This window comes from Filicampus tigris, chromosome 14 (genome assembly GCF_054856515.1).
Source record: "Filicampus tigris isolate MCC_2025a chromosome 14, RoL_Ftig_1.0, whole genome shotgun sequence".
Taxonomy (NCBI): Eukaryota; Metazoa; Chordata; class Actinopteri; order Syngnathiformes; family Syngnathidae; genus Filicampus; species Filicampus tigris.
Window position 1 is genome coordinate 6,542,498 of NC_141230.1, and position 121,896 is coordinate 6,664,393.

The window sequence follows — 121,896 nt, forward strand, 5'->3', positions numbered from 1 at the left end:
AAGTGTCATGTCAAGCATCATCTACAAATAAGAAAGGGATCTGTCAGTAGGGGATGTTTGTCATTGCTGACACGGTATTATATATAATAATCTTCAATCGTTACACAATTTCCATATGTTTGTCTTCCTTCTACAGTTACGTCCTTTGTTGTCATTGTGCTCAATAAAATGACAATTTGTCCTTATAGCAAGTAAATGCGCACGAGTCCTGCCGCAGTGTCAGTGACCTCAAAAATATTCTTCCAGATGAATGGACAATAATTCCCGCAGGCACATTCCAAAAAGTGTGGAAGCTGTTATAGCTGCAAACTGAGGGGAACACTCAAACATTTCCTTCGCATTTCACTTCCTGTTGGGAATGGGGTCACCAACCTTTTTGAAATCAAGAGCTACTTCTTGGCTGCTTTGATACGCACTTTTGAAATGGTTTTATTGTATGTTATCATCAATCATCAATTCTATTCATTTATGTGAAGACACTGATCATGTTAATGATTTCTCACAGGAACAGGTAAATATAATATGCAACACTTTATTTCTACAACCCTGTTTACTTTTTCAAATGATCACAACATTCGTAGAAAATCACAATGTCTCATCACTGCCGCTGAGCTGTTTTTTTGGTACAGGCCCGCGGGCTACTCATGTCGGGCCAGAAGAAATTAAGCATGCTTGCCTTCTTTGTGGTGCACAACTTTGGTTTATGCTTATGGTAATTCTGTGTCTTAAACTACAGATATACTGTATTTATCATATTGCTGCCACTCCACATAAATGATAATAAAAACGCATCTCAAGTCATAAAGAACACAAATGAAGGAATGAGGAGGAGAAAAAAAAAAGACTGACATTGGGAGCAAACAAAACAAAAAGGGTCAGGAGAGCGGATGTTAGCAACATGTTTTACGGAAGGAAAGGTTCAAATCGATGCGGCCACTAATGTATTCAATGCCCACTCTGTTTACAGAGCATGTAGGCCACCTGATGCTATCCAGGCTTTTGGCCAAAATCAAATGAAAACCTTACAGCAGTCGCCTGTACTGCTCATGTCTGAAAGGTACAAAAGGCCCAGTGGACCTCTTGTGAACAAGCTAAACCGCCTATTAAAGTAATGGCCACCAAGATGAAACACTTTAAAGGCATAATATTCCGCTTTAAAAGAACAATATCTTGGTTATGAAACATCATGTAGAGTGTGACATGTTTGAACTAAAGAGAAGAGTAGGCGTTTACATACCAAGGATAATCTTCAAAATAATCAAGGACGGAAGCTCTACATGTGACAGAAATGCAGTTTGCTCAGATGACATCACACATTAGGAAACCTCATGAAATGACGACTCAGTAAGGATTCATTCCAATTAAGATGGGTTTTGCGCTATACCTATTTCTAGGTAGATACTTGAGAAAGACCTTAACTCATTCACTGACAGACATTTTCAGACCCTCTTTTACCAGTTTAACATTTGAAAAAAAATTGAAAAGGAACATAAATAAATTCCTCTGATTGAATGGCTGCACTGTGAAAAGACGAGTAAATTCGTCAATGGCGGTGAATGAGTTAAAAATCTGAAAATGAAGGTTCTGCTGCAGAATTGCTGTGAAAAAAAACAAGCAAGTCCTGTTCTAGTTCCTTTTTTGTTGCTTGTGCAATAAAATTGCTGAGTGTGTAGGGACAACTTCCAAGCAAGTCTTGTTCTTGTTTTGTGGCACGTGGAAGATGACCGTTTCAACTTTCCCAATTTCCCTCCAGAAGCATCCTTTCCTAGTTGAGGAATAATGGAAGGCCTCTACATGCAATAGTGTTCCAAATGACATCCTCCTTTCAGGTAAAGTGTTTACGAAGGCCACGAGAGCCAAGAGGGTCAACCATGAGAGCCGAGAAAGCAACACGTGAAATGATAGTAAAACAAGAGGAAACAAATTGAATCTATTCCAAGAAATGTGCGTTCAAATCCAAAGGTGCTTCCCCCAATAAAAGCTCTGTTGTCTGAATGAATCCAGGAAGTCCCAGTCAGTATCATTAGCTGATTGAATTCATATCGATTCCATATCAGTAATAAGTGATATATGGGGCTCATATTGGTTCTATTAGGTTAAACAGGTAGCCATGAGGTCATGTGCATGCAACATTTCATAGTTGCTCGTAAATTAAATGGTATGTTTTATTAGATTGCTGAGCTGCAGCGAACATTTTGATTAAGCCTTTTCGTTTTTTTCTTAAATCCAACTGCGTATGCAATTCTGCAAAGGATGTTTATGCAACATTAAAATAATATAATTGACATATTCGAAGTTGGTGTGGTTCACACAGGAGGACAGCTTGTCAATTTTATTAGTGAATGCTGCGCGAAAAATTTCTCATAAACTATTTGCAGACTCATCGTTTAGTAATTTCATGTTTAGGAGGGTCAAGGTGTAAAGTGCATAATAAGCACTGCAGCATTTTTTTTTTATGGCAGTTGAGTGTGATGTGCTAGCTAACGACGCTGTACTTAATGGCAGCGCTGTTTTTTACGAGCGACCCAACCTACACACTGACCCATGATGGCACCACACAAGCGCTAACTTGTGTTAGCTCGTACGAGCCACGTGTATCGCCGTAATGCCCGACCTGGCGCCTTAATCAGCGCTGCTGGTTGTAAATTGACCATTTGTAAGCATTACCGGATTAGCATCGCCCAATTATCTGCCATCTTGGGCGCTGATGTGAACAAATGCCGCGTCCATAATGTGGGCTTAATAGGCGTGTGCCAGGTTGACGTAGCACGCGGCTAATTCCCTGATTGCATTTCCAGTGAGCAGACCCTTTCCTGTATGCTAATTGCCGCAGGTTAAGTAGCCATACAAGGCAATGCGGACCTCTTAAGTCATGTTGCGCGCAGTGTATTTGCACATGCATTAAGTGAACTCTCGCCTCGTCCTTATTGACGGGGCTCATATGACTGGCCGCCATAAAAGCAGCATCTCCATTAAAATGAAATACATGTTCAGCAGGTACTTTTTTACAACTACACTAAATATAAAAAGTGTTTTACAAGCGTTATTGTTTTCAGGCAATAGGTAATGATAGACATGAAGAGATATTTTATGGACAGTTTATGAGGGGTCCTCTTTCTAAAATATAGATATATGTATGTATAAATAAAAAAATCGGGTGGTGGAGATAAAAAAAAAAAAGTGGGTGATTCTCACGCTATGTCTGACCTCATGCAACCTTAAGGCATGGGAGCAATGTTTAAAATTTGTCAAATGATCATTTAAATTGACAAAAGTTTTGATTTGTGTTTTTTGAAAAAGTAGTCACATGTTCATGTAGCCATATTGAAGTGCAGATTGAGGATTTGAAAAAAATATATTTTGTGAGCAAGGAAGCAGCCTAAAAGTGGTTAACACGTCTGCCTCTCAGTTCTGAGGGTGCGTCTGATCTGTGTGCAGAATCCCAGCAGCATTTAGCATTTTGCCAACACCAGAGAAAAAGTTCTCTGTTGGCTCGAGTGAAGGTGCCTCTGTGGGTCAGGTCGGGTTCCTGACCAAAAGCCTCAAAGCTGTACCCGATCCAGCGTGGCCTTAGCCGCAGGACATGGTGCGACTTTGTGTAATAAAAACCTGCTGGATTGACAGAAGTCATGACTGGAGTCTGATTGAGTGAAAGCAGTGAAGAACAATAAAGCTTAAAAAAGTTAACCACAAATGTGAAGCACCAAAAACAATAAGAACGCTTTGCTTACTGTAGAGAGTTGAAAACTGGACCAGCTCAACCCTGTCTAAATATCTAAATATAGGCTAGTGTAGCTGTTTGTTCATCTGGTAACTACAAAGCGCATTGCGATGGAAATTTCTTTATTTCTATCGTGGTAAGACAGCAACTGTTTCAGTATGTGATGCAAGAGGCAGGTATGCATTGACTTAAGAGTGCCTCAACTTACAAGTCTTCTTAGTCTCTTAGATGATTTTCTCTTCTCTTGCCCGTTGCCTGCTCCGTTTCTCTTGCGTTACATTAGCCGCTAAGCTAGCATGGAGGAATCTACTACAGTATGCATTAGCCATGATTTTTCGGCCTTGGTGAAGGTCAGCAGCACTCAGCAGAGTGCCACTGTAGTATGATGTCGGAACGGTCATGATTTTCTTTTCTTGAAAGGCCTGCGTGCCAAGCCGCCATGACATCTCCTCCCGCTCAACTCTGCAGAGAAGTTCTCACATATTTGAACACTGCGTGGCTATCATAAAACATTTGGCGGAGGCCAGCGGCCATCCTATACTTAGTAAAGTAATGACTGGTGGCGTTTCACATGGACATGCATTCTGATTAGACTGTCATCTGGAGGCATGCGTGCAGCTGCCGCAAGGCCACAAAGCAACAAAGCAGCAAAACAACAACAGCAAGGAGCAAAAAGCTGAAAAATCACACGATTGGCGCTTGCTGGGCAGACCCGGTGACCATCAGGCACCAAGTCAAGGTCTCGAGGTGAGAAAGGCCCATTGGATTAATCAGAACTATACTGCCCTCTGATGGTCAGAGAGAGAACACCCCATCTAGCGGTTATACTCGACTACTACTATGGTCTGGAAGTTTTGGGGATTTTTTTTTTTTTGCTTTTGTTCTAGGGGTTTTTTTTTTCAGTGCAGGATTCCAAATTAAACACCATCTAAGTTGGTTGCTACCCGCCACAACTTTCAAGCAAACATGCTGCTGACTTTGCATTCATCTCCTCCGCCTTCAGACTGTGGTAATGGTGAGGTGCACGAGACAGACAGAACAACCCGGGCATTAAAAAGTGCCCAAAAACACAAGTTAAGTAAGTTCTCAGACACAAATATGCTGGGTAGGGTATTAATTTTTTGAACACTACTCATTTTTAATCGGTCTTACACCCCCCCGTAGTCGGATATTAATAACATACTGTATAGAAACAAATCAGTTTTCTACATAAACACAAATAAGATAATTTCCCTCAACTTTATATTGTTTAAAAAATATAATAAGTGTAAATAATTTAACTCATTCAGTGCCAGACATTTTCAGACCCTCTTTTACCCTAACGTTTGGAAAATATTTCAAAATATATAAATACGTTCCTGGGATTGAATGGCTGGACTGTAAAAAGACAAATAAATATTTTCTTAGCAGCCAATGAGTTAAATAAATATTGATTGATTAACTCATTCAGTGCCAAGGACATATTTACATGAAGTACAATATTATAAACAGTTATTTGTAAAATCAGCTCAAGTGTATTCTACCTCAGATGCTGAAAGAGTCCTACAGCCACTCATGTTTAACTCAATACAGCAAAAGATTTTTTTTTATTTGGCATGTGGGTAAAAACGCCTTTCATGAATGATTAGGAGAGACAGGAAACAACTGCAACATTTTTGACATTTGTGTCTTTAACATAGAATGCTTTTGACCTATGGGTGTTCAAATTGCTATGCAAACTAGCTTCAATTGTTTGCTAATAAATGATATGGAAAACACAAACAGGAAATGCATGATATAATCACAAATGGAGGGGGGTGAAATTGACCCCATGCTCTGGGTCAGTTGTAAAATAACTTGGGGTGAAATGTAACATTAGGAAATAAAGGCTATGATACTGACTAAAAATACTGAAAGCTTTCTAATAAAATTTTTCTTTTTTTTTCTGTGGTTCTGCAGCATATAGGACAATGAATATTTATAAGAATGAAATTATACAAAAGGTGCCACTGTGCACTGGCGTCAACAACCAGACATTTGGTGGGCAAGCTTATTTTGTGCTTCACCTGCTCAGCTCCACTTCCAGTGCCATCTTGACAGGTGTGTCATTTATTGCTCTTTGTTTGCTCTTCCCTTTTTGTTAAAGGGACTTTCTCTTGGCCTGATGTGTGTAAGGGTCGAACAACTGTTGGACTAAAGTTCGGCCAAGTCAGTGTTTCTTCAGACTGTGGCATTTTTGAGTGGCTTAGTTCATAGCTGGAGGAGAGGGATGGTCGGTTGTCAGAGCAGAAGCTTGGTCAGTAGCCAGGTAGAGGCTTTTCACATTTGTACTGAATGAATTCAGTCAAATATGTTATATTATATTATATTATATTATATTATATTATATTATATTATATTATATTATATTATATTATATTATATTATATTATATTATATTATATTATATTATGTCATGTCATGTCATCTTCCAAACCGCTTATCCTATATAGGGTCGCGGGGAGTTGCTGGAGCCTATCCCAGCCGTCAATGGGCGAAGGCAGACTACACCCCGAACTGGTCGCCAGCCATATATTATATTATATTATATTATATTATATTATATTATATTATATTATATTATATTATATTATATTATGTTATATTATATTATATTATATTATATCATATTATATTACATTATATTATATTACGGGCGGCACGGTGGGCGACTGGTTAGCACGTCCGCCTCACAGTTCACAGTTCACAGTTGGCTTAGAGCTAAGTTTTACATTACCACAATCTCAATGAAATATAGCCATACAGACACATCATCATAGTTCAACTAAAAAGCGGGTATTTCATCAAAAAAAATTAATTTGAGCAAAACAATTTTTTACTTAATAATGTATTCACAATATTGTGTGCCTGCTTTATCACAGAACTTTTTCACATGTGAAAAACCTACCTTGTTCCTGATTGGAGAAATTGCAAGTGTTACAACTGACCCGTGTTACAACTTTCTCCACTCACTCCTACATTGAATTGCAGCAGAATACATGTGATCAATTTACTTAGGACGTGTCAGCTACGTAAATAGCACCACAGTGTAAAGCACCAATAACTTCCACAAAGGACATCAATCATTTGGTACCCTTTCATACATTTGATCAAGTTTCAAATTTTATTTTGTCTTTCCCTTCCGGAAGTGAGTGTTCATTGTTGACCAATCAACATGTAACTGTGTCTAATGCCGCCTCTTTAGGTAACCTACCACTGTGCTTGGTACCCCAAGAGAATGATGCAAAAAGTGATATGGGCGCATTACTTAGGGGCCTCACTTGTCACTTTGGAAACACAAAACAGTGGCGTGCAGCTTTTGAGGAAAGGGACTTAGACATAAAATCTTCAGTAACTATTTTTGATCATCATGTATCTTCTGGAGATTACAAAAAAAAGTTCCATTTGCTTCTTAAGCGTCTCTAATTACAAAAGCCTGTACTTGAGTTTCCCTCTATAGTATTGAGACAAAAGCATGAGAGCATTCTAATCTAACAACAAGGAAAGAAATGGAAAGACCATGTTGAGTCAGAGCGAGCTGGCCACATATGTTATTTATTTTCCCATGTAAACACACAGAGAATGCAGACATAATCAATAGGAAACTCCAGATTGTAAATAGACGGCTCTAATAGCCTAAACACTGCCCTCTAGTTACACACAAAGTAGCACTGAGACTGGGATGGATATGAGCGTAAGGAGTGAAAAAAGAGAGGCGGGAGGGGGGCCAGGCCAGCCTTATTTACCAATAAAGAGGCCTGATGAGAAGTATAAACACACAGGAGACAGTCTGGGCGCATGAGGATGGAGGTGGAGGAGGGGGAGGGGGAGGGGGAGGGAAGGAGTGAGCCAGGGAGAGGTGGGAAAAAAGAGGAAAGAGATTTGATCTGATCCTACACTTTGTTCTGTAAAAGCAAGAGAATTTGGGAAGGTTTTAAGTGGATTCAAAAAGATGACAAGTGTTTTCACTTATTCCCATTGGACTGTTTTAATCATCACTGCAAAATTTACGCTAAACACACCTTGGTAATGCTTGTGTTGTCAAGTCATAATAATAGCAGCAATTTGAACAATAGCATGATATAGAAAATGTCAGATTGTTCGTGGCGAGTTTTTTTTTTTAATTGATTGCAAACCTCTTCCAATCTGCTCTCAATTACACCTAAAAGCAAAATGTTGCTTTAATTGCAAATACTAAAATCCATTTAATGCCGTAGCCTTTAATTGGGGTTGGAAAATGTGGGTGTCATTATTTGGGTGAAATCTGCCTCTAAAGTCACACAAAATTAGTTGGAACCATGGCCACACAACTTCTGGGCAGTTGTCCTCAGTTGAGCAGGCAGGTTGCATTGGTTTTTCTTTTTCGTTGACATATTGAGTCTTTTGCAATACTTCTTTCTAAAGCGAGATAACCACTATTGACCTCACAGGAAACATTGAAGGATCGCGCCCAGACTTCAGTTAAATGTTCAGTCTGCCTGTCCGTTTTACTTTTTCTTTGGCGACAGAGCTAGATCATTACTATTGATGACATCGTCTAATTGGCTGGCAACCAATTCAGGGTGTCCCCCACCTACTGTCCAAAGTCAGCTGGGATAGGCTCCAGCACGCCCCGCGACCCTTGTGAGGAGAAGTGGTATCCATAATGGATGGATGGATGGACATCGTCTAAGACTTCCGCATACCTCACAACACCTCGGATCAAATACCGGTACCCAAAGGATGAAGAATTACTTTCAAATTAAAATCTGTATGTTTTTGTCTCAGTGCCCCGCGATTGGCTGGCAACCAATTCAGGGTGTCCCCCGCCTACTGCCCGAAGACAGCTGGGATAGGCTCCAGCACGCCCCGCGACCCTTGTGAGGATAAGCGGTATCGATAATGGACGGATGGATGGATGTTTTCGTCTCACGCAAATGAGCCACTGCTCACCCCACCCCCAAAATACAATGAAAGCTAGGGTGCTCAGTTTAACAGTCCGGAGTCTGAAGAGAAATGTGGGCGCAGCACTTCATCACCACCAAGTTGCTTAACTACACTTACTGTCATGTCAACGACTTTGCCAAACATTTGGCTTGCTTACAGACACAAGTAAATTGCATCCCCTTAAGTCAAGCGTAACTTTTACATTCCAATAATAACAGTGGTTATGTTTTTTTTTTTTTTTACATTTGTACTGTATGTCTGTTAAAGGGGAAGTCAATCCAAACCCTGAAGATGAAACCATTTTCAATGATAGCAAATTCATCACAGTAAAAAAAAAGCATGTAGCCTTCCACCGTGGTCAAAAACAAAGCAAAATAAATTCTCTGCAGACAGTGCTATATTTTGTTTCTGACTGAGCAGCCTCTAAAACATAGTTCTACTTTTTTCACAGGGATGAGCAGTCTACTGTATGCATCTTGGCAACGGCCCACTGCAGCTGGCGTGTTTGCCATACATTTTCCCACCGAGCCTCACACGTTTCCCAACGTCTGCCGTCATGGCTCAAGTATGTGTTGTACATGATTACATTTCATTTTTAATTACAACATGTCTGATGCCGGTACACTTAAACTAAACTGGTGGGTAAAAGGAGAACAGTCCCTTTTAAAACCTCAAATTACATCTAATTTGGTGATATGATTAGAGAGCGAGCGTCCCGTAAACACAAACCCAAGGTCTGATTTTGACCCATTAATTGCATGCTGGTCCAAAATAGCTTATCACTTCATATTCTGGCACCAAGCGGACCATGAAAGCATCAGAAGACGAAGTAAGGACACAGAGCTCACGTCTCGTAGATGTTTGTGCGGCACATGTGCACGAGTGTTGGCGTTCTACTTAATAATGTCGAGGATGTGGCTTTGTATGCCCCTCAAAGCGAAGAGCTAGCAGCGCTCTCACAAGTGGTTTTGGTTGCTCACGCCGTGTCACAAGTCATCAGGCTGAGGCTGAGCGGCGACCCCGTGACCGCCATCAGAGATCACAAGTGAAGCACTTAGTGGTCGAGACCCCCTCCCCCCCCAACCTCCCCTCGCTGCCCCCCCCCCCTTCCTTCCTCCACGAAGACGGCCTTCTCTGATTCCACCGCTGCTGCTAATAAAGGCGGCGAGAGGCTAATTCAAATCAACAGTTGAAGGAGAGTCCTTGAAAAGAGAAGTTTAAAGCTGGTCTGGCTACACTTTTTAAACTACTAGTACCGTACCCGAAAGCGAGACAGGAAATTGATTCCAACGGAACAACCAGACAAGAGATGCTAGTCGTCTCTTATATGTGATTCATAAATGTAAACAAAGACTCCATATGTTCAATTTCTATAGCGATTGTTGGTCATTCCAGCATTGGAGGTTTAATCATGCACCAATATTTCTGGAAAACTGACCATTTCTTTTAAAGACGAAGTCAACGAAAACATTTTTTTTTCAAGAATGTGTATGCAAGCCCACTAATTGAAACAGGGCATTCTGATAAATATTGCGTTTCTGGAATAAATGTTAATCCACTCGTTTTTAGCCATCTCTGGGGGCGGCCATTTTGTCTTCTGTCGACTGAAAATGACATCATAACTGCTCACAACGACCAATCACGGCTCAGATTCAGAAAACAGGTCAGCCGTGATTGGTCGTTGTGAGCAGTTGTGATGTCATTTTCAGTTGACAGAAGACAAAATTGCCGCCCCCAGAGATGGCTAAAAACGAGTGCATTTTGCTGCTTAATTTATATTCCACAAACGCAAAATTAATCAGAATGGCGTGTTTCAACTAGTGGGCCTGCTGGGAACATATTCTTGTAAAAAATATGTTTGGGTTGACTTCTTTAAGATTTCTTTTAGGTACTGTAAAAAACTGCCTGGTCCCGGTGCCAAAGACCCCCCACCAGAAGGAGCTCAACAGCTTCACTCCACTCCACTCCAGTTCGCATATCAGACTGGCATCAGTGTGGATGATGCCATCATCTACCTCCTCCACACTTCACTCTCCCACCTGGAGAAGGCGGGGAGCACTGTGAGGATCATGTTCTTTGATTTCTCCAGTGCTTTCAACACCATCCAGCCCATCCTACTGGGAGACAAGCTGGAGCGGGCGGGGGTGGCCCACCACCTCACCACATGGATCCAGGACTACCTCACAAACCGGCCACAGTATGTGAGGACACAGTACTGTGTGTCTGACGTGCTCCTCTGCAGCACGGGGGCCCCACAGGGAACTGTCTTGGCTCCCTTCCTGTTCACCCTCTACACCTCGGACTTCAACTACAACACCCCGACCTGTCACCTGCAGAAGTTCTCTGACGACTCTGCTATTGTCGGCCTCATCACAGGCGGAGATGATCGGGAGTACAGAGAACTTACTCAGGGTTTTGTGGACTGGTGCCAGCAGAACCGCCTCCTGATCAATGCGGGGAAATCCAAAGAAATGGTGGTGGATTTCGGGAGGCGCCAGCACTCTGCACCTGCACCAGTGAATATCCGGGGAACAGATGTTGAGAGAGTCTCAACTTACAAGTACCTGGGTGTTCATCTGAACAATAAACTGGACTGGTGCGACAACACAGACGCCCTCTACAGGAAGAGTCAGAGCAGACTCTTCCTACTCAGGAGACTGAGGTCTTTTGGGGTTCAGGGGACACTCCTCAGGAACTTTTATGACTCGGTGGTTGCATCGGTCATCTTCCAGGGAGTGGTCACCTGGGCAGGCGGCGTCTCGGCCCGGGACATGAAGCGGCTGTACAAACTGGTCAGGAGGGCCGGCTCTGTCCTGGCCTGCTCCCTGGACTCTGTGGACTCGGTGGGGGACAGGAGGATGTTGGCCAAGCTGTCATCAATGCTGGGCAACCCGGACCACCCCCCTCCAGGGCACCCTAACAACACTCCACAGCACCTTCAGTGACAGACTGTTACACCCTCGCTGTGCAAAGGAGAGATTCCGCCGTTCCTTCTTGCCTGCTGCTGTCAGACTCTTTAACAAGAACATTGTGTAGTCTCTACAAACTGGCGGACATTAGTGCAATTGTGCAGTCCTGCACCTGAGCTCATATCGTGCAATACCCAATATTCCCCACTACTGTAATACCGTGCAATACTCAACATTCCCCACTACTGTTAGTCTAGTTTTATTTTTATCCAATGCTGTTCCTTACATTTCACTACAGCACTGCAGCACTGTCACTTACTTAGAGTATTTTTCCTCTGTACTATGTACAGGCCAAAATGAGTGTTCCTCATACTTTTTATGTAGATGTATGTTGGTGTGTATATACATGTGCATATACACATGTTACTGCTTATATTTACATAGGTTTGATCCCGAATGTTTGCCGTCAATGTTATACATTAATGGCCACATTATGCCGCCGTCCCTGTGTGACATATATCTTTGCTGCTGTAACAATGAAAATTTCCCCACTGTGGGATCAATAAAGGCATTCTTATCTTATCTTATCTTATTAGTCTTGAACAGGGGCGGGGTGGCCATCGTGAATTTCCGGAAAAATTAATGTGTGCTTTGTATTTTCATTCCGGTCCTGGACGTCACACCCGCAAAAGAAAAAAAAATGGTTAAGATACTTTGTTGCACAATACTGCAAGCTAACCAAAATGATCATGAGAGAAACTACTGCAGTTCTCACAACAGAGCAGACATTTTTCACAGATTTATTAAACACACTGCGAAGGACGAGGGTGGAGTAATATTAAAAAAAAAAGAAAGAAAGAAGCGATGATAGTTTCTCAGGGTAATAACAGGCTTGAGCGTAAGCTATGTTTGAGGCTACCACAATGGCTACCCTGTCCTGCACCGCAGCACTCCCATGACCCGGCCTGCGAGGGACGGCACAGGCCAGACACAATTAGTGGTCACAGATTCCTTGCTGTGTGTGTGTGCTTACGACAGATGGGTGAGTGAGCATGCTGTCCATTCGCCTGCCTGTATATGCATGTGCACCATGTTTGCGTGTGTATGTGTGTGTGTGTGCGTGCAGTTGCAATCCAGTGAAAACCAACATTCCACAGTGAGAGTCAGCGGGTGCATCAACTTGCTGGTCAGTTGGCGACAAACAACTGGTTCGAGTCATTTGTTGTTAAAATATTTTACCAACAGTATTCGCTCACCCATCCAAATAGTAGGGATCAGTGATCCAATCACTTCCACAGCCACAGGTGTATAAAATCAAACACCTTGGCATGCAGACTGTTTTTACAAAACATTTGTGAAAGAATGATCACTCTCAGGTGCTCAATGAATTCCGGCATGGAACAGTGATAGGATGCCACCTGTGCAACAAGTCCAATCGTGAAATTTCCTCGCTCCTAAATATCCCAGTCCGCCGTCAGTTGTATTATAAGAACGTGGAAGCATATGGGAATGACAGCAACTCAGCCATGAAGTGGTAGACCACGTAAACTGACGGAGAGGCGTCAGCAGATGCTGGGACGCATAGTGCGGAAATGTCGCCAACTTTGTGCCCAGTCAATCGCTACAGACTTGCAAACTTCACATGGCCTTCAAATGAACTCAGGAACAGTGTGCAGAGAGCTTCATGGAATGAGTTTCCATGGCTGAGCAGCTGCATCCAAGCTCCAGTATACATCACCAACTGGATTCGAGAGCAGAAGCGACGCGGTCTCTGGAGGGACAAATCACGCTTCTTTATCTGGTAATCTGATGGCCGAATCTGGGTTTGACACTTGATCGGAGAACGGTACTTGTTTGACTGTGTTGTGACGAGTGGACCGCTTGGTGAGGGGAGGATTATGGTGGGGGGTTGTTTTTCAGGATCTGACCTTGACACATTAGTTCAAGTGAAAGCAACTCTGAATGCTTCAGCATAACAAGCGATTTGGGACAATTCCATGTGGCCAAATTGTGGGAGCAGTGTAGAGCTGTCCACTAGTGCACAAAGCAAGGTCCATGAAGACATGGATGAAAGAGTCTGGTGTGGATGAAAACTTGCCTGGCCTGAACAGCGTCCTGACCTCAACCCGATAGAGCACCTTTGTTGGCATAGTAATCTCTGTTGATAATACGGCCTTTCTGTTGGTAGTCAGTGAACATCCCGGAAGACTGGGGCCATCATGCTCCCTGCCGATGACACCACCTTGGCCTTCTTTGTGAGGGAGAAGACGGGTGTTGCCTCTGCACGGACTGCCATTTGGTCTGGCTCAAAGTCCAAATCCACCCATTTTTAGCCATCTCAGGGGGCGGCCATTTTGTCACTTCTGTCGACTGAAAATGACATCGTGACCTGAGCCCTGAACAAATTCGATCAATCACGGCTCACCTGTTTTCTGAAGCTGAGAAAAAGAAGTGACAAAATGGCCACAACCTGAGCTAGCTAAAAACAGGTGGATCTCTCATATTCTACAAACGCAATATTAAGCAGAATGCCGTGTTTTGAATAGTGGGCCTGCATAGAACATTTTCTTGTAAAGACATTATTTGGGTTGCCTTCCCTTTAATATGGAATAACTCCTTCTTAGTCAACCTATGAAGTTTCCATCCCACCCTCGTATAGTGGGGAAAGGGCAATTCATGCCAAAAATCATTTGCGTCACTAGCCACCGTTTTAGCCGGGGCAAAAAATAAATAAATAAATAAATAAAAACCTAAAAGCGCAAAAATCCATTTAATACAATAGCTCTACAATTCGGTGTTACAAAGCCCTCAGCACATTTTCTATTATCTTCAATCGTGTATAATGTATTTAGAAATGTTCAAGGTTTCCTTTTACAGGGAATTTAAAAACATAAAGAATACGTGGTTTGAAATGGATTCATGGCATTTCTATTTATTTCTATGGGGGAATTTATTTATTGATTACGTGACTAAATTGATTTATGAGATTGATAACGGAACAAATAAAACTCAAGTCAAGGAAGTTACGTCACTGCGTGTGTCATATTGATCAATCATTGTATAAAGTGGATTTTTTGGGGTGTTGGCTTGTCCTTTAATAGGAGATAGAAGTGTTTGCACCGGAGGGGTCTTCCCCAATTCGGACTTGTACATCTGTGGGCATGCTTTATGTGTCTGGAACTGAGATGAAAAATAAAGCTTTAAACTTGGCACATTCTTGCTGTTTTTATGTACACAAAAGGACAGTTTTAACATCCATCTATTTTTGTTGTTTGAGACAAGACAAGACAAATTTTGAATTGAAATATATTTTGTTGTGCGATTCCTCCACGATCTGTATACTGTGATGAAATGAGGTATTAAATCCAAACATGCAGACAGCACTTTAGTGTCTGCTTGCCATCAGTCTTCATTTGCCTTTCCCCAATGTGATCCCCTGCGGACGCACAATAACAGTCTAGCTCTGTTTTCATCTCGGTCTGCACTGCGGTGAGACTGTGTTATGAGCAAAAAATGGCAAACTTGGAAACAAGCTGCCACTTGTAGCATTTTTACGAGTTAGGCCAAGGCTGCAGATTTTTAAAAATATACATATATGTGCAGTCATATCAGTTTATACAAGACAGCAACAAATCAAAAGCGTGGCAGCTCAACACATTATTTTTGTCTTCAACAGATTACCAAACGTTGCCGTCTCACAGCATTTATAGTGGAGCCTACAAAACAAAACTATTGTTCTCATTGGAAATCATGAGAATGGAAATAATCAGTTCCAGAGTCGAACTGTCATCAGCATAAAACATTTTTTTTTAAAAAAAGCAGTAAAACACTGTAAAATGTATATACAGTAAGTAAAGTAATCAGAGATGGGAAAAGTACTGACATTCTGTACTTGAGTAAAAGTACAATTACCTGTATAAAAAATAACTCTGGTAATAGTAAAAGTAACCATTCAATTAATTACTCCAAAGTAAAAAATTAACGGCTCTAAAATGTACTTTGTGAGTAAAAGTAGAAAGCATTTTTACTGGATGTTTCCTCCTCATGTCATATCATTTGATGTCTATTAAATTTGAAAGGTCGTCTCGCCTCTTGAAATCACGTTTTTATTAATGAACTGCTGTTTCATTCAAACAGTATAAAACTAACATCATTAACCAGGGCCAAGCTAACAAAAACGTAATCATTTAACTTGACCTCGATATCTTTTCTTAGATAAGGCCATGGCTGGGCGTCACCCAGCTGCTGACGCTGGCTCGTTCTGAGTCGAGCTCATATTGTTGACAGTTTCAACATCCACACACTCTACATCATCAATCATTTTACTTCTTCTCACCTTCCAATGAAATTATCTTCTGTAGCTGATAGCATAGCGTCTTCTCGGGTCGTAGCTTGAGATAGAGCTAGGTGCTGGGAAGTCAGGGAACGGGTGTAACCCTTCATATGATTGGCGGAGCCACCAACATTGATCTAATTTATTTTTTGAGCAACTGTGATTCATTTGTCATTTGTCATGTCATTTTCAGCCGGCAGAAATTACAAAATGGCCGCCCCCTTGAGATGGCTAAAAATGGGTTAGCTTTAGCCGATTAACTCCTATTTCACAAAGGCAATATTAATCAGAATGCCTTGTTTCAACTAGTGGGCCTGGATTTAACATATTCTTGAAAAACATGTTTGATCTGACTTCCCTTTAACTCTTCTCACAACGTGCCTTCTTTTGGAGTAAGTGTCACAAAAAAAAAAAAGAAAAAGCAAAGTGCACCTAGTTCACCCTTGATTCTAACTCAACTGAATCTTATGTGTCGTATGAAATGACAGCCATTGAAACCAAAGTTTTGTGCGATTTTTCAGCTCAGATGAAAATGAATTCCACAAGAACGTTTAAAAAAAACAATCTGGGGGAAAAAAAAATGCGTCAAACAAAATGTTTGATCCAGCTCTTGAATTGTTCTTTCTCATCACAGTAGTATTGTGTGTACCTCAAAACAGAAAAGGGAAGACACTTTGAAGTGTCAATGAGTCTTCCTCAGTGAATTGGTCAAAGTTCCAACTTTGTCCAAGTCTAATTCGACACTTACAGCCCACAGCAGACAAGGACGCTCAGCGGGGCTGGTTCAAACTGTTGGCGGCGTGAAGCCTCGGTGCGATTAAGCATTCAGCGTCCAAGAAGCCAGCGTCTGTCCTGTTTTAATGACAGCCCTCACCCAGAGGTAATTTCACCGCCATTACAGCTGCCTTTTTAAAAGTGTCTGAATTCCATCTTCCTTATCACCCTTTTAAATAACTAACAAAAGAGCGTCACACAACGGCACCACATGTATTCTCTGCTGGATGAATCATCTGCTCTTCTCTTAGGCGCGTATTAAATGAGGCATACAGCTGATGACGTGACGATGCCTTGATGGAAAAGTTTAAAGAATTTTTTTTCTTTTTTTCCTCTAGCTGTTTACCTGTTTGATGCCTTTAATGACAAGCGGATCCTTTGTAAACCTTATACAGGGATGGCTTGTACCTCACACTACAACAGAACGTCAAAGCTAACAATTAAAAGGCTCAGAGTGAACAGACAAACTATCACTGTTTGGCTCGTTGCTGTTCCACGTAAGTCCTTATAACTGTCAATGGCACGCGTTTCAAACCGCTGAAAGAGCGGAACTTGTCAGTTGACAAAACTTTTGCGCAAGATCGTAATTTCACAAAGTATTTCGAAGGATCGCGAGATGTTGAATGTCCATTCAAACAAGTTCCGAAAAAAACTAAAAACAAATCAAGTTGCAACACAATCTCATCAGAGTTTGTTTTATTTTTTAAGGAGGAATCTTCGTCTTACGTGAGCCAAATCACAGCCTATTGTGAATAGTGCCGTGTTCCGGCAATTACACTGACGAGTGTCTGCTTCACCTTGCCGAACTCTTCTCGTCACGACCCCCTACCTGAGCAATCACACGCCATTTTCAGACACATTATACGACAATTACAGCCAATCACAAGTCCAAATTATTTTTTCAGTTTTCCTCACAAAGAGTCCGCTCCAAGTCAAAACTTAAGTCACTTTCAGTTGTGAGGAGGATGCTTAGTACAAATAAACCAAAAATGCTCAAACGTGGATTGTTTTGTCTCCCCGCTAATGTTTGCGCGTGTTAATAGCTTGTGCCACTTTAATTGGTTCTTAAATGCTGTAAATAGCACCCCCCAATCCCCCGCCAGGCCTTTTAATGAACAGGTAGCCCTCCATGATTACAGCAATCTTAACCCTCCACCCCGCTGTTAGTCACTGCGAATACACGCCACGTGCATGCTTGCCCGCCACGGAGGGCTAAAAGGACAGAAGCAATTTGAGGAGCTGCCGCATGCTGCAGGATGCTGGCTAATTTAGCAGTGCAAAAGAGAGGGCGGCAACAAAAAAAAAAAAAAATGAGGGAAGATGAGCGTAGGAAATAATTGCCGGCCTATAAGGTGAAGAAGAAGACGAAGAAGGAGAAAAGGAATCATGGCCATTTTTACTTAAATGTAAGAAAGATAGGCTTTGCTTGATTGTAAAACTCGCGACATCTATGAGCGAGTTTCACGCAACTCGAGAGAAGAGAACTAACTTGTTTTTCCTCCTTTTCCCACCTCTTGCCTCCATCTGTTCTTTCGTTTTCATCCTGGGGCTCAGAGCAACAAACTGATGTGGTCATTAGATGAACTGACAACAGTACACTAGCGCAGAGGAGGAGTCAGTCAGTTTCATCTCGGTGTGTTTAGACTATGGGCCCTATTTTTGGGCCCGGCGCAAGTCTAGAGCAAAGTGCAGTCTAACTACATCCATGGGTGGAGTTGTCTTTCTTTTGGTATTTTCGTAGGCAGGCGCATTTAGAAATGGGCCTTTGCACTGTTGTGGGAGTGAACACAGCCAACTTACTTCCTGGCCAATTAAAGCGGCTCAGCACAGGAGTGGCGCGCAGTCTTAGGCTCGGTTCACACCGCAGGTCTTAATGCTCAATTCGAATTTTTTTTAAAGATCAGGTTTTTGGTGTAAGCGTTCATTTTACATTATGAATGCGACCTCGATCTTGTTTGCTGTATGAACACGTGTCGCCAAAGCGACCCGCATGCGCAGAAGAAGAGACGAGTCACTCCCGACGTTGTGTTTGACGAAGTAAATATGCTCCAGCGTGTAAAAAATGAATCGATCTGAACCGTAAATGTCCACTTTATGCTTCATGTTTCAAGTGGGATTAAATTCAAGTAAATTATAAAATCAATAGTGTTACTCAAAGCAACTTTTCAGATTCGATCCCCCTGCTGCCAACATGTTCCCTCTGCTTGCGCAAAGCGCATTTTGGGCTCCAGATGACGTCAATGTCGGATATGTGCAACCTGGCCATTCAAACCGCGGGCGCATTGCAAAAAATCGGACACGTATATGATTTAGGACCACATATGAAAGCGACCCAGGTCGGATTAGAAAAAAACGGAATTGAGCCGTTCAAACTGTCATAAAAAATGAGATATGGGCAAAAAACTCTGATACAGGTCACATTTGCCTGCGGTGTGAACCTAGGGAAGCAGATATAGACTCGCTGGAATCCATGCAGAAGATGGAAACGTGCAAAGTACATGTATAAGAAACTGCAAGCAGACCGCCACTTGCGGATGATGTAAAGTTGGCCAGGGCCGTCACAGATCACTGCTGTGAAGTGGGCATTTGCAGACCGCCGTCCACCCCAATCGTTCGTGTCCGTGTGTGTGACTTAGTTCCAAAATGTGCTCATTTTAAAATGTGCGAACTGAAATTCAAACTAGTTGACATACAAAATCAACTTTCCCAAAACTTGCGCGGGTCGAAATCAATCCTCATCCCACATCGGTACCTTCCACACAATTCAGCGACCGGGAGAAAGGCTACCTTACAAAAAGGGCAAGTGACTGATACTTCCAAAAAAAATGCCTCTGAGTTGCAACTCTAAATGCATTGTGGGACTTATAGTTTATGGCCATTGTTTTTCTTTACAGTCGCACAAATGCGTATTTTAAAAGAATCTTTAGATTTGGCCCGGGGGTCTTGAGGTTGACATATGTGGCCCAGAGTGAGCAGAACCAGAGGCGATCTCATCGGAGGCCTGTCGCCTGTGTATACATGCGGCTGGGTGGCAAACCTCAGCTTGTATACATATTTGTTCAATTGTGTGTGTGTGTGTGTGTGTGTGTGTGTGTGTGTTGCTTCCGTAATCCTGCCCGCCCTCCCGCCCATGTATACAAACAGGTAGGCCTTCGCCCGTCGCAGCCGCCGAGAAGCGGCGAGCTTACGCGCGGCCTTTTCGCCAGACACCCCTTTGTAAATAAGCAGAGAGCCCTTGGAGGGGCGCCGTCGGGCCGCCTGGCTCACCTGGTCCCGACGGACGCAATCAGGACCCCCGAGCCCCCTCCCCGCCGCGCCGCTTACCTCGAATAGAGGGTGAGGAGCGGAGCGGGTCTGCTGTGTGTGAGCCTGCGTGTTGTGACACAAGCCGAGCCGTGGCTCTAATTCATTAAAGCAGCCTTGCTAATATAAACAGCCATTCATTTAGCCGCCTGACACCGGGCCGTCTGGACAATGTGAAGAGCCTCAATAGAGCTGCCATACACTTCTGTGTGTGTGTGTGCGTCAGCGCGTGCATGCCTGTGTGCGTGTTTAACCAAATTTTTCCCAAGCGGGTCGCTTGAAACAAACCAGAGGGCCCATACTTCATTACTACTTAAACGGGCATTTAACAAAAATGACATCAAATCAATATACAGTGCAACCTACCTGAAGTCAAACGCCTCTGACATCATACAATTGAACCGACGTTTCGAGGGAAAATGTGCTTCTAAAGTGGCACAAAACGTCACCGCTTCACTTCAGTTATGACCCCTGTCTAGAACTTAGTTCAGTGAGCATCAAAGGGTTTTGCTTTTTAGTTGGCTTTAGCTGTAAGAAAAAGTCATGACAAGTGTCATGACTGTCATGAAGCCGAGAAAATAAGATTTGTCAATTTGCGCCACTGAATCTGGGGGGAGAAGTACGAACATTTTTTCAATGGGCCACAAATCCCTGGCGACGTCCCTGGAAGTAAGCAATGCGATTCCACACATCACCACTTGTTAAACTTCACTGGTTTCTTGTTTTACCATAATTAACTTCCTTTTACACTTATGCCAAAATAAATCCCTTCTGCAACAAGACTCACCTTCAAATTACGCCTCATCATTAAAGTTAAGCCTGAGATCTGAGGGGTTCTTTTTCTTGTTTTTATGTGACTGTAAGAAATGCTTTTTTTTTTTTAACACCTTTATGACTGTTGCTGCCTGTACAGTTAAGGTTGAACTAAACACTTCATCCACCCATCCAATCTCTGTCAGGTTTATTCCTCACCAGGGTTGCAGGTGAACTGGTGCCTTTCCCAGATGGTCGCCAGACAAACACATAATAGTCACGGCTTTGTGCCATTTTTTTTTTTTTTTATGTCATGATTTTTTTTTTTTTTTTTTTGCAGTTTTTAATGGAGCAAATCCCCAATTTTTCATGAAGAATGTAATGTATATGTATCCATCCATCCATCAATTAACTTTACCGCTTATCCTCACAAGGGTCGCGGGCGTGCTGGAGCCTATCGCAGCTGTCATCGGGCAGTAGGCGGGGGACACCCCGAACTGGTTGCCAGCCAATCGCAGGGCACACAGAGACAAACAAACAAACATCCGCATTCACAATCACATCTAGGGGCAATTTAGAGAGTCCAATCAACTTACCATGCATGTTTTTGGAATGTGGGAGGAAACCGGAGTACCCGGAGAAAACCCACGCAGGCACGGGGAGAACATGCAAACCCCACACAATATATATATAAATGTATATTGGTGGTTTATGATTTTGGTGAATAAATGCACAAAATGAGTTCCTACACTTAATGTTGGTTTACTATTCACCAGGTGTGTGCCTTTCTTGAATGGTAATTTTCACGCTTGCACTGGAAAAAAAAAATCACAGTATGTAGTTATTTTCTTGATTCCTCCATCTAACTATCTATCTATCTATCTATCTATCTATCTATCTATCTATCTATCTATCTATCTATCTATCTATCTATCTATCTATCTATCTATCTATCTACCCATCCACCCACCCATCCACCCGTCCACCCACCCATCCATCCATCCATCCATCCATCCATCCATCTATCTATCCATCTATCCATCCATCCATAAAATCTGTTAGATTGATGCACACACACACACAATTTGCAGAGGCCTGCATTCTACTGAGTGTCATTCTAGTTGTAGTTTAAAGTCTGAGTAGTCTAAATTACAGCATAAGAGCTCATACAGCTTTTTATTGACTCGAATCAGAGTGTGGAGTTATGTCTAATGCTTTGGTGTACAAGCAAACTGATGATGTATTTGCTATCACCTGTCATATACAGTAGCAACCCAAGTTTGACTTTAACTTTCACTGAAGTGATCAGAGCTACCGCATACTTTCTCAGGGGGCCGAGTTCAAATGTGAGTGTACCTCATTCGTGGTGGCGTCTGGCCCCGGGCTAGAGGTACGTGGCCAGGCAACCTCCAGATGTTTGAATGCATTAGGGCCCGACAGGCTGTCATGTCACCACCTACGCTAACCACACAGTTCCATCACCTCCCATCTGCTGCCCAACACCTCCAGGGCGGACCTCACCGCCCGTCAACCTCATAAAAGACAATACTTCAGCTCATTAACACATATGTGCAAGGAAAGCCCTCATTTTACAGTATGACGACTGCACCATATAAGTGAAGCGTTCACATACATTATTGACAGATGTTCCCTACACATGTTCTATAATGCAACACAGACACTATTAAAAGTTAGCACATTAAAGCGAAAAGTCAACTTTCAGAGGATGAAGCAACTCATTTGTTTAAAATGTACATTACACTCTATAGCAGTAGAAATTACTATGTGTTTATTATTATAAACATTTTCCATTGACAATTCCGAACATCCGGGCATTTCGCGATGCAATGCGCCTTAGTCGGTGAAAAAAAAAAACCCACCGTATTGTATTGCTTTTGCCTGCTAGACTAGCATGAAGCTTGCAGAAAATCATGCCTTGTTGTTGTGCGGTTGGCTAGTCCAACCATAACATGATGGAAACTAAATGATCATTCCAGATTCTTGTGTGGACCATGAACGTCGGAGAAAATGGGTAAACGGAGTGGAACTGGACAGTTCGGAATGGAAGCTAACCAAGACCGCAGTGCTTTGTAGTGAGCACTTCTTATGTGGTAAGAATCATTCTCTAGTGTGATAAAAGGTACTGTTTTTTAGGCTTTAACCAGCTAGCATCATTATCAATATAAATGTAGTAAAAAATAAATAAATTAATTAAAAAATCAGGGTGGTCGAGCGGGTAGCTCGTCCGCCTCACAGTGCGGAGGTCGTGGGTTCGTATCCGCCCCCGGCCTTCCTGTGTGGAGTTTGCATGTTCTCCCCGTGCCTGTGTGGGTTTTCTCCGGGTACTCCGATTTCCTCCCACATCCCAAAAACATGCATGGTAAGTTGATTGGACTCTCTAAATTGCCCCTAGGTGTGATTGTGAGTGCGGATGTTTGTCTCTGTGTGCCCTGCGATTGGCTGGCAACCAATTCAGGGTGTCCCCCGCCTACTGCCCGAAGACTGCTGGGATAGGCTCCAGCACGCCCGCGACCCTTGTGAGGATAAGCGGCTAGGATAATGGATGGATAAAAAAGTCACAAATCAAATGACAACTGAAAGTTCAATGCCTTTCAATGAGCGGAGAGTTTGTTTTCACCGACTTGACCGCCATCTGGACTTGTGATGTCATTTTTGAATTGTCAATAGTGCTTGTCAAAGGTCAAAGGTGAGCTGCAACCTATGCCAGGTGACTTTGGGTGACAGGCATCTTACACCCTGGAATAGGCACAAGATAGCAGCCAATTGCAGGGCACATATAGAAAAGTATTCATTCACTCAATTTAGAATTTAAGCATGTTTTTCCCGTTGGAAACTAACTGCTCTAAATTCAAACCCGGATCCTCATAAATTTGAGGTAGATGTGCTGCTAACCGCCACCACGCTGTATTCCTCAAGTAAAATGTATTAAAATAAAATTGTATGGACATTGAATGCCATATCGTTATGGATAAATTATATGATAAAATAGAGTAGTTACTCAGTGCCCCAAAGTACATTTCGTGTCGAGATTAGATTATATGATTCGATTGTCAACTATTGGATGTTAAATTTGATCAACAAATCACTTGTTGTTGCTTGGCTCCCCCTGGTGGCATGATTGAGGAAAGAGCCATTCTAAAATTGAGGGAAAGAATTTGATCCATATTATCGAACACGTGTTTATTATTAATGATTATTTGTAGGTTAAATTGGGGACGCTTTCAATGTAAATAGTTTAGATATTTTCGGTTAAGACATCAACGTGGTATTATGTAACATATATACAGTATGCAATCAATTTAATCATGCAAACAATTTATTTTCGAAATGAGTCGGCAGTTTAGATGAATGCGTTGCTATTAGCGTTGAAGGAAAGCGTATTATAGCGGCAAAATAAATTAACGACAAATTAGTGTAGCTGCCAAATCGCATCCGACTGGTGTTCATTCCCAAATTTGTTTATGTTCAAATATGCTGCAGCCAGAGTTTTAAATTAAAAGGAGTTTTGCTGTAAATGTAATTATGAACTGAAAAAAATAAGACTAACATACGCTGGTACACTCATCCGATATTCCTCTGAAACTTTAAAAAAATAAAACAGCTATGAGAAACAAAGGTAGGATATAAAGCTACTATTATCGGTTCTAGTTCCTGTACCTGCTATTACATGCTTCCCCACAGATGAAGCACATTCATGCCATATGCTATTTGGGCACGAATATGTGTTTAAGAAGTGATTGTTTGATTGATTGTACAGGCATTGTTGATCATAAGTCAAGAACAAAAAGTTGACTCTATAGCATTATTGAAAAGACAGGAAAAGTTAAGGAAGGCAAAAAAAAAACCTGGTCTGAGATGGAGTTAAGTGGGGTAGGAAGATAGAAAAGTAGGTTTAAGCGAGAGAAGCGTTGATGTCTAAAGAGAGAAGCATAAAAGACAGGTGTGATGTAGGGAAGAAAGGCAAAGAACAAAAATGGTTTAAGCGAATGAAGGAATAATACAAAATATAAAGTGAGTCTGAGGAAGTAAGTCGGGAAGTAAGTCATGCTCAAACGCAAGGTTTCGTCATAAAAAGATTACTTTATTAAGCTTGAAATACATGTTTTGTTACATTCGAATACCTGTCAGATAGAAAACACAGTAGCTTTTTAAAATATAAGCAATGTCCATGTAGTTAATAATTACATGTATTTGTAGCTTTTAAAATACACATCAATAAATATGTCTTATCTCTTTTGGTCTTCGTTCTATCTTACAAAAACAAAAAACAACATACAGTAAATGACAGAACAGTTGAGGGACCATTATTGGGTTGAACGTCAAAGCCGTAGTCAATGCGGATGCCATGTGGTAATGCCATACATTTCTAACCACTTTACATCACAAAGACGGGTACAAGTACACTTTACGTATTAACCGGTACGTATGCGTAAAACCACAAATGTTGTAAAGACGTGAAGCGCTATTGGACCACACAGCTACAAAGACAGGTAGCATCACACAAGAAGAGAGCACAGAGAGGTTCTAAAGGTTTAAGACACATGGGCAAAGAGGACACCTTCACGCAACGTCCCCATGCCAAATGGTGATCCATAAAACTGAAAATAATTAACAGTCAGAGTTGAAGCTTTAGTAGTATATCCAGGCAATGCTGGAGCCGGGCGTGGCAGTGACTACAGGTATTTGCCTGCTCCTTAAGTGCAGAAGTAAACACTCTGGCTTTATATTCTAGAAACTTCACGTATCAAGTAGAGTGTTCAAGTACAGAAAACCAGCAGAGGCCGAGAAATGGCCTAAAGACTCAATTTAAACAGTCACAGGACTACTCCTTTTTAAATCTACAAACTGCAATCCCAATGAAGCTGAGATGTTGTGTAAAATTTGAATAAAAACAATATAATAGTTTGTAAATCATTTTTAACTTTTATTAAATTGAATACACTACAAAGACACGATTTAATGTTGAAACTGATCAACATTATTGCCTTTTTGCAAATATTCACTCATTCGTGCAACATGTTGCAAAATAGCTGGGACAGGGGCAAACAAAAGGCCCACGGCATGGGTAACTTTCCCATCTGTGAAGGCACCATTAATGTGAAAAGGTACATACAGGTTTTGAACAACATATCGTCGCTCTCCTGCGAAACGCGCTTAAATCCGTTTTTTTTTTTTTCATTTTACGTTAATTGGGTTTCCGCGTCACAAACACCCCAAAAACGTGATTTTTTTTTTTTTTAATGACAAAATTGGACATATATGTTTTTCACAGTGACGATATGCTGTCATGCAAGCAATGCCTTTTTCAGGGAGTGCTTGTGCTTATTCCAGAAAGACATCGCAAGCCACATTCTGTATGTGTTACAACATTGTGGCCTCGTAGTAAAAGAGTGTAGTGTCTGCCAGCAGTCCAGACCTGCTTACCATTGTAAACCTGTGGCGCATTGTGAGGCCCAAAACATGGCCCAAACAACAGAAATCCCAGACTTACGAGCAACTGAAGTTGTCCGTCAAGCAAGAATGGGAAAGAATTCCACCTACAAAGCTTCAAAGATTTTGTGTCAATTCCCAAACGCTTTTCGAATGTTGTTAAAAGGAAAGGTGCTATAACACAGTGGTAAACATGCCAAATACAGTTTAAATATTAAATAACTTGTCTTTGTAGAGTATTCAATAGCATATGTTTTAAAGGATTTGCACAATCATTATATTCTGTTTTATTGACGTTTTACCCAATTATATTAGAATCTGAGTTTGTATTAACCTGCAGAGACCTGACACTGACACAATTGTCATATGTTAATATAAGGCAAGAGTGTTCTTTTTTTATTAGCCAATGTAAAGTTATTCTTTGACAATAAAAAATACACTGTAATTGGGAACTCAACATCATATGGTTTCAAATCCAGGTCCAGAAAGTCAAAACACTGCCACAGTTTGACTTTAGCCACAGGTGCTTCTATTCAACAGCTTGCTTACCTGCCGGTTTAGTAAAAGCACCTGTAGCAGGCAGGCCACAGTTTTGCTTTCTGAACCTGGATTTGACACCACTGCTATATATTACAGACTGGGGCATCTCAATAAATGTGATTACCACAGAGAAGATATTTCATTTCAGTAGATTAACTGAAAAAGTAAAAGTCATTGTTACAGTGAACCCCTGTATATTTGTGGCATTTGCAAATTCACATTACGGATTTCTTTTATAACTCTCTTTCAGCATCTTGGTGCCAAGGAACTAATGTATGTTGAATGCGTGAATTCAGGAGCTTCATTTAGATGCGAATAGTACCTTTCCACCATCTGGTGGCATCCTCATGCTTTTTTGTGGCATTTACAGGCATTTATAAGCCTTTTTGGGAGGGTGTCAATTACTTTCAGATGTTCACTCATTGTGGCAGGGCACCATCCATATCAATCGCAAAGTGCAGGGAACAGTGTCTCCAGATTTATTACACAGACAGGAAAATACTTTGCCAAAGACCAATTATTACCTAATTTCTATGCTAAAAAATGGTTTTGTGTCTTTTGTTATATAATTTATTGAGATGATGAATTCGGGGTTTTCGTCACCTGTAAACTCTAACCATCAAAATAGTTAAAAAAAAATTAAATTCAACTACTGAAACAAATTCAGTTTGCCCAATTTTCTAATTTATTGAGACAGAACTGTGTATTTGTATATAACGTATCTATGTAAATCATGAAAAGTTGAACTGGCAAACATTCTTTGTGGTTGCTAAGAGACAAACTCACTCGGAGCTAGAACGCTGCTTAAAACAGTGTATCATAGCGAAGCCCGGAAACCACGCAAATATGCCTGCTAATGGCTTATGATCAACATTGGGATGACATCAGATCAGGGAAATGAGATGCTTGTATTGTTTGAGACTGCTGGAGAGTCAGAAATATCCCACTAGCTTATGAGATCCAAACAATGCAAAGAAAACTAAAACACTTTCAAATTTGGACACGACCACCATATAATTTCATTTGATTGGCACTCTCCATTCGCTAGCTGCCTACCCTGCAGTAGCGTACCGATGACCTTAATTGAAACCAGGTCAGACCTAATTATTCGAACCTAATGCCACTACGACCTGCCGGAAAGGCTCATTTCGCCATGTCCCCGCATGTACGGTGATATACCCTATAGCATGTTTGACCCTCTCCACATGTCAGCGGCCTTGTGAAGTGGACCCGGAAAGACAATACTCTGGTTTGTTTTACAGGAGCGGATGCATCATTCATGTCAAAGATGGTCTACATGGTAAGAATATCACCAGCGACACAGATGAAAACGACTTTTTAAGATGTTGGATATTTGAAACCGCGGCTAAGCTCTTCCTGTTTTCACACCGCAGTCTTGCCATTACTTTGTTTCGATTTCAATGGCAGCCCGTCCAAGCAGCAAACTAGTTGGGACTGAATTCATTTTGCCATCTGCTGGTTGCTGCCAAGTAGCAAATGGTCTTGCGTCACTCTCTTGTTCTCTACTTTGGTTTGGTTTGTATGCCATCTAAATTGCAGGCTAGTTGGGCCTGGATTACGTTTGAATCCTGGTGCTCGTTGCCAAGTAGTAAATGGTCTCACTCTTAAACTCTTGCTGTTTACTTTGTTTTGATTTTTGTGGCAGACTGGCTAACATCCAAAGGAATCCATCGAGCAGGCCTCTCTGACCCTGCAGCAACATAACAGGAGATGAAAATAAACTAAATGTGTTTTCATCGCAGAGTCTGGCGATGACGTAAATAGCACATAACGTGGCTGCTATTTTCAGGGATTCCCAATCACAGTGCCGTGAGGGATCATCATGTGCACCGTGGGAAATGATTTCACTTTATGTGTCTGAAAACTATTTATTGACCACAGCTAATAGTGGGACAAGTGGTTGGGACATTTTGGGTTCAAATCTGGGCCCCGGCCTTCCATGTGTGGTGTTTGCTTGCTCTCCCAATGCAAAAACTGTAGGATAAAAATGACTCGTGAAGTTTGGGTTAAAAGACGACAGCAACACAGAGAAAACACACATTTACACTCAAAAGGCCAAAGTTAACAACCATCATCAACAGGCAGTTGATGTTTTCACACATTCAAAGAGTCAACGTGTTCGATTAGAAAGACACAACACACCCTAATCTATCTTTATTTAACGCACGTCTATTGTTGTTATTGCTACATCCAATAAAGTGTCGTACTGATTTACAGCCTGTCACGCGTCGCAGCAAATGGGGTCATGTGATCCAAACATGTACTGTACGTCTTTGAACAAACAACCTCTCCAATTACCCATCCTCGCATTTCAACCTCTCCGAGTTAACATGGCAGGAACCAAAAGCCACCGAACAACCTGCACCATCGTGCGGCAGCTTATGAATACTGTGTATACATTTCATTTATGTAACATGATCACCTGTGAAATGACAGGATGTTATTGAGTTAATGTGGGAGAGGAGAAACACCTCAAATTTACCATGAAATTAAAGTCTAGGAATAGCCAGTGTATGAAAGCAGAAAATCCAATTAGACTAAGCTTCATATGAAAAATAGACACCCTAAAGTAAAGTTTTCAGATCAAATGTACAAAATTGATGGATGGGTTCTTTTTTGTAATCACAGTTTGCGAGGGTTCCAAATGCAAAAATAGCAAGAAAAGATCAATTAGGGGTGGAGGCGCTTCAATCTAGAAATGCTTGTTCAGGAACTATAATTCTAAATAATTCTAAAAATAAATAAATTAAAATCCAAAAGGTCTCCTTACACTACATTAATTTAAATACTACATTTCATTCCCTTGTGACATTTTCAATGCTTTTAAAAATAATGTATTCATTGAACATGAATATTTGTATTAAATATGAATAATTTATTAAAATCTCCAAATATTTTTGTTATATGTTACTAAGTTTAAAAAAAAAATTGGGGGGGGCCAAATATGGTTAAATTGCGCTCGAGCCTTAACTTTCTGTCAGAAAATAAAGCAGGACTTTTGCATCATTCAGGAAAGGCCTCTCTCTCATCAGTTCGAACCACGGTAAGACTCTCACAGAGTGAGCTCATACTGCACCGGATAATGGGATACATCCCACTCAGCAAGACACGATGTCATATGCGTCCGTTGCTGTGTGTGCTGCTTCGGCGCCCGCTAAAGTTATGAGAGGTATAGTGCAGCTCGGCCGCGGAGAAAGTGGATGCGGAGGAGTTGGAGGAAGGCGAGGTGAGACCAGAGGCCTCGCAGGCCAGTGCCACCTGCCGAAGGGCATCCAGGGAATCCATCTTGGCTCCGCGGAGCAGGTCGCTCTGACCCTGCAGCAACATAAGAGGACATCAGTGTCTCCTACATGAGGAGCAAAAACACTCACTAAAAAACTTTTTTGCTCCTCTTACGTTTTCTCTGCACGTTTATATATATGTCAAGACTAGTAAAACCAATTTTATTTACTGTTTATCCTCATTACGGTTGCGGGCGGGGGAGTTGGAACCTATCCCAGCTGACTTTGTGAAAGAGACGAGGCACATCCTAGATGAAGCGCTTAGCCAATCGCAGGGCATTTATAGATAAACATCCATGGACAATTCAGACGCTTCAATTAACTTGAGAAGCATGTTTTGTAGAGAAAACAACGCAAGCACAGCGGTGAAAATGCCCCCTCACCCGAGGTCCTGGATTCGAATCCCCAACCTCAGAAAATGTGAGGCGGATACACTAACCACTGACTTACACAAGCTAATTTAATAATACTTAAAGCAGCACTGTGTCATGTGTCAGTTTTTGTTGATTATGGCGGCGCCATGTGGACAAAAGTTGTAGTGTTTTGACAAAAATCAACAACATTTGCCATGCGTGCCCGCGCTTAGTGTCGTGAAATCCTGAGCCGTCCTTGTAGCGAAAGGAGGAAGTGTGTATGCCGTAAAACAATTCAGGACATTTGTATTTTTTTGTGTGCCAGGGTCGATCCCATCCTCCTCAAAGTTGCTTTGTGCCAGTAAAAACGATACAGACCCCGTTGGGGCATGAAGTCCCATTCAACTACTGTACTTGTAAGTCAATGTTTCATCAAAAGAGTTGTGAAATTTTTTTATAAAGGTCGATTTCTTGCCCAGTGCTGCTTTAAATGAATTATAATTTTTTTTTTTTTAAATCCCACATTTTCCTCTGGGAACAAAAAGTGTAGTGATTCTGGGTGGAAAAAATAGTTAAATCTGCAGTAATACTGTAAATGGATTAGCGGAATTAAAAATTGATTACAGGAGGTCGTCACGTTACGAACGAGTTCCGTTCCTACGCTTGCGACCTCACCCGAGTTTTCCTGTAAATCATAACTAACCCAAAATTCACCGTAAAGAATGCTGCTTTGTGATCACTGTAGCCTTCACAGGGGCTGAAGCCTTCACGTGGTCTAAAATACGGGCTTTGTCCTTAATAAGGGTGGGGCCATGATGTGAAAAAGGAGGGTGAAAAAGGCAAGGATACCAAGAAAATTACGGAGCACAAAGAGAGACACTCTAAAATGTAGAGTCCTACATTATGGGGCTGGAGAAAAAAAAACGAGGCTCAGGCATAGTGAGGTCGAAAAAGCATAGGTCAAGTACCGCGTAACCCGAGGACCTCTTGCATTTTGTTCTTTTTTTCCCCATCCATCTATTCTTTTCCACTTATCCGAGGTCGGGTCGCAGGGTCAGCATCTTAAGCAGGAAGCCCAGACTTTACTTTCCCCAGCCACTTCATCCAGCTCCTCCTGGGGGATCCCAAGGTGTTCCTAAGCCAACCGTGAGACATAGCCTCTCTAGCGTGCTCTTGGTCGTCCTCCGAAGCTCTTCCCAGTGGGACACTCCCGGAACACCTCACCAGGGAAGTGTCAGGTGGCATCCTGACAAGATGCTTGAGCCACCTCCTCTGGCACTTCTCAATTCACAGGAGCAGCGGCTCGACTCTGAACCCCTACCGGATGTCTGAGCTTCTCACCGTATCCCTATTCAACCCTCAATTGAGAAAAAGACCCCAAGATACTTGAACTCCTCCACTTGGGGCAGGATCTCATCCCCGTCCTGGAGAGGACACTCCACCCTTTTCCGACTGAGGACCATGGTCTCAGATTTGGAGGTAGTGATTTTCATCCTAACCGCTTCACACTCAGCTGCTCGGTGAGAGTTGAAGATCGCAGCTTAAAGGAGCCAACAGTACCACATCCTCTGTAAAAAGCAGAGATACTGAGATCACCAAACCAGGAGTCCTCATCACCTCGGGTAAGCCTAGAAAGTCTGTCCATAAGAGTTATGAACAGAATCGGTGACAAAGGTCAGCCTTGGCTGAGTTGAACGCCTTCTCCCAAGTCCACAAAACGCACGTAGACCGGTTGAGCGAACTCCAATGCATATTCGAGTCGAGGACCCTGCCGAGGGTGTAGAGCTGGTCCACTGTTCAACGGCCAGGACGAAAACCACACTGCTCCTCCTGAATCTGAGATCCAACAGCGGACCCTCCTCTCCAGCCCCCCTGAAAAGACCTTACCAGGCAGGCTGAGGAGTGTGATCTCTGTAGTTGGAACACACCCTCCCCTCCCCCTTCTTAAAAAGGGGGGCCACCACCCAGGTCTGCCAATCCAGAGGAACTGTCCCTGATGTCCTGATGTCCATGCAATGTTGCAGAGGCGTGTCATTGTTTTTTTCATAGATTTGTAAAAATATAGTTAATATCGTGTTTGGTGCTTGTCGTTTAGAAGTTGTTTGAGAAGTTGTTTTTTTAAGTTATTTTGACCCTCTCGTGTAGCTTACAACAAAAACATTCTTCGATGCACTGAAAACCCCAACAATCAAATAAATAATGCTCTTAACATTGTAAAATGTGCATTATTTGTTAAGGCAGAATTTAATAGCTCTAATTAGGTTGTACAGATGTACCAACTAAAGTAAAGTAAAATGGTAAAAGGCCAGCTCTCATGCCTTCGCAACGAATACATTGTTCTAATTAACTGCAAAAGATAACTTTTAAGCAAAGGGACTTGTGTAAATTCTAGTAAAAATTTAACATTACACTCAAACTGAAGTGAAACACGGCTTAGTAAGAATATACATACTTGAATACTGGTTAAAAGAAAAAAATCATTTATACACAAACGTTATAATGTCAAATAACAAAAAGACTTTTGTTTCAATGTTTGTGTACTGTATGTGTTTTATTTGCTATACCTTGAGCACAGTGATGTTCCAGGTAAAACTTTCTACAGCTTTGCTCATCTTACATCCTTTCATTCCTTCCTTCTCAGCCAACCGAGACAGATCTTCGTGGAATTCCATGCCTACAAAATACACAGTTACACGCCCAATTAAGTCATCCGTTTAATGAGCTCTCGGTACGTTGCAGTTGTACACCGCTTCAAACTACAACTGCAATAATAAAACATTTTGTGGACTGAATACCTTTCACTCTTCACCAAAAATGAGGATTATTATCTACCTTCTTTCTGCACCTGCGCAATCCTCTCCTGGACGCTATCTGCATTTTCAATCAGCTGTTTCTGGGCCGCAATCATCTGAAAACAAAAAGATACTGTGTTGACAAAAGACTCGATGGATGGATGATGGAGATGGATGAAAATGGATGCATTCATCTGCTTAAGTCTTATTCCACCAACAAAATACGACTTTTAGAAAAGAGGGGGCACATTGTTATGTTTAGTTCCACTTTAAGGAATTGTTCCTACCTTTGTAGCTATAAAATCCTCCACTCAACTGGGAAAATGTATGGAAAATAAATGGACCATAAAAATTTCCCTAAGGAATGCCACGCAAAATTGTGCCTGACTGACTGCTACTATAGATGGATGTGGGAGCCGCGTTGCGCAAAATGAAGTCCATAATACAGTTTGTTAGATGACACGCATTATACACTTTTTAGTACATGGATGAGGGCAAAAGTATCACAACATGGAGCCATTCCACAAGAAGTAAAGAAGTTGTCACAGTTACGTGGGAAACTTCACCATTTGAGCAGCATTTTCAGCAAAAACAAAAAAAGACGTGACCAAACGTTGCCTTTTCCTAACCAATTAAGCATTTTGACAGCTTTTTGATGAACGAATAGTGTCAAGTAGCAAAATGAGGCAAAACATACAGTAACATAATTGCTTTGTGTTTGTTGTATACTGAAGACTTTTTGGTTTTAGATCAAAAGTTGAATATGAGACAAAAGTTCAGAATTCCAACTTTTAGTTGATAGTATTCACATCTAGATGTGTTAAACAACAAAGCACCTTTTGTTTGAAGCCACACACCTTTCAAGTCAGCAAAAGCAAAAGTATTGGAACATGTGACAGGTGGATGTTTCCAGTTGCTCAGGTGTTTGCCTTTTAGATTGATTGCTTAAACATTAGATAGTGACCTTTTTTGGCTTTGGGTTTACCTGTGAAAACTGCATTTGTTGCAAAGCAAACATGAAGCCCAGAGAACAGTTTATAGGAGAAACCGTTTTGAAGCTGACAGAAGAAAAATCCATCAGCACTATCACACAAAGTTAGGAACAGTCAAAACAACAATTTGTATTGTCCTGTAAAAGAAAGAAACAACAGACATTGAACAGGTTGGCCAAGGATATCAACGGTAGTTGATGACAGAAACATTGTGAGAGCTGTGAAGAAACACCCAAAGACAGCAGTCAGTGACATCATCGCCAACCTCCACAGGACATGGGTGAAGGTATCACAATCCACTGTTTGAAGCAAAACGAATGGGTCTTAAACTGGCCAAGTCAATCACCGGACTTTAACCCAACAGAGCATGCATGTCACCTCCTGAGGAGGCGACTGACGGGAGAAACCCCCAGAAATAAACAAGAACTGAAAAAGGCTGCAGTAAAGGCCTGGAAAAGAATGTACAATGAAGAATGCAACAGTTTGCTGAAATCAATGCGTTGCAGGCTTCACGCAGTTATTGCAAGGAAAGTTTACGTCACCAAATATTAAATTGTATTCACTTTAAGTTCATTTAATGTCTGTTCCAATAATTTTGCTCATTTAAAAAGTGAGTGGCTTCAAACAACACGTCTACATGTAAATACCATCAAATAAAAGCTGAAATTCTGAACTTTTGTCTCATATTCATCTTTTGATCTGAACCCCACATCCCTTCAGTATACAAACAAAAAAACAAAGGAAGTGACCTTGCTGTTCCAATACTTTTGGGGGGGACTGTCACATTTTCATTGCCAAACGAAACTCGTTGTCCCATGGGAAACTCACAATTTCCTCCCCAAATCTAAAAACAAGGCTGACCGGACACATTTTTCCACACCTTAATCAAGCATGGCTTTGAGCACTTTAAACACAAAAAAAAAGAGCCTTCCCCACACTGTTACCACAAAGTTGGCTGCACACAATTGTCCGGAATTTTAATTGTTACTTGCTTAGATGAACAACTGCTGAATGAAGTAGTCTCCTCCAGCCTTAACACTTCACTACTCAGATGCAAATAGTTCGCATGCTGTTTTTTTTTTTAAATCTAAGTATGATCATCTACAATGGTAAGGCGAAATTTTAAGCCGCCATGTATGACAATGTGTGTAGGTGTAACAGCCGAGTGGTGACACAGGTGGGAGGGAGGCATCCTGAGATGGAGAGGGAGCAGCTGGACGCCCGGGATGCGTGAGCTTGACGAGGCGTGTGGGTGACTGCTTCACGCGTGTCATCAAGTGTCTCTCTGCATACTAAATGCCACCGCGTGTCTATGTGTGCGCGTGTGTGGGTGTGTGCGTGTGTGTGTGTAGGCATTGCAATTTGATGTTTTACCATTTTAGAGTGTCAGCCCGGGGGAAGGTGTTGTAGTGTTGCACTTTTCTGGTCCAATAACAACGCTGGATGGATTTTAATCACACATTGTAATGAAGCGGATTTGTGTTTTGTATAAATTAGCAAATATGAGAGCTAATTAGATGAAATCTTCAGTGTCTTCACACAATAAAACCTCAATCCGCAATCAGATGATTAGATGACATCAGCATTTGGTTTGATGGACAGCATAAACACTGTACCGTACTGACTGTACGATGTTATGTATTCACACCCTGTCCTGGGATCCTGGAATACCTTATAATACATAATATAATACAATATTGAGCCTCTGCATATCACATTTTCGCATTATATTTTAAACATATCCTCCATCTTTGTGTTTAGGCCAAAGCAATTAATAAAAGCATTATTTTGGTGCAATTGTGTGCATGGCATCTCTGTGTCAAAGAGCTATTTGAAGTGATATGAGGTGCTTCATTTTGACAAAAGTAGTGCTTTGTTGCCATCTTGTGGTGGGGGTGAGGAGGGCATTCACTTATTCATTTGTTTTTGCTATTACTGGCAGGGCTTGGTCCCTACCCACCACGAACAGCAGAGGAAACACTTTTCCCAACACAAACAGGCCTCTGTTATGGCTATGATACTACCTCCGAAGGCCAAACATCTTCTATTTCATTCCAACATTCCATGTCAGTACCTTTGATTCAAAACAGCAACACGGGAAAGAAGCTCGAGATTCACATTCCAAGAGTCATAGCGTGCTAACGTTAGAATTTAGCGCCATAGTAATAAAATAACTTCAAACCCAGGTTGATACCACACTGGCTTGTTTTATTCGAATGTCCAGCCTGCTGTTGCCAAGGTAACCATGGATCACCCATTTTAAAGGGCGCATAATATAATTATTAATATCAGTGGACCAGCCAGGACACCTGTCTTGTCACATTAGCACTAGTCAGTGCTAATGTGTTATTGTTCAGTAATTTGCACAGACAAATATACATATATATATACATATATAATTGATATTAATAATTATATATATATATATATAATATAATATATATATATATACATATATATATATATATATATATACATATATATATATATATATATATATATATATATTTAAATCTTAAATCTTAATCTTAAATAAACTACTTTTGAAAAATCATCAGTGTCTTTGAGGAGCTTTCCAGAATGGCTACTGGCAATACGTGGCTACTTTCAATAAAAGTCACAAAGCTAGAAGAGCTGATTGATGCTTCTCTGTGAGGAAAAAAAAGTTGCAGCATTATTTTTGCATAACTTAAAAGGTAGAATTGTCAAGGCCAATTCACACTTATGAGAAAAAAAAGAATCTTCTTGAAAGTGTAAATTCAAGAAAATGAAAAAAGCAATATGAACACAGGAAGAGATGGCTTTAGTACTGACCGTGTCATATGCAGAGAGCAGCTTGCGGGTGGGCTCGGACACACTGACGAGGGCCTCCACATACGGATAGCCCTCCTTGAGCACCATGGTGGCCCCCATGGTGCCCTCTGGGCTCTGCAGCCTGGTGGCCAGGCTCTGGATGCACTGCTTGAGTTTGGCCACGGTGGGGAGCCCACACTGCTCTTTGAAACTGGCCATGGTGCCCTGAAAGCAACACCATCATTTGAATGATATTAATAACGAAAAAAAAAAAAAAGAGTTGTCGCTAGACCAGGGTAGATTTGGCCTGACCAGACTAGATGAATACCACATGCCACTTGAGTGTGAGTGTGATTTGCAGCAATGGAGGCCAGATGAATTACTGCAGATGAGCCCACAGTGTGTGTGTGCGTGTGTGTGTATGTGGGGGTGTGTGTGGGTGTGAGTGTGCATGCGTGTTAAAATAGGTGGGTGAGTGGGGCCAAGGTTTGAGTGTCCAATGTTGCTGCTATTAATAAATGCTTAATAATCCTCCTCCACTCTTTTTTGACTGATTCTTTTCCCTGCTGACTTTTTGCATCATTACGTAACAGTTTGTATTCTGTTTTCAGAGAACTTTTCCCGGATATTTTCATCTCAAAAACCATGTTACAACTTTCCTTTCCTCCATGGAACCGCAAGCCTCCTCAAATACATCGTGAATTGCCATAACATGATAAAGAACACTACAGACATTAAATCAATAAAACAAACGTGAATACCAGAAATCCAAGAATTTGTACCCCTGATGATCTGAATCAACAATATCACATTATAATATCAGATTATCACAAGTCACTATGTTGAATCCAATAAAAGTTGACCCGCGACCAGTCTTGGCCACTGACCCACAATTTGGGAAACCCTCTTTTAAGTGATATATTACACCTTTGACCTTTTACAGTATGTGCCATCTTATTTCTGTCAAATAAAGTTTACTTTGAGCCAGAACAACCATGAATGGATGGATGGATTTAACTTTTAAGTACACTTCATTTGCATTTAATACTTTAGAACACTTTTGCAACATTTTATCGGTACAATACATTCTAAATGAATTATCATTGAAGTTTAGTTATTCATTGACCTATATTTTAGTGCAGTGTTTAGGGCCAAACTTTCTAATGTTACAGAGATTCACAGTAATAGTAAATATACTTTCTAGGAATAAAATCTCTACCTTGTTTTTAATGAACACTTGGGCCTACCAAGATACTGTATTCTAATTTTGGTCATTAGGGTGCTACATGGAGAGCTGAGAATGTTTTTAGTTGGTACTTGGTTTAGAATTTTTTAACAGCTGGCGCAAGCCATCAGGTGACATTTTAAATTGCTACAATGAGAGTGGCATTGATATAAAGTTTAATATTGGGATTACTGCAATATTTGTACTTTCTATGCAACTAAATAAGGGTAATCAATGAGCAATAATAGTTTTGTCGCAGTGCAGTAGTACAACAATGCAACCACGATTATAAACATATTGTTTAATTGATCTAAAACTGGGCATTATAATCTTAGTAAAGGCAGAGTCATTAATACAGTTCTTGTATTGGATCTTCTTGGGGTGGACTTGCACCCATTGAAGTGAACTAATAACAGTAAGCTTTACCTGAGCTTCTTCCCGCAGGTCCATCACCTCTTTGAGGGGTGCGCTGGCCAGTTTGAAAGTCTCATCCACCGCCTTGATACCCGTGTTCCTCAACGTGACATACTCGCGCCCGCGCCGGCCCACCCGCCTCACCGACAGGCCCCTGCGGTGGGCCTTGCCGCCCCCTCGCCGGTTGGTGACGGCCACATGCAGAAAGAGGCTGGCGTGGGGCAAGGGCTCCCCCATCAGGCCCAGCAGCGGCACGTTGCGGTAGCCGGACTGAAGGCACTCGAACGCCACGCTGAACTGACCGATGAAGTCGTCCCCAATGTAGTCGTCGTCCAGCACAACGAAACGAAGAAGGGCTAGCTCGGGCATGTTCACCTGGAGATAGAGGAAAAGGATTGGGCGGTCATGTGACGAAAGACAAACATGTTTTTGTTGCTTTACTGAGTTCATATACGCACAAGTGCATCTTGTCAAAATGCGAATTGTGACCAATGGGCAAACGTATGTCAGGACGCTTTTAATAGAGAAAAAAGGATTGGAACATATAGCCATTGTTCCACGGACAAGGTTAATGCAATACAGATTTGCAGCTATAACAGGTTTTGTACTCTTTACTCTTTAGATTCCTGGGATTGAATAGCTGGACTGTGAAAAGACTAATAAATTAGTCAATGGCAGTGAATGAGTTAATTAATTTAATTAGTTGAAAGGGGTCAGCCTTTATTAAAAAAAAATAAATAAATACATGGACTGCTAACATTACCCTGAGGAGCATCGCTCAAAATTATTTCTGACTCATGGATATCACTTAATATCATAAACATGACATATAACATATACACTGGTTAACAAATTTTTGCAACATTACTAATCAGAGAGGCAATTAAACCTTTCAAGATGATTTTTTGCACTGATTCCAAATCTGCCTAATGTGTAATATAGTAATATGTTTTATAATATTGATTAATTTAAGGGTTGGGTTCAGTAACAGGGGGATTTTTTTCTGAAATGACATAGCTATAAATAAATTACAGCACATGATAAAATCTGTATTGTGTAAGCTTTTATAGGTCAAGCTCAAAAACCTGACGTGTTAGAAAGAAATTAAAGCTATTTAAAAGAAAAAAAGCAGCACGAAAAATCTGTTTTTGTGCACATTAAGCCATTTCTGATTAAAATTTGCTGTTGACCAGTGCTATGGAAAAAAAGCTTGGGATTGCAAAGTCACTTATGTAATATGCACTAATTGGACAAAAATATTGTGAAACATCCACCTGCAGGATGTTAAAAGTGAAAAAATATGATGCAAAACAAATGAACATTTCCCTGAGGAATTACATATGTGGACACATTCGCACCTGTAACAGCTTCCACTCTTCAGGGAAGATTACGTTCATTTTAAATTGAAAAGGTTCAACCTTTTTTTGATAATGACTGAACCCAAAAAAGTTTCCCTGAGGGATTCCACTAAAAATTGTGTCTGGATGATCATCACTTTGGATAGAAGTTGATTGAATGATATCTTATCTTATTTGAGGCATATACTCTACATACATAGAGTATTGGGACACCTACGGCAAATGATATTTTTGCTTTTAACAGATTTTACACTCCAGGAAGCATTTTTAGAGGATGGCAGATGTCAGTGGGAATAGTTTACTATTTGTGAGGTCATGCACTTGTTATTCCACATCAAAGTCATCCAAGCATGCCGTGCACAGGGAACAGAAAAAGGGGCTTTACCAAGAACTGAGTGAGTGCTGTGTCCCAAAACTGTTCTATTTTGCATCTTAACGTTTCGCTTTTGAGACGGAGACAAATATGGAAAAGAAAAGAAAAAGAAAAAACTTCAAGGAGTGTTCCTAGTGAGAGCATGTCGTAACAAAACTGAGCCACATGGAGGCTCAAACCGAGTTCCCTGTTAGGAGGTGTCACTTGCCGAGCCATCGAGGCGCAGCATCCACTTTAATTACACGCTACAATAAAAGGCACGTCCCACTGCGCCGTACAGACTCCTGCAATATTAAATTTCACACATTTCCAAGGAAGTCTTCACACTAATAAGAAGCCAGGAGAATCTGCGGAAAAGACGCAGAACAGCGAGTATGCCGGCAGCGTGACTCCATTATTGCTCTGTGTGGATGAAGAAGAGTAAGCAATGCTCAGTGTCAATTAGGAGGTGTAATCGGACACGCAAACACAACTCATTATTTTGAAAACAACCTCGGCTTCTATCATATTTTTATAATCACGTACGTATTGTATGCACTATTATACATAATGTAATTTCTGTTTAATCTGTCTATAACTTTTATGTGATGCTGGTTGAATTCAAAGTTGTTCTAGTTTCCAAACAATTTCTCCCATAGGCGAGAGAATGAACTTCTGCTATGTCACAGCTCGTTGTTTGCGTCCTCGCTATATCGTGGAATTTTTTTCAACAACCATTTTTTTTATGGGTTTTACAGTATACGGGGAAATCCAAATTTAGAGTTGCACACCTTCAGTGTAGTGAGGTTGTGCCGTAACATGTCAGGCAGGACTGAGGTCTACTGGAAGAGATGCAGCGTAATTAACGTTGGCTCATTTTATCATTCGTTGTTCCCATACAGCAGATAATATATGCATTTGAGTATTGTTGTATGCTCTCTCTGAATATGTTGCTTCACGAATAGCTGTTAGAAAGTTTAAAAAGACACTAACACATGCTCGTTTCTGTTAGCCTGTCGATGCATTTCACATTACCGCATACGTTAGCATAAAGCTGGCAGACTTCTGTTCATTAAAATTGTATGGATTGGGTCAATATTTTGGTGTTTTAATACAATGCTTTAATCTCTTTTGTTTTATGTGTCAATTTTACAATAAACAATGATAAACAGCTTGAACCAAGCACACTTTACCTCTTATTCGGACTGCAGTGCAAGCAAGCAATTTTTATTTCTGTTTCCTCAAAGTGATGTTATACAATAGTCTTCTATTTCTTGAGAGCAAAAGACTGAGAACAGGTGCTAAGGAACACCAAAGCAGTGTGTTTTTGTACATTTAAAGCATGTGGGAGGGGTAAAAAATAGTATAATGTACAACAGATTTTCACCAATTGCAAGTGGGTCAGGAACATATTAACCGCAATGTAAAGTCAAAGTGGTTGTTTTGGTTTTTTTAACATTCTTAACCGTCATCAAAGACTGTACTGTATAATCAAACTATAACAAAGCACTGTACCTTTTGGAGAAGTAAAAATGTGATGTTTGTTGTCAGCTAGCATCTGCAGTCTTTTTCATGCTCGTCATTAGTCGTGAGCAACATGCTAGTTAGTTACCTTCGCATCTGATTGAATTACGCACCGAGTTTCATCATAAGCCGTTATACTTTGAGCTACATGCTAATTACCTTCGCATCTGATTGAATTAAGCCCCGAATTTCGTCATAAGTAGTTCTAGTTTGAGCTACATGCTAGTTACCGTAGCATCTGATTGAATAAAGCACTGAACTAAGTTGTGTATTTAACTGCAATGCAAGCAAATGTGTTGCTCATGTTGTACCTAGCATCCAGACCATTTCCTAGGCCATAACAATATCCATTTCCTCTTCTATGGTAAACATAATTTTTGTACTTGCTATTACATATTGTTCAGATTGTTGAACAGGAACTACACTCATTTTTGTACCCAGCGTCTTTCATTATCGCACTACTTAACTTCGACCGCATTTGATATACTGCAACATTTTTACACATTGGAAAACCTCAATTACTTGAGGAGAGAAAGTAAAGCACCAAGTTAATGTGTTAATGTTTTCAAAAGTCTATTCTATTTTGTGAGTATTCATGCATGCGTATGTGTCACTAAGCCCCTCATGCTGCAAAAGCTGTCAGTGAGGGCTAAATTGTGCAGAGGACAGTGTTTCATGCATGGACAAACCAGACAGACAACCCCAGCAGACTGCGTGTGTGTGAGTGTGCGTGCGTACATGTGTGTGTGTATGTTCTCAGTATTGGGGCTGATGGCTGAACAGAATAGCTCTGTGACATTTAATTCAATGATGTGGCAATGTTGAGTCACACAGGAATTGGTCAGAGGCAATTCAGCCCACTTGAACAATGTTCTTCATTAGAGCAAGCAGTAGCCAACAACAAATGCAAATGCGAGTTAAGCTATTCTCGTGACATGATTACATATAAAGTCTATGAAGTTCGCCTAGATATGTGCAAATCTGTGTTGGGCGGCACTGACGCGTTTGAGAGGATGCGAGTGGGGGCAAGCACATTTGCTGAAGTTGGTGAACTTGAATTGGAGGATACATTGCGTCATAACAGCCAATCTGCGTCAAGAATGTACTTGGGTCGTCTCACAATATTTACTATGTATATATGAATTTGAGGATTCAAATATAGTAAGATACTCTTCTGTATATTGGTTCAGTAAAAAACAAAACAAATATCTGCACATATTTTGTCCTTATTTAAAATGCATTTTTGTCATCCATCTGGTTAGGATGTGGGTGGTCATACTGTATGTGCCCCCTAGCCCTCAGTAGCGCTGATGAAAAATTGTTTAAGAGCCCCATCCATGGTGTAGGGTCCCTTTATTTTAGTTTTATTATGAAATGGTTCATATCTGGTTAATATCTCCTCATATTTAAAATTTGACTATACTGGCAACATTGTCAACAGCTCTACGTAAATATATTTTTGATGACAGTTTGTGCCTAGCACAGGTTAATTCATTTTTCATTATTTCCAATGGGAAAAATATGTATAAAATATAATCGTATATGATTTATTTCAGAGTCACTAAAGGCGTAGTGGTACATTTGCCTGATGTCGGTGCAGGCCGCGTCGGATCAGTTGCTACTCAGTGACGGTGTGAATGAGAGCATGGATGGTTGACTGACTCTGTACGTTTGTGCCATGGAGCTGATTGGCGCCCAGTACCGCCTGTCGCCAAAGCCAGCTGGGATAGGCTCCAGATCACCTGCGACCCTGAACAGGATGAGGGATAAATTGGATGGATGGATGGATGGATGGATGAGTGGATGGGTTCTTGTCTGTGGTTGGTTGTTTATGCTTTCAGCTTCGTGTTTCAAAATGTTAAGTGCAAGCAGAAAAGCATTTATTTAAGTTGGAATGATTGGAAACCACTCAGAAAACGCCACCTGTGGTTGTGTCTTGAAAATTTATCAAGTGGTACCATGGCAACACTTAAATTAAGGCAATGTGTGATTGCAGGTAATTTTCTCTGATGTACAAGACGCAAAGAGCAAAACAACAACGAAAAGTCCTCTTCGCATCTCTACAAATGGAATTTGGAGCTTGTATCTTAGGTTAAATATAAAGTAAACTAACTAAAGGTTATACAGTAATTTATGGTGTGTATAATTAACAGCAGAACTAGGAGTTATGACCTTACAGCCAGAGAGCTGAAATTACTGTCAACACTTACTTTCTAAAGTCAAACGCTGTTAGACCCACTGCACACCGAGCAGAGGCGGCCATATACGACTGAAGTGGACCATCGCACAAAAAAAAACATGATCGAAAAGAGTTTGGCCAACTGATATTCTGGTAATGATATTACTAATAATTTCATCGGTCAAAAAGACCAAAAGGGGAAGTCAACCAAACATATTTCAAGGATATGTTCTATGCAGGCCCACTAGTTGAAACAGGCCATTCTGATAAATATTGCGTTTGTGGAATAAGGGTTAGTTTTTATCCATCTCTGGGGGCGGCCATTTTGTCACTTCTGTCGACTGAAAATGGCATCACTGTTGCTCAGGGCTCAAGTAAGTGGGCCTGCAAAGAACATATTTTTGGGAAAAAAAATGTTTGGGTTGACTTCCGCTTTAAGGCGCCACACTAATAATTTGAGTTTTAATCATAAGACTTATATAAAATTCTGTTGACAACCCTAATTTCCTCTTGTCAGTTTTTAACTAGCCACTGTTCTTGCTTTTTTATCATATTCGTAAAATGCATTCAGACATAGCGCAGCGCATTTCATAGCAAGTATCACAAAGTCTTACTTGGAATTCAAAGGTCTCGTCAAAGAGGGGGTCATCCTGGTTCTGTAGAGCAGTGCGTGTGCGCTGTTCCGCGCAGTCTGCAGGTACTCCGTGTAGTTCCAGGACCACGTAGGGGTCAATGACCTCCCCCTTGGCGCCTGATCCCTGAGGTTTAGGCAGGTTGTGTGCACTAATCACCTGTGTGACAGAACAGGACATCAGTGGGAACCAGGGAGATGGTGCATTAGAAAATGCCATAGTTCCTCAAATAGTGGCTGCCCATAAAACAAACGCGGTGCCAAAATTAGTCACTACATGCCACTTAAGACAAATACCTCCCATCAAATACAATAGATGCCTCCCTCTTCCTTTCAGCAGACATAATTAACAGTTAAGGTCAATTGAATTCTGTTACTAAGCAAAACAGAAGCACCAACTGAAACATGAAGGAATGTTGCATGTTGTAAACAAATTTCCTGCACAGTATTAAAGTAAAGTAAGTCTTGTTGTGTGCATCCATTGTTATGTTCCAGGTAGCTAGTCCACTTAATTATTTTGCCTAGTATCCACTCATCCATTTTCCGTACAGCTTAACCTCATTAGGATCACCGATAGGCAACAGCTCGCCAGCCAACCACATGTAGAGAAAAAAAACATTTACACCCACATTCGCAAGGACAATCCCTTCACCCATCTGAAGTTGAGTAAATAAATGAAAAGTGACCGGCCACTACATAGGGAAATATGGAAATGAAGTTTTAAAAAATATACTGTATAATGGAAAGAAACCTTAATACGAAGAGTTTGAGGTGGTACGCCAGGCACGCAGCCATGTGTGTGGGCGCTGAAATATGACACTTCGTCCCTCATGACGGCAGGTCGCAGGACGTAACCGCACCCTCCATTTTGAGAGAAGCGGCCCTTGTGAAGGTCCAGCATGGCACCAGGGGTCTGTTGGTTTAAGGCCACGAGCTGAACGCCACCTTTCCAGTATCCCTGCGGGTTGGGGTTACTGGAGTCCAGGCGCACCGAGCTGGGCCGCACCCTCGTTAAAGTGCGCTTGGTGAACATGACAAGGTCCTCCGGACTCTCTGTGGTCAGCCGCCCGGCCTCCCCCTCGCCCAAGGAGCACAGCGTCCAATATGGCGTCTCGTTCGCCGAGGGAGTGCCGGGAGAGCCGGGACTGCTGGGCGGCGAGTGCTGCTTGCGAACGGCTCGTTGGGCGTAAAAGTGGCGGCTGTCCGTCCGAGCAATGGCCACCAGGTCCGAGAGTTCTTTGTGTAGGCGCAGCTTCCTCGGTTGAGAGGGTGGCGGGACCACCAAGACCACGCCCAGATCCTCCTCACCCGGGATGGTCATCCGCCGCCCGGCCAGAGGACCCCCTCCTCCGATCTCTTCTTCCTCCTCAGACACTTCCCCATCAGATCCTTCATGACCTGGAGGGAGCTTCTTGCCCACTATTAGGACACGCCCCTTCAATTGCTCGGGGGAGGGTAAGGTGGTGGCTCGCCCACCCAGGCTGACCGGTAGGGATTCCGGAGTGTAAAGCCGGGAGCCGAGTACTTTCTTCAGATGCTGTGCCATCGTACGCTGCTGGGCAGGCGAGCAGCGTTGGCACAAGTACACCAGCAGTGGGTACCGCGAGGTCAGGAAGGCGTACTTGTTGACCACCTCAAGCGCGGAGCGGATGGTGACGGGTGCGTGATGGTGGTAATGCTGATGATGGTGGCAAGGGATGTCTGGACCATAGTCAACCCCGAGTAGAGGCTCCCCCTCTGGGCCGTCAGTTACTCCGAGCTCCAGGCACCGGCAGCCAGACTGAAGGGCTTTGGTCAGCCCGCCAAGGTCTGCTCTGCCATGGACCTGATCCTCCAGTAGGTAGGACCGGTATGAGGTGCTGAGGAAATAGTCAGCAGAATTTGTGAATAACACTGGTCAACACATTTTTACTACATTTCTTTCATCAGGGATGCAAGTCAACTTTTCTGGAGGAGGTTTTTACGCTGTAAATTTGCCCTTGTTTTTCTTGAGCGTATTAGGTTTTCATAACAACAATAATAAACTCAACAAAAATATAAATGCAACACTTTTGTTTTTGCTCCCATTTTTTTACGAGATGAACTCAAAGGTCTAACACTTTTTCCACATACACAACATAGGAAGCAAGTTGTTTTCTCCCAAATAATTTGCTGGGTTGTTTTTACTTGTATTTTTAAGTTGGGGGATAATACAAGTGACAAATAGTTCTATAAACTCTTATTTCTTGGTTGAAAATGCAGGAAAGTTAATTTTCACATGAACAGAGCTTGGAATATTTTGTTGAATTGCCCAACTTATTTGTTTCCTTGAAATCTTGACTTCACTCAACTTTCCTTTTTTCTTTTTTTTTACAGTGTAACCTAAGTACGTCTCCAATCACAAGTTCATTTTAGAGCAAACGATTTAGTTTTTTTGGCCTTTTTGGATACACGTATTTCAAAAGTGCAGTGATTTAGGACAATAAGAATACAGTACAGTGAACCTCCCATACATTTATAGAATGCTATTTGCAAATCCACCTATGGTATTTTGAGGGGAAAAAAACAACAACTATCCTTCATTTCTCTGTTTGGTAAAAGAAATAATGGTAGTATCTTAGTGCCGAGGAGTTCCTTGATTGCTGAAGTGAGTTGAGGAGTTTCATTTGGACAAAAGTAGTGCCTTGTGGCATCTATGGGGTTGATACTCAGGGATTTATGTGATTTGCAGTAGAATTCGGGCCGTATCACTGTTGGCACAGGAAGTTGCAACTAAGCAGTAATGAGCAGACTCCAGAATTATAATATCCTCCAACATTATTTGTTATCAACAATAAGCCAGACTGTTTTATTGTTTTCAGTAATGAACTTCTTTTCGCATTTGCACAACAGTGAAAAATGTTCAATTTTGCTCAAATATTGCCCGTAATCATCAAAGGTTTTATGACAATGACATTTGATGTCGGAAGAGATTTCTCATATCAAAGTTGCGGTACAGAGTTGCTTTGTTTTCACAGTTGGTATTGCTACCTTTTTGTACAAGTGTGTGACAACTAGAAAATGTTTAAAAATCTCCAACGCCTTCACATTACAACATTTTATTAAGACGGTTTTGTTGTTTTAATATTTTTTACGCTTTTACGATAATTATAGTTAAAATACATTGTGTGTACGATTATGAATCATTGTGTGATGCTGACGTGTGTAAATTAAGAACAAAAAATGTAACAGCTTGGCATTAAACCTTCCTCGTCACTATTTTCTTCTTCTTACATTTTAAGGGGGGTCCACATATTTTTACACTTGAAAGACAGCTATTAATGCTAAAATGCTACGTAATAATGTATATTGCAAGTACAGTGAGGTTTGATGTTGGTTTTAACAATTCAAAGCGTTTACCTTCTTTTAGACTTGTGAAAAAAAATCATGTTAATGTTTGCGTTACGCCTTTGTCGGCATAATGGTTTTTACATCGAACTATTATCACAGTGGCTAATTTATTTCTCCATTATTCAAATGTTACTTAACATCTGTGCCGCATGGGGTACCTAATGTAGTAGTGTGAGAGTGGCATGCTCATGTCCTGGCACACCCCCTCATGCTCAGGATCCAGCAGCTGGCACTCGGGAGACTGCAGATAGCGAGCAAAGCCGTCCAGCCCCAGCAGCCCCTTCTCCTTGCCCTGTGCGGAGGGCTCATAGCGCCTCAGGAGCTCCAGGCAGCCCTCGGTGGTAGCCAAGGACAGTCCCTGCTCCGTCTCCAGGAAGAGGCGCAGGTCCTGAGGGTCCAGACATTCGCGGTCCTTGGCCAGCTGCACCATCAGGAAGTAGACGTCCGGCCGGGTGCACAGCTCGCAGTAGGCCTCTTGGAACTCCTCGCGCGTTACGTGGGAGGTCAGCTTCTCCTTGCTCCGCTGGATCTCCTTGAAGCGCAGACGGACCTGCAAGGGCAAATCGAAAGCTGAAGAGAGTCCTGTGGGTGAGATGAATGGTGACAAACTTTCCCAAACTCTTGAATCATCCATTCCATGAAGTCGGTCGATCTGATTAAATGTTGGGTTTTTTGTTTCACAGAGGAAATGAAAATGACCCAGATACATGGCGGCGTAATAATGTCGTCCCTATTACTCATCCTTTGTCCTACTCGCCCTCACTCTTTAATCTTGTTTCTTTTCTTTTTAACATTCTTTCTTATTACGTGCTCCTTGGGGGGGATAAATGATGTCGGCCTTTCTGACAGCAGAGGACACAAATGGATGAAGCAGACACAGAGTCACTGCCAATGATGAAAACCAGTAAATGAAGCAAAGACTCCGTTGGAAAATCTTTTTTCTTCTCATCAATGCAAATTCGTGTTCACCCTATAAAAGTCGGATTAGCATCTCCCCTCAATCTAATGTGAAAAGATGACCGCCTCCCTGAGGGATTACATAACATTTGCGAACAAAGCAGGCATATTGACCGACCTTGTTTGATTTTATAGAAGGGAATGGTTCAAACTCTTTCGCGATCGGCAAGCGTCGCATCTGAGCTTTACAAGATCCCGTACACCAGGGGTGTCCAAACTTTTTGCAAAGAGGGCCAGATTTGGTGAGGTGAAAATGTGGGACGCCGACCATTTAGCCTGACATTATCTTTTACTTGGGACGCCAATAAATCCAAGCACATTTTAGCAAACCAGTCTGTCTTTTGTTTTTGACTTTTTTAAATTAAAATTTCAAGACTCTTAAAATGTCTTTTGGTCCATTTGAAACATGGCATAGCACTGGCAATTAAATGTTCACTGAACTTTTAGCTTAAAAAAAAGAAATAAGTAACAATATTCACCAGTGCAAATTACATTTCAAACATGAATAACAACTGGTAATGAAATGTTCTCGTAACTTTTTAATTCAATAACAGGGAAATATGTAAAAAAAAAAAAAAATATATATATATATATATATATATATATATATATATATATATATATATATATTAGACCTATACATTATATTCACCAGTACAGGCCAGAGTTTAATTGAAAATAAATGTTCACTGAACTTTTAGATTTAAAAACAGGGAAATAAGTGACAGTCTCCTTGCAAATGAAGCAAACACAGTTGTTGTGTATTTCAGTACAAAAATAGACCGATTTCCACCTTTCCTTAAATTGTCGGCCCTCGCTGTCAATTTTCCTTTTTTATTCATTGTCGTCATTTTAGAAACTGTCCTGAAAGGGTCACACAGGGTTATGGAGTTGGACAAAGTGCTGCTGCTCTCTTGTGTCTCAATGCGAAATTGCATTTAAAGTGTATTTTATACGCTGGTCAACGGGGCTACGGGCCAGACGTTATTATTTTACGACAGAGGATAATAATTTGACCAAGCATTTGGCCCCTGGCCCGGACTTTGGACATGCCTGCCGTACACAGTATAATATCCCGCACATTTTACACAGAACCCAGCAAAGTCTAATGTTGTTTAACTTTCACGCAGCAACAAAGCATCCCATAATCTAATTCGATGAGAAACGCGTCAGTGTCTGGTGTGAGGTATGAGGTGTATCAGAAAAGCTCCAGGACTAGTGTCACAAAAGAACTATTTCAAACTCAAAGTTTTCCCCTTAGGTTTGGTGGGCCAGACAATCAGCCACATGTGAACACCTGTGACGTTTGCTTCGTTCAGTGCGCGAGAAGAGGTAAGAACTGAAATAGTGTTCAAGGATAAAGTGTTGGATTCGCAAGGATGAATAGGAATGGGAATAAATACAAAGCTTTGAAATCAATGCATAATCATTTTTAATGATTGTGATTTCATCAAAATCTTGATTATAAGGTTTTCCATAATCGCCCAGACCCAATACTTAATAGCCTCTTTCATAAAGACATCCTCCAAAGCGAGCACATCAAAAAAGGTGACCCCTGCCTTTTACAGAGAACCGCGCCAAGACGGATGTTGCATAACTGTTTCACACAACGGCACTGTATCTCTTAATCACTGTTCAACGCTCACATTTTTTGTGACGGTTAGAACTCTGTGTCTACGCCACAGCAGCTTTCTCTCAATCGAAAATAAAAAGTGCAGCTTTTCCGACAATCCGTTCGGAAAAAATATGTTCTCATAGATCAATGATGAGATCTAAAAAGCATTGACAGAAACAAGTTCATGCGTTTGTGGAGATCAAAGAACTTACAATTAGCGCTGTCGCAGAATTCAAGCGATGTTTTTTTTTTTTTGTAAAATACAGTTTTACAATATACAGGAAAGTCCAAATTTAGAGTTGCAAATTTTCAGTGTCGCACCTCACTTTGCCTCAACCTGCTGGGCAGCATGTGAGGTCCATTGAGAGAAATGCACCACAATGAAGAACAAAAACTCAACAGTTCTATGCTACGTTTGTATGTGTTGCTGCTCTGTTTATGTTGAAGTAGCAGTCAATTGAGCGTTTATAATTACTGTATCATTTAGGCTAGCCCCTCCTAGCCTGTCTACATGTTTCGCATCATATGTTAGCATTAAACTAGCAAACTTTCATTTGGGATAACTAAATTTTTTTTATGAACATTTTGGTGTCTAACTATCCAATGTTTATTTCAGTTTTACAGTCAACTGGGAAAAACAACAATCAGCTTGACGCAAGCACACACTTCCTCTTGGAGAACATTTTATATTTTTATACGGTCCCCATATGCAGTATCACGGAATGTAACCGTTGCGGGTGGCTTTGGAACGAATCCCCAGCGATGAACATGTGTTGACTGTATATTTTGATTGTCATGATTTGCTGTGATGTATCAACGATCATTATATGAGTCAATTAGTTTAAAAGACAATCACACAGCTTCCCCATTCTTTCATGTCATGGCAAATGTAATAGTCGCACCTTAGCCTCCTTGGTGCCAGGACAAAGTTGAACGATAGTCGTGACCGCCACGTCCTCGGACACGATGCCGTAACCATCTTCGTCGACTTGAGCAAACTCGGTTGCCAGCCACTCGCTCCTCATCTTGCTGCCCACGCTGCCCTCCACCGTTCCTCCTTCTCCCAGACCGCCACCTCCTCCGAGTCCTCCCCCAACAATCGAGGGGTGCGCCAACAGGTAGCGGAGGCCCGTCACCCAGATGTTGGCTACATCTGCTGAGAGTGCCACCAAATCGAGAGACTGTAGGGATGAAATTGTTTGGGGAAGAAACAACAACAATACTTGTTAATGATGAATGAAATGCAGTGGTAACAATCCTGATTGTACTTTCGCTTTTAGAGCCAATACATTTGTAATAATTTGTCCCGAAGTCCAAATTGGTGCCATTGTAAAACCTTTATTAACGGTACAGGCAATGTTTTAATTAACATTTTTATATTATACACGTGTAAGAAAGTCACTAGTCTAACATGATTAATTTGAACTCGCGCATATTCGCAGTTCAGCATTCACAAATGTACCTATTTGTAGATTTTTGGGTAATCTATTTTCCAATTATTCTCCAAATTCACAGTTTTTTGTGCTCATGTCAAAATGATTAAAGTATTCATTTGGCATTTGACATAAGCTAACACCATACAACATGCTGCTCATTTGATTGTTTTACATTTATGGCCTATATTAAAAAAAAGGCTTTTGCAATCAAATATCTACTGAGATTAATTAGAGCTGTCAGAAATAATCAATCAAATTAACCAACAACTATTGTAATAATCGAGCACCGGTAATCGTTTAGAGTAGGGCTCATATTCGTTACGGTTATTGCATTTTTACCGAGTACAGGCATGAAACGAGTATAGCTCGTCATTCTCCGTACTCGCGCTGAAGGAAAATCCTCATTGGGTAACTACTTATACGCAGCAACCGCCCATCCCTGGACAGACTGCCTGTTGCAAGAAGAGCCGTGCCTCACTCTTTGGCACACAGACAGTGACTGATGATATCTCTGTGCTTGCTTGGCTTGACTCTGGCTCATGTTGCTCGAATCAGTACTCCGTTTTCCTCTGCTCGCCTCTATTTCAGTTAGTGTGATATTTAAAGTTAGTTGGGAAACTTGTTTTATAACGTACGCTGCATTTGACAAGACAGAGATGTAAACAGCTCGTGTTGCGTCGGTCACTGCCAGTTTTTCGTTTTTTCCCTGTCTGCTTGCTTCTAATTGGCTGGTGATATAAAGTCAGTGGGAAAACTTGACTCGTAGTACTGAACTCGGTGCTTTTGAGAAAAATACAGTGAACAAGGCAGTCAGATTATTTCCCTGTTTGCCATCACTGGATGCCTGTATGAATCATGTAATTAAAAAAAGTCATTAAAAAAAGTCAGAGGTTCTTTTACTTGTGTGATCAAAAACGATTTGAATCTCAATTTTGAGGCTGTTCTGTACATAGTTTTTTAAATAAACAATAAACATAGCAACTTCTGATGAATCCATGTTAATTTCATACTTAAAATAATGTACAGATTTAAACCACCCCCATTTTTGGTTAAACCACCCCCACTTTCCGTTTATGCTCCACCCGTTCCAAATTCAAATATGGATACAGATTGTTTAGATGGGTCAACATTCCTAATTTACAGCTATCGTTTAACTGAAAATTATCCAGATTTCAACCTCTTATCAGTAATTATTCTCTGATTTCTGTATACCTTCAGACTGATTATCTTTTGTGTTTCATCAAAATAAGACAGTTGCAAATATCTGCTTTTACTTTGGAAAACAACGCCCGAACCAGCAACTGAATCAGTTTCAAAGAAGTTGTTAAATACAACCTCAATCCCTCTTGCGTGGTATTTCTTAATTGTTTGCTTTTTTTTTTACACAAAACAATACCAAATAAACAACGGTTAATGAACAGTATAGGAGAAAGTGGTTTTGTAATGCACTTAATGCACTTAAAACTAAAATTGTATACAATTATTCCATTAATCAATGGAATAATCAATAGAATAACTGATTCTATAAATATATGATAGTGACAGCCCTTTCGTAATTATGACGCATTCCAATTTACGTGTACAGTAAATTCGGGATACACTGCAGGCTTTGAAACGGAACTCCAAAGTTAACCAGTAGTTGTCATTGAGTCATTTAGCTAAACAAAAAAAAAAACGCTAGCCTACTACTATACCACAGCACGCAGTCCATTTCACCAAAGAGCACATCTGTGTCACTAATCCAAGAAAATCAATTAATTAGCAGTCCCTCATGTGAACTGTTACTCTGAATTCTCACGAAGACTATTTTTTAATCAACTCAGCTGTTTAGCGATCGACATTCAAACTGCGATAGGAGAAAAGAAGTCTAAAATCACCATTCCAGCCCTTTGCCCAGTTTTTTTTCAATCACTATGCCTTGGTTAAAAGACATGTAAGGGATTGTTTACTACTGGCGCCATCGGAGCACACAGAGTTTTACCTGGTAGTCTTCCCCATGTATGACAGAGAATGCGGCCTCCTCAGCCAGTTGTTCAGAGAGGGGTCCGTTATGCAGGAAGGTCTCGGTGCTCTTGCCGGTTCGCACCTCTCGGATGCTGGACACATCCAGGCGGGCCCGCTCCCCGTCCTTCTTGGACGGCTCCCAGCGCAAGCAGCTCAGGTCGGCCTCCAGCGTGTAGAAGCGACAGTAGATCCTGGAGTTGGGGCGCACCTTCTTCAGCTCACATCCGCCCTGCATGAAGGCCAGGCAGTCGGCTGCGCTGTTGACCTGTGGAGGAAAACCAATGTGTTTCACTAGGAACGTTTACAAATGTAGGTGGATTTTCGTCCGTCTGTGTAATCATCACTAATCTGGTCAAGTCCTAACGGACCTCTCAGTCCATCATTGACGGACGCAATTTTCCTGACAAGAGACGGAAACGCGACCCAGACTGCATTGATTGTATATGTTAAAGCAGGTGGTGGAATGCACCAAAGAGAGAATCAAGAGTTGGCTCAGGCTGACTAATTAATGAGCTCAGCTAAGAAGTAATAAAGTAGCTTTGAATACAGAGACAGTTTTTCAGAGAAGTTCTTATGAGTTACATTTTACATTTCTCATTTTATTTGTTATAGTTTGCAGGCCCACACTCCAGTTGAGAACGTGGCAGCAATGTACCACAAGTTGTTTGCTAACCGCAGAAAAAGAAAAAGAAGAAAAAGTGATACGGGATTCTGGTTAAGGTAAGCAAAACTTTAAAGTAAAAAATGTAAGGTTAAAGCGGCATTCAGGCTCCCACTTAACAATTCAATAGATTGGCAAATAAGTAAAGTGTCGCACCATATGTCAGTGTAAAGCCGTTTGAGCTGACACATTACATAGTGCACCTTTACCAATTTTAATCACATCAGTTCAGATAATGGATGGATGGATGAATTTTTCATCTGTTGGAGCTTTTTTTTTTCCAGACTGACGGACCTTTGATGTTTACTGATGGAAGCGTAGTTGAAATATCATGATGGACTGACGACAGACATTTACAGTTTGGTACGGCTTGAAAAATAGACCGATTGACGGATGACGGACGGGTACCCATGCTGCTGGCAAATGACGGATGACAAATGAGGGACCGGCAAACTTTAGTAAAATGCCCACCACTGGTTTTATCACATGATCAACACCATGTACAGAACAGTATAGTTAGAAATCTATTAGCTATCGATTATTAAATTTTCACTCAATGTACTCACACTAGATACCATGTTTATGTACTAGTTAATATATTTCAGTTTGTAGAAGCTTTTTAAATCAACTTCTATTGGTAATGTTAAAATATACTGGTAATTATTATTGTCACCCACGTGGTTCTCAGAAAACAGGGTCCGCCTAGGGCTGTGATTGGTGACCAAGTTCATGAGTCAAGATTTTTTTTTTCACTTTAAAATTCATAATCCAGATTTGACTATTTCCAACATTGCATATAAAATGCATCGATAAAATAAATAACTTTCCAAGATTTGTGCTGTTGTTTAAGTGTGAATCCATTTTGAGCAGTGAATTACAGCCATCGTGGCCATTTCCAGTTTGTGACATGCCGGCACACCAGAGCCCTTTAGACCCTTAAAATGCATCAGTATCAAAAACAGTTGTTACCAATAAACTGTCAGAATGGAAATCCAACACAATACAGTTTCATCGAGTTCCATGCTGTGCATAATGTGACAATATATTACGGTTGTTGGGAAAAAATATCGTATCGCGATGTATCGTAATACTATTTATGCCGATACCAAGTATCGATATGTTGATGAAGTATCAATACTTTCACTACCTTATGTTATGTTTTGCATGTTCTATAACATACTTTTGGAACATTTGAGGTCCTTAAAGTAGAGCTTTGTGAATGGAGTTTTATTTATTGCACTCCTGTGTATCAGGAACAGTTACTGGAACAGTTTATGCACTTTTCAATTGTGACACTTGAATAAATTTCAAATGGCACTTAAGTTCAAATTTTGGAAACACATGCCTCAGTTTTTTTTTTAATATATATATTTTTATAATATTTGAGTATCGCAATACGTATCAGATCGCAACCCAAGTATCGGGATCCATATCGGATTGGGACAAAAGTGTATCATCCCAGCCCGAGTTGTTATGTTGAGTCCACGAGGTACTTCTGACGATTTACAGCTGTGCTTAACCTTATGCTTACTCTGGAACTACTTTGGAAAGTAGAGTGGAGGTTCAATGGTGGTACTTTAAAATTCATTGTTAACATGTTCAAATAACTATTTTGTTCATTCAGCGGCAACTGAGTACTTTACACGTCGACCGTACAATAAAATACATGGATAATTTTTTTCATGCTATTTTCACGTCCTTATTTTTTGTTGTGTATTCTTGAGTCAGCAGAATTTGAAAGGGGCTCAGTTCAGCTGCAGGCACTATTTTGCGAAGCAACAGCTAATAAGTTGTTGTGTCCACAAAATCCCGGAATGTAATTGTTTCCGTCTGTTTACTATTCAGAGGTAATTTTGTACGTATTATTGGTCATTTGTATTTAAAGTTTTTCTGTCTTTGTATGAAGTGAAGCTATTCAAGTGTAGAAATAATTAATTTTAAACCTATTTGGTACTAGCGTCCGCTGATAGTGTAGTGGTACACACGCCTGAGTTGTGTGCGGGCAGCGTGGGATCGATTCCCGCTCAGTGACAGTGTCTATGTGTGCCCTGCGACTGGCTGGCGACCAGTTCGGGGTGTAGTCTGCCTTTGCCCATTGACGGCTGGGATAGGCTCCAGCAACTCCCCGCGACCCTATATAGGATAAGCGGCTTGGAAGATGACATGACATTTGGTACTTGAGTGCTCATGTTTAGTGTCCATGTAACAACCGAGTAGACCATGTCATCAACAACAATCTCCTGCGAACAAAGGGCTGAGTGAACTATATTTATTCATAGCACACTGCAGAAAGGGTTGATTTAAAGCATATATATTTTTTAACACATTCCTGGACCATGTTTTTTGAGAACCACCCATCTATGAATTTTCAAAGGCACTGTTTTACAAAAACAAAATAATAAAGAACTTCATTATGTCTTGCTGGATATGCCAAATAAAATTTCAGTGGTCGGATTTTATTCTCAAAGAAGCCCAGTGAAAAGGTGAATTCCATTTAAAATTCATCATTCCTATTCAACATCAGGGGTTTCATGAAATAAAAAGATTCCACATTAAAGCACTCAACTATGTCGCATGGTATCGACTTGTTTTTATCAAAGGTGCGGTAAAATGTACCTTCTTCTCTGAGGGCATGCTGCTGAATGACACAGTCTTCTTTCTTCCTCCGCCCACCTTCTGCACCGAAGGATCCTGGAAAAACGAAAAGCCTGACAGTCAAAACGTGTGTGCGTATGTTAGAAGTAAAGTACGCAATGCAGACAAAAGCCCAGTTTACATCGAGCAGTTTCATTTTGGTACAATATGCAATTTTTATATTACTATTGTCAAAAATAATGAAGAGTACTAAAATGACCACTTTTGGTCACATCACCAATAGCATCAATAAGATGTTTATATGTCTAACAGTGGTAGACTTAACCTCTTTTATAACTAAGACAGTTAAGAACAAGCTTTTTCTATTAACAATTAACTACAATTGTCTGACCGTTCTTGTCAAAAGAGACTCGAATGCACAACGCCAGTCACAGAAGATCCACATTGCTGTTCTGGCTGAGAATCCAATCAAGCCAAGGGAAACGGGAAATGGGAACAGAAGCAGGAAGGAGAAACAGACCATAACAAAAGCAGTAGCGCGCTAAACATCATCCATTAATCATCGACATGACTACTGGCGATCATCTAAGACCATCATGAAGAGAAAACACCTGAGACAAGTTTTTTTTTAAACATTATTTTTTCTGGGTTTTTGGTGGTATGTTTGGTTCTTACTCAAAGGGCTCATCAAAAGAGTTTTGAATTGTTTTGTTTTTGGTTTTTTTCCCATTGTACAGTTGTTTTTTGTTGGGCTTTTTTTTGTTTTTTTGGGGGGGGGGGCTTTTACTAAAATTGTACAAAAATTACTTGGAGACCGCTGGATTATTTTTTTGCTTGGAACGTTACTTATGTACTTTATGGTGATGTAATGGGAGAAAAACACATTTTCATGTGTTAAGGACTAAAATTACACTTGATCTGTACAGTTAAAATAGGGTTGATGTTGCGTCATTGACAATGGCACAGATTATTTTCATTTCCATTATTTCCTCTAGACCAATATTTGATTCCCTGTCACGCTCAGCACAAACCGTACAATAATGACAAACAGACAGGTCACAGACCAAGAATAACAGTCACTGTGTTGAAAATGCACATAGAGGGGGCGGAGCTTTGTTTTGACCAGGCAGGAAGTACAGTTTTCTTTTCGTCTATTAATAAAGCAAACATGTGCTGAGTGATGAAGATTGACAAAGTGCGTGTTTGTGTTGGCTTTCACTCATTAATCCCAATTTCTAAATTTAGTCTTTTGTTTTCCCTCCATCTTCTTTCCACATACACATCCTTATTTAGTTGCTGGCTGCAGGCTTTACTCAAAGTAAGATGATAGATTTAACGCCGGAACCTTTATTCATCTCCTCCGTAAGAAAGAATGCTTACTTTACAAACACAACCCCCACTGTGCATGTAATTTATAAATGATTGGTTAAAATGTGGGCGGCACGGTGATCGACTGGTTAGCACGTCCGCCTCACATTTCAGAGTTCGTGGGTTCGGCCTCCCTGTGTGGGGTTTGCATGTTCTCCCCGTGCCTGCGTGGGTTTTCTCCGGGTACTCCGGTTTCCTCCCACATTCCAAAAACATGCATGACAGGTTAATTGAACACTCTAAATTGCCCCTAGATGTGATTGTGAGTGTGGATGTTTGTCTCTGTGTGCCCTGCAATTAGCTGGCAACAAATTCAAGTTGCCCCTCGCCTACTGCCCGAAGACAGCTGGGATAGGCTCCAGCACTCCCCTTGTGAGGATAAGCGGTATAGATAATGGATAGATGGATGGTTAAAATGTTGATGCAGATTACATAGGAACGTCAAAAGATAGTTATAATTATTATGGCCCGACATTAGGGAAACAGTTTATCATGAAATGAGGAATGGCAGAATTCATTTAAATTCTTAAGGAGCCACGTGAAAGAACTGAGCAGAATAAAATTAGCATAACTCACAATTGGCGGAGCAAAAAAAATCAGTTCGGAAAATGTGTGAAAAAAACAATCCTTTATTTGATGATGACAAGTTCGGTGCTTTAATTGGGCTGGTACGCAGCGGCACAAAGTGCCAGCACTTTTTGACGGCGTACCGGGATTTCACATCGAGCCCAGAGCACCGATCAAGGCGGTCCGCAATTGCCCACATCACAGACACACGGCCGACGACATTATCCAAAAGGGGAGATATTGCGTGCGTTTACGTGCCAATGTCATGCACGAACTCAAGCGAGTCTAATTTCTTTTTCGCAATGTTCAAGTAAAGCGTACTCTGGCATGCCCTGATTTTGATGCAAATGAGTAATGCTGTGATTGCTGGGAAAACACTACATTCCATCCCACAATAGCGCTCAAAGGCGCAAACGCCTCTTTAAACCCAATTTTACCACCGCAAAGCCTACCAAAATACCAAAAGAAAGAAAATTTCACCCATGCACACAGTTACAGTGCGCTTTGCGCTACACTTGCGTCTGGAACAAAAGTAGGGCCCTTCAACTCACTTCAACAGTTCCTTGAAACCAACGTGCTACGAGATGGCACCAAAGAAACACTTTTATTACCTTAGCATGAGCAAACTGTATTTGTGATGGGGCAAATTGTCAATGTATGAAGATTTTATGTGCGTGCGTGTGTGTGTGTGTGATATGTCAGGAAAGACCATCACACTAGGTCATGAATTTAAAAATAGGTTGATAAACACACCCTGCTCATGACAGCGCCCTGCACATCCAATCACCCTCCACCGTGACATTGATTGACAGCTCCATCGCAGCATGGCGGGCAAACGTCAGTGCTTTGACAACCTTCATCAGCGAGGCGGTGAGGAGGTGTCAGCCAGGGCACCTGCTAATAACTGCTCACATCGCATAATGAGCAGCGGTGCTCTTGCGAAAGCAGGTTCTTCTTGTATTGTCAGCTAGCCTATGATGATGCAATATCTGACACTGTCAAAGACAGATCAGTTGAGCAAGATGTATTATTGTGGTGGTAGTTTGCAGCGGTATACATCTGGACTGCATCACACTGAGAGCTTATCCTAACAACGCAACATAAGCAAGTGTGCAGTGTGACCTTTCGTGAAACTGAATAAATGATGCACATGTTCAGTATGTAATAGTTAGATGGTCTTCGGAGTGCGTGAAGAGGCGTGTCACAAACAGACCTACATACCAAGGTAACCTGACATTATCATCATCAATAATGTAATGTAAGGGAATGCAAGGGAAGCCAACGAGGGCAACATGAGAGCTGGAAAAAAAAAATCTGCTTTGGTGCATCTGTGTTACTGGCATGTGCAACAAACTGTAATTGTTCATGTATTCGACCCACTCTTGATAAGTAATTGACGGGCGACCAGTCTGCAGTGCAGTCTGCCTCTCACCAAAAGTCGATTGCGATCCCCGCAACCCTGAACAGGACCTATAGCTACCTGACTATGAACAACACAAAAAAATGTGGTTGCGTTTTGGACAATGGAACACATGAATGGCATTGCAAATCATTTCAATAAGGATTTGACATAAGTTGAGTTATCAGCTTGGTCATTTCATGAACTAAACTGTCAGCGGCCGGATGCAAAATTCTGGGGCGGAGGGGTGGGGGCTGACAAATTTTATGAATATGGCCGGGGGGTCGCGGCCGGAAGGGTACCCAGGTCAAGGGTGGAGGGTCGCGGCCGGACGGGCAAAAAAGGGTCAAGTGCCCAGCTCTGCTGTCAAGGTGCGCTTTACGTAATTTAGTTCAATTTCTTCACCAGAATTGTAATTTATAGAAAACATTGTTTTTTTCCACTTGTATTTGCATTAGACTTTACAAGTGTACTTAATGCAAAGTCCCAACCTAGGATATTTTTTCATCCTCTTATTTGTACTTTTCCTGATTCAGTCCCCCACCCTCAGCCTTTGCTCCACTTCCCATCTGCTCTCTGACTTTTCCTCCGGGCAGCGACTAAGCCGTGAAGCCAACGATCAAATCGCAGATGAACAATCCAAACAGAGTGCCATCGCAAGAGCGAGAGAGCGAGAAACCGAGCGAACGAGAGAGTAGGGGGCGGACCTTAAAGGCAGCCAGTGGATTAGGACCCATACATGTCCTCTTGGGACAAAAGCCGAGTGCTGTATTAGAGACTTTGCCAGACCGTGCTCACAGTTTCCTGGATGGCGTTGTGTGTCGTGCACAGGAATGTCAACGTAAAAATATGTAACAATCACACACACACACACACACACTGGATTATCAGCCTACAACCACAGCATCAATGTTCCCAAACGTCCGAGGCCCTCAGCATCATCAGCACAGCCAGGCCGCTCATGCTCGGTCCACCTAAATACTCGCTGACCCGCTTTCGCTAAGCGCGTCTGTCCGGCTGCGTCTGGTCGACTCAACTTAATGAAAAGATGTTTTCTGGGACGCTTACGTGAACAAAGGCAAACAGCGCTCATTGACGAGAGAATGTCAGGATTGGAAATCCATACATTTGCGTAGCCTGCATGAAAGTTGATGCCGATGTTTACCTCGCAAACAAAGTTGCCATCATACGTGTCTGCTTGAATGTCTGACAGAAACTTTCCGGCTCGATAATTGAGTGTTTTTTCCGTTCCCATTGTTGCTTCTTGCTGCAAGGCCACTGATCAATAACGGGCGCTCAAGAATTCTTTAGACGAGTATCGCCAATACTGAGCAATGACATGTTGATAAGCCGTGAGACACTGTTATCTCTCATGGTACAGTAATGACACCTGGTCTTAAGACAAATAACAGTAAAGTTCCGTTTATCATGGCAGATATATTCCAGACCTGACACCGATAGGCAGAAATCCAGATTATAGGGAGACGAAAAATAGTTTTCACATCAACCACATTGTTCAAACACATTTAAACTTAAACGTTTTAAAGTATTTCTTCAAGCATGTTCTCACTCTCTGTCCGTTTTCCAAAGTGTTCAGCTAAACAATCTAATTTAATCAAACAAATGTTAAGCCTAACGCTAACATATATGGCAAAATGTAATAGATGGGCTACCGCAAACTAGCACAGTGTTTACACTCATCATTACCTTTCAAATAACTGTTACGTTAACAAACATAGTAACATATCACCAGTACTCACAGGCATATATTCTCTCTACTCTAAACGACGACTAAACGAAGCCAGGAGTTTAATTGAGGACCTTCTCTGCTTCTTCTTCTTCTCCTTCTATTAGGTTGAATCTCTGCCAGTAAACCTCAGTGCTGAACTCTAAATGTTCCACTTTTCGACCTTTTCTACATCTCCCACAATGCATTGCCGCCGGACATATTGAAAGGCTAGCCCCAAGAACAAAGAGTCATTTGCCATTCGTCATGCCTTGTACATGTGTCATTGTTGGTTGTAATAGTCGGGGGAAAGGGCGGAAAAGGATTCTTTAGACTCCCAAAAATCATTACAAAACAGGGATTTGACGCCCACCCAAAAGAAAAGTGATCAATTAACCCTGAGCTAAGCTGTTGCTATGGTTGTAAGCCACAAACAGCGCCGTCGGCTATAGTGTAGCATTCTGGCGAGAGCTTCACCTAAACACAGACGTGTTGTTGTTTCCCGTGTCTTCGTTAACTGTAATACAAAAAAAAGTAGTATGTAACACCCTGGACTGCTCCCTGCATGATATTTGAAGGTTTAAACTTTACCGTAAGATTGGCCCCTAAATTTGATTAGCATGTCTGCCTTTAACTGTATAGCATTTAGCTAGCAGACACTTGTTGTTTCATCAATTGTTTTACATGCCAGTTTTGCATGGAACAACAGCTTGGAGTGTCAAACGATCAATCACCTCACCTGTTTTCTGAAGCCATGATTGGTTGTTACGTGAGCCCTGAGCAACTGTGGTGTCATTTTTCAGTTGACAGAAAGTGGCAGAATGGCCACCCCCTGAGATGGACAAAAACAGGTGGATCATACTGCTTATTTTATATTCCACAAACGTAATATTAATCAGAATTCTGTGCTTAGACTAGTTGGGCTACACAGAACATAATATTGTAAAGAAAATTTTTGGGTTGACTTCCCCTTTGACAACGTACCAATGTTTGCGACGAAAAGGCGACGCAGCCTACCGCTATAGTCGAACGCATGGGATTGTGGTATATGTTACTATTTTTAGCACATAAATCGAACCCGTCTATACTGCAGAAACCCATTGAAATTGTTTAAAAGATATGCAAATATAGCGGAGGTTGGAATGCTGAACCCACTGTTTCATCATCACCGTTGTTCAGTGAAAAACATGTAAGCCCAAGGTTGCTGTATGAGGCGCTCCTCAACATATCAGCTACTGTACAAGCAGACACCGCTTCTGTCACCGTGTGATTCATCGGACAAGACTGGAAGTTCGAAACCAGGCCCGTGCGGGCTCACATCTGCCCTTTAGCTTTACATTCAGGCACGTTATCTCCCCTCGCCATCACTGCTTTACATACAACCTCACAATCACACATAGTACGCCGGACGTGAGCTTGCATGTTTTGCAGCTAAATCCAGTTGCTGGAGGTTAAATGTGATTTATAGATGAATGAAGTACATATTTACTTGTCTCTGTGCAAGTTAGAGGTTCTCCAGTGAACTTAATTTAGCATAGCTAAATATTGCTAAGCAGTGATTAAGTGTGAGAGTTAAGTGACGTGACAAAAAATAGAGCAGGTGAGCGTGATAGTCGCTACTGGATCTTGACTTCACGTCCACTGCGGGCCATCGGAGTAGCCTAAAGTAACAACCGCGAAAGGCACTTGACCCAAAAATGTATATGAAAATAATGTTTACTTTTAAGTGAGCATATTGATCAGTGCTGGGTACGTTACTTCCAAAATGTGATATGTTTCATATTACTAGTTACTTGCATTTGAAAGTAATGTGCTTCTTTACAATATTAACGTCTATGTAACCCTAACGTTAAGTTACTTCTTACTTTTAAGTTACTTTAATGCTTAATGCTTTCAACATTTTAAAAGGAAAATGCAAAATTTGCAACCACAGCTGGTAAACTTAAAATGTAATGACAATCTTTAACAATAAGGAGTATGATGTTAAATGTTTTAACTCTATGGTGGGAAATCACTGCCTTTGATTAATATTTGCATCAATAAAATTTTTTTAAAACATTGGGAGTAACTCAAATTCATTTACACGCATGGGAAAGATAAGTTTAATATGTGTTTCTAATATCAATAACGGCTAAAAAATATTAGTTGATGATAAACCCTAGCTACAAGTAAAACTAATTGGTGTGTTCAAAAACTGCAGGCCAAATTTTGATGCAGATACTAGTGAAATGAAGCTAAAACAGCAACTAACAGGCCCTCAAAAACCCTTTTTTTCATCGCGAATCCTCAAAATGATCATCAATATTAAAGGCCATGTTCCACCCACATTCGATGCAGTAGAGCCGGCCTGGCCAACCCACGTCTCGCGAGTAGGGTTGCTAACTTTCTCACTCCTAAATAAGGGACAGGTGCACGGTGCCACGGTGGTGTGAGCATGATGAATGAATTTGGGATTTTTTTTCTAATTTTCACGTTAATGCTGAAACCACATTCAACTAAAAATAAGAACAAACGAAAAAAATGGACAGTGTTTTTCACAGGACAGCGACGATATGTCACCTCATATGAATCCTCATATGAAACCACAATTTGGCTCTTTTCGTCAAAAAACGGGTGTAAGAAATCTGAAATGTAAAAGAGGAGTGTGACTCACCAAATTTATTTTTACTCTGGATATTTCTGGCTGCTTTTTACTGACCCAAGCAGTCTTCTGTCATTTTGCGAGGCCAGAGAGAAGTCCTTACATGACAGGTGGAGTTAGGGCTGTTCGATTTTGTCTAATAAGAAAATCCCGATTATTTTCTCTCAAACCCAATTTTACGATTACGATTACAATTTCTTTGTAAAATAAAAAATAATGAAAAATGAAGTATTTTGAATCTCTTTTATTTAAAATGCCAGTCAATTTAAGTTCAATGAAGGGGATCGGCTGGCTAAAATGCAGCCTCCTACCAGCCCGACCAGAGCAGGGATGGTTCAGAATGGTTCAGTTCTATTCCAGGCAATAACAAGTATCAATCCTGGGCTCCTAGCTCACCATCGACCTGGCCAATTCCGTCAGTTGAGCATACGCTCCACTTCACTTCCTCACTCACTCGGCAGTCGGCTCAGATAGTCGGCACCTGCAGCAAACAATCCCCCACATGTGTCACTTTCTCCTCGGCCAGCGGACAATCGGTTCCGCATTCAAGCAATTGGATAGAACGCGCTACTCACGTGACCGCATGACAAAGACGGAAGTAACCACCGGAAAACAGAGATCTTAATACGAAGAGAGGAGTAACATAAAGCACAAATGCGAAGAGAATGTACAAACAGAACACAATACAGAAAGTACAACGGGGCTACACTTAGATACACCAAAAATAACAAAATCAAACGTGCCGATTTGAACGTTTTTAACATCCTTTTATCCAGAAAATTCGATTACGGTTCAAAATCGCTTAATCGAGCAGCCCTAGGTGGAGTGATTGCCGCTTGTTCTGAGATTGACGCTTTATCTGATCTAGGATCTTTCATGTGTAGTACAGAGAGTCTCCATTAGGAGCGCTGTAATGTGCTATCACTGTTTAAGAACCAGCAATGTATGTTCGAGCAAGTATAAAAGTAAAAGACATTGAGCTGCCAAACCGTTTGTGTCCGTTGTTATTGACAATCGATCGCCATCCAAAGCTTTACTAAAAGCATCTTATATTACAGGATCGGTAGATTGCAGTTTTCTGTATTTGCAAGAGTTGATATATCAATATACGGGACATTTATATAATTTATATATATATATATATATTTATATAATATACGGGACAGTATACTACTCGTGAGCCACGGCTCCTGAAGCCCTTTTCAAAACGAATTTAGCTGGGCGCAGCGCATCGTCATCAACCCCATTCATTGTCTACGTGGTGAGAGGCGCGGAGCACGCAATGGAGCAGTAAAAGTTCCTTGCTACCGTCGTGGTCTTGTTTCACTGCAAAATAATGAGCCGTTCAGCATAAAATGTAATTTTCGCATTTAAGCGCTTCACTTCCGGGTTCGTGTTACGCCGCCAATCGGGTGCCGGTATTCACTGGAGCACTTGACACATTTGGGCTAACAATTCTCCCGCGAGCTATATAAACAAAAGCCAGCCGACGATATGTCACCTACTAGTACATTTATCTTCAGATCAAAAAATTGAGAGAACTAATGTGAATTGAAGCACATGTTGATTATGGACACTTTCAATGCATTTAGCAGCCCCAGGTCCCTTCCGGGTTACCTCCTGTGTTATCGTGGCTTTGCAATCAATCGGGCGAGACGGCTCACTTTTGTCAACGTGACTTGCTGTCGTCTGGCGGGGAACGGTGCGCGCCGTTGTGACCTTCGCTTTGCCCAACTTCCACCCCTTGTCTCGGACATCACATCAGAGACAATCCTCCAAATTTAAGCATCTCAATATAACAAGGCTGGTCAATTATTTGATTAATTGTTACTCGTCTTTTTCTATATGCGTGTTGCCTTTATTCAGAGGGTTGCCTTGTTTCTGACTTGAAAAGCAAAGAATCTCTGTTAGTAGGCAGTATCAGATTTCTAATGATATAAATAAGAAATATAATCCTTTCAATTTAGTGAACGGAACTTTTAGCATGAACTTTCCAGGAATAGTGAGGCTTAAGGCAATAAGTGAGCTTTCTCACGATATTGCAATTAATGTCATAATCACATCAATACGGCAATAAAACCAAACTGTGAGCTTTCGATATCATTAGGACAAAAATTTGGCCTCTGACAGAACTAAGTTGCCGATACCTGGGCATCATTAGAGCATTTCAAGTTTGAAATCTTCAGTGGAACTTGAGTTCCGTCCGTACAAACATCAACCAGGAAATTCCAAAGGGGACGACTGAACTTCGCAAACACAGGCTGCTCACTTGAAGGTTGGACAGACAAGTAGACAAGGTCGTTCCCAAAATTTATGAAGCACATGTATCAACTTGCTTGGAACATTGAATGGGCTAAAAAGGCATACAAGGAATGGGAGTTCATCAAAACATGCAAAAGAGAGTTAGTGGATACAGTTTATGTATACTCGTGTAAGTTGTGGCTCTTTGCAGTAACGCAGTAAAAATGGTGGCTCCTTGGCTCTGAGTGGTTGGCCACCCATGCCGTGGGCAAAAAAGGTTTGTAATCTAGCGTGGCCCATCTATGTAGGATACATGCACTTTTGATGAAACGCACTGGTCAATTCGTAACCACACAGTATGCTGCCACCCAAAAAATGTCTTTTTTATGGGCGTTCAGAGAAACTGAACCGACGAACAACTCAAGTTGTACATCAAGCAAGAATGGGAAAGAATTCTTCCTAAAAAGCTTCAACAATTACTGTCCTCAGTTCCCAAGCACATCGTGAGTGTTAAGGAAAGGTCATGTAACTAAGTGGTAAACATGCTTTTTTTGGAACATGTTGCAGGCATCAAATATGAAATGAGTGAATACTTGGGGGAGAAAAAAAAACACAATGTAGTTTGCACATCAACTATCTTGTCTTTGTAGTGTGTTCAATTGAACATACTTTGCGGTTTGAAAAGGATTTGCAGATAATTGTATTCTATTTTTATGTAGGTTTTACACAACATCCCAACCTCATTAGAATTTGGGTTGGTAGTTAATGCAATTTACTTTCCAGAATTTTCTGCTGCAATGCAATTTACTTTCCACAATTTTCTGCTGAAAGCACAGTATGCCTACCTTTTTACAATTGGCCCCCATTGAATTGTCTGTCTACTGGTTCCTGTGCTCCATGTCTAACTCTTACAGTACATCCATCAATTTTCTATAGCTCTTGTCCTATTATTGCTGTGGATGAGTTCAAGAATAACAATATTCAAAGTCACATTGCCATATTTGGGCAGTTGATTTAAATTCTTCAGTAAATTTAACACGCATGTTTTTAGAATCTGGCACGAAGATAGAAAACCTGGTGAAATCCCTTGTGCAGGCAGAACAGACAAACTCCGCGCAAAAAGGCATGAGTCGAAATTCAAACCCTGAAACCTCAGAACTTTAAGGCCGGCGTGCAAACCACTAACTCACCGCACTGCCCAGAAAGAATATAAATTGCAGCTAATTAGACGACGAGCAACGAGTTGTTATGAAGAAGAATGAACAATTGCGCCGCCATCTTTTACAAGTCCTCCACGAGAAGAGCGAATGAGGCTGATGAAAAGACGCACGGAGGCTGCGGCAGAAGGCAAACAAGAAGTGCTGTCAAAATAAATAGAGAAAGGACAATGGGTCACACATTGTAGTGTACGTGGAGCAGCTGGCTTTTCACTCAGGATGAATGAGTTCACATGACATACACACACTCAAACACACGTATATTGTTATTCGAGAAAATTACTTTACCAGTGGGGAAAAACAAACAAACCACAAACTAAATGCTAAACGTTAGTACAATTTATTTTGAACCCTAACCCTGCAAGAGTGCACACTTGGGCTTCAAAAACAGGATAAAACTATTTAAATCACACAATTCACCGGCTTTACAGGGTTTACAGAGAGACTTTATTTTTCATTCAACTGAAATGATTCCCAACTGAAATGATTCCCAACTGAAGATCTCCGAAGTGCCATTTTACAGCGGTGTGATGCGCTGAGCAATGTAAAACATCATGTGATTCATCAAGATGGAGTTCATTCATCTATTTAGCACACTTTTAACACTATTATTCATGCAACGGCTAAAAACAACTCACAAATACTTTGAAACAAGTTCTTCCGTCACATACAAGTTCTGGTAGGATGACCAATCATGGCGCAGCTTCAGAAAACAGCTGAGCCGTGATTGGTCGTTACCTGAGCAACTGTGATGTCATTTTCAGTTGACAAAAGAGACAAAATGGCCGCCCCCAGAGATGGCTAAAAGCGGGTGCATTTTGCTACTTAACTCATATTCCACAAACGCAATATTAATGAGAATGCCGTGTTTCAACTAGAAGGCCTGCATAGTACATATTCTGAAAAAATATATGCTTGGGTTGAACTCCTCTTTAAGGGGCCATAAAATGTCACGCCCCACTTTTTCACGATTTTTATTTGTAAAAAAAAAAAAAAAGTTTAAAATATTGTATGAATTTCATTAGACATCATGATGGTGTCACACTTCACCAAAACTAAAATCCAATTTTATATATTTATGTTTGAAACTTGAAATGTGGCAAAAGGTCAAAAAGTTCAAGCGGGAGGAATATTTTCGCAAGCCACTGTATATAAAAATGCATTCAACAAGTTTCTATGATTCCGACCATCCTTGCGGGTGAGCTAGAGTCTATCCCAGCTGACTTTGAGGCAGTTTACAGCCTGGATTGAAAGACAAACAACCAGTCACAGTCACATTCACATCTATGGCTAACTAACATCCATGTATTTGGAATGTTAGAGGAAGTACCCAGCTAAAGCCCACAAAGGTCAACGTGCTGGCGAAAGTAAATTCAACAGAATGTAAAATTATTTGCAGCGGGTTGTTTGTTTGGACTTTTGCTTTGCAAAAGAAAGCTTGGTAAATGTAATGAAAAAAACAACAAAAATAACATAACAATAAAAACAGGCCTTGTGTTGAGTTGCAATAACCTTCAACAATCTCTCAATTGAAATGAGCTGAGGGAGCCAATGGAACATTCATGTGAAAATCCATTTAGAGCTGTGGCACGCACGCACGCACACACACACACACACACACACACACGCAATTCAATTTCCATTCATTGAGCAACTAGTTACCCTTGTGCATAAGTCACACGACATGACTGACACACCCCCTGCTAACACCTGGCCGTTGCGTAATTCTACTGCCAATCGGATCTCATGATCTGATGCCATAAATCTGGCTACTGAGCCACCGTCACACTGGCGGCAGATTAACTCAATAGATTACCGCTACAGGCGGATGCTAATCCACTGCTAACGTGTATGCCAGCGCAGCACAGTCAGGCATGTGTGTGACAATAAAGCTCTGTTTTGATTGACATCTGGATAGTTGTCATACATTATTGGGTCAAAATATTAGGAACAGCTCTCAGTATGAAGCACAATAAACCACAAATGTAAAAAGATTGTTTACATGAATACATTTCTGTCAGTGTCAATAAAACGGAGCATTATTATCTTTGCAGAGGCACACAAAGGACAAGACAACAGCTCTCCTCCATGTCTACAATACTTATCTTCATCTACCTCCCTGTCCCCTTGTTACTGCTCAAAAATGGTGGTCGCCCCCGACAACCGCTTCCCCCCTCCACCGTTGTCCTTGCTGATCAACTCTCTGTTATTGTCTCATCCTATTCCTTCCCTTGCCCTTTCCTTCCTCCATCACACCACCCAAGCATTAACAGTCTCCAGGGAGGCCCTAAAGGGGGGGGGGGGGGTTAGAGGGTCTTTTTTTGGATTGTGCCCACCGAGGGTGGCCTTTATCCCAAGAGATGACACACTTCCAAGTCAAGAGGACGTTTGTTACGTAACAGCGTCAAGATCGTCTGACTCCACTGATATCTACTGAGTGTACACATGAGTGGAGCGACAAAGGGGGCTTAGGAGGGAGAAGTTTGAAGCTGGAATAAATAGCGATGAAAGGATGGGGGGGGGGGGGTAGCGGCGCAAGATTGAGGGAGAAAATGACACAAGATGATAAACGATCTGTTCAACAGTACAATATTGCGACACAATTTTAGTGCGGTTGCAGTTAAGTATGTTCAATTAATAAGTGTGTGCAATTACAAGTGTTATCACACAATGTGTTCAGGAGGGTTCAATTAATCATGGGCAGATAATGTGTTTAAATGTATTTCGGCAATATTTTGGTGAGGAAAGAATCATGAAAGAAATAATAAATTACAGTGATAAAATACAATACAGTGCCCTCCATAATGATTGGCACCCCTAGATAAGATGTGTTAAAAGCCTTGAAAAAAATTTGATTTATATAATACACAGAAGCATATTCTCATACTGAAAATTGTCGAAATGGTTCACCAGGCACAGAATCAAGCTCTTCCCATGGTCATCTCAGTGGCAAGACTTCAACCCCTTCGAAAACCTGTGGAGTGAGCTGAAGAGGAGAGTCCAGAGGAGGGCCCAGGTCGCTGGATGATTTAGAGGGATTGTGCCAAGACGATTGGTCCAAGAGCCCTTCTCTTTTGTTGGCAAAGGGGGAATGTATAAAGTATTAACGTCAGGCATGGTAATAACTGTGGCACTCACGATTTGATGTTAAGGAATTATTTCTTAATGTGCCGTTTTTCTTTTTTTGGGGGGGGGGGTGGCACAGGCCAGTGATAATAAGACAATATAAGTGTGTATTTTCCGGGCTAACAATGCCGATTTCCATGCTTAAAGTGGAAAATCAACCCAAACATATTTTTTTCAAGGATCTGTTCTATGCAGGGCCACTAGATGTAACAGGGCATTCTGATTAATATTGCGTTTGTGGAATACGAGCTAAGCAGAAAAAGCCACCCATTTTTAGCCATCTCAGGGGGCGGCCATTTTGTCATTTCTGTCGACTGAAAATGACAGCACAACTATTCATGGCTCAGGTAACGACCAACCACGGCTCAGCTTCAGAAAACAGGTCAGCCGTGATGTGTCGTTACCTAAGCCCTGAGTAGTTGTGATGTCATTTTCAGTCGACAAAAGTGACAAAATGGCCGCCCCAGAGATGGCTAAAAACAAGTGGATTTAACTCTATCCACAAACGCATTATTTATCAGAATACCTTGTTTCAACTAGTGGGCTTGCATAGAACATAATCTTGAAAAAATATGTTTGGGTTGAATTCCTCTTTAAAGAACAAGCCACTCTTCACAGCCCTACAGAGAAGCCCTTATAGAGATTCCTGAGCTTTAAGGCCTTGTAGGGCAATCATTTCATCAATGGAGTCAAATAAGGGACAGTTAATACGTTTGCAAACTAAAATAAAACAACAGTCCAGACTGCTATCGGAACGCTGTGTGTTCGTGCGTGGGTGTGTGGGAGGAGGAGCGCACCAAGGCGAGTTGGATGTGAGCCATGTATGCTTCAGAAAAGGAGATGTTTGCTAAATGGCCTGATGAATCTTTCACACAAGATGAGACACAGATGAAGGCAGAAAGAAAAAGATGAAGAATGAAAAGCAGGATGAGGACGATAAATAATTGACTGTAAGGTAATTAGCTCGCAGGTGTTGAAACTGAGCACGTGCGCTGTGATGATGATATTTTCACAAGATTTTAATGGATCTTTTTGAGGGATAAGACTTTCCAGACAAGATAAAGGAGATTGAATATTCATACTGATAAACATCACCACACAGAATTACCAAGGTTTCTCCTTATTCCAAAAAAAGCAAACGCTAATTCTTTCATCATTAGATATTCTATTTCCCCCCATAGTCAATTCTCTTTTCTACTTGCGATCATTAACCCCTCGTGAAATTGCTTTTCTTTCCTATTCGTTAAGAATCTTAGGCCAAGGCCATTTCCCTTAGCAACGTGACACACTGTAAGCATGCCTATCATAACCCAAGCTATATGGAGTTTGATTTTTTTTTTTTTTTTCCTATTTTACAGTACACAAGTAAGTCTGACTTTACAGATGCTTTACTTTACAGATACAATGCGCCCTCAGTGTAGTACCATGACTTGCCACAACACAAGCACTACTTGAAGAGATGTAGCATAATTAACAGCACGAAGAAGAGGCAAAGAGAGACCCCAACTAAGCGTCAGGAAGAGTGGTTATTCCGAGAGAGCAGAGATAGTATATGCACGTAAAAATTGTTTTATGTGGTTTGTATGTGTTAAAATAGCAGCTGTCTGACGGTTAATATTTCACATTATATTGAATGTTTACATTAATCTAGCAGACTTTCATTACAGGAAATTATGTGATTTGGTGGTACACTTTGTTTTTAAATATACAATGTTAAATTGTAAATTTAAAAAAATGTAAATGTGTTGTCAGTTTTACAGTCAACTTCAACTGGGAGTGGCAAATAAACAGCTTGAAGCAAGCATGCATTCAAATTCAGCCTTTGAAAAGATCATTTTGACCGAGGTATTCATGTGAGAACATGTTACATGACAGACTGTGCATATTGTTTGCAGTGGTGTACTGACTAGACTTTCAGACCGCCGCCCCCAAAAAATGCGAACAATTTATTAAATTCAAGCACAATTGACAGAAGTGATGCAACAGCAAGAAATAAAAATAAAAAAAACGTCCTTGTTACGTAGCATAACAGAGCAGCCAGCCTGGCAGACGACGCCCTTACTGGCCCAGACAGTCGTTATGCAATCAGCTCCCAAAAAAAAAAAAAAACATACACTCTTTTGAGCCATGTCACAGTTACCCACACAAAGTACACTGTTGATATTACACTTCTGCTTCCACACACCACAAATTGCAACTTTTACCAAGCAAACTCAGGTGACGCCCATTTTGTAGGCGATAAATGACAGACGGGAAACTAAAAAAAAAAATAGTCGTACAAAGCACAGTTGGAAGCCCATTTTTTTCCATCTATGTAATCGATTATTTTCGCACCCCACACCCCACCAACTTCCTTGCTGGGCAATATTTAAACGAAAGGCTCACCACTGCATGGAAGCCTCACCACGGCCGGACTAAATACGTCTCCTATAAATGCAGCGTGGTTTATGAGGTCCTCAAAGGTAAATAAAGCTCAAAAAAAAGTCCTGGAAGGTGCTAAAAGGAACCGCATTTTGTCCGGTCACGGTGAGGCTTGCATGCAGTGGTGAGTCTTTCGTTTGGGGGTTTGATAGTGGTAATTTGTTGAAGTTGGTAGCCGGAAACGCTAACGGAAGCCCGTTTAAAATCAAAGGCGGACCGGCCTATAGGCAGGTACCATTTTTGGCGAATAAACGGACGGCTGAGGGGTACCCCGGCTGTAGGTGGAAGGCAATAAACGGACTGCAAATTTTTAGTAAAATGCCCAGCTCTGGCGATTATCATTTGATATATATTATTATTTGATATATATATATATATATATATATATATATATATATATATATATATATATATATTATAATATATACATATATATATATGTATATATATATGCAGTATATATACATACATACATACATAGATAGGGGTGGCATGGCTCAGTGGTTGTTTCCCAACCCGGAGGTTGTGGGTTCGATCCCCGCCATTGTGACCATGTCAAAGTAATCTTGAGCAAGATACTGACCCCCCAGTTACTCCTGATGCTGTGTCATCAGTAGGTAGATGAGGTACAGTGTGAAGCGCTTTGGTAGAAAAGCTCTATACAAGTGACAGACTATTTACCATACATGCATACTGGATATACAGTACATATACATACATATATATACATATACATTTTTCCTGTATACTTGATTTTTTTTTTACTGCTTCTGCTAGAAAGCTGCTGTCAGTCGAGCAAGAAATTAATTGCGCTTGCATAAGGCAAATGCTTTCCTGTCTTTTTTATTTGAAGGACAAGCCTCCAATGAGTGGGAATGTCAATGCTGAAAACATATAAGGGAGTGTTCGGTAAAATGAGCACCAAAGAAACACAAGAACAAAAACAAAACTCAAAGCCGTTTGTGCAGACTGTGAATCAAACATCTCAATGTAATAATGAAATGTATGTTCCTTACTTAATCTGCAGGATAACCATCAGGCAAGGCACCACACTCTGACCTCATTTCCCATGAAGTAGAAGAAGAGCGGTAATTGCTGCTGTTCTGTGTTCTTTACATAATGAAACAAATTGAAGCTGAGGCCTCTGGCGTTAAAATGCCGAGCAAAATAAAGCAAAGTGAGACAGATGGACAAATGATGTATTGAAGCCACTGAAGCTAACATTAACTAACAACGACATTACTTGGGCCCTCGGAAACAAATAATGAACAGTATTAGGCAACTCGCGTGAGAATATTTACATCAATATAAACACACTACTGAGATAAAGTACCAGAGTAGATTTAGCTGTGAAACACTCACCAGAACTAAGAATAAGACACACACACACAAGACATTTAAAGACAGGTGACAGGATGTACAGATGCATGGGTGTAGAATTGATGATGTGTGCATGGACAGATTCATTCAATCGAATAGTGGATGGATGAATGGGATGATTGCGCAAAGTGCGGTGTAAATATGCACAGGCCTAGGCTAAGTTTTGATATTTTTGCAGACCCGTGCAAGCTGATGCAGCATGGTGTATTTTAAAAAGTGTGTTTCGCCCTGACCAAATTTACATCTTCTGCCTGTGGAGGTCTGCTTGCAGTTCCTTATAAACGTACTTCGATCTCCTGCAAAGACTCCAGTAAATCAGTTGCCGCTTCCGCCTTACCAAGGACTGTGCGTGTCGATTTTAGGGGGAATGTGAAGAGCCACTTCACTTGGCTGCAAATCAAGTCAGCTGTGCTCACCCCTACTACGGCGCAAACCGCCCATTTGTGACTGGGCCAAGCTGCGTGCGTCTGCATACCATCACTTGGAATTGCTCGCCCTTGCACATAGTTTATCAGAAATACAGTGAACAGGAGTAAATATATTAATATTTACTATAGTTAGTTAGTTACTATAGTTATAGTTAGTTGCCGCAAGTTTATTTTTGGGGACGAAAACCAACGCTAAAACTGAAACTGAAAAAAACTATTTCATTAACTCATTCAATCCCAAAGACATATTTACAGTATATGTCTTTTCACAGTCCAGCCATTCAATCCCAGGAATTTATTTATATTTGTTTCAAATTTTTTCAAACGTCAGGTAAAAAGAGGGTCTTAAAATGCCTGGTTCCTGATTGCGTTAATGAACCAAATTAAAAGGAAAAAGAAAAAAATGCTCCCTAAAAAAAAAAAAAGACAAATGAAACCACATTTTACGTTTATATAACTAACGAAAACTAGCTACAATTACAGAGAAAATGTCCATCCGAGCTTTATTTAAGACTTTAGAGTTAGTGCTGCACAATATATCGAAAAAAACATTGATATCACGATAATGCCCTTTGCAATATGCATATCGCAAATACATGCAATAATTTTCTAATGGAATTGTATGCTTTTATCTAAATTTGACCAGTCAGATGCAAACTTAAATGTTCATTGCTGCCCCATAATTGGACATTATCTAGAGGAATTACAATTAATCAGCTAAGAACACACAGAGCTTGCTTATATTGCAGCATGAAAAAAAAAATGTACTTATTTGATGGGATCATAAAAATGTCATTTCTTCAGGTTAAACATTGCAATAATATCGATATCGCCATGGTCAACATCCATATCGCATATTTTTCCAAAATTGTGCAGCCCTATTTAGAGTTGTTATGCATGTGACTAAGAAGCAATATTGGTAAACTAAAACCAATACTAAAATGAATGAAAACTTAACTAAAACAAAGCATTTTGGAAAAAAATAGAACTAATAAAAGCTAACAAAAGCGTTCTGATAACTAATTAAAAATAACTAAATTTAAACATAAAACTAAAAACGAAATAAAAAAATACTCATAATGAAAATTCCAAAACTATTACAACCCTAATCTGGAGGCCTGACTTTACCTCAACCTTTAATAACCAATTGTCTGTCCCCTAAATAGTGTGGAACGTAACTGTTTAGGGTCTGACCTCTCGTGGTTTTGATTGGGTTAATTGATCCCACCTGCTGTGACATTTGACTGGGAAGAATCATCAATCATGTCTGAATTTGCGTGGGATCAATTTAAACTGGATGTGTCATTCCCCAGAGCTCTGTGGTTGATTGGCAACCAGTGCAGAGTGCGGTGTTGTCTGTAGCCAGTCATACTAAATAAATCAGCTGCCATACATTCCAGGTAGAGTATATATAAAATGGATGAATGGCTGTTTTCATTGACTCTGTTATGTGGCTCTTTCCTTGTTGGATGTGAACAACTGCATTATTTGTGCTCTCCCAGATTTCATCAAGGAGAGGCAAAGCGAATCAAGCAGATTTGAGTTAATCATCTCTGCTAATAACCGCAGCTCCACGCGGGCCACTCAAATGACGCACATATGGCGTGATGAATCTAGCGGCGAAGGGATAAGCGTGATAAAAAGATGAGAAAAGAAGGTGGGCCATGGACTTGATGGGTGGCCAAAGCCAGACAGACAAGGGAGTAGGAGGCAGTCGTGCAGCAGGCATGAAATAGATGATGATAAATGCCATTCTGTTACTACCTCAATAGAATTAGAGACAACGAGATGGGAAGATGGAGCGAAAATGTCTGCGTACTATGGTTTAACGCCAGTACTAGAAAAAGTTGTGTATTAGCCATTTTTCATGGGCTTCTACAAACAAGACTTCAACAAGAGACGAGGCAGCAATTACCATACTGCGCTACCTTTAGAGTAGTTCACTGCATATTAATAGATTGCCAACTGGGACAGAAAATGTCAATGGAAATGTAGTGGTTCAGATATCTTAACTGGCACGGGATACATTTTCATCCATTATACAATCACCATGTGATTGCTAGTTCAGGTCTTTTGCATTAAGTCAGATGGAATACAAAATGTAATTGTTAGTATTCCCCATAGAGGAAAACCAAAATTGATTTAGCAATACTCGTGTTGTAGTGTAATACACGATTCCAATTCTATATCATCACTTCAACTGAGGGCAACTTTTGCCAAAAACGCCTAAAAAAGTGCACCCAAAGTAAATTTGTTGTTGTTCTTGAACCATTTGGAGTATCAGCATAGTTTTAGTCTCTTTTTGAAGATAACATTTTGAATTTTTCTCTCAAACAGTCAGAATCGGTGTAAGTGCTCCTGTCACTGAACTATGGATGTTTGAAAACAGAAAATAAGGTGAATCTTACGTTCGTCTAATTTCTTTTCACAAAATCTGCCTTGAAAATGAATTTAGAATGTTGATTAGGACTTGAAAACACTACAGGATCAAAGCTTGAGGTCTCCCCAAATTCCAGTTTGAATTTGACAATAATCCTACAAAAAATGAGCATTTTACACGTTTTCCTAAGGAAAGTTACCGGGCGAACCTCAAATGTTCCATTTGGGTGACCTGTGCACCCATTGTGAATACTTTTTTTTTTTTAATTCTACTATAGTGTAGTTCTTTTTTGCCGTTGTTTTGCCATTACGCGCAAAAAAACCCAACAACAGCAAAGGAGGCTCCGCGATAGCAGAGAGTCTTTTTACGCACAGATCGCAGGAGAACGTAGCACGAAAAAAAAAAGGCGTTTACGCAACGAGGTGTTTTTTTTCCAAGAGGATTTGTATGACACGCCCCATATCGTTGTCTGGGGAATTTTACTGGCTATCCAATGCGTCAGTCACCAGTCAGTTCTGCTGTGATTAGCCAAAGCTACGTAAGGATACATAATGGGAGTGACTTTTTTACGCACAGCCATTCATTGGCTTCTGTAGGTCTCTTTGATGGGAAAATCCTTGCAGATTGGCTAAAGTGAGGTGTCAATCAAAGGCCAAGGATTAGGCCTTTGTGAAGCTACGATCGCAAATGCATCAAAAATAGTTATATTTGATAGAAATTGGTAACCTTTGCAGCTGCAGATAACGTGGCTTTGTGGATGTAAAGCTTGGCATGGACTCACTATTTTACCGGAATACTTTGACTGGACCCTTGTCGACGTAATGGGACCATGTTTGATGACGTTGGACGTTTCGTGTACATTTGTGACGTTGTTATGGTGAGTCGCTATTTTGTTTTTAGATGTACGATTGTCTAACATAAATGCTCACTCAGTCTGCAGATATGATTGCATTGTAAAATGTTGGGCACCATTCAAATCTCCAGAAACTCAGCTTTTAAAATATGTATAACATGTTCACACATGTACTCAGCGATTTGTTTTGACAGATGACGTAGGTGGGCCGTCCTCACTTTAAGGGGCTAAATCCCATTCACATATTGCAATTCACTGGCGACCTGTCAGATTCAAGTGGGATCAAATTAGATCAATGCAGCTCTGTGATTGCCTCTAACTAATCCAGGTAATCTACTTTTCCCTTTAAATTAGCTGGGATAGAAAATGTCAATGGAAATGTACTGGTTCACACTACTGCACTGAAAGAGATCAATTGCCACTCAGTGCCTCATTTACAACCAACCTGTGATTGATTGAGGAATAGTCGAAGGCATAGTCAGTCTTTGGCTCGGATAGAAAATGCCATTGATACTGTAGTGATTCACATAGATGACTTGCTGCAGTATTATTCTAAAAAAGTATCCACTTTGCTGCAACGTTCTGTTGTCTTTCTGTCCACACTCTATCGGATAAAAATTTTAGTTCCTAGTTTTTGTCAATTGTTGTTTGTCAGTTATCTCGTTTTGGCTGAGGCATTTCATTTGGCGTGTTTTTCCCAATTCCCCGCACTGCTGTTTTGAAGTGGAAAAAAGACGTTCCCAAACCGAGCTGGGCTGGTAAATTGCTGGTTTTGTCCATCTCAAGTTATGCCGAAACAAAGCCAGAGAAAAAGCAAAAGACACTAATGGAAAGAATTCTTCCCATATGCGTAAGCCCTGGTTGCAAAGCGCAGTTCGAGGCGTGGCTCAACATGGGTTGGACCTGAACGTTTGACTCCGCCCACATGGATTCTCAACCTTTACGCGTCTTCTTTCTTTTTAACTATTTCTTGGCGGCTTTAAAGATGCGCCATCTTATAAAATCACGCTAATTTTTTTCTTTTAATTCTTCACTAACCAAACAAAATCACAAAATATCAACTGACTGAACCCAAATACTAACCTCAACCATACAGGGATTCCACCCCTGCTGGGGACATGTGCTGCACCCATTCTACTCATTTCCATGTGGAGGACAAGTTTTGACCACAACTTTTGAACCCACTGGTCTAGACAATCCAACCATCCAACCAACAACTCCCCCATTTTCAGGACCCTGAATGACCTGAACGAGCGTCTGTGGCTTCACAAACTCTGTTCACCCAGAATGGATGTCAAAATGCCCATTTCGACCACTTCCATAAAACAGTTAAGTTAGATCTGTCCGGACTGACTGAGGTGTGAAAGTTTGAAATTTTCGATGTGACGTCATAAGACGGTGCATTATTAAAACCGCCAAGGAAATATCCATCCCTCCATCCGTTTTTGATACCGCTTATCCTCACAAGGGTCGCGGGGCGTGCTGGAGCCTATCCCAGCTGTCTTCGGGCAGTAGGCGGGGGACACTATGAATTGGTTGCCAGCCAATCGCAGGGCATACAGAGACAAACATCCGCACTCACAATCACACCTAGGGGCAATTTAGAGTAATCAATTAACCTGCCATGCATGTTTTTGGAATGTGGGAGAAAACCGGAGTACCCGGAGAAAACCAACGCAGGCACGGGGAGAACATGCAAACTCCACACAGGGATCGAACCCACGACCTCTGAACTGTGAGGCGGACGTTCTAACCAGTCGATCACCGTGCCGCCGCCAAGGAAATAGTTCACAAAAAAAGTAGAAAGAAGGCACTTAGAATCCGTGTGGGCGGAGTCAAACGTTTGGGTCCACCGCAGGTTGAACCACGCCTCGAACTGTACTCTGCAGCCGGGGCTACTTGTTCCATGCTGTCTGAGCTGAAATCTCAGGAGATGAAATGCTGATTGACATGAATGGAAGCATGCTGGCACTGTGGGAATCTTGGGGGGGTGCACGTGTGTGTGTGGGGGTGTGCTTGTGTGTGTGTGTGCGTGTGTGTGTGAGAGAGAGAGAGAGACAGAGAGAGAGAGAGAGAAAGAGAGAGAGAGAGACAGAGAGAGAGAGAGAGAGAGGAGGCTAGAGAGAGAGAGAGATAATGAGACAAAAGAGCTCCCAGCCAGTGCAGGTGTGTGCCAAAACACCCACGGGTGGCACACGGCTGCTGCGGTGCTACACTAAGGTAATACACAGGCACAGGCACGCACACGCACTCACACAAGCATGCAAACCCCCACGCACACACACACACAAAACATGTATTAACATGCAAGCAAATGATGACCTCCTTGACAAAAATACAACTGAATATTACATAATATAATCTGCTTATGTATCAAAAATACATATGCACAAATGCAGGAAACAAGGTCATGTAACGCAGATGAACCGACACAAACAAGCAGCAGTATGAATAAACTTCTGAAAATTTGAGACAATAGTTAAAAATAAATAAATAAATAAATAAATAAACTAAAAAATCATCCGACCAGCTCTGTGCAGTTTGTCCAACATTGTAATCAACTAAATTCCTTGCACGTAGTGGTGGGCGATATGGCAAAAATATCATATCACGATTTTTCTAAAATAAAATCACGATCATGATTTTATCATGATTCTTTTTTTACATTGTTTTCTTTAGACTAATTTGCACATTTTTGACCTTTTCCTCATGTTAAACATATAAAACATATTTAAAATGTATATAAAACCCTAAAAGAAAAACAATGACATTTTAAGACAGCTAAGCTTTCTGAACAGGTTTTAATTTGAATAGTGCCAATTTTTATCAAAACGTTCAGTGAATGAAACATAAAAGCCGCCAGCTTCGTTTTTGTACTCTTTCCATCAATGCAATGTATTTTTTTAGGTAGTATTATGTAGACGTGAGTGTGCAAGAACAATATAAGGAATAATACTACTTGAACGAAGCAGTGCCTGGGAAATCAAACAAGCTGGCATTTTTTTTTACCTCCTGTAAAGTTGTCATTTTAACCCTGCAAGGATTCCACCCAACAGCGACGATATGCAGGTGTGTCTTTTTAGCTTTAGAAGGTAACAACTACAAAAGATACAACAGACAAGATGACAACACACAGCTTGATACCTGTTCAACAAGCTGACACAACACAAGCTAGCTGTCAAGGAAGCTAGCAATATATATTAGATTTTTTTTTTCCCAATAAAAATAAATAAAATGGCACTCATTTTACTGCTAACTGTATTGATTTACATTTTTAAAAAGTAAGGCTAAAAAGCTAACACAACCAGACATTCTTTTTTATTACAGCTGTCAGCAGTAATAATCTGCTCTCTGTTTAGTTAGCATGACTATTTTTTGTATTTTTCTTACTGTAAAAAAAATAATAATATTAAAAAAATAAAAAAGATTTTATATGTATATGTTTATGTAATGTTCTTTCAATGGGTAAGTTGGGCAACCTGCCTATGTTTTGTAACTACAGCTGAATATACTTCAGTGCCTTAATTCAGTGCCTTAATTCACAGCAAAACAGTGACCAAAGGTAAGGACTATTAGGACTGCGTCCTACATAAGTGCCGTTATTTGTCATCGCTACGACCTCCTTATCAGCTGTGAACTCATTTGCACTTTTTTTGCAAGCTCGTTCTATCTCTTCAACGCACACATGACATCTGCGATTTCTCACACGCACCATTAGACACACAAACACACGTACACTATATATAGACAGTCATGTCCCAAAGGAAGTCCTGTATGTGCGTGCTGTGTACGAGAATGTGACACGCACACACATGCACTTGTAGAGGAATAAAGTCATCCTTAATAAGCACTTTACTACAATAATGGCGAAGAGTGTCATCATGTAACAGAATGTCAGTGCCCTGTCATACTAAAGTAAAAATTAGCTAAACGGTTTATAATTACAGAAGAAGCATGACAATTGTAGTTAACCACTGTATGTGGTGGATAGAGACCAAGTCCTTCCATAAATATCAAAAATCGGACAGTAATTGACATGCTAGATTCAAAATTGCCTATAGCTGCTACAAGGTGGCAGCAAAAAAAAAAAAAAAACTCACTTCAACATAGTTCCTTGACACCAATGTGCTACAAAATTATGCCAAAGTAAAACTTATATTTAGATTGCATTGACCCAAGTACAAGAACAGCTAATAGATGGGCATTTTTGTCCACAAATATCAAGGATAGGTTCACCAAAAAAGACGCCAAGGTAAAGGAAACATGATCTTGAGAAGCGAGTCTTCACAAACTAAACACAGCTCACTTTACAGCATGCTGTTCTTTTGATTTTCTGTCACCCATCCATCCATTTCATATTGCGCGTGTTCTCATTAATATGGCAGGTAAGCTGGATCGTAGCCCGGCTGACATTGGGTGAGGAGAGTGCTACACCCTGGACTAGAGGCCAGCAATCGCAGGTCACATCGAGACACACAAATAAAATCAATTTAGAATATTTAATGAATCTGACGTTTGTTTTTGGAAGGTGGGAGAAAACCGGAGTAAAACCCACTCAAGCACAAGGAGAACATGCAGCAAATTACACACAGCAGGACGGCGGAAACCGAGGTTCGAACGTAGAACTTCAGAACTGTGAGGCAAACATGCTAACCACAATCCAAAACATTTTTTTTATAATCTCCACAGCCGCATTTTTCTGGCCAATCTCGTGTACCACGTGTACCTCCTGTTCCATTAAATCCAAACTCAAAATCATGCGACTTTAGAGCAGGGGCGGAGCCAGAACGTGGCTAATGGGTGGGCCTGGAAAAATCAGGGTGGGCCTGAATATTTCTCTCAATTAAAATGACAAACCGAATAGTATGAAGTTCAGATCTTCCTTAGACAACCACGATTATGCCACTCTTAATATTCAATTAAAAAAAAAAAACACACACAAATAATTTCATAATTTACTAAAAATGTAAAAGTAAATATTTTTTCATGAATCTCACTGGGTGGGCAGTCTCTCAATCTGGGTGACAATGTGCACACCGTGGCCCACCCATGGCTCCACCCCTGCTTTAGAGGTTCCATTGTACAAAGCAGTAAAATAAGTGTTTGAATAGACTGTGTCAATTACAATCATAACTGATCTCCCCCCCGTTGCTTTTATTTCCCCCGTCACACATGTCGGCATCAATCTACCATCATCTACATTTCATGCCACGCTCCACTTTTAAAGCTTTCTTTTCATTCCATGCCTCCTTCCATTATTCACATTGTTGGCTTGCCTCTGCTCCTCCTCCTCCTGCTGTGTGGCATTCCCAGCTGGATGTAGGACGCATGGCGAGCAGTAATGAGAGCACACAGCATTGTCTGCAGGAGGCACGCATTCACAGGCCATCATGGATCACTGTAACCATGGAAATGACTGCCACCACGGCGTCACCATGCACAGATGTGGCACTCTCGACACATCGCACCCACACACACACACACACAGAAAAATGCACAATTTCATTTTTCGGGTGCCATCACCACACTAAGCCAGAGCGATTACCTCAAAGATGCAATAATATACAACCAGCTCACGGGTTATCATAAAAGCCTTGGGACAAAATATTGTGTTTCACACTTGAAATTGCAATTAGAGGGGAACCTGTGAGCTCTGATGGGACAAGTCAAAAGTCATAACATCAGTAACTCTTATGTCAAACAGCAACATTTCCACGATGATGGTCGACATCAGATTTTTCCCTGTATTGCTGTGTGGCCCCTTACTGGCTGTTGCTGGCTAGTGGGGCCCCTGGGAGATGGCTTATGTTATTCCATATCAACGACACAATTGTAGACAGACACTACAATGACACGTTGGGATTTGTAGCGCTCCCTAATTGGGACCCGCACTAGCAGAAGGCTTGTTGAAAATAGTCACAGAGTACAACAAAATTAGGCAAACCTATCAACCAAAACAGGAGAATTGCATAATGTGAATAAGCATCTGTTATATGAAAAAAGGTGGCGTTGCCAATTTGTCCCAGTCTCACCAAGCATCAGAGAGTGTACTGCACATTCTTAGCTAAGATCAATTATAGAGAATACATGATAGTTCATAATTATTTGTTATTGTATACTTAATGATTTAACAATACACAACATTGCTTATCCATCGAGCAGTTTTTGGGGTGCTGGGGGGTAAGGGTGCAGGAGTCTCGTATCACTTTGTATTGTTTTTATATTTTGGCCTGTCTTTCATACTTTAGCTTGTGTTTGGCTGGTTGTGCTCATTGTTGTTCATTCATTTTGATGAATGTAAGCACTTCTGTTGGTTTTGTTCTCTCCTGTCTCTATCCTCTTTGAGTTCATTTTTGGATTCGACTAGTTATTTAGTCACGTTGAACTTTTGTTCTTGTTGAATTTTTCTTATTACTATAACTTTGTTCTATTTCTCATGTTTACTGTACCTAGCTGGTTCAAAAAATTCTGTTCAATTTCTCTATTTTGTGAAACTGCTTTGGTGTCGGTTTGGCTTTTTAAATTTTTTTTATCTATACAAACAAACAAATAACAGTAACCTCAACCAAGAAAAAAATGAGGGAATACTAAGTTGAAAGACAAGTTAATTTGTATTCTATTACTATTCCATCCCTTTGAAAAGCTTCTCAATGAGTCCAGAATCTGCCCTGGTTGTGCTAAGTAAATAAAATGTTTTTCTATCCAGATGCAAAATGAACTGAAAACGATTAGCCTTGAAGCTTTGACCTTGATAAACTCATGGCTGGCGCTTTCAGCAGCGCTTTCAGCAGCGCTTTCAGCAGCACTTGCGCATGTTTGCGTGAGTGTAAAGTCAGAGGACCTCTGAGATCAAGATGGAGAAATATAAAACAACTTTTAAAATGTATTACAGCAATACTTCTATGAGTGATACGGATGGGTACCTTTCACATTTGAACTGGTTCACATCTGATTCCCAGCACCTGAAAATCAATACTAGTTCTCAGCTGTACCAATTTTACATACTTTTGCGTGTGTGTTTATAGTAATACATTTGTTTAATTATAAAATCTAAAAACAAACATATTTTTCAAAACATAAAGTTTGACAAATAAAACAACATCATGAATTTAAAACAAATGAGAAAACAAGGATGAAGTTTCAAAGTACGGTAGTATAGATAATAAACAATACATTAAGTACTACCAAATACAAAGTGTGAAGCAAAGTTATTTGGAATTAACTGCTCAAGGAACGATGTTAAACAGCAATAGAATAAATAATAATTGTATGCTGTGCTATGCCTTGCTATGTTTTGCTATGCTATGCTATGATTGTCAATCTGCAATACGCGTGAAACATACAGCGCATCAAAATTTCATTCGCAAGAGCTAAAAAGCATGACTCAAAACAATAATATGATCGTTAACAAAATCTCAATTCATACATACTCTTTGTTGTTTGAGCGGTCATTGATGAAAGCGGATAGCTTTGAAGTCTCGATCACAATGTGCATGATGTTACTCACATTTGCTACAGGTTAAGTTTGAAAGTAAGCAAGCAACTGTAGCATCCATTGGCGGCTGACATACATATTTTACATACGGAAAGAATGATTCAATTCATCAGTCCCATTTAAATGTGCTTGACTTCCAAGCACCAACTCTCAGTCCTCTCCATATCTCAAACACACCTGCACACTCCGCATTTGACGCTCATCACTCCTCATCTTAGACTGTCCAGCAACGGAGCTGTCAAAAATGCTGCCCATTAACCCTAGAACACTAATGTCGGGTGATTTTTCACTCACGCAATTTTTCTTAATGTGATATTTTGTATTGGGAAATTAAAGAAGACAACTTCCAATTTGGCATACAGTGGTGTAGATGAAAACTCGCCACTTTATGATGACTATGTCTTTTTCCATCTTCTCCATGGATTGCTGACATTACTTGGTTTTAATGAACTATGATAATCTCAGATAATAGAAAATATATTTTCAACTATGAAAACAAAATGCGTATGGTTAAATACACAATCAAACCATAAATCAAGTTCAGTGGCCACTTCCTTCTGAAAACATCCTGTTTGAAGCCTCACGAGGTAGCGTTGATAAAATGTCCGGTCTCGTCATGTCGTGGTATCATGATGTCAAAACGTCAAAATGTGAACATCATGATGAAGATGACTGTTTAAATACCATTTATAACTCAACCAGGAAAATTTGGATCAAATACCTGGTTGGAATTTTGCCATTTAGGTCCATGCACAGGGAGAACATTTACACATTCTTCGGAAAATGCTATTTTTACAAGTCCACTCAACTGTTTTATTAAAAGTGTACATGGTTGTCAGATGAAAAAGTGGAGCCGTGACATAGTGTCGTTTAAAGGCAAATCTGGACGAATTGAGTTGCGAATTGGCTGTCGGAAGCGAATGCCAAATGAGTATTTCCAGATTGAGGTCACATCACACACACACATGCACGTCTACGTGTGACATATGTACGTGGAAGAAGCGAGTGCGCCGTGTGACATCATGCTACATTCGAGAACAAAACATGGAAGTGTTTACGTGCATATGGGAATATTTAGACGGCTATCAAGCATTAAATTCAACTGTAAGCAGTCAATAAAGCCCAGCTAGACAGTTTATCAACACCTCTGTCTTCGTTACTTCATTGCTTGATTCACGTCGTCACAACTGCAAACGAAGTAAGTTTGGCCACTCACACGCCAGAGAGGACACAAAATACAAGGACTCAAAATACACAGGTTAGCTTAGTGCTAGCTAGCAGCTTGTGCCACAAACAGATGGATTTAAAATTAGTCCAAAAGGATAAGCATTTTAGAAGATGGATGGATGGATGCAAGAACACCCTGAGTTCTGCCATTCGACAGTGTACGGGCTCCTGGTGGTTATGTTTTCAAAACAGTGAATTTGAGATTTGGCAAAGCACTTTGGACAACATATGGTGGAGATAAATTACTATAAAAGTGCACTTAATTTAAGGTCATGATAAATGTAAATGTTACATTTTTCATTTTGCAGTTTCTATCCATGATGTCTTTTTCATCAAAGTACAATTAGCAATCAGTTCGAATGGATTTGGGATTCAGTGGTTAAGTGGTTAAGGAACAGCAATCGCGGATTTGAGGTATGAGTCTAGCGCCTGATAAACACTACATATGACAAAATACTTGTATATGACAACAACAATGATCGGGCGTATCACTCAATAACAAATTATGGGTGCATGGGAAGGCCCAGTTAACGACGTGACGTCACATCTATTCCACACATGCCGCTTTGCATTAAAATGAACCAGGGTGATTGAGGGCGCACTGTTTTGGCAAATACTGTACAAGACTAGACACAAAGATGGGAACACCAGATATTTGTCAAACTTTACAATATTGCTCCGTTTCAATACCTCGAAATGGGCCGCCGGAGGTACCCTTTAAGGGTACAACATCTTGATTTAGTTTTTGGTGCTCAATTTGTCATTTGCAGTGTGTTTTTATGAAATACAAGCCAGTGAGATGTTTTTCCATTCACAGACATCCTTCGCTAAATGGTTGTCTTGGAACAACGCCAATTAATTTTAATAGATTTATGTGCGCGTGTGTGAGTGTGTTTGCATTCCTAACTTGTGGATATTTAAATGGGGTGTTCAGATAAAGGCCCTGATAGACCAAACCGACGTCGGAGGTTGTAAAGCGTCGTGGCGTCCGAATGCGGCATCTGTTTGGTGTAGTGGCCACCGTCGTAGTGTCGTAACCCGTCTGTAAGCGTCTTGGGGGCGTTTACTTTTATTGAATCGGCGTCGCCAGTCGGGACATTTGGTCACTCTGATTGGCTTTTAGCTAGCAAATCAGCGCGCGGAGCACCAACGGGAAGTGACAAATGCGGAAAAACAGTGAGCACGCCTCCGCTGCCTTAATCTTCTTACAAGTACAAGAGCGAGGGTTGACAATGTAAGTATTTCACAATACCGTGTCAAGAACGTGATGGTTTACTTCGCGTGGGAGTTCATCGTGAGCGGAGAATATAGCTGAATGCATTGTTTACGTTTTTATAATCCGGCCAACATCTTTCCAGTTGGAGTTTTCTAACCATGAGAAATGGTGACTGCCGCCGCTGATGGTATGGAAGGGTATTACATCTTATGCATGCGCAGAAGGTACTTTAATGGTCAGCGTCGCTGTCTGTCGTTGCGGTGTATTCCTCCAGCGTGACATGTCGACAGCCGGCCGGACGCCACAGGGGGGTGAGTGTCTGTCACTGTTGGCCAGCGTCTTTTTGGTCTATCGGGGCCTTTAGACTGGACCTCACTCATCAGCTAAATATTAATATATTAACAAATTGGCTCATAAACAAATATTAACACGGCCCCCATTGAGACACAGCATGCTAACTAGCTCGCGATGGGGGGGGGGAGATATGTCCTTGGGCCGTCTCTGGCTGCACAGACTCCCCATGTTATCGACTTTAATAGGACGTCTAGACGAAGACATCCTGAAGCTAGAAACATGGGGAGGGTGGATGAGACAGGAGGGAAAATTTTAATCAATCGATGGACTAAGGACTGACAATGCTCGCGTTTTATGTAAAATAATATATTAAAACACAATATAATTGTAACAAACTGGAATAGCCAAGACAAAGAAATGAAGTGAACCTTTAAAAGCTGATTGCTACAAAAAATATATATAATAAAAAAATGAGATCAAGGTTAATAATCATTTCAAATTGTTTTCCACCATTAACCTATACAAGTCAATTGAAGTTTTTTTCTTGACCTTTTCAAGAAAGCAACTAAAAATAAACAGCTGAAATAATGTGGTTGCATAAGTCTGCACAACCTGTTATTACTGTGTTCACAATTAACAAATCACATTCACACTCATGTTAAATGGAAGACAGACCACCACTGGCTGGCAGTTCCTCTGATTAATCCCAAATAAAGTTCAGATGTTCTAATAGGCTTTTCCTGCCTTTTGTTTTTTGCTTTCTGGTAGAAGCCTTTAAGGTTTCACGCTAACACTAATTGATATTTAGAACTACTCATTATTCCCTCCACTTAGAGAAAGGCATCTTCCAGCTGAAGAAAAACAGCTAAAGAATGGTGCCACCACCCACTATGCTTCACAATAGGTATGATTTTCTTTTGGTGATAAGCACTGCTGTGTTTCCACCAAACATGCCTTTTGGAATTATGGCCAAAAAGTTCAACTTGGTTTCATTGGACCATAACACATTTTCACACGTTTGGGATATACAAGGCATTAAACTTAAAGTATCTCTTAATATAACATTTTAGTGGAAGAGTGGAAGCCCAACAACATTAAGACCACATATTCTCAAAAGACATAGGAAACAATGATTGCATCACTTTTTTTTCATGATTTTTAGTATGGCCCTTAAGCAAGTTGTAGCGGTGCCGTGGTAACAAACAAGGATGGATGGTAAACGTAGGCTTTTTGAGACAGGGATGACAGGCCAAGGCAGAGATGGAGAGCGGCACTAAATAAATCAAGCGGGGCTGCAAAGAAGTGTGAGTGAAATGTTTACGATAGGCTGGCATAATGGAGAGACAAGAGAGGTTGAAGGGAAACCCCCACTGTCTGTCACAGGGCCACCAAACATGGGAAGACCTCGGGGAAACAAAGAAACCGCATTGTGCAAATGTTCAAATGTTCAGTCATTATTATAATTATTAGATTGTATTTCTTTAATTATCAACACCCACCTTGGGGTTGCATTGTTATATTATGTAATTATTATTATATTATTTGGCGCATTCTAGTCAGAAGATCAGAGTTCACATGAACACACATACAGTATATACACATATATACCTGTATATATATATATATATATATATATATATATATATATATATATATATATATATATATATATATATATATATATATATGTATATATATATATACATATATATATACATATATATGTGTGTATATATACAGTATATACACACGTACACATAATACATACACATAAATGCATATGTTAGGGATGTAACGCTTCACTAGAGCCCGATTCAATTTTCAGTAAACGATTTTCAATTTTTTTTAACTCGTTACCATGCTTGTCTCTGTGCGCTAGTGTGGTGCTACAGCCATCCACAAACGCAATACGCAAAGATGTTTGGTGCAAGCGTGTCAAGTAGGGTTGCCACAAACTATTTTGCTAGTCGACTAATCACCCACAATGCTCGCGAATAGTCGACTAATCGGATCATATGTAAATCGTGGAATAATCGCACCAGGCTCTTATATGACCATCAGTATCTTACAGCTCGAATTCTTTAAGGTATGCACAAAAGAATAATAAAGACAATTAAGATGAAAATACATTCAACTTGTATTAAACTTTGCAGCTTGCACCAACATTCCTGACATATTTATAAATGATGGAGTAATTGAAATTTAAGGTGATACTGTGGCCTTAATTTTTTTTTAGCTATAAATGTTTAGTGCATTTTAAAATGGAACCCAAAACTATACACTATGCTGAGTTTCACTAATACTATGAAACTACCTATAAATACTAAAAGAAATACTTTTCTTGGGCAATCAAGCCTTTTTTTAATGTGGAAGAAAGTGAAATCATATGAGTAAACTTAGGTAAAAGCACTGTGCTAAATACAACTAAACACTTGTATTGGTTTTTAATTTTATTTTTATTTAACCCTGATCCGAAACGTTTAATTTTTTTTCTCTAATATGCATTCTGGTAATTAGATCTACACATTCAAAATGTGGTATGCACCCGGATTGCAAAAACACAAAGATTAGGAGAAACATATTTTTTTACCACTCTAAATGAGTATACAGTATTCTAATAACAAGGTATGTTATGTCTTTTATTGTTAGGTGTTTATCTGTCAGTGATGAGTAACAGGCAGAGTGATTAAATGCTCTTCCACTAGATGGCAGAAGGTACATAATTAACCTGTTTTTCCACTTGTTGTGACATTTCTATTAAGTAGTGTGCTGTGATACATTTTTTTTCCAATGTGAAATGCGCACCTTGACTCACAAAAGGTTGGGAAACACTGCTCTAATCATTTTTATCTGCCTGTCTGGGGCATCCATTTTGGGTGTTGCTGACACATCTCTGAAGCACCTGCGCATGTGTAGAAAACAAGCCACCATTATATCCGGGTGTTCTGTAGATCTTGTAGGCGTCTCCACTTGCAATTGACCCTTCCCAAGGCTTGCTCTACGGCCACCCTTTCACAGCAGAACCTGGAGTTGGGCAACTCGTCAGCCTCGGTTGGAGCCCTGTTGTTACGCTTAGGAGTGAGGACAACAGGGAATGTTGTCCAATGTCCAATGTAGGAAGTTAACAACTCCTGGCATATTTTGTAGGAGTCCGAGGGGCTTGGCGAGACACAAATGGTTTCATGGTCAGCATTATCTCCCACTCCGTTCCAGTCTTGAATCAAATTTGCCGTGTAGGCTGCAGCACAGAGATTATTCTAGACAAAAGATAAAACATACTTCAGTAATCAATGACATAATTTTAAACCTAACACCAAAAATGAAAGACACAAACACAGAGACAGACAGACAGACAGACAGAGCAAATCTGTTATGAACATTCACCCTTTTACTTTTGTAAATAATGAAATACGCACAAAAGAAAATTAGGCTACCTTCAGCGTCTTTGTGTTTCCTCTTCATCCATCATGTTCGAAGGCTGCAGAGGGATGGCATATTTGTGCACATGTTGTGCATATCCGGACAATCCAAGCGCGAGAATAGCATTCATGGAGGTCACCATCTTGTTTTCCAACTTCATAACAGGAACGCTGGTAATTCGTCAATGACGTCATTCCCAGCTCCGACTTTTGATGCAAATGGAACGCACCACAATCTGCATGTGACGCTAACTGGCATCACATTCAAATTACGTAGTATTTCATATGTTAATTAGGTGGTTATGATCATCACATCGCAAGCCAATAAATACAAATTACAGAGCCACATCATGGGCTCAACTAAATGGCCTCGTTCACTGCCTCCCGCTGCCTCGCTGTTGTAAGAAATGGGGCAAAGCTACATTGTGACCAGGGGTGGCCCATTCCCGTCGGCACTGCACATGTAAATGAACATTTTTATACCTGTTACTTTCCTGCCATTTTCACATGGATAAACTATTCTTACATCAATTAATCCTCTGCCAGCATACAATTATTTTAACTCAATCACTGCCAATACATTTTCAGACCCTCTTTTACCCTAATGTTTGGAGAAAAAAAAATTAAAATATAAATAAGTTCCTGGGCTTGAATGGCTGGACTGTGAAAAGACAAATAAATATGTCAATGGCAGTGAATGAGTTAACTGCATATTTAACAAAAATGAAGCTTTCTTTAGTTAAAAAACATTAGATTTGTACAGACTGCACAGTCAATCAAAATCATTACTTTCACAGCAAGCAAACAACATGCCTGAGAAGACATTATTTATCATATCATCTACAGTCATGGTTTCATGAAACGTACTCTACACATTTACAAATCTTGTGTAACACATTCATGATACAAGCAGGAACAAACCAAATCAAAAAGCAACGTTTAGAATTGTGAAGAGATATTTGTGTCATTGTCATTTTTAGATATGATTTGAATGAATGGGCCATCAATCGCAGTATGTAAAATTGTGTCGGCTGTCGGTGACAATTGATCACTCTGATTGGCTGTTAGCTAGCTAGTAGACTATGAGACAGTACACAAAAGCAAAGCAACAGATAATAAAATGGTATTATCTAGTAAATTAAGCTCAGCAAAATGTTGCTTTTTACTAACGACAGTTACATAGGGGGATACGAGCAGGCGAATGTACACGTACACCCCTCAGTGAAATATTGTGTCACCCTGGCCACCCAACCGAAACATTTCTGGCTACGCCCCTGTGTAAGAACACAGGTGGATGAGTTGACAAGTGGATGAATTAGAGTTGACAAAGCTTTGAAGCTGATGAATTACAGATTGCTAACAAGCAAATCATCGTGTTCGTTCAGTGTGAAGTTCAATACAAACAGCGTCTGAGCTATCTGATAAATTGGATGGAAACTAATTTTAACTGCTGTTGCTCTACTTAGGGGAAAAGTTGGTGAATTTATTTTCTCAAAACAAAAACCATATACCATATAACTACTACAAAAATAACATAGCATTTTGGGCCCATGTTGACATCTCCAGTATTGTTACTACTAACAGAAAATGTAAATCACGATTACGGCAATGTGTTGCCTCGTTTTTTAAGAACGAATACCCTGCAGCCAGATAGGGCCTTCGCCGAAAAAACAAACTTGAAATTCCAGGTCATTTAGACAAACACACAAGATTGATCTAATGCCTTGTGTTCTATGCACACAAAAGATTCTGCAGTGGCAGCAGACTAACATATAAAAATACAATCATGTAAACAGAACACCATATTGATGCTAATGTTAGTGTCTGCTTATTGAATTTAAGGCTATTCTTCAGGCTCTGTGTCTTTGGTAATCTGGCAGTGCTATCTACTGATTCTGTGATTAGCTTCAACAGAACTGCTCTGCCGACTTGTTATCAGACTAAAGGAAGACTTGTTTTCACATTTTACAGTGTTTAACTTTTGTTTTCACTAGTGTGACGATGAAGAATGCTAAAAAAAAATGACAAGAGCGCAAAATATGATTCACAACAAGAATTATCTTCACATTCCACCTACATCATTTGTCACTTACGAATCGTGTTTTGTTGTTTTTACGCTTTAACATGCAATGTGTTTAACTTTTTTTTTACACCAAATTAATAATGCTTTAGAAAAAAAACAACACGCCACGTAATTCGCATCACAAATTACCTTCCCATTTCAGATTTATCGAGTTGATATTGTAAACCTGGGCTGAGGTTTCATTTAATTCTTGCAATTCGGAGTGTGTCATCTAATCAAAAACATGGTACAAGATGTCCCTGAAAGACGATGATAACAATGCTTCAGCATAAATGGGCGAGCGAGTGAACTAATTGATACACACTAGCGCGTTGTTTTGAGCCTATGTACAGAACAGTGACCTTCCTAACCCCGCATGTGGCCACTGTTTGACTTCATGCTAATTAGCCTCCCATGTTCCCGTGAGCACCGCAGGATGCTTTGCATGGAAGGCCAGCGTCATACATAACAAATATTAGCCTTAGTTGAGCATTTATAAACCTGCAAAGATGAACACACAGTATGGAAATAAACCTGCCCGTGTCACCAATAATCCAGTCGTCTGATAATCTGGGCGATACGCTGACAGGTCATCAATAAAGTGCTTACGACTCGACAGGGTCAAAGTGCAAGAGGTGAATTCTTGCTTTAGCCTGAGTGAGACCAACATAGCAGGGGTCTCCTAATAGTAGAGAGGGATTAATGACAAAACCCATTACACTTCTCTTCATCTTTCCTAGAACACACAGTCGCTTTGGAAACCATTTACCCCATAGGAAATAATGCAAATCCACTGAGTCCATTCCGGGCAAGCGACAGCGACTATATACAGTACTCTATTTTTCTTGCTTATAGGAAAAGGGAGGCATCCATTTCTCAAAAGTACTCCTTGTGCATAAGAGGATGCCGCACCCAAAAACGAATTGGGTCATGTCGTCTATTAGAGGGACAGCCACTATTCAAGGAAGTACGGTAAATCAAAATGTGCACACTTCTTGTTTAGCATAATAATGGCTGGAACTTTAAAGAAGATTGGTTGCCAACAGCCAACAAAGCCAGCACCTGAGTCCCGGGTCTTACTGCATGCTAGCAGGCTAATTGTGAAAGATTGTTTTTAGGATGGTGGGTTTTCTTTTTTTAAGTTATTTATGTTGACGCCTCAGTCAGAAGCGGAAGAAAACAACCACAGCATAATTTGAAGGTGTGGTTCAAAACTCGTTAGGTTCTCTTCTTAACTGTACCGACAGGCCTGTAATTAATTGCTGTCAAAGCTCGCTGTCATCAAACATGCTCTCACACAGATACATAAATGATGTCACAAAAAGGTCAATGAACTCAAGTGAAATATATGCCAATCATGTTGTATTAATTCTGAATATAGAACCATCATGCATGACATCACCATTTCATATGAGCCTCACGTTACCTTTTGGCTTTTTGCATCACTTGTTCGGTAAGGAGAGAAGAAGAAAAAGGAAAAATATCCACCAGAATTTACAGGTGTCCAATTATTTTCATTAAGTGCCAGCAAGTCTTTCAGACAGTGGCGTTGCTAGGCTTATGGTTGGAGATGTATATATTAGGGCTGCACGATATTGGGAAAAAAATGACATTGCGATTTTTGGGGGGGTTACGATATATATTGCGATATTAAAAATAGAAGAATTTTCAACAGATGATAGATTTGTTTGGGAATCATTTTAATAATTTTGTCAGCCACAATTGTGCAAGTTATTCCACTTAAAAAGATGAGAGAGGCCTGTAATTTTCGTCATAGGTCTACCTAAATAATGAAAGATAAAATGAGAAAAGAAATCTGAAAATCACACTGATTGATTTTAGCATCTCTCCTCATCTCTCATCAGGCCTTGTGTGTGTGTGTGTGTGTGGGGGGGGGGGGGGGGTCCTTGAGTGGCCTAGTCAATCTCCAGATCCCAACCCCACAGAAAATCTTTGGTGGTAGTTGAACGTCCGTGTTGCTAAGCAACAGCCCCAAAACATCACTGCTCTTGAGGAGATCTGCATAGAGGAATGGGCCAAAACACTAGCAACAGTGTATGAAAACCTTGAGAAGACTTACGGAAGACGTTTCATCTCTATTGAGACATAGAGATAGTATTGAGATGAACTTTTGTTATTGACCAAATACTTATTTTCCACCATAATTTGCACATAAATTCATTAAAAATCGGTCAATGTTACTTTCTTAATTTTTTTTCTCATTTTATCTTTCATAGTGGAGGTATATCTATGACAAAAATTACAGGGCTCTTTATTTTTTTTAAGTGGGAGAACTTGCACAATTGGTGGCTGACTAAATACTTGTTTTGCCCCACTGTAACTGCTTCAATTCATGGCCTTGAAATATCGTACAAATATTTGCTGAAATTAGGACCTGCCGGAGACAGCTGGGATAGGCTACAGCACCCCCGCGACCCTCGTGAGGAAAAGACGTGAATGATCGGTTGATGAATGTTTAATGATAGACTACGAACTTTTTGGTGACGTACACCAAGTACACAGGAAGTTGCTTTGAAAAGTGAAGACGTGCATGGTGATGCGTAACTTGCCTCTTTGGATATGAATCTGAATGCTTAAAAAGCGAGATTTTAAAGCAACTCACCTTGGAAGTTAAGACCAATTGTAATGTTTTTGCTTCATTATATTAATGGGGATTAATTTATTTTATCACTTGTATGCAGAGCTGGGCATCGCCTAACCGTCACGAAGTTCCCGTCTGCACATTCAGCCGACCCACGTGGTCAACCGAACAGCGTCGAGAACTGACTTAACCGCTACCATGTCACATGCAGGTGCGGCACACCTGACCCGCAGCCCATCCATCCATCCATCCATTATTTGTACCGCTTCTCCTCACAAGGGTCGCGGGGCGTGCTGGAGCCTATCCCAGCTGTCTTTGGGCAGTAGGCGGGGGACACCCTGAACTGGTTGCCAGCCAATCGCAGGGCACACAGAGACAAACATCCGCACTCACAATCACACCTAGGGGCAATTTAGAGTATCCAATCAACTTACCATGCATGTTTTTGGAATGTGGGAGGAAACCGGAGTGCCCGGAGAAAACCCACGCAGGCACGGGGAGAACATGCAAACTCCACACAGGGAGGCCGGAGCCGGGATCGAACCCACGACCTCTGAACTGTGAGGCGGACGTGCTAACCAGTCGACCACCGTGCCGCCCACCCGCAGCCCAATAAAGAAAAAAATAAAACAGTGTTGTGTACCTTGCAGCCCGACAGACGCTATGACATGTTGTTTTTATTTCACCGATCACCACGCTGTGCATCTGTTCTTTTTATTTGATATTTTTCTTTAATTGGCGGCGTGTCTGCTTGTGCGGCGCCTGTGTGTGACGTGTACATTAGGTTCTCGACTGGCTGTCGCCGACAAGGGACGGACTGGGACCACATGGGTCGGCTAAATATGCAGATGGAAACTTTGTGATAGTTAGGCAATGCCCAGCTCTGCTTGAATGGCAGTAAAAGTTCAAATTTGACTTTTTTTTTTTTTTTAATTGCCTGATAGTTTAAGGTTTTATGATGAAGAATTACGATGTTTGATCCTCGAACAGACACATAAAACAGAAGAGATTAAAAACATTGTATATTTAAACAAGAAAATGTTCAGCCAAACCATAAAATTTTGCCTAACAAGTTAGTTAGCATTATGCTAGCATAATAACAAAGTGAACACTTTTTTTTTTTTAAAAGACTAACTGTTTTATTGTTTACAACAGGGGTGCCCATTACGTCGATCGAAGGCATCGTGGGTAGATCGCCAGCCTATCATCCGTCCTCACTACTGTATTGCTACGTTCACACCAACTGCGTTGGGAGCGCTTCTGGCGGTGCGTTTCAATTGGAGTCAATGTAGTTCACGCGGGCGGGCGCGGTTGCGTGCGGGGTGGCGCGAATGATGCGTTTCAAGCGGTGGGACGCGGAGTGAAGCACCGGAAATCCGCCCATTCGCTCCACTCGGCGCGTATAAACAAATCAACTTTGTGCCATTCCGCCTCACGGCAGCCAGTCAGCATCGAGCGTACTACGTCACACACAGCCACACAGCGCCCTGTTCACTTGGCGGCTTTTTTTTTTTAACAGTTCTTGAACTTTACCAAGACAGCAATATTGATAGCATTAGCATAGTGTGCAAAAAAGTTGACTTGTTTTATACGCGCCGAATGGAGCAAATGGGCGGATTGTTGTTGCTGCAAATCTACTTGAAGCTGGCTATCAGCAGCTACTGTCCAGACTATGCGTCCCTGGCTGATTCCATTTAGTGCAAATCATCAGAGTAAGGCAATTACAAAACATTTTTTTTGTTGTATTGTGCTATATAGGTTGATGCAGTCATGCAAGGTACACCAGCATATACGGTACATATAAAAACAATTCTCAATGTATTTATAAATAATGTGTTTTGCATTTTTCGTAGGTGGTAGATCATTGTGACTGGGTCATGTCATAAGTAGCTCTGTGGGCACCCCTGGTTTACAGTATACCCCACATGTTTGCGGTTCGGCATTCACAAATACACCTAATTGCAGACCTTTTGATTAATCCATCCTCCCTAATTCACTGAAAAAAAAAAAACATCACCAGGCAGTTTCTGTTTTTGTGCTCAGAAAAGCATTACTTTGCCACCATATTGAGACGTCGATTACTTAATGGGGCTTCGCTGTATACCTTGATATTTACAGAAGCTAACTACTTTTTAGACTTGAACGAATAATATAATATATTAATATAACATTAATACTTCATTTACATGCACAGATAATAGATATTCTATGACGTGACAATTTGACTGAAACTCATTGTTTCTATTTCCTATATGGCCAGTGGATAAAACTGTTTAAATCTAAACAAAGTTGTTGTTTTTTTTTAATCATTTAAATTTGTCGGGTGAGACAGAGCACTCTGACCCACTAATGTGAGATCCTATTACATCATCTCGTGTGTGTGAGTGGGTGTGCGCATGCATGTGTGTCAGCTGTGCGTAGCATTAACCTCGGGGTGGATGGATCGGGGGAAACTCTAGAGACTGCATGTCGGCTTGTTTTGTCGCTTCCAGCTTCAGACTGGAGGGCAACACACACAAACACACGCACACGCACGCACGCACACACACGCACGCACACACACATCTGCCAGGTTGTCATCCTCTCTCCTCCTTCAGATTCACGCAGACAAGAGAGGGAGAGTGTGTATGAGATGGGGGTGGTAGCAAGGACACAGTGAGATGTGTTTACACACACAAAGTGGGCGGGACAGGAAGTGATTTGTAGATAAACAGCTTGTCGTCTCTCAGTTGTCCTTGCCGCACTACAACCTTAACTTTTTTTTTTTCCAAATCCTCTTTTATGCTTTGGTGTTTTAATTGCATGTCACGAGCGAGGGAGGAGTGAAGGTCAACTTTATAAATCCAACATAATTCGCATTAACGTCCTAATACAAGACCAAAACACTCTTTCATTCCCAACCTCATTCTCCTGCAAACATGATTAAATATCATCTGCTCGCACACCAAAAATCCCATCATATTTGCTTTTGTCTATTAATGACAGATAAAACCTGTTTGTCACACTGCAGTTAGACTTAAAGGGTTCATTCACCTTTTAATAATTAAATAAATAAAGATGAAAGATTACAGTGGGCCACAACTTAACCGTTGCAAAAAAATCCAAGACATTTCAGTCCTCAGTGAAGCTCACATACATGTTTTTGCAAAACATCATGCACAATACAGTATCCTGTTAATTTGGAAAAACACATTTTCATAGTCATTTTTGGTCCTCAAAAAAGCTATCATTAACGATTTGAAACAATCAAATTTTAGTCCCTAAAGAGGACATCAACCCAAATATTTTTTTCCAGAATATGTTGTATGCAGGCCCACTAGTCTAAACACGGCAGTTTATTAATGTTGCGTTTGTGGAATATGAGAAATCCACCCATTTTTAGCTAGCTCAGGGAGCCGTGACTGGTCGTTATTTGAGCCCTGCGCAACTTCGATGTCATCTTCAGTCGACAGAAGTGACAAAATGGCTAAAAAAATGGCTGAGGTGGCTAAAAGTGGGTGCATTTTGCTGCTTAACTTGTATTCCACAAACGCAATATTAATCTTACTAATATTAATGTTACGTATACGTTCGTTTGATTAGTACGGAGCCCCTAAGTTGACATTCCCTCGCAAAGATTGCAAGGAAACGCAAAGATTTTTTTTCTGCAAGTGAACGTTTTTTGTTTTTTTTTAAATGCGTGTTCATATACTTACGGGTCATTTTCCGGGTAAACAAAAGCAACAAAGGGAGCGTTTTCAGCAGTGGGCAAGTTTAATTGAATTGCTTTGAAATTCGGTTGAAATACAAAGACATACAATCAGTTTTTGATATTAAGCACGGTTTCTCTTTAATCTTCCGGGCTTTGAAATGAATATGGGTTGGTTGAACATTTCTATGCTTGTATATACAATGTTGAATTCTTTTTTGTGTTATGTGTCAACTGGGTGAGTGACGAACAGCTTGAAGCAAGCATGCTATCTGAAAAACTGTGAGAGCGAGAGAGTAAAAACAGGTGCTAAGAATTTTTGGGAATAGTGTGTTTTGATGCTTTTAAATGTGTTTAAAGCATGTGGGAGGGGTAACACTATTAAAAAAAATAAATAAAAAAATAACACTATAAAGAAATCTTTTTTATATGTTTTGTGTTGTTATATGTTCTCACCTCCCCGGCGATAAAAACGAGTTCATTTTAATATCTCCTTTAAAAATTGAGAAAATAAATTTGTATTTACTCTTCTGTTTTCAAAACATAATAATACTGTAATTGTTCTAAATATTTTTTATGAATAGCCAAATATAACCTTTCACATGCAGTGAAATATTATAGTGAACCATTTGGTAGGGATACTATCACTATTATAACTTTTGGAACATGTGCTTGGAAGTAGGATCGATTAATGATCATTAAAACCGTGTTCCTTTTTTAAATTTTTTTATTGAGCTTGTGGGGTGAACTTCGCTGCATCATGTTAAATTTTCATGAAGGTAACCGGTACGAGATGTGTAGACAGTGCATGCAGGTGTACATAATGTTGCATCCTGTGATTATGTAAAGTGATGTCCTCATACATCACAGAAGATGCTTTGTCCCTAACAGTCAACAGCTGTGGTGAGTTGATGTGACTGCACCAGCAGCAGCATGACACCACCTCACAGTGGGCCCTCAGTGGCCACCATTGCTTTGCATGCATGCACGCACATACGCACGCGCACACACACACACAAACACACTATCATTATTGTTGACCAGTGTCCAGAAGTAAACAAATGATTGTTCCCTGCATGGCACTGAGGCAGAGGATATGAGAGTTTGACTGAATGCAACAAAGTGCGAAAAAGGAAATAAGGCACTCTGGACATTGAAAAGAAAAACAGGGTTTGGAACAAAGAACTAAAACAAAATAAAACACACAAGCCAAGATTTAGATGGAGTGATCGGAAGCGCACGCTCTGAGAAGAGAAAAAAATAATAATTCAGCACCACTAACAAACTCCCGATGAGTATTCCAAATGCAATTCCAGCTCCGACTGCATATTCGCTTGTTAGGAGGGTATGTTTTTATGATTGGTGGGTGCAAAAATAGGCCGAAAAATGCTCAAATTTAGTCTACAAATGAAACAAGATGAAGACAATTTAGAGCCGACAACAAACTTTACGTATCTTATTTTGTAACATAAAATACATTTTGGATTCTATAATTTACAGTAGAGTAGGGGCCACCAACTTCAGTTCTTGAAGTCCTCTATCCAAATAGTTTCAGATGCCTCCCTCCTCCAACACACCTGGTTCAATTCAACACACCTGGTTCAAATGATCAGCTCATCAGCAAGCTCTGCAGAAGCATGATAACGTCCTGATAATTTGAATCAGGTGTTTCGGAGGAGGGAGACATCTAAAACTATGTGGATAAGGGCCTTCGAGGACCGGAATTGGTGACCCCAGCAGTAGAGTCTTCAACAATAATGGTACAGGTGACAGACCATCCAGCAGCTGTTTGTCTGTGAACGTAATATCGCAGGAACTGCCTAGGTGAACCTTGGCCAGTACATTAGTGGATTGGCCGGAAGATTAAACCTTAAAACCGATGCAATTACCACGATCAAACCTGCTGTAGAGGCCACCCAAAAATGTCAACCCAAAACTTTTCTTCACAATATGTTCTATGCGCCTCCACTAGTTTCAAAAATGGCATTCTGATTAATATTGCATTTGTGGAATATGTGTTAAGCAGCAAAATCCACTTGTTTTTAGCCATGAAAAGGGGCGGCCATCGTGTCACTTGATGTCGACTGAAAATGACATCACGGTTGCCCAGGGCTCGTATAACGACCATCCATCCATCCATTATCCAATCCACTGACATTGAAGCGTTAAGTACCGTACATATTTTCGCAAACAATATAGACTTTTTCGAAGCTTTGACCATTTAAAGACTGGAGACAATTTAGACTTCTGTTAAATTAAAATTAATATACACATTTTTGGAAAGCTAAAAAATAAGACAGTCTTCAAAGTACCGAAACTGTAAACCCTAACAAACTAACAGAACTCCCAAAAAAATTGTAACAGATTACACAACGTTCTGAGAGATGTTCTTAATTATTTTTAAGTTAACATAAACTAAGTTAGATTTACAAGTATCCTAAATTATCTTAATATTAACTTATAAGGAACACATTTTTTGTAAACACTGAAGAGAGACTGAGTTTTCAATTAAGAACATGCCGTAAAATAGTTGGCTATAATTTAAGAGTTTGCAATGCACCAAATATTCTGTATGTGTTGTAGTATAAAGATTAAAGACAATTTAGACTTTCCATTTAGTATAAAGATTAAAGACAATTTAGACTTTGCATTTACTTAACACACATTTTCCTAAACATCCGCTACATTAGTGTCACTTAAGACAAAAATACAGCCTTCACTGCCAGTGCTTGTTTCTATTAGCAGATGGGGAGTGCAGGGAGGAAAAAGAGAGCACCCAAGGAAATGAAAAGCATTTTGGTGGCGAATGGATATATCACCAAACACAAACACCCCTCCACTCCCACCATGCCCCACACCCTGCCAACGACTTCACTCAGCCATCAAGAATGTGCCGCATTTCAGAGACCAACAGTTACCTAACGCTAATCTGTGAATCCCCAAAAACTCAATGTACTTTAGATCTATTTACCATATGCCAAGCCAGCACTGGCTAATTTAACCACATACACAATTAAAGCAGGTGCCCATAGAATCACCTGTGAACCACCAAAATATTTATTTTGCTTAACTTTTTAATTTGTCCAGGTAAGGCAATTGAGAACAGGTTCTCATTTGCAATGCCAACCTACAAAAAACAAAACACATTTGTCAATTAACACAAGTACCACTTCTCACATCAGCAATTTATAATCTTATCAGAAGCTAATAATTGTAACACTTAGAGCAACAGAGTCCAGCCTAACTTTTTTTTACACTATTAGCTAAAACCAGAGATGGGCATTTTGTCCCAGGGACGGAATGGTCCGTCCGTCCCGGACGGATTCCCATTTTGTGGAAGGACCGAAGGACGTCTTTTAAACCTATTTATACATACAATCATTTAAAGTGACCATTCTTAAGTGTTGAAAATGGCTTGCTCACTTTGACAATGCTATGCTAATGCTAATGGCTCAACAAACTTTTTTTTCAAAATTTTTTGGGGGTTTTCCCGTAAAATTGATGGTGATGAAAAGAGATTCCACCCATCCCCAGATATATGTAACAACATATAAATTTTTCTAAAACTTCAGATTTTTAGGTTAAAGAAAAATAATGTCTGTTGACAGTGCTGCTATGTGTGTTATCATACTCTACCACTTGATTCATATCTGAGACATTAAAATCATCAACTCATTTGATTTTTTTCCCCATAACTGTCACCCGCCTATATAACACAGGCCCACGCCACATCTCGCCAGATGGCTTCACGATGCGCGATGTTTCGATGATCATGACACCACTCCCCCGCCCTCATAACGCTCTGTCAGCATGATGTCATCAACGTCACACTGCCCTGCTTCTAATTGCATGAGCTGGTGACATTTGAACACACACACACATTTAAACACACACTTACTTGCTAGGAATCCTCAAGTGACTCAATGACAAATTGATTGGATTAGCACGAGTGCTTTTAGTTTAGTCTGGAGTTTATTTTTAAGATATTTGCTTAATCTACACATCACTACACAACCACCATAATAGACAGCATCGTACGTGAATACCCCTCGCGTAGTGCTGTGCCCTAATCCTTGTTAATCCCACGCTATCAGTAGCCATCGCCATATTTGCCTGCTGGCAGTTAACATGCAAACACAGTGAGCTAATTGAATGATGCTTTGCCAGCAGCATGAGGCAGCCAGTGTTTAACCTGATTGAGATTAGCACTCCTACCCGATTTATGCGAGGCAATGCGGCAGAATTCCCATCATAGCACACAGACGTGCACTAATTACAGAATTGTCTTTCACGTACTGTTTATTTTTTTGAGTTAATAGCATTACTCAGTGAATTATTATTCCGTGAAAATGGAATCAGTGCTAGCTCCTACAACTGAAGGGATTCATCAATTTAGCTCCCAACTTTTTGACCAGTGAACACAAGTGGAACCAAGGCAAGGGCCGCCGCTATGCAGAGTACATACAGTACAAGTACCTAGGGCACTGTCGTCTTTGGGGAGCACCAATTTGCGTGAGGGGTCACCGCGACATCATCGAGTGCGCACGTCATGCGTGAATGCTTCGACATGCATGCATGTTTCAAATATCCATAAGCACCAACCTCCCCCAACCACCACCCCATCGGCAAATTAATATTGTTGCATGAAAAACGTCCATTCGCCCCCGGAATCGAGCGACCTAAACGCACATCGTCGCTCAAATATCCGTCAGCACCATCTATCAAAGTGGTAGCGCCGGCACTGACCAAGGCCTTATAAATCCTCCATCATGCACATCCTCATGTCCAATATGTAAAATATTCTTTTTTTATCTGGATGCCATATACAGTGCTATGTCGCTCAAGGAATGTGGGAGGAAGCCGGTCTAAGGAATTCCTCCTAGACGAGGCCACCAGGGGTAGGCCCTTCGAAAATCGAATCTAATCAGAGCTTGAGTGAATTGTCATATCCCTCCTAGTAAATGATAAACAATCTGGTCAACAATTATTTCTGATTGGCTGCGCATCCGTTAAGTGAGGCTTTAGAGTCGAGGAGACTTTTTTGCATCCTTCAACGGCAGATGGTGCAACCTTAGATTATTTTTCAGTTGCATCATTGTGAAATTGGGTGCATCCTAGAGCCCTGATTATGAGTCTTCAATTAAGCTAATGTACTTTTCTTAACCAGCAAAGAAAATGTTCATTCATAACATAACATAAAAGACTTGTTTTGGTAAAGAAGTCTTGAAATAACGTTTGATAAACATCCAAAACTGTTTAGTCTTCAATATATTAGTAAGCATTGAAAACTTTTGTCTTCAACGAAGCCAACATGTTTTTGTAAACAAAATTAAAGTATTCAGTGAACGCAGTATGTTTTTGAAAATAGTCTTTATAAATTTAACATCCATGTTTTGTCATTGTCGGGGGGAAAACAGGCGTTTTCCATGAACCTAATGTAGATGTGTTCTTTTCCCACACTCTGATGTCACGCCATTTGTGTAGCTGACACAACTATCGCCGCAGCAAGCCGCATCAGAACTCACCCATCCATTCTGTGTCATAGAGAACTAAACTGGACCATTTGATGGAAACATTGAGTGGTTTCTCGTGGCGTTGGCCATGTGACACAGATGGGAACAGCATGAACTCGTATACTAGAAGGTGTTCATAATTCATCTGAGTTACGCAAGTTCATAATGGTGTTAAAACATTCAAGAGAGTCTGAGTCAGAGTTGAGAAGGTTAGAGCACTTTTGTCCAATGAAAGCGATTGCAAACAAAAAATTACGAGATTTCTTCATAATATTCTGTTCTTCTATCCCTTGCCAACAATGACTTGCTTGGTATTGGGGTTGCATGGGAAATTTTGATGTCATAGTCACTTCAGATCAACTTTATTCAAACCAACTTGCTGAGGTTTCTAAGTAGCATGAATTACAACAAAACAAGGCTTAACTGCAGCTAAGACATAACCAGAACAAGCTGTTAAAGTCCATGATGGTGATCATAATGATGATTATCGGGGGTTCTACTTGCCTATGCATTCTTTTGCTCAATGGGCAATCACTACATCCATGCAATTTAACGAGATTCCCGTTAATTTCCTGTGTTTGTGTTTTAAAAGCTGAACAAACACAATTCCGTGTGTGCGTGCGTGGGTGTGTGCGTCGGCATCTCAGACGCACGTGTTGTCGTAGTAATGTGAAACCAGCTCAGAGATTTTCCCTGCATTGCAATTGGTCCTCCTCAATGGATTTCCTTTAAAGGGTAACCGCACACATTGTATGAACATCTGGTAGCTCCACACACTGGATACCATCAAGAGTGTCGTCTAAAAGCATCTCATCTCCACTGGACAAGCGTTGTAAATTCCCGGTAATTTTTTTAACTTGACAGAAACGTTGCCTGGGAGATACTGTAATTTTGTTGGACACTTACAGCAATATCGTAATACTGTACACCCTTAAAACTGCTGGGCTAAAATTAACCCAATATGGGTTATTTTGGTAACATAACGGTTATGTAAAGTTGGACTGACCCAGCCAGTGATTATTGTAGACCAGCTGGGCTATGTTGTGGGTGTGAGTATATGTGATTCTTTCACAAGAAATGAATGTGAATAAGCAATCTAAGTTACTTAATTTTCATATTCACAACCTACTGCTGCATTGCATACTGACATGCTTTCTTCTGAGGTGGTAATATCCGTGTTTAAGCATTCTTCCCTGGCTGGTCATATTGATGTGTTCGCTCCTAACAATAGTACTTGCAAGCCCAAAAATAACTATCAGATTCTTACGGTATTAACCTCCCGCCGCACCTATAGTCACTTGGAGTACAATACATCGCCGAGGCAACACAGTCTTATTAATATTCTAACTAGGAATCCTGCAATGGCAAAAACTCAGATTAGCCTACTTCATTGAAACTCAGTCTTATTAATATTAGATCATTCTCCTGGAAAGCCTTGCTAGTTAATGACCTTATCAGAGACCATAATCTTAATATGATTGGTCTTTGCGAGACCCGGTTCAAACCAAATGACTTTTTACCACTGAATGAGGCCTCTCTTCCAAACTATGAGTTCACATGTTGTGCATCCTCATAATAAGGGTGGGGGTGTAACCCTTATTTCCAAACCTGCTCCCAAATTTAGCTCCAACAATGCCTTTAAAACATTTAAAGTTCACTTTATGCGATCCACCGCCTCGTTGCCATTTTATTTTGCAGTTATTTACCGTCCCCCTGGCCAGTACTCTGGCTTTTTAGATGAATTTTCTGAAATTGTAGCTGACCTGGTTGATGACTCACGCAGATAATATATTAATTATGGGTGACTTTAATATTCATATGAATTCCCCGTCAGAACCACTTACCGCTGCGTTTCAGACAAGAATTGATACTTTTGGTTCCACACAGATAATAGACAAAGCGAACCATAAAAATGGTGATATTTTCGATTCGGTGCTAACCCGAGGCTGAGCAACCTCAAATGTAATGGTATTACCGTATAACCAAAGCTGGGCATTCTGTCTATGTGATGGACCAGTCCGTCATTCCGTCACTGCCGGACGCCCGTTTTACTGACGCTAGACGAATGAGGGGAAAAATGTAAAAATAGACGCATTAAGCATAGACGGAAAACTCTTTATTTAGTCCACCATTCGTCTGTATTCCGTCATTAGTCTATTTTTTGCGGCAAGGCTTCGATGGCTGCAGGGAGGGCAGGGAGGAAAATAAAGAGTTGTTGTTGCTTGGGGGACAGATTTGTGTGAGGGACGAGGCTGTGAAGAGGCTTCCAAAGCACAGTGAGTCACTATTTCTGTTCAAACAACATCCAGCGGGGGGTGAGGGGTTATTTCAGAGTCAGCACTTTTTCGGTTTAATTGTTAGCTCTCAGAGAGGACACATGGTGTAATCCATGGCAATGCGACTTCTGAATACTTTAATGTTACATGTGAAGTTCCACAGGGATCCGTACTAGGACCTGTATTGTTTAGCATCCAATTATATGTGCCTTTAGAAATAACAAATCCGCTCAATCTGGAGGCGTACCTTGCTGAGATTAAACAATAGATGTCTTTCAATTTCCTGTTTCTTAACCCCAATAACACGGAGATGTTGATTATGGTCCCACTCGTCCTAGACACTTGTTTAAGGACACCACTCTGAGTCTTGATAAAAGTGACATAAAATGTCGGTGTTACCATCCATTCTTCCATTATCTATACCGCTTATCCTCACAAGGGTTGCGGAGAGTGCTGGAGCCTATCCCAGCTGTCTTCGGGCAGTAGGCGGGGGACACACTGAATTGGTTGCCAGCCAATCGCAGGGCACATAGAGACAAACAAAGATCCACACTCACAATCACACTTTGGGGCAATTCAGAGTGTCCAATCAACCAACCATGCATACCTTTGGAATGTGGGAGAAAACCGGAGTGCCCGGAGAAAACCCACGCAGGCACAGGGAGAACATGCAAACTCACACAGGGAGGCCTCGAACCCACGACCTCTGAACTGTGAGGCGGACGTGCTAACCAGTCGACCATCATGCCGTTCTGTCTGTGTTACATTTCACTCAATTCTTTGATTTCCAACATGTACATTGCTAGAACAACATGTTTTTTCACCTCCGTAATATCGCTAAGATCGATCCCATTCTGTCTGCTAGTGACGCAGAGACCATAATTCATGTGTTTGTTCCGTCTCGACTCGACTATTGTAACGTATTGCTCTCTGGTCTTCCCATGTTTAGTATTAAAAGTCTGCAGTCGGTACAAAATGCTGTAGCCAGACTCAAAGATGAGAAAGTTCAACATATTACCCAGAGCTCTACATTTTACAAAAATTTCGTGATTACGTATATGGAAAAAAATGGACTTCAGACTATGCAAAGTCTGTCTATTTTTCCGTCCATCATAGGCGGATAGACGGACCAGTCCGTTACATAGGCGGAATGCCCAGCTCTGATATTACGAGCCAACTTGCATGGCTCTCGGTCCACTTGAGATGCGATTTTAAGGTTTTTCATCTTACTTATAAAATATGACATGACTTAACACCTTCCTATATCGTTCATTTAGTGGTACCATATGTTCCGTCCAGAGACCTTTATTCACAACACGCTGGTCTTTTAGTGACCCCAGAGCCAAACAGAAGTCCGCAGTTTCTAGAGCATTTCTATTCGGGCTCCAGTGCTCTGGAATGCTTGCCTGCTTTCCTGGAAATTAGAGCCACTACCTCAGTAGAAATGTTTAAAACTCAATTTAAGACTTGTTAGATAAGTGGTTCGGATAATGGATGGATTGATGGATCATATACTCATGCATTTAGATGAACTACATGTTGGCCTGTTTGACTGACTGTTCTACTCTCTTGCCCCCTGCTCCCCGGCTTGGAGAGGGGGCTAGATGACGATGGCCAAATTGGATACGGATTCTGCACCAACTCACTCGGACAAGATCTGAGGTGGACCACCTCCTTGGAGGCGCTGCTATGGAGATTTCCGAATTGACCAACTGGGCCATGTTGTGAGGCTGACCCACTTCTCCGAAGGAGTCCTCCAGTAGCACTTCATCTGATTGAATGTTTTTTCACACTATTCTAACTAACATTGTATGGCATCACATCATGTGTTAAATGTTTCCCACTTGGCATCCATTGCAGCCTGGTCATTCTGGAAGGGGGATTCCCCCATCTGTGGCACCTTCTCAAATGTTCCAATCTTTCCCCAGATGTTTTTTTTTGTTTTAGTTTTTCCTTGTCCTCCTGTGGGGTTGAGATCAGGGGATGTTGGTAATATTTGTCAAATGTGGGCTTGTGAAGCCCTTTGAGACGCTTCTGTGATTAAGGGCTATATAAATAAGTTTGACTTGATTTGATTAAAAACTATATTTTGTACTTAAAAGTGCACTTTACTTATGTCTCTTGCGTCACTTCTTTAATTCTTATGCTTGCCCGGGTATCTTTTTTCGGACATTGTGGAGACGATCCTGCAAGAACCCTGTTGCTGGTTTATAACTCCTCCCTGGGGTGAACTGTGCATTCTTCCAGCTTCTTCGACTCTTTCTTCTCTGAAGCGGAGGCACGAAGCATGCCATGTGCCGGCTCCCTGTGATTTATTGTCTACAATGAAACTGTTTCAAGAGGAAGTCAAACCCCCCAAAAATATTTGCAATAATAAGTTCTATGTGCCTTCACTAGTCTAAACACGGCGTTCTGATTAAAATTGCATTTGTGCAATATGAGTTAAGCAGCAAAATCCACCTGTTTTTAGCCATCTCATATTTAAGAAAATATTTATATACAGTACTGCTGGGATAGGCTCCAGCACTCCCCGCAACCCTTGTGAGGATAAGCGGTATAGATAATGGATGGATGGATTTATATACAGTATATTTATATATATTTGTGTGCCTTACACATTTATTAATTTTTGTATGCATTTAAATAATTTTGCTTGAGTCTAATTTATGTGACGTGCGCAAGTGCAGTGACATGAGTGGCTGGAGCAGTGCTGTGATTTTGGAGGACAGAGTATTGGGAGTTTGTTCGGCCGCGTGCGCCACTGAGAAGTCTTATCATCAAAATACACAAGAGATGCAAATGCATTATGATTAGCAGTTGCCTGTTTTACCAAATTGGTTTGAGTGTTTATGTGATGTTCATTATTGAACCCTTTGCCATGTGGTGATGGTCAAGTTAGTGTCTGAAAGAAGTGCAATTTTGTGTTTCAAAATAATTGTGCCACGTGGAAGTGATGTGTGCTTTGAGTGACAGTGTGGTTTATTTCCACGTGGATTGGCTGGATGGATAGATGGATGGATAGATGGATGGATGGATGGATGGATACCAATAAATAGATAGATCATCGATCGATCGACATGGCTTGGAAGAGTTCAAGCGGGCTTTTTTCTATATGTAATGGCAAAGTTGACAGTGGTGTCTACCCACTCACTTAAATCACATCACGTCCCTCAAATGCCAGCTGAACCAACTGGGCCTTTTATTTCCTTGTTTTTTTTTTTCCTGTTTCTTTTTAACATTTCATGTAGCATTGTGCACCTGTGGTCTAAAAATGCATTTTTCACAGAGGAGAATGAATTCTCGCATATTGCTGTGGAGGCGTCAAATGCTAGACTCAGTTTGTCAGCAGTCAGCTCACTGATGATGACATGCATGTGCGGTACTTTGACATTAAGTGACATGACTATAAGTAAATTATCAACACCATTTTTCCAATTTTCATTTTGTCTCTTCTTCTTTATCTCCGACCTGTTTCACTAAATGCGGAACTTGGTTGTGACCAACCCCTATCATTGAAACACAAAATTGTGTCAAGTGAAAATGCCAAGCGGCTAGTAACTCTGGGAAACCACTGGCCACGGTGGCTGGTGAGCAAAAAACTTTCTCCAGCTCTGTATGCATACTTCACAAAATCATCACTAGTACCATTTTCAAAGATTGGAAGCAAAGAAATTTACATGTTCTGATGGTGTAAGGGAGACATTAGCTTTGCCTTCCATAGTTAATAATGTTGAGTTAGAAATGAATGAATATTCACTGTAAGATATCTGGTTCAAATGTAAGTTATTTAACTCAAAGTAGACGTCATTGCCCCACAACCAGATAGCGTCATATTATTGATACAACTTTATCTTTTGAAATAACGACCTGGTAAACAACTAGAGGTTACTGTTAGCTTATCAAGTAACGCTAATCAAAGCGTAGTTTGTGGTTGCTTAATGTGAACAACGCTAAAGGCAATAAAACACAGCTAGCTCCATAAAACACGCATTATCTGTCTTATCATTTGTTTTTGTTTTTCTTTTCTTAAGACGGTTAAGGTTAATGAGTTTTTTTTATTTATTTGAAATAAAAAACCCATTGTCTTAAGAAAAGAAAAAAAAACAAATGATTGAACATATAAGAAGACAAGAGGAACTCATTAACCACATTATCTGTCTCAAAAGGGAAACTGCGGTGTAACTAGACCCTCTACTTACTGCTCCGCTTCACTATGAAAAAAAATTGCCAATCCAAAGCAAGACCCAGTCCCAGGTGAATAAAAAAAATCTGGAATTAGAAACAAAAACTGCAAAATAGAGAAGGTGAATCTATTCCAACAAATGTTCCCTCGTAGCTGCATGAGTGAGCAAATGCGCACTGCTCTGACCCTTTCAGTGCACAGCGAATGTATGCAGCGCACAAGAAAATTCCAAACCTATGTTCATTTTAACTTGCCTCTGGTCCTACGTGGCTTCTTTACAGCAATTATTGTACCTTACTAACATAACATTACCTTTGCTCAGTGCTAGGTCTCTGACAGGTTGGAAACGAGCCAAAAAGATGGTAGATAGTTGTGATGTGTTTGAAAACACGTCAATAGCAGAAGCGGCGATGTCCAACTATCGCGCTATCCACTCATCACCTCACTAATCCACTCATAAACGATCGGTAGAAAGAGATGTCTCTGCACAATTGAAACCTATTACCGCCAGAGGTGGGCATCGTCTATCCGTCACTAAATTCACGTCAAGTATTTCCGGTCGACCCACGTGGGTCCCAGCCCGTCCTTCGTCGGCGACAGCCAATCGGTGTCGACAACATAATTTTCACGTTACACTCGGGCGCTGCACAAGCAGACACGCCATTAATAAAGGAAAAATATCAAATAAAAACAACACACACACATGCACAGCATGGTGATCGGTGAAATATGGTCTGCGGGACTGATTTGGTCAATTTGCGCATGTCAAAATAATTTGTCCCAATCCTAAGTGTGATGCATGAAGAAACAAACCCTAATTGGATCGGGCTGTCCCCCGAGATGGCTAAAAACGGGTGCATTTTGCTGCTTAATTCATATTCCAGAAACACAATATTCATCAAAATGCCGTGTTTAGACTAGTGACGGGCACTGAAGGCACATACATATTATTGCAAAGATTTTTGGGGGGGCTGTCTCCCCTTTAAATGTTTTTTTTAATTTTGTAATTTTTTAAAAATCGATTTTGCAATGCTAGTAATGTTATTACATAGTCTCGATTTGCAATTACAACCAGCAAAGAGCAAATTGATTTATCTGATTGATGTCAGTTTTCTGAGGGATTTTCAACACGACAAATGAAACAAATTAATCACCTAAGAATTTATTAAGTTTTGAATTAAAAAATCCAAATTTAAACCTAAGGCTGGGAACGCAACCCGGTCATCTTCTCCCAGTGACAGTGATGTGATACGGTGACACCTCACAGTGGGTGCCGACGGGGCAGGGTTGTCACAGATGACCGAGGCCATCACTGACATGGTGCCTCTCATCCGCCGCTTTCTGTCAGAGGAGCTGAGACAAGGCGATCTGTTCGTCGGTCTCTTGCAGATAGACACGTCGCTGTCATGGATCCTTGATGGGAAATATAGACGGGTGTTTGCTTTGCGTGTGAAATGAGCCGAGATGGTCTTGAACACCTGGAGTAAAAATGAGCATCGTAAATGGAATTCTTTATCGATTTCAACACTTTAACCAATCATGCGGAATTGTAGTGTGATCACAATATCTTGAAGCTATGGAGGCATAATGGAGACTGCTCCTTGGCAACAACCAGCAGAGGGCACAGTTAATTCAGGACCAGTTCATTTGCAGCCTAAACAGCAGAGATGGGCATTTTACTAAAATTTGCGAGCCCATCAATCGCCATCCATCTATCTGTCTATTATTTTAACCACGCTTCCGTCAGCGCTTCCGTCTAGCCCCCACCCAAAAAAAAACCACGTCATAGTCGAACGGATTGTGCACTGTTGCGAAGAGCTAGGACTGTATGCCAGTTTTTGGGAGTTCACTGGAGCAGCTCATCCACACAGGCACACGAGTCAAAGAGCGTGGCTACAGTAGTAGAAAACAATCTGGCTTCACATTTTTCCTCATTGTCGTCAGGCAGTTGGAGTAGGGCCAAACGCCAAGCAAAAAAGAAAGAAAATGATCAAAATTGCTTACCTCGATGCAGGGATTGGGATTGTCATCTGGAGGACCATATGGCCCCCAACGAAATGTTTACTACATATGAAGGTGAAAGGTGGAGTTAAAATGGTCTTTTGGACGTCCGCACAAGTTGACCCATTATTCACATTTATCCCTCTGAGTTTTTCCTTCAGGAAACGAATAAAGAATACATCCTTTATATGTGGACAGTCGTAGTGTCGTTTCTGCAAGTTCCTTTGCAGCAGTGTTTACTCTGCATGTTTTTTTCTGAAATAAACAGGCAGAAAACAAGCAGTACTAACAGGAGTCATCTGCGAACGCGCTTGTATGTTGACCCTCTTCCGGTTCACGGTGACGTCGCACGCGTCTAAAATAGCACTCGTGCGGCACGCTATTAGGACCCATTAGCTGACCAAAAACATGCCTGGTGTAAAATACACGAATCAAGCAGCAAACTTACCTGCACCAAATGAAACAATAAGCATCAATGTCAAGTTATAGACGATTATACATAGACGGGAGAAAATCCACTTCCGCTTATGCTAAGTCCGTCTTTTTTTTTTTTTTAAGTTTCCCATTTATCGCGTATTGCCTGCAAAACAAGCGTCCATCATAGACGGATAGACGGACCGTCGGCTAGGCGGAATGCTCACCTCTGCTAAACAGGCTCCCAACATTAGCTGCAGCAGCTTTTACACTGCCTGCAAAAGCCAAGATTTTCTGCTTGTTCTCATAAGGCTTTTCTGCATAAATGGAACCATCACAGAATAGATTAAGTTCTACCTTGAAGTTTCCCAACTTCAGAGCGTTAGGCAAGCTGTAGTACCAAGACTGAACTGTGAGAGGCAGCACGTAATCCTGTAGTAGTAGAAGTAGTAGTAGCATTAGAAGAAGAAATAGAAGAAGCTAGGATAATTGTTATCTTATCATGCAACTAGTAAGTTGCAGTTGTAAATGCCTTGTCTTCTTGCTTATCATTTCCATGGTGGTGAATGACTTTGAGGGGGTGCACATGGTATACAAATACTCAATAACTAACAAGAGGATCCTCTATTTGGGTCCCTCAACACGGTGAGCTAGAGGTCAGTTCCCAATTGGCTATCGTTCTGCGCTGCTGTGTTAAAAGTCACAATCACATTAAGGATTTATGATCATACATGTTTTATCGATTGTTGTTCCCTAACATTATCTGAGCAAAGGGAGGAAATATCACCGCAGGTAAAAACAAAATGTGACCAACGTGGTACTAAAATATTTTAGGTCTTTTTTTTGTCTCCCCCTCACCACACCCGTAACTATGAATTCTGCTCTTTACCAGAAAATCCCAAAGAAGAACGTTCAGCTGTCAGTTCATGACCTCAAGCTAAAGCACACTTGGGTTCTGCAGCAAAGCAATGATCAAAAACACACCAGCAAGTCAACTTCTGAATGGGTTAAAAAAATGACAAAACAAAGGCTTTGCAGTGCCCCAGTCAAAGTCCGAGCTTGAATATGATTGAAATGCTGTGGCGTGACCTTATAAAGGTGGTTCATGCTCAACCAGATAGCTTTGAATTTTTTTTTTTTACTTAATAAAATCACCATATAAAAACTGCCTTTTATGTTAGCTTGTATATATACAGTATTTACCCGAGCCCCACCACTGGATTGAAAATAAACAAAATATCTTTACTATTATCTGTCTCAGTATCAAAAAGTAAAACTAAAATTCAACAATAATAAGAACCCTGCAGTTGGCTGGCAACCATTCCAGGGTGAAAGCTGCTACGTCCCTTAAGTCAGCTGGGATAGGCTACAACTCACCCACAATGCTAGTGAAAATAAGCACCATTGAAAATGGATGGATGACAAACAACATTCAGGTTTCTTCAAATGACGCCCTCTTAATCTGGAGCCACTTGTGGTAACATGTACATACAGTAGTTCTCTGTGTCCTGGATTGAGTGTAGCTACATGAGCCCAGCATACACTTGCTGAGAAATGAGGCTGAGACATGAAGTGTAATGATGGCCAAACATGATCCTCTTCCTCACTTCCTCTCCGTGCTTCTTACTCACCTGCAACCTGAGCACAGGTGAGCACGGAAAAGCATGAGGTCACCTGTATAGGGGTGAGCGCATAGGAACTGGACCACCGGATGATAACCATAACCAGAGGTGGGCAACCAAGGCCTCATAAGCCATATGCAGCCAGTAAGAGCATTTGATCAGGTCCACCATAAAGTCTTTAAACAAATAAAGCATCAAAGGCACACATTGTAAAGATAAGAATTGTTCAAATAAGACCTTTCTGCAACATGTTCACCTAGGGCCTAATAAGAAAATCCCGATTATTTTCTCTCAAACCCGATTCTACAATTACGATTTCTTTGTGAAATAAAAAATAATGAAAAATGAAGTATTTTCAATGTCTTTTATTCATTCATTCATTATCCATACCGCTTATCCTCACAAGGGTCGCGGGCGTGCTGGAGCCTATCCCAGCTGTCTTTGGGCAGTAGGCGGGGGACACCCTGAATTGGTTGCCAGCCAATCGCAGGGCACACAGAGACAAACATCCGCACTCACAATCACACCTAGGGGCAATTTAGAGAGTCCAATCAACTAACCATGCATGTTTTTGGAATGTGGGAGGAAACCGGAGTACCCGGAGGAAACCCACGCAGGCACGGGGAGAACATGCAAACTCCACACAGGGAGGCCGCAGCCGGGATCGAACCCACAATCTCTGAACTGTGAGGCGGACGTGCTAACCAGTCGACCACCGTGCCGCCTCAATGTCTTTTTTTATTCAAACTTAATTTTTCTTTCTTTGAACTCAAAATGCCACTCAATTCAACTTAATACACAGAAGAATCCATTGGGAATAACAGCATTTTACTTACACAATAGATTTCAGATCTGTTCTTAATCAAACCAATAATGAAAGAAGAAAGTGCATATACCATCTGAAACGAAATCATCAACACGAGAGAAGGTAGACAGTCAAGTCTGTAAACCAAACAGTATGTCAGCAAGTCATTTTGCCAACCAGCTAGTGACTAGCCTTTCACCTTTCTCCCTGGTCTTAAACATACATCAATGATTAGTGCAAAACTGTCACTCAATAATACAATGCACTGTCAAGCTTAAGTACGGATGCATAGTCCGACTGGACCAGAGGTCTGTTGTAGAGGAGAAAAAAAAGAGACGACTTTCAGACGTTGAGTTACTTGCTCACGAGTTGTATTGTACATGCGGGGCACATACTACACTACAGATCTATATTTGCCTGATTTATTAACTAAACGCTCGGTTGCCTGAGCAACTAGCAGAATCGCCGGTAGCCATGGATGTTGTTGTTGTTGTTATCGGACTGCACGCTTGTGGGAGGAAGCGGAAATGCAGAGGAAACTACGGTGTCTTAGATACACCAAAAATAACAAAATCAAACGTGCCGATTTGAACGTTTTTAGCATCGTTTTATCCAGAAAATTCTGTTACGGTTCAAAACCGCTTAATCTAGCAGCCCTATGTTCACTTATTACCAGGGTACATACTGGTGCACAGGCTAATCCATAGGGCCCCCTATACGGTGCAGCCATCATATCTCTAAATCACACAGAATTATTTCAAATTCAAAAGCAGCAAGTTTAATGAACACTCCTTTTGGGAGGTTAACACGGTTTTGAGGTGACCACTCACCTGTACCTCAACCTGTAACCACGTTATAACAGTCCAATAAAAAGCATGTATCTCCTCTGTCATTGCCTATTTTCTTTATATCCAAAACCTATAGAAATGTTTTTTTTGTTGCTTTCCTGATAAAACACATACAAGTTGGAGATACATGTTTTTTATTAGGTTGCAACATACAGTGTAAGTGTCATGTCTCACGCCAGTCACTGTCCAATAAAAAATATATATATCTGTATTTTTTGGCCATTTTACTTGTTTCCCAAACACTAAAAATAGTAGGCTAACCATGATCAAATTTGACATACGTGTTAATGGGAAGGCTCAGTGCATGTCACTGTTCAATAAAAACACCACATTTTGGGTGTGTTTATGGGCTTACATTAGTTTTGAGGTGGCCCCACATAAAAACAGTGGGGGGCTTTGAATCACTCTAGCTGTTACCATGTTATCCCTGTGCAAAAAAAAAAGTAATCCCACATTTTTGGGGTATTTTATTTCTTGCAAAAAAATAATTGCACTTTTTCCTGATGAAAATGCATATTATTGTTTTTATTACTATTATTATTATTATTATTATTATTATTATTATTATATTGTTGTTGTTAATAACAAAATATGGAGGTACACGTGCATTTTATCAGACCGCAACAGCATGTTTTAGCGTAGTAGCCTATTTGTCACTGTCCATTTAAATGCATGTATTTCCCTTTTTTGTGCCATTTCATTTGCATGAAGATCAGATTTTTAAGCACAACTTGTGGACGTGCTTTTTATTAGACAGCAACTAAATGTTTTGTCAGTCTTCACTATAAAAGCATATCGTGTATTTTCAGATTTTTGCCAATTTTATTCATTGAAAATCATGAAGATTTGCTTGTTAATTGTTCTTTTTTAACTAAAAACAATTAAAAAAAAAAACCGTACCAGTAGTTAAGTTAAAAATAAGACAAAGATACGTCCTTCTTACCTTTATGATGCTGCTACGACGCGGTGCTGCCTTCACGGACTCCAGTAGCATGGTCTCCGGGTCCTGACCGCCCCCACCGGGCAGGACGACACCGCTCCGCCGGCCACGGGACATTCTAGCCGGGATAAAGTCCGGCGCTCCGTCGCTGCACAGTCCATCGCGCTCAGACATGTTGAGGCAGCTCGAGTCGGTGATTTGCAAAAGGAAATGAAATCAACCTGTGGAAAGTTCGGCTCGGCTGTGCTTGAATGCCATTTAAATGTTCAAGTAAAGAATGATCAAGCGGTGTCGGTGTCTGTGCGCGCTGTCTAGAATCACGACAGCATCCACGAGCAGGCTTCACTGTTTGGTTCCTTGACCGCAACCAGCCGTGTGTTTGGTTCTTTTGGAGCAAAACCAGACTGGTGCGCTCCCCCCGGTGAAGCGCAACAAGTCCTCCCCGTGCTTTATCGTGGAGAGGAGGTGGTCCGCGAGTGTGCGTCAAAACCCGCCCACGTCTGTCACGGTGCACTTGCAAGCGGACCCAATCCAAATGGGTTCAGAACCCCGCGCTTGGCTGGGTCGCGTCCTCTCCGATGTCAAAGGGCACGAAGGAAGCCAAGTTGAAAGAAGTAGAAAAAGGAGCGATTCAGCCTCTTCTGCGCGCATGGCCGAGATTCCCACTGAAAAAAAAGGCGCCTCTGGTACCGACTCAGCTGCACTCTTCACGGCACCATCGAGCGACTTTTGACGGCAAAACTGAATAACAATTGACACGCGCCAACCTCTCCTCCTCGATTCAAGCCCCGCCCTAATGGTGACCTCAATCATGATTGACGTGCGTTTTGGCCAATGGGAGTAATTCCAATGTGCCAGTCCTGAAGGAACAAGGACCATTGATTCAAAATGAGTCACAAGATTGGTGATAATACTTGTAATTGGTTAAAACAGTGATTCCGTATCACTGTGCGGTGAGAGATCCTCAGGTGTGCCATGAGAAAATATCCAATTTCACTTTACGGTAATGGTAGGTATAGAAAGTAATGAAGTACAAATACTTGGTAGGAAGTATTGAAGTACAAATACTTCGTTGCAGACTGAAGTAGATTTTTCCTGTATTTGTACGTTACTGGAGTATTTATTTTTCTGACAACTTTTTACTTTTAGCTTTCAAACAGATTACTCCTTTGTCATAATAGGCTAGTTACTTTTTTAGTCCGTAGTTGACAGCATGACAGAAAAGGCATAAAAAGAAGCAGGGACATAAATATAATGGTGAATTAGCGATGATGATGCAACAGATTCAGAGAAACAAAATATTCCTGATGCAGTGATTGCAATCCCTTAAATCACAGGTGTCAAACTCAAGGCCCGGGGGCGAGAGCCGGCATGCCACTTCATTTTATGTGGCCCACGAAAGCAAACCATGCGTCAAATTCCATGGTCCTTGCTAAAAAATATGTACCAAATGTTCAAATTATTATGTGAAATAAATAATAACTTTAATAAGATTTTACAATATTTTCAGTATATTTTTTTTTTGTTCTTGATGTTTTTCTTGTTGTTGTTGTTTACAGTAACTTGAACCACAACTAAACAAACTATTATCTTTCATTTCTGATTGCAGGACTAGTAATCCATGAATTAGTTGTTTATAGTTGTAATAATATGAAATAATCAAACATTTATTTGGTTTCACCATCATAACGGCCCTCTGAGGGAAGCAACTGCAAAGTGGCTCGTGCCAAAAATGACTTTGACACTCCTGCTTTAAGGCAAAATTAATCTTAAAATATGATGAAAACATGTTTTGTTGCGGCGGCGCGGTGGTCGACTGGTTAGAACGTCCGCCTCACAGTTCAGAGGTCGTGGGTTCGATCCCGGCCCCGGCCTCCCTGTGTGGAGCTTGCATGTTCTCCCCGTGCCTGCGTGGGTTTCCTCCGGGTACTCCGGTTTCCTCCCACATTCCAAAAACATGCATGGTAAGTTGATTGGACTCTCTAAATTGCCCCTAGGTGTGATTGTGAGTGCGGATGTTTGTCTCTGTGTGCCCTGCGATTGGCTGGCAACGAATTCAGGGTGTCCCCCGCCTACTGCCCGAAGACAGCTGGGATAGGCTCCAGCACGCCCCGCGACCCTTGTGAGGATAAGCGGTATCGATAATGGATGGATGGATGGATGTTTTGTTGCACCAGATGGAGAATGTGAGATGGACAGTCAAAGTGAAATTTGTTTTAATAATCCAAACATTCATTTTCTATACCAGTTGTCCTCATTGGATC

General features: G+C 40.9%; 1 protein-coding gene and 1 pseudogene across 2 annotated transcripts; one reads left to right on the plus strand and one right to left on the minus strand.

The window, feature by feature from the left end:
• Positions 1-24,818: 24,818 nt before the first annotated feature.
• Positions 24,819-120,407, minus strand: plcl1 (phospholipase C like 1). 2 transcript variants are annotated; one of them, XM_086051606.1, is made up of 12 exons: positions 119,636-120,407; positions 57,302-57,376; positions 54,002-54,289; positions 51,487-51,765; positions 48,171-48,562; positions 45,395-46,502; positions 44,627-44,803; positions 38,612-38,974; positions 36,982-37,185; positions 33,216-33,291; positions 32,948-33,057; positions 24,819-30,064 (listed from the first exon to the last, which is right to left on the minus strand). In XM_086051606.1, exons 1-12 carry the CDS (start codon positions 119,804-119,806, stop codon positions 29,864-29,866), a joined length of 3,444 nt encoding a protein of 1,147 aa, XP_085907732.1. In that variant the 5' UTR covers positions 119,807-120,407; the 3' UTR covers positions 24,819-29,863. The 2 variants fall into 2 exon arrangements, with proteins under 2 accessions (XP_085907732.1, XP_085907733.1); XM_086051607.1 differs by lacking the exon at positions 119,636-120,407 and adding an exon at positions 99,771-99,875.
• On the plus strand, positions 60,388-108,530 carry LOC147136135 (uncharacterized; annotated as a pseudogene).
• Positions 120,408-121,896: the final 1,489 nt, after the last annotated feature.

What these genes read in the sequence shown, in the direction of transcription:
- plcl1 (XM_086051606.1), bottom strand. Translation starts at nt 119,806, where the DNA reads ATGTCTGAGCGCGATGGACTGTGCAGCGACGGAGCGCCGGACTTTATC. An exon ending in GTCGTAGCAGCATCATAAAG is followed by an intron (nt 57,377 to 119,635) that starts GTAAGAAGGACG and finishes TCGTTTTTCCAG; the next exon opens with GATCCTTCGGTGCAGAAGGT. An exon ending in TACATGGGGAAGACTACCAG is followed by an intron (nt 51,766 to 54,001) that starts GTAAAACTCTGT and finishes TCATCCCTACAG; the next exon opens with TCTCTCGATTTGGTGGCACT.